Source organism: Sarcophilus harrisii, chromosome 2 (assembly GCF_902635505.1).
Source record: "Sarcophilus harrisii chromosome 2, mSarHar1.11, whole genome shotgun sequence".
NCBI lineage: Eukaryota > Metazoa > Chordata > Mammalia > Dasyuromorphia > Dasyuridae > Sarcophilus > Sarcophilus harrisii.
This window is the reverse complement of record NC_045427.1, coordinates 406,760,788-406,904,966: the sequence shown is the minus strand read 5'-3', so window position 1 is coordinate 406,904,966 and position 144,179 is coordinate 406,760,788. Positions and strand designations below refer to the sequence as shown.

The 144,179-nt window shown below is 40.8% G+C and overlaps 2 protein-coding genes and 1 long non-coding RNA gene across 3 annotated transcripts; 1 reads left to right on the top strand and 2 right to left on the bottom strand.

The window, feature by feature from the left end:
- Positions 1–77,197: 77,197 nt before the first annotated feature.
- FGF18 (fibroblast growth factor 18) lies at positions 77,198–121,654 on the bottom strand. The gene is made up of 5 exons (XM_031953657.1): positions 120,355–121,654; positions 120,108–120,144; positions 104,516–104,696; positions 86,796–86,902; positions 77,198–77,575 (listed from the first exon to the last, which is right to left on the bottom strand). The coding sequence occupies exons 1-5, from the start codon at positions 120,384–120,386 to the stop codon at positions 77,309–77,311; spliced, it is 624 nt and encodes a 207-aa protein (XP_031809517.1). The 5' UTR covers positions 120,387–121,654; the 3' UTR covers positions 77,198–77,308.
- A 350-nt stretch (positions 121,655–122,004) lies between these two features.
- Positions 122,005–128,357, top strand: LOC116421669. The gene is made up of 2 exons (XR_004232146.1): positions 122,005–122,327; positions 127,830–128,357. It is a non-coding gene; the product is annotated as an uncharacterized LOC116421669 (long non-coding RNA).
- On the bottom strand, positions 125,372–136,780 carry NPM1 (nucleophosmin 1). The gene is made up of 11 exons (XM_031953656.1): positions 136,545–136,780; positions 135,075–135,154; positions 134,642–134,761; positions 133,129–133,222; positions 132,608–132,714; positions 132,465–132,526; positions 131,549–131,609; positions 131,101–131,184; positions 130,188–130,289; positions 127,497–127,571; positions 125,372–126,413 (listed from the first exon to the last, which is right to left on the bottom strand). The coding sequence occupies exons 1-11, from the start codon at positions 136,600–136,602 to the stop codon at positions 126,375–126,377; spliced, it is 882 nt and encodes a 293-aa protein (XP_031809516.1). The 5' UTR covers positions 136,603–136,780; the 3' UTR covers positions 125,372–126,374.
- Positions 136,781–144,179: the final 7,399 nt, after the last annotated feature.

Below are 144,179 nucleotides of genomic sequence, written 5' to 3'. Positions count from 1 at the left end.
CAGACTACCCTTGTGCCCTTTGCTGAGGAGGGAATGGCTTGTCTTAAAGACAGAACAAACTGCTGCCACTGGCCATAAATCCCCCAAAGCCATAAAGGAGCCCTCCTTCAATTGGTCTCTGTGAGAAGTTGAGGACAGGATGAGCCAGGGGAATGACCTCTTGACTCCTAGTTTGCTTCTCACTTAACAACAACTTGTCCATCGAGATCTAAAACTGGGTGTCCCATAGGTTGGATGAAACAACTTGGGTTAGGCTAGAGAAAGACTCAGGCAGGGAGTCAATGGCTTTGGATTCAATGCCACTGACTCCTATATGACTTTAGGCAAGACTCTAAACCCTTCCGTGCTTCCAATCTATTCAATCCACCTAAAATTTACTAAGTATTTACTATGTGGATGTCCCCAGCACCATAATATGTCACTTAATAAATGTTCTTTAACTAATTGCCAGACACTGTGCTAGGCACTGGGGTACAATGATAAACAAAGAAATCATCCCTGCCTTCAAAGAATTTTTGGTCTTCTTGGGGGGGGGGGGGGGGGGGGGGGAGAGAGGGGATGAAACTATGCTCATACAGACAAGGCAAAAAAAAAAAAAAAAAGTAATGGAGGAAAGAAGCTGGAGAGATTTCCCACTTCTGATCCTAGAGGGATCAGGAAAAGCCTCAAGTAGGAAATAACACTTGAACTGAATCTTGAAGTGTACTGTTAGTTCCAAGAGGCAGAGGGAAGAGAGAATGGACTCCAAACATGGGAAACAACCTCTAAAAGACAGAGATGGAGTATCACATACAGGAAATACAGCGAGTGAGAGTCACATCAATTAGTCTGTCCATTGAGGATGTTATTAGCCTGCCCTTGTTATATGAAAGTGGAATGGAATCCTGGTTAGTTTTTGAAAAACAATGATAATTACAATCATGGATAGGGTCATAGAACTGGGAGTGACTTTAGAGAGCAATCCTTTCATGCTTCAGATATGAAAAGAGAGGTTGGGACCTGGCCATGGTCACGCAAAAGTAAGTAACAGAATTGGAGTCATCCACAGTTACAATGGAATGTGTCATTCTAAAATTGGAGACAGAGAATCAGGTTGGAGAAGGAAGGAAGCAATGAACTGTCTGTCCCAGCAAGTGGAGCAAAGCAGGGTAAGGCTAGGGTGGAGACGAGAGAGAGGGATGGGACCAGAGAGGCAATCCCTGCTCCAATGTGTGCAGAGCTCAGGAAGTACAGTAGGGATCTACTGAGGGAGGGAGAAAAGGAAGGAAGAAGGGAGAGGTTGGCTGCAAAGCCAAGGCAGCAGCTCCTTTGGCTTCAACCAAATGTTGAATTTCAAACAGGAAATTTCACTTGCAAAATTAATTCAAATTGGCTTAGAAGATGTTGGTAATTTCCCAGGCACTGAGAATGACTAGGAAGGGAAGGCCCTGGGACAGAGACCAGTAAAGGAAAGGCTGGGACCAGGAAGGTAGAAATGATGTTTCCTCCTTCTTTATCATCCTCAAAATCCCATGGCAGCACCTTGAAGACAGTGGAATGAATAAAGGCTTATTGACCAAATGAGGGTCCCATTGATTAACCATAATAGTCTTCCCTCTGGTCTGTAAGAACAAGGTACTGACAGTTAGCTTGTTGTGACTGAGGACAAGAATGAAGACAAAGGAGGCTAGTAGTCTTCAGAGTGTAGGAACTATCAGGAGAGCAGGCAACATCACAGAATGGAAAAACATTGGATTTGGAGCCAAAAGATCTGGGTCCAAGTGCTAACTCCTATTTGTTGTTATTCAGCCATTTTTACATTTTCAGTCGTGTCCAACTCTTCCTGACACCATTTGGGATTTTCTTGACAAAGATACCGAAACAGATTGCCATTTCTTTCTCCAGCTCATTTTACAGATGAGGAAACTGAGGCAGACTGAGTTAAGTAAGGGTCACAGCTAATAAGTGGCTGAGGCTAGATTTGAACCCAGAAAGAGGAGTCTTCCTGACTCTAGGCTACTATTACCACTTTACTGCCCAAACTCCAATTTTCTATGATCCTAAGTCACTCTCTCTTTCAGCATCAGTTTCTCAGCTACAGGTGTAGCCCAGGATTTATAGGTAAAGGAACTGAAGCGCAGTGAGGTTAAGGGCTTGTCCAAGGTCACATGGGTGATAGATAACAGAATTGGGATTTGAACTCCAAATCTAGGGGGTTCCTCCCCCATTTTTTATGCCATAAAATACCCAAGACAACATCAACTCAACCCATGAGGCTGCTTAGTCTTGTTCCCATTAAGTATTCTCTGCCCTCACAGTGAGCCCATCCAGGATCACCCTCTTCGGGTGACTGGAGAGTTTGGGGAGATGAGGGTAAGAAGACCGAGTGCTATCTTTTCATCGGGAGACAGCGGTGTCCCGGGGGGCAACCGATTCCACAGACCTCCCAACCGCCTGCACTGTCTCTGCTGGACTGGCCAGGACTGCCCTTATGGAGGTCTGGATGAGAGAAATCAATGCTGCTGCCTCCTGCATGGTGGGGGGAAAGGGGGAGGGTTTGAGATGTGGAGCCATTGAGGGGTGGATTCCCAGATGCTGAGCACCAGGATTTCTCCTGTTTCAAATCTGCATAATGACCTTCTCTGAGAGGCCCTGCGATTAAACACAGCTGAGCACCGAAAACTGGGAACGTGAACTCACAGCAAGCGGCAAGCAAACTATGGAACTGAACTGACAGATGTGAAGTGAAATCAAATGTTGTCAAATAGGAGAGGCAAAGAGCTACAGAAGGCCAGAGAACAGACGTCTGCCCTCACAGAAGAAGCCTTTAATTGTAGAATTATGCAGGGGCTATTTTTAGCCAGGTGAAATGGGGGGGGGGGGGAGGAGAAAATCTGGTTCAAATTTACAGTGTGGACCCCTCTCAAAGAGAAAAAGGAACAACAGCTTGTCAGGACACCCCTTTAGACAGGAGGGAGATCAGTGGCCTTATAGGAGCCCCTTCCATGGTTATTGGGATCCCATTGGGGGTGGAGGAAGGCATCCTGCTGAAGTTGGTTGGTATCGGCCAAGATGGGGACAGTCAGCTTTTCCAGGCTTCATGGCCTGGGGTGACCTTCACCTGCCTGCAAACAGCTGGCAACATCTGGGAAGCTGAGCCGTGATGAACCAGTTCCTGGCCCAACTTATGGAGCTTTTTAGCCATGATGTCTCCTCGAGGACTGCAGAGTACCGTGGACTAGATGAGGGACTCAGGAAGTTTTGATGGTCTTGAGGTTTGGACAGATGGCTACTTCTGTTCTATAAACATCCTCCTGCTGTGGGGGGTCTGAGCCAAACACCCAAAATCAGTCATCTCCCCTCTCTCCTCTATTCATTTTCCCTAGAGCATCTCTGGGAGATCAGATAGTCTCATAGCTTCAGAAAGGTTGGTTCTGGAAGCTTGACAGTCCCATCCAGAATTGCTGGCAAAACCAGAAACATAAGGCCTGCAGAAGTCTCCCTTACCTCCACCCTAAGGCTAAAAAAGACCTCCTTTAATGGGGGAGGGTCCATTTCCAAAATTTGGGAAGCAAGCCCCAGAAAATCCATGTTCTTTCCCAATGCATCAGGTGAAGGACTAATTAATGCCTATTACTATCCTCAGGGAAGCCCTGGGCCTGCATTGTCCCCTGCACTCTGTTAGTCTACTCCTCTTCTGACCTGGGTCATCCATCATGATTCTAAACCGTCCCCCCCTTTAGAAGTTCCGTCACCCCCTAAGAAGAGCCAGGTGGAGGCTGAAGAATCAATTCCCCGGAGTCCAGCACCTGTCCCTCCTCAAGCAGGCTTGCTCCTCTTAACAATAAGAGGCAAGGGGTGGGGGCCATGCTCAACACCACTGGGTTCATAAAAGGCAAAGTATGTTGTGGTTTGGCTGGAGTCGCCTGCTGTTTTCCACAGAAATCAGAGGCGAGTTCTACAGTCAAAGCCGGCTCCCTGCTGCCAGCACGGTGACATTTTCCTGCAGAAATCGCAGATTTTCACCTGGGTCAAGTATGTTCAAATCGCAATCAGTTCCAGGTTGCACTGTTGGAATCAGACCACCCAGTATTTCCCGAAGGCTGCCTGGGCCAAGATGGAGCCCCTCTTCCCCTAAATCTCCCTGGGGCTCTCCTCTACCTTGGACCGCCTTAGGCAGCAGTTCAAAGCAGCCCTGTCTTCTGCAGCCTTCCCCAGATTTACCCTTCCACATTCCCCCCTTAGCATTTCAGCCCTATATACACAGAGAGACACACACACACTCTCCATGGATTGTTCCCTTCCCCTAAAAGGAGGGAATGGGAACTAGAGAGAATAGGAAGAAGTACTTGGCTGGAGGTAGTTATAAGAGACCCTAAAGAGCTAGATTTCCAACTCTTACGTAGTATTTTACTCATCTTTTCCTAAAGAAGCACAGACCAGCTCTCATTCCCTAACCTATTCTATCCCAACTCCTGCCTCCTAAAAGTTCTTTTCTCTTTGTTTTATTCCCAAGGGATTCTGGGGGAAATCAATCTTCCTGGAAAGAACACTTGGAAAATTAAAGGAAAAAGAAAAGCTGTATCCCAGTCCCCAGATCTTTCAGTCTGGGTTAAAAGTATGATTAAAAGAGGCCTTCTTCACATTAACAGCCTTTTCCACCCCATCCTTAACACCTCAGAGCCCTTCTCTAGACTCCCATTTCCCTCTAAGGGATAATCTAGCCTCAGTTTTAGGAGCCAGTTTCCAAGCGCTTAGTTTGCCATGACTACGGAGATGAATGAAGACATTATAGATCCTCTGAATGTGAGAATTAATAGGAGAGGAGGTAGCATTTTAGAATGAAAAGCATATTGGATATAGACTTGGGGTCAAGTCCTAATTCTCCTCCTTATTTCTGTGTGACATTCCCCAATGCCTCAGGAACCAGATTAAAATGTAACTGGTTGATATTTAACAAAATAAAACACAATAAAACACAGATAATGTTAATTAGAGGTTTTCTAAATCAATATACAACAACATGGATATTTTTGTGTGGTTTGTTGTTATTGAGTCATTTTTTTCAGTGATATCCAACTCTTGGTGACCCATTTGGCTTTTCTTGGCAGAGAAACTGGAGTGGTTTGCATTTCCTTCTCCAGCTCATTTACAGATGAGGAAACTGAGGCAAACAATATTAAAAGACTTGCCTAAGATTACATAGCTAGTAAGCATCTTGAGATCAGATTTGAACTCAGAAAAATGGGTCTTCCTAACTCCAAGTCCAGTGCTCTATGCACTAGGATACCCATCTAGCTGCCTTATGTGTGGTTTAGTGGCTTCCAATTCTATTTGAGTTTGACACCATTGGATTAAATGATTTCTAAGGCTCTTTCCAACTCTAAATTCTATGTCGCTTAATTCCAGTTTCTTCTAACCTCAATTTGTTTTTATAGGAGTGTAGATTGAGAGCTGGTGAGGAAATTAAAAGCCATCTAAGTCTGTTCCCTCATTTTACAGGTAAAGAACAAAGTCAAAACAGGTTCAAGGTTATACAGGTAGTAAGCAACAGAGCTGGGATTTTAATCCATTCTTCTGATTTCAAATTACTCATCTTTACTTTGTACCTTGCCTTTTCCTCAGATGGAGGAATTAAACCATCAAGCAACAAGCATTTATGATACAACTACTATGTGTTCAGTGCTGGGATATAAAGACAGGAATTAAACAGTCCCTGTCTCAAAGAGAAACAATAAGTAGGTGGGTGGATAAATAGATATAGATATATGTATGTATATATGTGTGTGTCTATATACACATATACATAGATCTATCACATATATATCTGTTGTATATACCTATATGTACATATAAGCACATAGCCATAATGTATATTTTTTGTTATATACATGTTATGCACATATACATATTTATTTGCATATATATCTGTTGTGTATGTGTGCATATGTACATGTATATATTCACACATAACCAAATAAATGGATGTGTGTTTGTTTATACATGTTTATATAACATATATTATAAAAATAAATACTAGGTAACTTGGGGGTGAGATACTCACAAGTAGGGGGATTAAGTAAGGCTTTGTGGAGAAGGTAGTACTAGAGCAAGGTTTAGAAGAAAATTAGGAATTCCAAGAGATGGAAGTGAGGAGGTATGTTCTAGGCATGGGCAACAATGATCTGTACAAAGACAAAGAGATGAAAGAGCATCTTTACAGCCTACCCTAAAAGTCTATGATTCTTGTGAGACTGGATCTGTTGGCAAAGCCGAGGGATGCTACCAGTCAATGCTCAGGGAAGAACAAAGGGAGCTGGGTTTGTAGGAGAGAAGGAAAGGGGGAAAGGGCTGTCCTTGACTAACCCTTCTCGGCTGCTCCAGGTCTTTCTTCCCAAATATCTGAGAAAAGGAGATTGAAATAAAAAAATGGCCGTTGCTCTGGAAAAATTTAAGATGCAGGATGAGACACACATTTTTGGACATTGACAATGTGGGAATTTGTTTTGTTTGACTATGCATATTTGTTACAAAGATTTGGTTTGGGAGTTTTTTCTTCTAAATTGGGGCTGTGTGGGAGGGAGAGAAAATAAATACTTGTTAATTGAAAAATAAAAGGAGGAAAATGAAAGATGGAGGAAACCTACTGTGAAAAAACTTCCAAAGGCATTATATCCCCAGCCATCTTCCCCATTCTATTTCCTCACCTCTGTTTCCCTGTATCTTTCTCTATGTTTCCTCTTCTCTATCTCCCACTTCCTAGTGTTCTTTCCATTTTCATCTCCTGTTTTTCTCTCTAGACAGTCTCCCTATCTCTGTCTCCCTGAGCCCAGCTCTGTCTCCCTCAGTCCAGCTGTGTCTCCCTCTCCCTGTCTCATTTCTCCCTTTTCATTTCAGGACAGGAATTGGAGGGGAACTGAAGACCCATCGTGGAGACACATCTTTGGCTCCTGCCTAACGTGAGGTCTCAGTCCATGCAAACAGAATCTGAAGGCCAAGGCCAAATATAACATCAAATAATGAAAAACTTGAATTGTAAACACTAGCACAAACAGCCTGAGAGTGTATTAAACAACTCCCCAGCAGGGACTGGGATGGATCAGCCAACAGGGGACCGGGTCGTGGCCCCAGGACCCCGGCAGCACACAGTGCCCTTGTCTCCCCTCCCAACATCTGTGGGGCCCAGGACAGAGCCGCCAGGCTTCAGACTCTGCCTGGCAAGGGGTGGGACACAGACTCGGGTATTTCTCTTGGACATGAACCTGAGGACGCTAGCCAAACTCTGCCCTCAGATAATCAATCACAGAACTCCCCCAGCGGCTGGGGGTGGGACAGATTGGGGGAGGGAACAGCTGACCATTCTTCTGATGGGGGGGGACTGAGAAGGGGGCACTTTGCCAAGACCCTGGTGCCTCTGCTGAGTATTCTGGAGAGAGTTCCCAGGAGGGAAGACCAGAAGAGTATATTCCTCATGGAAACCCCAGAGCGATAGAAGACAGGAGAAAGGAGGTAATCATGAATCCAGTCCTATCAAAGCATCCTTAGCTCAGCAACAAACCAGCAGAGCCTAACACCCAGAGTCCCATTTAATCCTTACCTAACTGTAAACAAAACATAGCTGTTAGGCTAAACCCCAAACTCTGCCATCCACATTCAAAGTATTTTTTAAATTTCTATCTATCCTGAACAAGATTTGAACTCAAGAGGCCCTGGTTTGATTCTCATATATGCCACTTCAAGCAAGTCACAATCTCAGATTCCTCCACTTAGCAATGAGATGGCTGAGCAAAGGGGTCTCTGAGGTCCTTTCCAGCTATTGATCTAGATCCTTGAGAGATCTGGTCCAGATGAATCCTAAATTCCCTTCCAGACCTAAATGGATGTTCCCACGATCCTGACAGAAAGCATTAAATAGATATCATCCCCTACCCAAATCCTGTCAGAGCTTCTTAACCTTTTTGATCTCAGGATCCTATTATGCTTAAAAATAATGGAGGATCCCAAGAAGTTTTGTGGGTTATGTAGCATATCACCCAATATTTACTAAGGTTAGAAACTAAGATTGTAGAATTATGATAATAGTTTTGAATTCTCAGATCCCTGAAAGAGACTCAGGAATCACTTAGTGTCCTTGGATCACACTTGAAGAACCTCTTCATCTATATTATAAAGAGACCTTAAGATTTGCAAAGCTCTATCCATGTTTTTCCACAACCCTGTGAAGTAAATGTTATTATTTTTCCTACTTTACAGATGAGGCAACTGAAACCGAGAGAGGTTAAGTGGTTGAATCAGGTTCAAACAACTAATAAATGTCTGAATTAGAATTCAATTTCAGGTCTTCCTGACTCCAAGTTCAACACTAGTTACTTAGACACCAAGCTGCCTTAAAAGACTAATGGGACAGTTCTCTGAGGAGGAGCTACTCGTGCTGCTACCTCTGTTGCTGAAAGGACAAACAAAACAAAATCCTCAGGGACATTGCCTCAGTTCCTCAGAACCTTCATGTCCTCCAGTAAAATTCAGCAGGTACAGTTCAGAGAGAAAAAAAGAGAAGGAAAAAAAAAAGAAAAACAGGTAGGCAATGTTACTAAAACACTACCACTAACAAGGAAGAGTTGTCTGTTTTGTTCTAAAAACACCCGCCTAGAACATCTTAAAGTCTGACCCCAAATTATGAGGGAAAAGAAGGGATCCCCAAGATATAGCATCCCCTCCCACCCCGTTCCAAGACACCTTCTAAGCTCCCCAGGAGAGTTGGGGCTGCCCCTGAGAAGTAACATGGTAGAAAGAGGATGCAACTTTTTTTGGGATTCCCAGAGAGGCTTTTTAGTCACTGCCCTATGTGGAGTGGTGGCTAGGGCCCTTAGGGGGACAGGCGTGAAGCAGCTGCCCAGCCTCCTCCTTGGCCCAGGTTCCTACCCCCACCCTCCCATGCAACTGCAGGGCCCAGCTGAAACCTGAGCCAGAGAGATAGAGCTGAGATCCTGCCAGCAAGTTATGTCTTAATGTAATTTAGCTGTAATCTCAGAGTGTTTTCCTTAGCTATAATTAGTAAAATGTGGCTGTTTGCTGTGTTCCTGGAAGATGTCTGAACTGTGGCCAGCTCCCTGTAACTCTTCTGACATGCTCTCTCTAACAAGGCAACCACCAAACCATATTTACCAACAGTTTTTTATTTACACCCTGAGAAACACAAGCCCTCCCCATGCCTTGGGTCAGGATACCTACTCACTCGAGAGCTATGGTGAAAAGAACAGCCCTCGCTGCTGTCCCCCTGAGCCTACCCAGCTATTCCTGTTCCTTTTGAGAAGTCTCCATGGTGGGTTCCTAGCTTTACATTCTTATCTGTGAAGGCCTAGTTAGCCCCCCAGAGACCTTAGAATCAGCTGGAGTCAGGATAAGCAAAAGCCCTTGGTCTTTATTCTTGGTCTTAGGGGTAGAAGTGAAGGGGATGGACGCAGGATCTCCACACCTTCTTTCTCTTCTTCTTCCCCCCAAAAGTGACCCTGGCTAGTCTTACTCCACTCCTTAGTCCCTCCTACAATTCTCTGTATACACCAACAAATCGAGCCAGCACAGAATAGTGGGAAGGGCCATTTTCCAAGCATTGCTAATAAAGTATTGTCCAATCAGTAATTATCCTTTAGTGCTCCGTTGTCCAAGTGCATCTGCTCAGCTTCAGCCCATTACATCTCCCACTTCCTTTTGTTTTAGACACAGGTGGTCACATCCTTCCTGACCTCTAGGGGAGGTGAAAGCCCCCAAGGGGAGATGATCATGCCCTCCCCAACATCTCCAGAAGGGAGATGAAAAGCACCAAAGGGAAGTGGGGGTTGCCAGAGGGTTTCTGGGCTGAAGGGTCTTATTATACACAAACCCATCAGCATGGGAGGTATTACACAAGCACATAGCAATAACGCAGAGGCTATTAGGGATGACTCTCCCCTCAGTCAGTGCAGGCTCGATGTGGTGTAACAAACATGAATTGTACACGTAAGTAGCGGAATAGCAAACAATATAAATCAGCATGGCGTTGTAAAAGATTGCCAGAAGTCCTAGAAGGAGGCTATGTAAACAACAGTCACACATATGCCTTCTTCAGCAGCCAATAGATAGTCCCAAACCAATCTATTGTCCATTGGTTTACGTGCCAGGGAATCCAATGATCCTGCAAGTTTTTGAAGTCCTGCAACAATCTTTTCATGTCTCAGAGAATCCAATGATTCCTGAGGGTTTTGAAGTCCAACAATTTTTGATGTCCATGAGTCAAACGCCATAACTGCCATGCTCTTTCAGTGGTGGGCACAGTCAGCAATGGAACCACCTGATGTTTCTTGGGTCTTCTTCATTTCAAGGGTCTGCTCCGTCTCTCTGCGATGGACAAGGCAAATATGGCTCATTGGCATCCATCTAGTTCCTTCTCCACCTGTAGAGATGCAAGCAAACCCTTTTCCCCAAGCAATTAGCCTATCTGGTCCCTTCCATCCACCACTTTCTGGGTCTCTCCACATCGCCTGGCGATTATCTAAAGATAGTGGAGCTGCTCGCACTGGACACTGCCCTTCCAGTGGGTTATAAAACCTGTCTGCCAGAGCCAGTGCATCTTTGTCAAAAATCAAGAAGTTCATAGTATAAAGAGCTAGATTTAGAAGTTCTCTAGGGTTACTTGTGGATCCCCCTTTCTTTGGAGGAGCGTCTTAATGTCTCCATTTCTCCTCTCTACTATTGTCTGTCCTTGAGGATTAAAGGGTATGCCAGTGATGTGTAAAATCTGATACTGTGCACAAAAGTGTGCAAAATGTTTGGAAGTATATGCAGGACCATTGTCTGTTTTTATTGCTTGTGGCACACCCATAATTGCAAATTCTTGGATAAGGAATTCAGTGACCACTCAGGCTGTCTCCTTTGCTGCTGGTATTGCAAAAGTGAATCCTGAAAAGGTGTCTACCACAACGTGGATAAAAGACAGATGACCAAAAGATTTATAGTGGGTCACATCCATTTGCCACATTTCATTGACTCTCAGCTGGAGTCAGGATAAGCAAAAGTCCTTGGTCTTTTTCCTTGGTCTTAGGGAATGGATGCAGGATCTCCACACCTTCTTTCTCTTCTTGTCCCTCCAAAAAGTAACTCTGGTTTGTCTTACTCCACCCCCTAGTCCCTCCCACAATTCTCTGTATACAACAACAGATCGAGCCAGCACAGGATAGTGGGAAGGGCCATTTTCCAAGCATATGCTAATACAGTATTGTCCAATAAGTAATTAGCCGTAAGTACCTGGTTGTCCTAGTGTATCTGCTCAGAGTTTCAGCCCTTTACACTTACGTTCTTAGGCTCCTCATTCTTCCCTTACCTTGTGGTTTACACACAGGTGGAAAAGTTTCCACACCAAGAAGACCCTCTTCTTTTGTTTTCTTATATTATATAAGACCCCAAAGGGGAATGGAGAAAGAAGGAAGTTTTCATATATGCTCGGAAGGTCTAATGTCCTTGGAGTGTACACCCAAGGAAATACAGTAAGCTTTGTGCCAGCTATAAATTGAGCTAGAATGGCATTTCATGTACCCAGAATCATTAGGAAAGAAGCCTTTCCACATAAATAAATTGTCCAGGTAACTGAAGCAGACCCCCTTTTAATCAGCAAAACCTAGCAACTCACTCTTACATAATGTTTCAGAATTTATTTTGCTTAAAATATGTGAATCATTTCATTTTAACCACCTGGATACAAATCTTACTAAAAATATAACATATACTTTCTTCTCTTCCTAACTGATAGTTTTCCTATCACTCTTTTCCCATTACAATCCAACTGTCAGTTGTGCCTTCAAAAAACTTTAAGCTTATTCTTTTTATTTTTCTAGTAAAATATTTAGTCTGTCCTCCCATTATGCTCTCATTAAGCAAAACAAATTCACCAATACAAAGTTACAAATTCTAGGAAAGCAAATGCCCACATTAACTGTGTCTAATGGTACACTGAAAATTGTTTTCCTAATTGTGCTCATTTCATTCAGCAACAGTTTATAAAGGTCTTACCAATTTCTTCTTCAATTATCCATTTCATCATTTTTAAGGCACAATTTAATATTCCATTACATTCATATGCCACAATTTGTTTATCCATAGGCAAACATCCCTTTAGTTCCTATTTTTGACTAAAAAGAGAAACTATAAATATTTTTGTACATAGAGATTATTTTTTTTTCCTATTCTTTGATTTCTTTATGGTTAAGGACCAATAGAGACCTAACTGATCAAAGAGTTATTAACAGTCTGGTTAACTTTCTGGGCTCAGTTCCAAATTGCTTTCTAGAATGGTTGAACTAATTAGCAGCTCCACTAACAATGCACTATCCAACATTTGCTGTTTTTTCTTTTGTCATCTTTGCCAGTCTTATAGGTGTGAGCTAGAGCCTAGGAATTGTTTTAATTGGTATTTGTCTAATTATTAGTCATTTAGAGTCCTTTTTCACATGGTTGTTTATATCTTAGATTTCTTCCTTTGAAAAGCATCTGCTCATACACTTTGACTATTTATAACCTGTCATTTTTAAAGTATTATTGTTCCTTTCTGTTTTTCTATCAAAGTCATTTCCCCTTAAACCTTCATTGAACCCTCCCTTGTGACAAAGAAAAACATTCAAGCAAAACCAGCCACAAGAAGACACCTAGTAAAAGTTTTGGGGGGGAGGGGGAAATTAAAGGGAATCCACACTTTTTTAGCCCTGTAGGAATAGTTACAAATTGTTCTCCAGAATGATTTAAGTTAAGTAGTTCACAACTCCACCAATAGTGCATTAGTGTCCCAATTTTACCACATCTCCTCCAATATTTGTCATTTTCTTTTTCTAACATAGTCAGTCTAATAGGTATGAGGTGGTACCTCAGAATTGTTCTAAATTGCATTTCTTTAATCAATAGTGATTTAGAGCATTTTTTTCATATAATTAACATAGCTTCAGTTTTGTCATGTGAAAACTGCCTGTTCATATTTTTGACTATTTATCAGTTGCAGAATGACTTGTATTTTTTTTAATTTGACTAAAAGAAATAAAGCCTTTATCAGAAAAATTTGCTACAAATATTTCCCCCAATTGTTTTTTTCCTTCTCATATTGGCTGCATGGGTTTTCCTTGTACAAAAACTTTTTAATTTAATGTAACCAAAATTATCCATTTTACTTGCTTATATCATGTAAAAAATCATGTCTATCTTGATCTTACATGGTGTGAGATGTTGTTTTATACATAGTTCCTGCCAAACTGATTTCCAGTTTTCCCAGTGATTTTTGTCAAATGATGAATTTTTGTCCCTAAAACTGGAATCCTTGTGTTTATTAATCACAAGATTATTATGATCATTTACTATATATTATATATCTAATCTAGCCCACTGATCTATTATTGTTTCTGATTCTGATAATATATACTACATATACAATTGATGATCACCCACTTTACTAAGATGAGAGAGGAAAGAGTCTCACTATCAATTCTCTGAGTCTGAGATTGGTCATCACCATTAATTGGAGTTTGGCTCCAATTCTCAAGAATATTGTCTTCTTGGTCCTGCTTATTCCAAGTTGTATCAATTTTTCATATTCTTTTTTAAGGCATACTAATATTTCATTATGCTCATATGTCAGAAACAGTTCAGAAATTCCCCAATCAATGGGTATCTGCTTTGTTTCTAGTTGTTTTTTTTTCAGCTGTCATTTTTTGTTATTGTCTGTGTGCCTGCCTATAATAGCCAGTCCCTAATTTTCTGCTCCTAATCTGCAGAAGGCTGGTAAACTCAGTCATAAGGTTTTTTCTTTTAATTATTATTATTATACATAAAATGTGATTAACAAAGGTTTAACTGAAGGGGTCTCCTATAAATAATTACATGGGCATTAGTTCAGAGATTATGTACGATCTCTGAGCAATTTTGTTGCTTGATTCTTAGCTACTTGTAGAGAGAAGAGATTGTTGGATAAGGAACTGGATAAATAAGGTATGGTACTCTTGTTCAGTCATTTTTCAGTTGTGTTTAATTCTTCATGATCCAATTTAGGACTTTCCTGGCAGAGAAAATGGAGTAATTTGTCATTTCCTTCTCTGACACATTTTACAGATGAGAAAACTGAGGCTAACAAGGTCCCTCAGCTAGGAAGTGTCTGATGTCAGGTTTGAATTCAGGAAGATGGATCTTCCTGATCCCAGGCTCAATATTTTATCTACTATACCACCCAGCTGCCCAGATATACTGCTGCCCCCCCAATAAAACACAGAATCTGCAATTAGAAGATGTTGATGGACCTGCCTTCAAGACCAGAAAGTGGTTCTGCCTTGATTAAGTCACAGGAAAAAGAAAGCAAGAAAATAAGAATCTAGAAATCATGAGGCAGTAGCTAGGACAAATGTTTGGACACCCTGGAGAGCAAGTTTGAACAGCTGGGACTAGGACTTTTCCAAAGGACACAAAACTGTATAGGTCACTGTGAACATTTGTACTCCTTCTATAACACAGCCACAAGTGAACTTTGCAAGAATAATTAACTAAAATAGAAAGTTACAAAATGATCAATAGGCTTCCTTTCCCACCATGACTACATTCAAGATGACTTCTTGGACAGCCCACCTCACCTTTCTTTCCATTCCCTCCACAAGCAAATCAGTCTCCTCAGACAAATAAAATTAATTTCCTCAGTAATGGCTCTGGGCCTAAGTCTAGGTGATAGATACAAACAATAAACATGCAATTTTTAAAGAAGAGATTATTGAATTTAAGAGCTGAGAGCTGGGGGTTTTAAAATTCAATCAACAATCAATTTACTAATCAATAAACTAATAGGATAGGGAAATAAACAGTCAATTGTGCCATAATGGACATAATGCATTCCTAAAAATCATGACTAAGCAAAATCCTGCAATAAAAACTATAGGACTTATGCAGAAAATAAGATTAGGACACTCAAAAACTTCACCAATAAAAGATAGAAATATAATAAAAATGGAGCACTTTCATATATGCTAAATGATTAAGAAACACATAAATATTACAATAAATAGTAGCAAGCATCCTGGCCTTGGATGGCTGATCAGCCTCCACCCCAATTCTTCCAGCCCAAACTGGCAAGGTTAATATTAAAAGATCAACCTCCCTAGGCAGCAACTTCCAGAAAGGATTTGGGGGGGGGCCAGCATAGACCATGGCAGAAGGTGGGCATGGCTCAGATCAGCCCTACTATACCAGAAGACAAACAATAAACATGACACTTAGATGTGTTTGAGGTGAGGGTGGGTGTGTGTGAAAGGAAGGAAGAAAGGAGGGAGGAAGGAAGGAAGGAAGGAAGGAAGGAAGGAAAGAAGGAAGGAAGAAAGGAAGGATGGGTAGGAAGGAGGGAAGGATGGATAGGAAGGAGGGAAAGCTGGATAGGAAGGAAGGAAGGAGGGAGGGAAGGATGAAAGAAGGAAGGAAGGAGGAAGAGAAGGAAGGAAGAAATGTATATGCACACAACTAGTTGATAAAGTATACAGAGCATTTGAGCCCAGAGACACAAAGACCTGAGTTCAAATCAGACCTCAAACACCAGTAGTGTGACCCTGAGTGAGTCATTTAACCCTGTTTGCCTCAGTTTCCTCATCTGTCAAAAGAGGAACCAACCATTCCAGTATCTCTGCCAAGAAAACCTCAAATGGGTCATGAAGAGTCATTCACAACTGAAAAATGACTCAACAATAACATACATATATAGTCACAAATGTAAAACAATAGCAAAACACAACCTTGTAGGATAGCACACATGGAGAACTGAGGTAGCTGGTGAATGTTCAAGGTATGTTTGGATGTGCATTTTGTATTTTTCTATGTGGCTTATTTCAGTTGGGTGCAGTTTTCTTCATTCTGGCTTTCTCCTAGATGCAATCAAGTATGAGGAAATTCAAATTTTGTAGCATTGTACTCAAATTGCTCCCTAATAAATCAATCTTTTTGGGGCAAATTTACATTTTTAAAGGAAGTTTTATAGAAGAACTGAATGTACTTTGTAGAAGGGTATTTACTATGTTGGCTGTTTCCAAAAAAAAAGGGCATCAATAAAGTTAGAAAATAATCAAATAAGCATTCAAAAAACAAAGGTTTATTAAGGGCCTTCTATGTGCCAGAGACTATGCAAAGTACAATAGCAAGACATGTCCTGGTCTCAAAGAACTTACATTCTATTAAAATGCAAATGTATAAAGAAAAAAATCTGATAGAGAATACATAACCAGAAAGTTACTTAGCTATAGAAAGGTAGTAAGTATAACAGTATGCATGAAGAAGAATTAAAGAAATCCTTCCTTCCAGGAACAGCAGACCCTCTGGATACATACAGAAAGTGGATCCTACCTGAGAGGGACCCATTCCATCTGCCAGGAGAAAGGGATGAGGTGGGAAAGAAGAAGGAACATAGATGAAAAGTGCCATCATAGGGATCTCCAAGCAATGGCTGATGAGGGACAAGATGGAAACATTCAGCAACAAGAGGACCTTCTGTTTGACCTCTGATGAATTCATATGACAGCCCAAGAAGAAGCGTCTGATACCAAGCATAGATACTGAAACAGCAGCAGAGGAATGATGTCAGAGAGGAGAGAAAGAGCAACTCTTAATGCAGTGGTTCTCAAAGTATGGTCTAGAGAGTCCTGGGGATCTCTGAAACCCTTTTAGAGGGTCTACAAATTCAAAAATAGTTTTTATTTCCAATATGGTAAATGTCTATAAATATAATCCAGATAAACAAAAACGCTTTGGAAAGATCCTCAATAATTTTTAATAGGATAAAGATACTGAAAACAAAAGTTTGAGAACCACTGCTAATGGAACCGTGGAACCAAGATCAAAAGAGAAGCTGCAACTGAGAAGCACAGAACTGTGATGTAGACCAGCAGTCTAGTCTGGTCCTTTGCTGATTCTGAGTTCTGTGGATTGTATAGGTCTAGGGAAAGAAGGCTGATTCTTTGCTGATTCTGATGAGGGGAACTTATAAGTAAGGAGAGTAAAGGGCTCAAAAAAGTTTTCCTTGATGGACTATTGACTTGGGTATGAGTTGTTTCTGTTTTCTTATTAAATAGACACCTTCTCAGTTATATTTAATAGTCATTAACCTGATTGTTTGCAGAGAAACACTGCGGACCCCTCCTGGGAAGCAATATAGGCCAGATACGGATTTCCAGAAATTCCCTGGGTAAGGACATGAACTAGAGAGAAGGAATGAAAGAGATGACAAAATCACATTTGGTTCCTCACATCAGAAGGCCTACTCTGACTCTAAGTTAGAGAATCAAGGTATCTTTAATATTTTTGTGTGTCATGGATTTCTCTAGTTGGGTAAAATCTAGGGAGTCTTCAGAATAAAGTTTTAAAAGTATAAAAATAAAATTCATAGGATTACAAAGGCAATCAAATATAATGGAAAACAGTTCTTAAAACTTTTTTTTAAGTTTATGGATCCCAAGTTAAAAAATCTCTCATCTAAACAAACACTAGTACTTTTGAATATGTTATTCTCATTCCCTTTTACCCAGAGCCAACACTGACTGTATCTTAGTTATATTATATATATATTTATATATGTATATATTGTATATATTGCACATACATTATATACAAATATCATCTAAGACCATGTACTATGATGAGAAGGAATCAGGTGCAAGCAAAAAGGAGTAAATTGTATTTTTGAGACCATGACCCAAGGCAAAGTACTAAAGTTTCAGGGTGGTGGTGGTACAAATCAGGGGACAGGATGAAAGATCTGGAAGCAGAAGGAAAATAGCATTCTGCTATCCCAAAGGTTCCTGTTCCATTCCACCATATGCCACCCTTAGGTCCATGATCTTGACATCTCGCTGAAGGCCATGTGTGTGCCCATATCCTGGCACCTTTCTGCTAGGCTCCCTGCCCTCTGTGAGCTATTGCCCTGGAGAGAGGTCAGGTGTCACCTGGGGGCCAAAAACAGGGACCAAAGTGAAGGGTAAGGACCAGTGAGATAGCAGGAACCTGACATTTCTCCCTGGGAGCAGGGGTGTGACTGAACCCACTGCTTTTTTCATCCATCCCATCCTTTTTGTTCCCAGAGTACCACAATCTGGGAAAATTCCAGGCTCCCTTTCTCCTCCGTGCCCACTTTTCAGCATTCTCCCCCGGCCGGAGGGGCTCCTGATGCTCAGCTCCTTCCCTGGGGGTAGGGTGGTGGGGAGGGGCTGCAGGCCCCCGAGAGGGGAAGCAGGCAGGGCTGCTGTGGAGCAGGAAGCTGAGTAACCAGGAGCTAAGGGGCTGGGTTCCCCGGCAGGGAGTGTTATGAGTCTCTAAAGGAAACATGTGAAGACTCAGTGCAGAATGTCAAAGGGAGAAAAGGTGGGGAGCGGGAACAGTGAGAGAGCAAACAGGCTCCCCAGCCAAGGAAAAGAGATGTTCAGGAAATGGGGAGAGAGGGAGGAGAGCCGATTTTCCATAGCCCGTCTGGAGCCTAACGCTGACCCAGCCCACATTGGGGGTAAACCTCTGTGAACAGGAACTCAGGGAGAGGGGGTTGGGAAATAGGGAACTATGGAGGAACACCCTCCCACACACCCCCACTCCCCAACCCCTTCAACCGGAGACCTAATCCCAGGAGGTAAGAGCCAGAGTTTAGTGCTGGAGCTGCTGCAGGAACATTCATTTCTGGTGACTCCCAAGGGACTAGGGGCAACCACTGAATAAGCCTGCAGCTCCTCCCTGCAGATTGGGTTTCATCTCCCAGGATTTACCCCTCAGGTGTTAGAAAAAGGCTCTGATATGTCCCCAACACTCCTAGGGCCTCTGGCTGGGGGAAATCAGCTGGCAAAGTGATTGGGCCCAAAGGAGCCTGAAGCTCCCCGTTCCCTGCCTGGGAACGACAAAAGAACCTAATACATACTTTAAAAAAAAATTATAATAATAAAGTTAATACACTCATTGGAGGGTGTTGTGTTCAACAGGCAAAATTTCAGCAAATATGGGGACTAGAACAGATGGAAAAATATAATAAAGCATTTTGTGAAAGAAGCATTAAGCCAAGAAACTCTAAAGAGGCTGAGGATGGAAAAGATAATTCTAAAAGTCAAAGTGTGCTAGGAATGACTTTTATTAGCTTTAAGTCTGGGGAGGGGGGGTGAGGGGGAAAGAGAAGATATATGAGGGGGAGAGAGCTGTGGTGTTAGGCAGATTTGATTTTATTTGGGGGAGAAGGGCTGGACCTTGGAGACCATGGAGTTAGATGGAGAAGGGATAAGCAAAAGAAGGGAGAGAGAAGAGATATTGTGCTGCCCCCGAACAGTCCCTCATGGGAAGAAGTCATTGCAGAATGTTGAGGTCCTGAGTCTGTGATCAAATAATCTCCCTGATACCCCAAAAATCATAGATACAAGAAAACATCTTCCCCAAGGATACGTCCATCCTAGGAGTGCTCTACAAGGCTCTCCATCCTACCGGTATTTCAGGACCAACCACTTTCATCACCCATGTTCCTCAACGTGGGCCTTTTCCAAGAAGCAATTTCTGAATCCTTGATTTCTGGAATCAAATGACCTGAAGATTCCCCTGAGTGAAATTGGTCTGGTTGACCTTCTTGGAAAAAAATCCCCAGAGGCCTCCTAAATCACAGTCTAAGGAGGATGAGAAGACTTTGAGGGTCTCTCCAGAAGTGTTAGCATGGCCATAGGTGCTTATTAAGCTCCTATTTAATGTTTTAAGCACTGTGTTGGTCATAGGAATTCAAAGACAAAAGTGAAATTGTACCTGCCCTCAAGAGGGTTACATTCTACTATAGGAGATACAACTGGTATATAGTTAAGGAGCGAGGGACTGCACATGTGATATCATGAGAACTGAGAACTCTCAGATGAAGAAATTCCCTCTCCTCATGTAGGCCGGCACCTTCTCTATAACTTAGAGCAAATTTACCCAGCGTTATACAAGTGTCAGAAGGAGAGAACAAATAGAGGTCATGATAAGGATCCTGAACCAGCTCTCTATCCACTATGTCATCTGATGTCCACAGAGAAGTAAATACAAAACAATGTGAGCAGTACAACTGGGGAGATCAGGCAACGTTTCTTGTCCAAGATGCCACTCAAACTGAGTCTGGAAGAGCAGTTAGAATTCCAAGAGTCAGGATCGAAGAGGGAGAACATTCCAGGCATTGGAATGCAAGCTTAAGCGAGCTACAGAGAAGGGAGATGGGGAACAGAAAGTTCAAGTTGTGTTCAGGGGAACAGTGAATAAGGCCATTTGGCTGAAATTTGGAGAGTCTGAGGGGGAGTGATGTATAATCCTCCTGGAAAAAGGCTACTGGAGCCAGACTGTGAAGAGCTTTAAGTGATGTGGGAATTATTAACACCCATCTCCAGGAGCATGGTTGGGTGATGTGGGAAAAGAACAAAGCAAAAGCCTCAATCGAGATAGCCAATAAAGCAAAGGACTTGAAAGGGCAAGAAATCTAACGTCAAATCCCAATTTTAGCCCTTAGTTTCTGTATGACTTTAAGCATAAGTTTTACCTCTTTGAACCTCAGTTTTCACATCTGTAAAATGAAAATGGTTAGATTACTTGTCCTGTTTCAGAGTTGTTTTGTATAGTCCATAATGAAAGTACCACATAAATGTAAATTATCACAATAATGGGTTCCATGAAAGGGAGAAGAAAGGTTTGTTTCTAGTGGTTGAGAAGATAGAGAAGGGCTTTGAAACATGAATTTCTTCCTAGATTCATGGTTAGATTTACAATAGAATTATTAACTTAGTTGCTGGAAGAGTCCTTAGATATCACCTCTTCCAAGCCCAAGCCCTTCACTTCAAAAATATCAAAGTTTTGGAGAAATTGAATGATTTTGGACAAGGTTATAAAACTGGTTAGTGAGTAATAAAACTGAATCTGGAATCAAAGTGCCACAACTCCTGACTACAGTATTTTTCTACTGCCTCCAAAATTCTCAGCAATTCAAATGAAAGACAAAGGTAAAACAGTCTCTGCCCTCAAGGAGCCTACATTCTATCGAAGGGGATATAACATTACATTAATAACAACTAGAATTCTCAGATAAGGAAATTTTCTCTCCCATTGCAAATGGGTACCTTCTTTGTTTGTATTTCATAAATCTAATAAAGTTTATATATATTAGATTTATAAAGTACAAACAAAGAAGGTACCCATCCTAGAACACTAGGAGGTTAAGTGACTTGACCAGGATTACCCATCCTGGTAGCATTTGAATTCAACTCTTCCATTTTTCTAGGAAGCAGTCCTACCCAGAATTCTTAGGTGCTCCCGTTCTTATATCAGACACAACTCACTCTCTCTGGAACCATTTTCCCGGAGAATTGTTGATGAATGTTGGCCTAAAGAGAGCTAGAAAGGAGAGAATTCAGAGACCCAGTACCCTGTCTAGGCCAGAGACCAAATCTTGGCAAGTCCTTGTTACAATGAAAACAACCTTGGAATATCAGAGAAAAAAAATATTAATAATTCACATTTTTGCAATAATAATACTAGTTCACATTTCCATAGTATTTTTCAGTTTTACAAAATGTATTTTACAAAATACTTCATGTGAATCCTATGATGGCAGAATTATATAATATGATAAATAATATGAATTATATAATATATAATACGAAGTATATGTGCAATAATATGATATGATATCATGTAACATGTATTGTTAGGTAGGTATTGTAACAAATATTAATATATAACATAAGTATTACATCCCCCTTTTTGTAGATGAGGAAATTGAACTTGAGAGAGGTTATATAATACGATGACCTTCCCTACAGTCACAGCTAGTAACAGAGCTATATTTTCTTATTCTAAGACCAGTGCTAAATATTTTTACTCAAAAAACAGTACTTTTCCTCAAGATTAGTGATTTTGCTTTGATGTGATGAGAGGCAGACTAGCTGATACTACAATGAACTTCAGTGAGGGGAGGTTTCCTGCATAATAGACTCTACTCAAACAACATGGGACTAGGAGGACAAGGAGACTTGAGTTTTTAGTGCCATCCATGTGGCCGTCATGCCCAAATGTAAAAGAATTATTTAACCAGTAACGCCAGAACTGAATTAGCTCCATATTACCGACAAATAATCCAAAAGTCCTTATACTTGGGAAAGGGGTGGGGGAAGGAAGATCGCCAAATAAGGACCTGACAGGAAAAGGGACAAGGACCAGAGAAGGAGAGGTGAGATGAGGTGATTTTAAATCAAAAAAGTATTTTAGAAAGTCTCTGATGCTACTCCCTACTCTCCTTCAGAAGTCCCTCCTCACATGGAGATTTCTTCTATTATCTCAACCCCCATTCCTGGATTGATAATTGATAAAAACAAAAGAACACCGGAGTTGAAAGGGATCAGAAATTCAAACTAATCAACAAATCAGAACTATAGAATCACAGATTCTTAAGAGCTAGAAAGAACCTTAGAAATCTTCTCATTTTATAAATAAGGAAACCAAAGGCCCTAAAGAGTCATGGCCCCAGGCCACCCAGTTGTGGAGTGCCCTCATTTCCAGTCCAGTGAGTGATTGATTACTCTGTGCAATATCCACCTTTATTTCAATCTTTTCCTTCTATATCACAGTTTGTTTTTCTAAGATCTCTAGGCAAGACTGGCGTTTCCTCTTGGAGTGCCTTAAGGGATAAATTAACTGAGGTCAAAAGTCAATGGCCACAGTGAGAGGCAAGGGGGGATTTCAGTGACCTCCCCTCTCCATAATGTCCTAATCCCAACCCAGGTCCGGCTCCACCACTCATCCTACTTGACAACAGAATCGGGTCTAAAACCCAGACTTTCAATATCGTGTCTAACATGTTGACTACCTGATAGTCACTCTGGTACATTATGTGTCTCTGTTTTCCAAGATCACTTGGATAGGGAGAGTCATAAAAGCCCGGGATACAGGGCACATTGAACCCCCAAGCAGGTGTGCAACCTTGGTTGGACATGTGCTTCATTCCATGGGCTTCAGCCTCCTCAGATGTAAAATAACTCGGTTAGGCTAGAGGAAGGATAAGGGATGTTAGGTGAGGCAGAAAAAGAGTTGGCTCTAAGCTCAAATGACTTGGAGAGAAGTACTTGTTTTCTATTTATATAATCTTAGGCTATCCCTTGTTCTCTTGGGACATCCTCTTCCTTCCTCATCTTCAGATAAGAGGCTGGAACCAGGTAAACCATCCCATTCCCTCCCAGCTCTGACTTTCTGTAATTCAAAATATTTGTTCCTTATGGTTGCCATCCCTTGTGGCTTTAGGTCTCTTTTGGTTGAGGCAAATCCTCCCTGAGCTCTGTCTCCAGATCCAGTTACAGGGAGAGAACCCCATCTTCTAGCCTCAGTCCTCATCCTACTGCTAGCTCCCAATCCAACCCCATTTCCATCCTACTTCCCACCCTCATGCTACATTTGACATCCTAGTCCAAGGTAAACCCTGGGACCCAAGCAAGAAGTCCAATTCGGTCTTCAGACACAATCCTGTAATTAACTCTAGTCAGTGCAATTTGATTTTAATCATGTTCCTGGGAACTTGGGGCTCCCTCTGGTGGCAAAGTTCCCATATGGCCCCAGGGAGGGGGAGGCCTTTTAAATCCATAGGGGCAGGGTGGGAGGGGTGCCTGGGGAGTAAGGAGACATTTAAAAGAATAAATATGGGGTATGACCTTCTCGGGAACTGAGAGTCAATCCCAAGGAAGGTTTCTAAGTAGGATTGCCACCGTGGGTGAGGGAGGAGCCTAAATTAGAGCTGAAATCCCTAGGCCCCTCCCTTCTCCCCCTCAACCCCCCATCCCACTTGCTCACCCCACAAAGTCTATGTGAACTGATTCTGTAGAAATAGGTGGTCAGTGGAGGTGAGATCAAAGGGTCAATGTGAACACTGAAAGCAGAGGTCCCTTGGGAGAAGCTGGTCCAAGGAGGAGGGCAAAAATGGAATTATTTAATGTCTCAGAGGCCTGGGGCTCAGTTCCACTATTACACAAAATGCTTTCTCTGCTCTATGCCCTGGTCTTTTTATCCATCTGCGGGCTAGTGTCCCCAGTCAGTGCCCACCCAGCTCTGTGAGGACTTGTGCTTGGGAAGAGCAGAGAACCATGGTCCCCATGGCTAACACGGGAAACTAAGCAAACTGACTGCTACGTAGGGCCAAGTGAGAAAAGACTTGGGAAAGTCAGAGAAGAAACTAAGAAACATCTACTTTAAATCCGGATTTTCATAGAAGACAGAAAAAAAAAAAATAAGAAAGAAACTGGGATTAGAAACCCAGCACACTAGAACTGGAAAAGACCTAATCTAATAATCCTCATTTAACAGTGAGGACACTTTAGGTTGAAAAGGAGAAAGCAATATGTCTGAGAGCCGATGTGTAGGTAGTGGCAAAGAAAGGGTTATAAGGCAGGGCCAGCCTTGATTTTCACTGTAGGGCTCATTTCATTTCACTATACCAGAAGGGGAGATTAGCCAGAAAAGACTCTACAGAGTGGAAATGGGGGATTTGAAGAAAAAAAATCAGTAGCTTCAGATCCAATCCATTAATAGGGAAGCCCTAGTCCAAGGTCTGGGCCCAGGGAAAGGGGGGAGAGAACATCTCGCTGAATCATGGAGTTAAGCTTAAAAAATAATAATAATAAGATGAAGTAGGCTGAGTTCCCAGGGCTGGCAAGGAGCCGAGCTGGTCTTGGGCTTTGGGGAGGACAAGAATGACGCGACCGCAGGGCCATTGAGGACGTCTTAGGAACGCAGATCGAGGGGAATCTGTCGGCGGCTTGAGCCAAGAAGAGCTGGAATTCCAGGAAAGATAGACAGACATGGAATCCCAGACTGCCACCTCCCTCCTAAGCACACATAAGAACAGGGTTAGGGATGAGAGGGACACTAGTGTCAGACCCGTAAAACTGAGGGAGTGTGAACGTTTCTTAAAAACGTAACAGGGTTCTCAACTCTTGACCAAAGCTCCTTAAAAGCTCTCCTCTACCTCAGCGTCTCCTTCTTCCCCCTCCTATCTTATCCCCTTGACATACAGACTCAGGGACTCAATCCCAGGTCTTTGGTGCAGACTTCATCAAGGAGCAGAAACAGAAATCTCATTTGTAAAGGTCAGGATGGGGCAAGAGAAGTTGAAATCAGGAGAGGACAGGGATGGGTGGGGTTGAGAAACCAAAGTCCAAATCCCAGCTCTGGACTGCTAATCCAGCTAGCTCTGCCTCTGAGTATTTAAAGGTCTCACCTTCCAGCCTTCTTCTCTGACCCGTTCCCGGCACCAGCCCTCCTGACTCTCCATGGGGCGCAGCCCTTGGTGTGAGAAGCATGAGGGGCTAACCACCAAATTTCTCCCTTCACCTCTTCCTCCGAGGGAAAGAAGAAAACCATTAGAAACTCCATCTCTAATTTATATCTTGAGGCATTAGGGTGTAAAAGAGCTATATTTGGTGTTAAACAATAAGGTGAATAGAGAGTTGATAGGAATACTTTTTGACTAAAAAATATGGCCAGCATCCCAAGACTCAGGTGAGATACTGGCCAGAATCTTCTTTCCACTCATCCTATACAGAGCCATAGCTAGGAAGTACCTGAGGTAAATAGTTATTTTTCCTCTTATACTCAAAATATGTATTTATATATAAATGTTTATTTATGTGTATAAATATGTTTATATATAATAAATATATTTAATATGTTAATATATAACATATATATAATAAATATATTCATATATACTAAATATAAGTATAAATATATATTGATTATTCCCCTTATACTCAAAATTAGTTAAAGGGGATGAGAAGTGGCAGGAGAAGGGAATAAGGGGCAAAGGGTGTGGGTCCCAAGGAGTGAGACCCTAAGGATGGCATTCTGAACAGGGCTGGCTGAGAGCCACGAGGTGAAAGGAATCCAGATAGGAGGAATGCCAGTCTGGCACCAGGTGTGGGTGCAAAAATTTGGTCCCCCCTCCTAGTTTGGGGGCCAGCTCTGAGTAGACTCTCATAGTAGGTCTTCACACCAGGCCGATGAAGAACCACTCTTCTAGTGGCTAGACTAGAAAGGTGTCTCCCAACGGGAGGAGAATCCAATACCCGAGGAGCTCAGGCTCCCGGTTTATCCCCAAATCCTCCGGGAAGCAGAGGGCAGTGGGTGACACATTACATAGGAGCACACCTCACAGCTACACCTATGTCCTCTCACCATCACCCCCTGGGAAGGGGACACAGGAGGAAGGAACTTGGTGACCCACAAGGGAAGGAGGGCAGACCTTTGGCAGCCGTTTATTAAATTCTAACGGACCCTTCCAAACAGCGGGAGGAAGGACTGTCCCCTGCTCCTGAAGTGAAGGGACTAAGGAGTCCTGATGTCTCACAGGTTTTGTCGGTAAAAGGGGGGAAGCCGGCCTCCATGTGATTTCCCCCAAACTGCGCCCCTCTAAGTGCTGGGCTTTCCTGCCTCTGGTAAAGGGAGGGATGCTCCAAACTCCTCCCCCTGACCTCTCCACCACCTTCCTGATCACGGAGATCCAGGCCTCCTCCCACCCTAGCCCCAGGGGGGTCTCTCGCCCTGACCCCTTCTCTGGAAAGTGGCCCCCGCCTCCCTCCCGAGTCCCAGTCACTGCAGCACTTGATCCGCTTCCCTGGCCTGGCCTCCTGGCTTGGCCCCTAGCAGTTTTCCCCTCCTTCCCTCCCACTCCGTGCTTGGCAAATGGCGCAGTCTGTTCCTAAGCTATGACCCAGGGGGCCGGGGCTGGGCCAGCTAAGTAGGAGGTTGGGAGGAGGGCATGAATCTGCCCTTCTCAGAAAGGGCTCCCCCTTCCTAAAGAGCTCAGAGGCCCGGCCAAAGGTTGAATAAAGTTGACAGAGGGAGAGAGTGGGAAGGGATGGAGGAACCAGAAAGGACCATCCATTTTCAGCTGGAAGGACGGAGAACTAGGAGCATCCATCTCAGCAGGAGACAAAACAGGAAGAAGGAACGAGCTTCAAGAAAAATAGAAGCTGAATGGATTCCTAAGAGAACTTCTCAGCATCAGGATGAATCAGCATAAAGGAGGTCCGAGCATCTGTCTTTTTTTCTGAAGACCCCATGAAGAAATAGAAGAACTCTAGATGAGGGAAAGGTTAGCCATTGAGTCAGCTGGCAGACCCAGATCAGTTCTTCAATAAAGACTAGTCCAGTACCTGCTCTGTATAAATAAATAATAAGAGTAAGACAAGGTACCTGCGCTCAGTTACTTTGGATTCCCTTCAGCGTGGTAATTCCAAGTCCTTGTCATTTCCTTTGCTCCAGACCCTTCTCAGGAACCTAGGAGACAAAGTTATAACAAGCAAAACTGGAGTCTGGGACAAACAGGCTGAAAGTTACTCCCAAATGATCTGTTCTGTGTGAAGGGAGGTATCTCAGTGCACTTGAAGGAAGAAGCTTTAAGATAATAGTCCTTGGAATAAGGAGAACAAACAGCCCAGAACACTTCAAGCACACAATTGGGGGATTCTGGTGCTAGGAATAAGGGTGAAGGAGATGAGGTCAAAATAGCAAGCAGGAGGATAAACCTTAATGAGGAATAAGGACGCGTCTTCATTGGGTTGGGTAGGAAGTGAGAGGAAGGGTAGCTTCCTCTTTTAAGTAACTATCCTTGCTAACTAAGTGTTGAGCTTGGTTGTTTCTACTTGCTGAAGAATTACGAAATATGGCAACACTCTCAAAATGTTGGCACCTTTGGGGCAAACTCTGGGTGCCCTGCCCTTGTTAAAGCTTTATCTTGTTCTTTTCTGACTGGTCTTTCTGTTTCCTTACATCCATTAACTGGGATTCTCATGAGCCAGACAGAGGAGCTGTTCTTACTGCCCCACAAGTCAACAAATTCAACTGAATTTCAGAAATATTTAGCAAATCCCTGTTGTGCTGGGGAGTGGGGAAAGTACAGTGTTAAGATAAGACTTTGAGGATATAGAAGCATGAGTGTTAATCAAAGCATAGGAGAGGCAAAGGGTGTGAGGGTCCTGGGGTCTCTTCCAGATACCAGTTTTGTGGAGCCTAGAATTTGTTGTGTTCTATGACCATGGGGAAGAAAGTCAGAATGAGGGAGGAAAGGACACTTACTAATCTCTTCCTTCTTGACAAGCAAGATCTCCTGTTTGAAAACATTGATTCCTCTTCAAGTGGTCCTGGCCATTTCTTCTTAAATCAGTTCTTCCCGATTATTGTTTAGTCATTTTCAATAATGCCCAATACTTTGTGAGCCCTTTTTGGAGGTTTCTTGGACGCTGGTTTGCCATTTTCTTCTCTAGCTCAATTTACAGATGAAGAAAACAAGGTATAAGAAATGTTGATAGTTATGTTTCCACAAACAGTTGTTGCAAAGAAGGACAAGGAGGAGGGGTGAAATGTCCTATTAAGATATCGCCAACCAATCACCTTGTGAGTCAAAAAGCTAGCTAAATCTCAAAGTTTCTGATAAGGGGGCCCAGGCTAAAACCAGCTAGAGTCAAGGACCATATACAAGTTTTTAGCAAAAATGCATGTTTAATAAACCTCATATATATTAATTGACAGACCCTGAGGGATTAATGGCCATCTTTGACCATGGGATGTATGATCAGGGAGGGGGGACATTTTAAGGAATGTATATAGTGGGAGTGGAATGATGTGAGTCTTTTGAAAGGTCTCCACCAATCGAATCTCTGAGAAGGAGGAGGAAGCCGGGTTAGGGCAGGATTACGAGGTATAACAGTTGGCTCTGATAACTCATATGGAATTTTCACACCCGCTTCTGCAGGAATGTATTAAAAAATGTAAATTGCTTCACTTATTCCGAGTCTGTTCATTCACTGCACCCTTCTTGGGGTTCAAAATATTATTTCTAACAGAGGCAAACAGTGTTAAGGAACTTGGTTCCACAGCTAGTAAGCATCTGAGACTGGATTTTACCTTAGGTCTTCTTGTCTCCAGCCCTAACTCCAGCACTCTATCCCCTGGGTCACCCAGTTGCACATTCTTCCCAAGAGAGGAAAATAATTTCAAGTTAATTTAGATGTCCCCCTGTCCAGAAGGTTGAAAATAAGTGATAAAGAACATCACCGTTTTTAAAGTTGAAAAGGGACCTTAGAGAATATCTTAAATTAGTGTCCATAAACATTTAAAAAAACAAATAAAAAAGTAAATGTGTTTTAGTGCTGTATCTCAGCATAATTAGTTTTCTTTGCAATCCCAAATATTATATTTCATGCACTTAAAAAGCATTATTCTGAGAAAGAATCTATAAATTGATTCACCAGACTATCAAAGGATCCATCACACACATAAAAGATGAAGAACCCATGCCCTAAAAAGCTGTGCATTTAATGAAATAAACTGAGCATCCTTTCCCCCAGGAGCTCTCAAAGCCCTGACTTTCAGGTGGTGCCAGAGCAGTAGTAACCTAAATTAAGACTGAGAACAAATTTGGAGAGGGAAGATGACTAAGACTCCAAAGCAATTCAATATTTTGTTGGGTTTAACCTATATATAATACTTCGAGAGGAGAATGGAAATGGATGATGAGGCTGTCTAACATCCAAATGCATTTTATAGGGCAATTCCATGCCAAGCAGGTCCAAAGGCAGGGGCAAAGATAATTCTGTTGTTTGGAGTTTTTTGTAATGTTTTTTTTTATTTTAAACTTAAATACAAATTTAAAAAATTGCCACGTTCAAAGCAAATTGTGAGAGGATTCAATATAAAACAATAAATTTTCATTTCAAGAGCACCAACAGACAAATACTATACATTACTTTCAAAGTTGCCCAGCTTTCTTTCCTTTCTTGTTGGTTTTCTTTTGTTCTCTGTTGTGCACAGTTTATTTTATTTTCCTCCCAGAATTCTGCCACCCCAGCCCCTCCCCGCCATGAACCTACAATTAAATCTGGTTATACATATATAGAGAGAGATATCTATAAACATACATGTATATACTCATATACATATATGTAAGACTATACTATGCTTATTTCCTCCTATCATCTGTTTCTCTGAAGATGGATAACATCTTCCTTCATCAGTGCAAGTCTTTCCTTGGTTTTCTAACTCAACCAGATCATCATTTCCTATACCACGTTAATATTTCAACCCCCACATCCTATCTGAAAGATTGTCTATGCAAGTTTTTTCACCCAATATTTTGCATTCCTTCTATTCTTGGCCACATAGATTTCATTTATGCAAGAAAATTTTAATTTAAGATAATCAAAATTATCCTTTTTATACTTCAACAATGCTGTCACTAATAATACAGTTTAAGGTCTGAAACTGCTGAATCTACTTTCTTTGCATCTTTTCCCCTCTGGTTTCTTTGAAGTCCTTGACTTTTTGTTCTTCCAAATGAACAATTTTTTTCTAACTCAGTAAAATAATTTTTAATAATTTAATTAGGATGACATTGAATAAATAGATGAAACAGATACAGAGAGAAAGAGAAACACCACTGGGATCCTTGAAAAGAGGAGTGTAGAAGAGGACAGAAGAAGTAAGTGTGTTAGGAAGAGAAGAAGTAGGGGCTAGGACCCTTGGAAATAGTGTGTGGCAAGCAACTAGTTTACCTACTTGTCTTCTATGACAGAAAGAAATTAAATTTGGATAATAGACTGCATTTTCTGAGATTTCTTACCCTGCTCCCTTCAACCCTCCATTCCCCCACCATCTCTGTAATTTGTCATTGTACCATTTACTATTTCCTCATTAATTTAATGACATGGAAATACTTTAAATGTTCCAAGTACTAACAGCAATATGTACAACAATCAACAATGCATGACTTAGCTATTCTCAGCAATATAATGATCTAAGACAATTCAGAAGGACTGGTGATGAAAAGTGCTAGCCACCTCCAAAGAAAAAACTGATTCTCTAAATGCAGATCAAAGCATATTTTTCCTCTTTATTATTCTTGGGCTTTTTTGGTCCATGTTTTCTTTTGCAACATGGCTAATATGGAAATGTTTTGCATGACTGCACATGTATAATCTACATCAAATTGCTTGACTTCTCAAGGAGGGGGAAGAAAGGGAGGGAGAAAATATGAAACTCAAAATTGTAAAAAAAAGAAAATGTTTAAAAATTTTGTTTACACGTACTTGAGAGGAAAAAATAAAAACAAAACAAAACAAAACAAAATATTCCAGGCACTGTGCTAGACATTGGAAGGCAAAAACAAAAAGCAAATAGTCCCTTCCTGCAAGGAGCTTACATTCTATGTGTGACAGGGGTACAAAAGCAGAGAAGGACATAGATACAGATGAAAAAGTGCACAATACATACAAAATAAATGCAGAATAATTTCAGACAAAGGGTGTTAGCAACCCAGGAGGTGAGGAAAGGCTTCAAGTAGAAAAAATGCTTGATTTAAGCCTTGAAGGAACCTAAGAATTTAAGAGGCAAAAGTAAAGAAGCAATACATTCCAGGCAGAGGGTGCAGCCTGTTCACAGACAAAGAGATAAGAACTGGAAAGATACTCAGAATAGAGAGTGTCTTCTCCTTTTACGAGTCAATTAGTCACATCTCTAGGTCTAGTGACCTAGAGCAGTTTACTGACTGCTTCCCCTGACCAGTAATGGATTTTTCCCATTGAAAAATTATGGAGTTAGCTAAGTCTGCATTAAATTCATTGCCCTCTAGAGAAGGACCTTACTGATAGAAATTCCTGATTTTCTCTGTCTCTCTCTGTCTGTCTCTGTCTCTGTCTCTCTCTCTCTCTCTATGTCTCTCTGTCTCTCTGTCTCTCTCTCTGTGTCTCTCTGTCTCTCTCTCTCTCTGTGTCTCTCTGTCTCTCTCTGTCTCTGTCTCTGTCTCTGTCTCTGTCTGTCTGTCTGTCTCTCTCTCTCTGTCTCTGTCTCTCTCTCTGTCTCTCTCTGTCTCTCTCTCTGTCTGTCTCTCTGTCTCTCTGTCTCTCTCTGTCTCTGTCTCTCTCTCTGTCTCTCTGTGTCTCTCTCTCTGTCTGTCTCTCTGTCTCTCTGTCTCTCTGTCTCTCTCTGTCTCTCTCTCTGTCTCTCTCTCTGTCTCTCTGTCTCTCTCTCTCTTTCTCTTTCTCTCTCTCTCTCTCCCCCATAGCTCATGCATCCCCTGCTTGTCTAATGTCACTATGGCCTCTCCTCACTCCCATAAATCCCCCCAATCCTGAGCCCCTCTGTGCAGAGACCTGTACTGGGCACTGGAGGGAGACAAAGAGGGAAAAGAATCTCTGCCCTTGGGAAACTACCAAGTAAACCTTATAATTTGTTGGACTTAAGTGTGGTTAGTTATAAAATGGTGGATGTAAAGCCCTAAAACAGCTTAGAGACAATCCAGACCAACTCTCATTGGAAACTGAGTCCTAGAGAAGTTAGATGACTTACCCATTAACATACAGAGAGTAAATAGAAGAGCTAAAATTTGAACCCAATTTCTGTCACTCTAGATGCTGGCTGGACTCTTTCCATGGCACCAGTCTAAAGGAACTTCAAGGACAGATCAAGTTTTGAGCAGAATTTCTTGTGATCTCTTGGGCATCCCATTGGCAAGGAATTCCTGAAGGGGTTGCTTAGCTAAAGCTTTCCCTTCATCCTGCCTGGGGAAAACCAGAGTTGATTCCCCCCACCAAAGGAAACCCCAGAGTTTCCTGCCTTTTTGATCCTAATTCTGAGCTGCCTTCTTTCCCATAGGGTTCTCCTCTTCAGAGATCATGCATTGAAATTCAAGCTCAGCTACTGCCAAGTAGTTAGAAATCTGCTGAGTATTTTTCTTTTTCTTAAAAAAAAAAAAAGTCTGGAAAATATGGGGAGAATCTGGGAATGTTTTCTCTGTGGCTTTGTAAGCTGACTCTCAAGCTCTCATGCTCTGTGACAAGTGTTTTCAGGTGGTGTGAGTCTCTGTGAATTCCAAAGTCATCACCTCCGAGTTCAACTCTGCTCTTCCCAAGAGGGACTGGAAGCGGGGCGGGGCTGATCCAGTGGGACCCAGAGGTACAGAGGAGGGTAAGGAACCCCAGGCAGGCGGTCCACAGCAAGCAAGCCCCCACCCTCCCCCAAACACACAATCCCATCTCATGTTTCTGTAGTCTGGGTCGACCGTGCTTTGTCTTCCCTGCTCACTCACTGGGGTGAAGGAGGCGTTGGCTTGATGAGCTGCTCCCCCGAAAGCACCAGCCATCCCCCAGACCACATTCTCCCAAGGGAGTCAAAGCTGCCCTCAGACATAATCTAGGTCTCTAGGGTCTGGGTCATCCCTTGAATCTGGGAGGCTAGGAGAGATATAGAAAAAACACTGAATTTTTGGAGACCAAGGCTCAGCTCCTCCATTTATTGTGGGACATTAATTCACTTTAGTTGTTTGGGTCTAAGTTGCCACATTTTTAACACGGAAATCATAGTTTTAGATGCCGAAGTTACCTTAGAGGTCATCTGGTCCAGATGAGGAAATCAAGAGAGAAGAAAAGATTGGCCCAGATCACGGAAATGGTAGAATTTGGACCCAAATCCTTGCATAGCAAACTGTTTCCATTGTATCTGCTTCACCTTAGAACCTAAATAATAATAATAATCAATAATATACTTATATCATCTACCTCACATGATTATTTTATTTTAAAAATGCTTTGCCAACCTTAATGTCTTTTAAAGGAATGACAGTTTTCACCCTGCTCTTAGTGCTGAGCAAATCAGGACTTTTAAGGTCATTGTTAAGAGCATTCTCTGTCCATTCTGTGATAATGGAGACCTGAAATAATGGAAAGTTTGGTTAGATCTTTCCTGAGGGGTTAGATGAGGCGGGGCGGGGGAAGAGGAAGATAAGTAAAGATGAAGAGAGGGAGAGACAACAATATTGGGGATGATAATTTCAGTTCACAATCAATTCACAAATATTTATTAAGCTCCTGCTGTACACTAGGCACAGAGCACTAAAATACAAAGGCAAAAGACACAATAGTGTCTGCCCTAAAGGAGCAGCTAGCTGGGGGATAAAACATGAATCTGAGTAACTAAATACAAACTATATTTAGGGAGGAGATTAAGACGCTACCATCTGGAGGGAGGGAAAGAATCAAAAAAAGAACTCCAACATATTCTATTTCTCCCTCCACTCCAGGAGTGTGTGAGAGTCAATTGTTTAATTTCCATGCTGTAAGAATTTATACTTCAGAAATCAACAAACTAAAGACAAAGGTCTGAGTGACTGATTTGTTGATTGATTAGATTTATAAATATAATGGAGAAAATGTTAATAATTCACATCATACCAAGTGTATTGTAGGTACTTTTTTTTTTGGAGAGCCGATTATTAAACATTTACCAGCACACTCCTGTCCTATTCCTTCATTATCCCAATTTTTCTCCATTTTGTCACCAATTCTCAGCAGAAGAATTCCATCAAGGATATAAAGAGAAAATTTTGAGTTTTTCTCTAGGAAAAATTTAACCATTCAATAACTCAGAACACATAGGAAATGATCCCCTTATTATGATAATGACTTAAAAGATAATAGATTTTCTTGATACTTAAAATTCATTGATGATGGATCTGTAACAGTTAGAGTGGGTATTGAGATAGAAGATGGGAGTGGATTACAATTATAAACTCAGTTCACTAGGGCAGATTTGAAAGAGAACAATTCACACAATAATGTAAAAGAAAACAAATATTGAAAGACATCAAAACTGACCAATTCGATCACCGATTTTTATTCTAAAGGATTGAGGGGCAAAATATACCTCTCTTCTCTCAAGTGGGAAGTGGTGGGCTATCAAGCAATAAATCAAGGAAAATTTGTTAATCACCTATTATATATTAGGTACCATGCTAGATGCTGGGGGTACAAATAAAAAAATTAAACAGTCCCTGTCCTCAGGCAGTTACATTTTATTTGTATCAAGGGAGAAATATATACTCCTAAAAAAAATACAAGGTAATTTGGGAAGGGAAGGCCTTAACTGCTTGGGGAGTAAGATGGGATTGAAAGGGGTATAATCAGGAAAGACTTTATGTACACAGTGAGCAATGACTGACTGAATTGGCATTTAAAGGAAAGGGAGATTTCTAAGGCTCAAAGCTGAGAAGAGAGAGCATTGCAGGCATGGGGACAAACAACATGAAGGTATGAAGATGAGATATGATGTGTTATGTGTGAGGTATGGCAAGAAGGCCAGTCTGGCTAGACCATAAAATACATGAAAGGGAGTAACGTATAACAAGCAAGAAAGATAGGTTAGAGTCAGATTGTGGAGGACTTTAAATTCCCAAACTCAAGCATTTGTATTTGTTACTAGAGATAACAAGGAGCCTTTGGAATTTACTAAGCAAGACAGGGACATGGGACATGATGCAGAATGAAGCAAACATTTTTAGACATGACCAACATGTTGGCTTTATTTTGTTTAACTATATGCTATTGTTATAAGGTAGGATTCTGGGGGGGGGGATTCCCTATAATTGGGAAGTGATATTAATGTAAAAAAATCAATAAAACATTTATTTTTCAAAGGGCTGGCTTATTGATATTTTATTAGCTAGAGAAAGTAGCTAAAATAAAGTAAAGTAGATAGAAAGCTGGGCGAGGAATTACAAATACCTAGGTTTGAGTTAAAGTCTTGCATATATACTGGCTATGTTACCTTGAACAAGTTATCTAAGTGTTCTAGGCCAGTGCTATCAAATTCTTATAGAAATTCCCACTAATCTGTGCATAAAGATCCTTATGTTGAGTTTTAAAATGTTATCTATGTTTTATTTATTGTACTTTTATTCACTTTTACAATTACTTTTGCTATGGTTCCCCTACAGTAAGCAAATTCTGTCTTTTGAGTGATTGATACCTCTGATCTTGGCAGATCTTTGCAGAGAAGATGCTGACCTGTGTTAGTGGACAGAACTATTTATCAAGGAGCTCCCCATACCAAGAGCAAACCCTAGTCCCCGTATTACTTAGACTCTTCATTCATCATCACTTCTATCCATGTTTGCTGTTGTTGAGTCATTTTCAATCATGTTTGACTCTTCATGACTGACTCCATTTGGATTTTCTTGGCAAAGATACTAAAGTGGTTTGCCATTTCCTTCTCCAGCACATTGTACAGATGAAAAAATGGAGGCAAACAAGATTAAGTGATTTCCTCAGGATCACACAACTAGTGAGTGTCTGAGACCAGATTGGAACTCAGGAAGGTGAATTCTCCTGACTCCAGGCTTAGCTCTCTATCCATTGCACCATCTAGCTGCCCAATAAAATAAAGATACCACCCATCTTTAGTACAAAAAAAATGATACTCATAATGATCATAATGAGAAAGTAAGCCTGATGAGGCATCAAAGAAAATTTAAATTGTGTTAGTCCTTCTTTGAGCAGTGGCTTCAAACTCAAAAAAACCCAAAAATCTGAGACCCTAGAATCCCTGCAAGCACATATTGTCTTGGAAAACCACATATTAATATCATCATCTTAATAATAATAGCTAACATTTATATCACATTTGCCATGTGCCAGACACTTGACAATTATTGTCTCATTTCATCCTTATTATACCCCAAGCAAGTGCTATTATTATCCTCATTTTACAGACGAGGAAACAGAAAAAACAGAGGTTTAATGATTATCCAAAAATATACAACATGTAAGTTTCTGGATCTAGATTTGAACTCAGGTCTTCCGGACTCCAGAACCAGTGCTCTATGCATTAAGTCACCTAACTGTCCCTGTGAGGCATTATCTAATGTCTATTTTTTTTTAATATTCTGTTAAATATTTCCCAATTACATATTACTCTGGATCAAACCTCACTCTAGAGTATTATGAACCACTATGTAGCCAACAGACTACACACCTGACACTTCTGCTCTGGAACATCATCATGAGATGGCGATGACCCTGGGTTCTCCAAGGCCATCCCAGCTTTCAAGTGGACATTCCCTTTACTGTGACAAATCATGGGCTTGGTACAGCTTAATAGGTAGACACTTCATGAGATGCTACGGTTTGGGGGAAAAAAAGAGTCTACATCCAGCTTTCTGATGATTCCCTACCACCCATTCAATTAGGCCAGTCCTCACACCACAGACATACAGAACATCTACCTGCTGAGGTGTAGAGGGATCACTGGAGGAAGAGTCCACTAGTGTCAATAACTCAGGGGAGCCACCAATCCCCCCAGGTAGGCACCCCTCCCCTGATATATCCACAGTGTGAGACAAGTGACTTCTGGCAAGTCATTGTATACCTCCGTGTTACTCTCTAAGATAAGTGATGGAAAAGAAGGACTATGTGCATTGGAAGAGGAGATTTTCTTACCTGGGATTTTTTTCATGCTAATGAAATCTTAGGTCCAATCCCTAATCCAGGTTAGTATTAAGAATGCTCTTCATTGTGGCAAAGAGATGATCCTGAGTTCTCAAAGCCTTTAACAGTGGAATTCCTTCTTCTGTGGGAAGCCTTTCTGACCCCCTCTTAATTTCTCTCTGTTAATTACTTCCTTTTTATCCTGCATATAATTAATTTGTACATAATTGTTTATATGTTGTCTGCTCTATTAAGACTATGAGCTCCTTTGAAAGCAGAAACTATCCTTTTTTTTTTTTTTAATAGCCTTTTATTTACAGGTTATATGTATGAGTAACTTTACAGCATTAACAATTGCCAAAACTCTTGTTCCAATTTTTCCCCTCTTACCCCCCACCCCCTCCTCCAGATGGCAGGATGACCAATAGATGTTAAATATATTAAAATATAAATTAGATACACAATAAGTATACATGACCAAACCGTTATTTTGCTGTACAAAAAGAATCAGACTCTGAAATATTGTACAATTAGCTTGTGAAGGAAATCAAAAATGCAGGTGGGCATAAATATAGGGATTGGGAATTCAATGTAATGATTTGTAGTCATCTCCCAGAGTTCTTTCTCTGGGCGTAGCTGGTTCAGTTCATTACTGCTCCATTGGAAATGATTTGGTTGATCTCCTTGCTGAGGATGGCCAGGTCCATCAGACTGCATCATATGTATTGTTGTTGAAGTATATAATGATCTCCTGGTCCTGCTCATTTCACTCAGCATCAGTTCGTGTAAGTCTCTCCAGGCCTTTCTGAAATCATCCTGTTGGTCATTTCTTACAGAACAATAATATTCCATAATATTCATATACCACAATTTATTCAGCTATTCTCCAACTGATGGGCATCCACTCAGTTTCCAGTTTCTAGCCACTACAAAGAGGGCTGCCACAAACATTCGTGCACATACAGGTCCCTTTCCCTTCTTTATGATCTCTTTGGGATATAAGCCCAGTAGTAACACTGCTGGATCAAAGGGTATGCACAGAAACTATCCTTCTTATATCACATAATTATATCTGATTAATACACAGTAGGTACTTAATAAATGTTTATCAAGTTATTGAACCCCAAGATCTAGCAGTTTCTATCAAGCTTTGACAATAGTCCCAGCAATAATTACCGTTAATTGAAAACTAGACTAGCCAACTACAGGGAGGGGCCACAACTTGATTGATCACTAGACAATCAAGTCTTTGAACATGATGACCCATGAAACAGATGATATATATATATATATATAAAACATAGCCCTTAGTCCTGTAGTGACACCTTGGCAGAGTGATTAAAAAGGAAATAGAATATGTATACATCAACAAAATAAATAGGTTTTATATTATTCGAATGCTTTGAAAACTGATAATTGAAGATTCACACAATCTTATGCAGAAAGAAGAAAACAATATACAAAAGGACTGTAGTAATGTAAATAAAAAGGATACTAAAATGAAACCAAGTATTGCATAATTGTAATGAATAAACTCGCCCACAGAAAAGGAAAGAGTAAATGAATGTCTCTATTACCTTGAAGAGGTAGAGGACTATGGATGTTGAATGACATATACTGTCCAATTGAGTTATTGTATCTACTGATTTAGCTTAGCTATTTTTCTTTGCTATATAAGGGAAAACTCACAAGATAGGGTGTAAAGGAGTTTTGTATATATCAGGAAATATCTATTATGTAAAAGCAAAAACTATCAAAAATCCTTAAATTGGGGATCAGGCAATGTGGAGAATGTAATCCATAAGGGTATTTGCTGTAGCTCTCTATCAACCAGGATACTGGATTAGCCAAAAGACGTCATTCTCTAATCATGCTGATAAGAGTTTACTATGTATTAGTACCGCCACCCACCTAGCCAAACACATAAACCTTGCCCAAACACTAAGATAGGAAGCTTGAGAAAGTCACTCCAGCCGGAATGAGTAGTGCAGTATATCTGAAAAGGATGTTTCCCTGGAATATCAAACGCTCTTTGAATGTACATCTGCTCTGATTACCCCTCACTCCCTAGCTAAGTTATGAAATATTTACATCTGGACCTCCATCACAGCTGTGACAAAATCTGTCAGCCTTAGCCATCTGAATCATCTGCAGAAAATAGTACAATAAGCATGATGATTTCATAAATATTCGTCCATTATAGGAGACACACATCACCACCATATAAGACCCCATTATAGCCATGGCAGATCATCAAACCGTTCACATCCCATGGAAATTCTGACTCAGGAGATTCAGACACAACAATGCCAGAGTTCCCTCCTCCTCCAGCCCAGTAATCTAATTTGGTTAATTAATGTAATGAATTATAACAATTTTGTATGATGCCTCATATTTGCTGACAATTGATACAAACACAGGCTGCAGCCAAGAATCCCAAATGAATACATTTTTTTAAAGGGGGGGGGGGTGGTGGTAAGTGGCAAGAGAAGAAGAGGAACTACCAAAAAAAAGTTTTTAGCTGAGTTTGCCATTCAGCAACTTTTCTATGGGCTGCTTTCCTGTGCCTGAGATATAGCAAGAGGTAGTTGTTGCTGTGAGAAGCATCAGTGATGGAGAAGAGGCAGGAATGTGCTCTCTCCTAAATCATCTTACAAAAGCTAAAACAGGGCCCCAACATCTGCCAAAAAGTTTTCACCCAGAACTTTGTCTGGAGAGCAACTGATTTGTTCACTCTTTCCATCCCATCCTTCATATATACTATCCAGAGCGGACCCCTCCCAGAAGGCATATTTTTACCCCTAAATCCTGTCTCCTACATAATATTCCCTACAGCAAGACTCCTCCCAGAAGGGAAAGGGGTATGTGCCTCATGGGAGTACTTCATAAGTCTTTTTCCTGTAAGGGAAGGGAATAACCATTGAAGTTAACTAGGGCAAAGTGACTTGGGGCTATGCTCTAAGGGAAAGCTTCATTTGGGGTTGATTAATTGAATGTGGGAGTCGTGAAATTATGACTTATTATCAATAAATGTGTAGTTTGTGTACCTATATATCTGGGGTCATGTAAAAATTTCTCAGGCTAAAAGGAGTCACAAGTGGAAAAAGTTTAAGAAGCTCTGCTGTAAGGTACTGAAATGGGAGAGGATCACACTTCCTTCTTGAAGTGGTCCAGACCACCATTCCCACACCTTGTAATTCCTGACCTTCTATAGGGCTATTCAGCATTGTGTGATACCCCCCATTCCCTTGCTGAGCCCCCAAGTTGCCACTTCCAGGCTCCAGTCACTGTGATTTCCCTTTTCTGAGACCTAACATCCCCTGTGAGGTCCCACAAGGGTGAAGGCCAGAAAGAATCCTTTTCTGGAGCTTTAAGAGTTGGACTGTCCTCTGCACTCCAGCTGCCTCTTCCCTGCCAAAACTGGCTTTGCCCTAAGTGGAAGAATTCCTTTCTTAGTGGACTCAGACTCAGCCAACAAATCTGGCTGACACGAAGAAAGTCTCTGCTTTGTCTTCAGGTAGCCAGAGGGCCATCAATTATATCCCTGGTCTTTCATATTCTGTCTGCTTTCTCTCTTAGTAAATTAGTGACTATCTTTGACTTGTAAATCTGGGTGTTCCTTCTGCTGACTATATTCAGAGCAGAAGATGATGGCTGGAGAGATATTCTCCTCTCTGATTCAAAATATAAAATCAAAAGCTATCAGAATGAGGGAGGAGAAGGAAGAAACTGAATGGAGGGAGGAAGTTTAAAAAAAAGAGAGAAAGAAAAAGAAAGAAAAGGGGGAAGGAGCAAAGAAGGGATGCCCAGAAAGAGAAAAGGACAAGAAAGGGATAAATCAAACAAAAATCTGTCAATTCTTCTCATCTATCTCCCACTAAACCTCAGTTAATCAGGGCTCCTCATTGTTCTTCAACTATATCTTGCATCTTAGAATCCCATGTTTCCTCAGAAGCCCAATTCCTACGTGAGACTTTCTTTGATTTCCCCTTCACCTGTTCATGCTTCCACCTGCCTTGAATTTAATATAGTAGTAATAATAATAATTAATAAAATAGTTAGCATTTATATAGTGCTTTCTGGTTTTACACAGTACTCATTTGATCCTCACAACAACCCTATGTGGATCCTTACAAAAATCTTTTTTTTAACAGAAAAAGAAACTGAAACAGATAACTATTAAGTAATTTATGCAGTGATATGTTAAACACCTTCCTACTTGAATGTCTCATCTTTTGATGTCACATCTTTTATCATTGTCAATAGGTTTTTCTTAGCAAAGTACTAGAGGGTCAAAGCTGAGAAGAAGCTCAATGACAGATGTGTTTGGTGATGAAAGGAAAGTCTGGTATTGTATAGGTCAATATTGCATAAGAACCTGAAATGTCAGATGTATGAACCAAAGTAAGCTGGATATGGTCAAACAGAAGATGAAAAGATTAAAAATGGAAGCCTTAGGTGTCAATGAATTTAAACAAACGGGAATAAGTGAATTTAATTCCGGTGATCATCATATAAACTATCATGAGCAAGAATTCCTTAGAAGAAATAGGGCCACCATCAAAGTAAAAGAATGAGAAAAGCAGCACTGTAATCTCCAAAATGACAGAATGCTATCTATTTGTATCTCAGTCCAACCATTCAACATCATAGCAATATAACCAACAATACACCCCAACCATTGACGCCAAAGAGACCAAAACTGCTCAATTCTATAAAGACTTACAACATCTAGAAATAAAGAGATGTTCTTCCCTCAGCTATTTGTCATGAAGAAAGAGAAATATGTGCCCAGCTGAATGCAGAATTGCAGAGAAAAGCAAGAGGAGATTAAAAGGTTTTCTTAAATGAGCAAAGCAAAGAAATAAAACAGTAGGAAAAAAAGACAAGAAAGAAAATTAGAAATAGCAAGGGTGTATTTCATGTAAAAAGGGCACAAGAAAAATGGTAGGGACTTAATAGAAGAGATAAAGAAGAGATGGCAAGAATATATAGAACTATACCCCCAAAAAATCTCACCAATCACTGTGATGATGTGATTACTTGTCTAGAGTCATTCATTCTGGAGAATAAAGTCAGGTAGGCTCTAGGAAGCATTGCTAACAAAGAGGCTAGAGCTAGTTAAAACCCTAAAAGATGATGCTATTAAAGTGCTACACTCAAAATGATGGCAAATTTGGAAAGCTTAAACAGCATTCACTGGATTGAGAAAGATCAGTTTATGTCTCAATCCTAAAAGAGGGCTATGCCAAAGAATGTTCAAATTACTGAACAGGCCAGTAAAATTATGCTTAAGATTCTGCAAATGAGGCTTTAGCAATATGTGAACTAAGAATTTCCAGAGGAGCAGACTGGTTTTTGAAAAGTCAGAGGAACTAGAGACCAAATTGTCAACATTCACTGGAAAATGAAAAAAGCAAAGGATTCCAGTAAAACATCAACCTCTACTCTGTTGACTAAAGTCTTACTGTAGAGATCACAACAAAATGTGGCAAGTCTTCAATAAAATGGGAATACCAGATTGTCTTACTGATCTCCTAAAAAATCTATGTGTAAGCCAAAAAGCAACAGTTAGAACTTAATATGGAACAAATAATTGGTTTAAAATTGGTAAAGAAGTATGACAAGGTTGTACATTGTCGCCTAATTTATTTAATACATTATGCAAAATGCCAGGTTGTATAAATCAAAACCTGGAATCAAGGTTGCTAGGAGAAATAGCAACAATCTCAGATATGTAGATGATACCATTCTGATGGCAGGAAGAAGAAAAATTAAGAACCCTCTTGATGAGAGTGAAAGAAGAAATGTTAAAACTGGCTTGAAGCTTAGCATTAAAAAATATCACTAAGATCTTGGCAACTGGTCTCATCACTTACTGGCAAATAGAGAGAGAAGAAATGGAAGTAATATCAGAGTTTATATTTTTGTATATTCTTGGGCTCATAGATGTCTGCAGACAGTGACTACAGCTTTGAAATTTAAAAATGCTTGCTTGTTGGAAGGAAAGATACAGCAAATCTGGGTGACATAAAGGTCTGTATAATCAAAACTATGATTTTTCCAATAATCATGTATGGCTGTGTTTGTGTCTCCCTCTTCATGACCCCATTTGGGGTTTTCTTGGCAAAGATTTTGGAGTAATTTGCCATTTTCTTCTCCAACTCATTTTAGAGATGAGAAAACTGAAGCAAAGAGGGTCAAATGAGTTGCCCAAAACTAATAAGTATCTGAGGTCACGTTTGAATTTAGGAAGATGAGTCTTTCTGACTCCAGGTCCCTCATTATATTAAGCCACTTTTCTGGTTTGGACTAAAAAAAAGCTGAACACAGTAGAATTGACTCTTTCACACTGTGCTTCTGGAGAAGATTTTTGAGAGTCCCTTGCACTTCAAGGAGTTCAAATCAATTAATACCTAAAGAAATGAATTCAGACTACTCATTGGAAGGACAAATACTGAAGCTGAAACTCACTTTATCTACATAATGAGAATTCAAGACTCATTGGAAAAGACAATGACATTAGAAAAGATTGAAGGGAAAACAAGAAGGGGATGACAGAGGATGAGATGAATAGTAAATGTTATGGAGATGGATGCGATGAACATAAGTTTGGACAGATTTTGAGGGATAGTGGAGGAAGAAAGGTCTGGTGTGCTATGGTCTATGGAGTCATGAAGAGTTGAATACCACTGAACAAGTATATATATACACACATTATGTGTGTATATATGGTTGTAGAAGCTATTCATATGTGTACATACCTCTCCAAAGAAAATATAAAGAAGACAATGATGGTTTTCATCTCTTGCCATAGTATCCCCAGTGCTTAGCCCAGTGTCTAACATATAGTAGGTGCTTAGTAAGTGCTTTTTGAGTGAGTTTACATTTAACATCTTTCTTATATTCTTTGTCACCCCTGGAACATTTCTAATTTCTCTATGACCATTCAAATTCTAACAATTTTTAAAAGCCCACCTTGTGTTAATACATAGTCTACCCTGAAAACTCCAGCAAGATTGCTCTCTCTTCTTCCCTACTGCCCTAAATATCAGTTTGTGAGTTAATATTTATTAATAATTAATACAACATTTATTAATTCTGGCATTGGAAAAACAAAGACACTAAATAAGACATCTAGATAATATAATAGAGCATTAGACTTGGGAATCAAGGAGACAAGAATTCAAATTCTTCCTCAAGAACTTATTAACTACTTGGCCCTCTACAAGTCATTTAAGTCCTCTTAGCCTTAATTTATTTATCTGTAAAATGGGAGTAATAATAGGACTTAATTCACAAGGCTTTTGTTGAGAATTAAATTAATAAAATATTTATAAACTTTAAAACATAAGTAAAATAGTTAAATTTATGTTTTATCATCCTATTTCCCTAATCTGTCATCCAGAACATCCTTCTTGTATAAGCTTCATTCTGCTGTCTTCCTAATTCTATGCTACCAGTCTCCTTCCCCCTACCTTATTTCAGACAGGTGCTTATAGCACCCATTTCATATTCTCTCATTCTATAATGGTTTCATCTGAATTGTCTAAATCTTTTTCATAAACATCTGTGGTCAATTCTACCCTTTGTATTTCCTTATGTCTTTTTGTTCACTGTTTGAATATGGAACAGCTCTGAGAGTCATAAAAGCATTACCTTTCCTAGAAGAGAGCTGAGATCCCAACCCCCAGTTTATTGTCAGAAAATTTTCTAATTGGAGAAAGAATTATAAGTAGCTCATATGCTTCAAAACTAAACTTCCAAGAGCAGAATTATTTCAAACTTGGGACCTTTACATTTGTTTCAGTGGATGACAGCTAACCTCAATTTCTAAGGTTACAGATGGTAAGAAAGGCAGTATAATCTGCACTTTTCTGATCAGAATAATTTGTCTTAGAGGAGGAAGGCAAGAAGACAGGAAGGGCACAAGAAGAAAAGGAAAGAAAGAAGAAAGGGAAGGAGGATTCATTAAAAGTTTACTATGTATTAAGAACTGTGCTGTGTTCCATTTACTAAAAAATAAAAAACTGTTTCTGCCCTCAAGAAGCTCATGTTTTAACACAGGAAGATAGTGCATATGGGAGAATGCTAATTAGAGAGGGATGTTTAGCCTGGAAATTCACAAGGATGGTGAGCGGAGAGGGGGACAATGGGTCTATCCTTTCCAGAAACAGTGATGTTGTGAATTCCATTCTCAGAGCTAGAGAAAGCTAGGGATTGGATGAGAGTGTGGGGAGGTAGAGATGGGGAGAGAAATAGAGTAAACATTTTCATCGACCTCTGAACCACTTGTACCTTTGTGCCCTAGACCTCCTAATATTTTCATTCTGCTAATTTTCAACTTTAGGCTACTTCCAACATTTACCTCCTCTTTTCTTAATTATGATGCAGGAAATTACAAAATCATCCTGCTGCATCTTTGACATATTTACCTCAAATAGATCCTCACGTTTTGCATGGCAATCCTTATACTTATCTCTTATTAACTCTATCATACCCCCTTATAGCACTTATTCAAAACTTTCTCCTCTCTCTTTAATTCCCATCTCTGGCCCTCTCCTCATCCTACTTTATTAATATTTTGTGTGTCACCTTAGCTTCTCCACTCCATTCCTCACATCCTTTCAATGTCCTCATCCAGCTTCTTCTTACCCCCAGCAACAGAGGAAGAGGCAGCTCTTTACTAAAGCTAACACTACCTGTATCTTTAACCCCATCCCCTGCTAAAAATCTCTTCCTTGGAGGAAGCATGGTGCTGGGGAAAAGGTGCTAGCTTTGACATCAAGGAACTTAGGTTCAAACTCCAGCTCTGCAACTACAAAGTGGCTTTGGACAATTCATTTAATATCTCTCTTTCTCCAGAGACTGAGCGAGCTCTAAGGTCCCTTCCAGCCCCAGAATCATGATCCTAGTGACTTCTCTCCATCTGTTATCTTGTCTTTAATCTACACCTTCAACCTCTTCCTTTCTACAGGGGTTTCACCCTCAGCTAATAAACATTTTAATGCCTTTGTTATTCTTTAAAGAAAAAAAAAGTTTTTTTTTCCTTGACCACCACCCTCTAAAACTATTATTCTATCTCTCCCTTCTCTTCACAAATGCCTAAAAAAAAATTTGCTTCTTACTTTTTCCAATATGGCTCTTATCCCATCACTTTACTAAAACAACTTTCTACAAGGTCATTAATGACTCTTGTTAATAATTTGTATAACCTTTTTTTCTCTCCACATCTTGGGATTTGGCATTTCTCCTCTTCCTTAATACTCTTCCTTCCCTTAGCTTGCATGGCACTATTTTCATAATTCTCTATTTACCTCATTAACTTTTCTTCCTCTGTCTTTTTCAAAAGCTTCTCATCCTCCTGATATTCCCTAGCTTTTCCTCATATTTTTAAAAAATACATTTATTGATGACTTTTGTCTTTACGTAGCATTCATTTCCAGAACAGCTCCTTATAGCTTGCTCTCTCCCTTGTAACAAGGGAAAACACTTAAGACTAAACACACAATACAGTGACTACTGACAATGCAAACAATATTCTGTTTTAGTTATCACTACTTTTCTGTTGTGAGAAGAGAGGGCCTTCAGTGATTTTTAAATTACTCATTTTCCTTTTAGGGAGTGTTTTATTTACATTGTTACAGTGATTGTGCATATTATTCTTTTGTTTCTTCTTAATTAACTCTTTCAATTTATATATACCTTTTCATAGGTCTCTGAATTACTCATATTCTACATTTCTTACAACATAATATGTTGTGCTGTATATTGTTATATTAATATATTATTAATAATATTCCATCATGTTAATATGCCATGGTTTTTCAATCATTCATTCCATTGACACCACTCCATTTATTTTCAATTCTTTGCTGCCACATGAGTACTATTATGAATATTTTAGTATATATTGTAATTCCTCCTTTTAAATACAGGTATTTTCCAAGGTTCCAGTCTTTTTCTATTTTTTGTTCTCACCTTTAGCATTCTCCATCATTGCCATGATTTCAATTCTCAAGTCCATGCAAATAATTCTGAATTGTAAGCTTCTCAAGATTAGGAACTTTTTGCACAGTGCCTGGTATATAGTAGGTGCTTAATGAATTTTGTTTATTGACTGACTTACTACCTCTTCTTATTAGCTGTAGGCCTATTTTCCAATTTCCTCTTGAATATCTCCACTTTGATGTCCATTTAGAACATAACATTCCATCTGCCAAAAACTGAATTCATCATCTTAACCAAGAAAACTGCTTTTTCTCTTAATTCTATGTTTCTGTTAATAGAACCAATAAACTCTCAGTTTTCCAAATCAATAAACTAGGAATCATCATTTATACTCATAGTTCTGTATCTCCTACCAATCAGGTGTTAAGTCCTATGCTTTCTACTTGCACATTTCTCCCTTACTCTCCTCTCTACTCCCACAAACACTGATCTAGTTCAGGCCTTTATCTTTCATTGCCTAACATACTATTGTGATAATCCCTTTTTGACTAACCTATTGTAATAATCTCCTAATTCATCTCCCTGACTCCAGTCTATCTTTTTTTCCCTATCCATCTTCAGCATCATGGTAGGCATATTCCTCAGTTAAGATCATATTCATCTTTTCAAAAACCTTCGGTGGCTTCCCACTGTTCCCAAAATAAACTCTTATTTCTTTCTCTTTCTAATAAAGCACCTCTATTAAGACTTCTAGGCATTCTTGATGAAAAAAAAAACCGAGCTGAGTAAAAATATTTGAGATACAAACATAAGAGTGAAGAGAATTATAAAAAGGTGAACATCAATGAGAAATCACTAGAGACTGAACAAGGTTAAAACTGTTCACATTCTTATATGAGGATACAGGCAGCCCCACAGAATTTTATTATCACTCAATGTCATAAAGGGAGTCAAATTGGACAGATGTTCCAGCAGTGATTTTCCTAGCCAATAAAAATTGCTTTTGGATGATCTCAAAGCAACAGAAAAGAATTGGTGGGAAGATGGGAGGAAGAAGTAGAGGGAAGGGGTTGGGAGAGAAGAGAAAAAAAATGAAAATAAAGGTCAATAAGACCCAACCCAAATGCCATCTCTCCAGAAAGCTGAACGGGCTGCCCATTCCCACATGTAACTCATGAAAGGTTTCTCTTCATCAAATTTCTAATAGCACTTGCTTCGACCTATCTGATTCTCTTTTATAAAATGGGTATTTGTCCTTCCTCCCATTAGTATCATATATAAGACTGGACAAGACCTTAGTGTCATTTAGTCCACTTACCTCATTTTACCAATAAAGTAACAAAACTCCAGAGAAGTCAAGAGAATTGCCTAAAGTGACACAGGTAATAATTATGAGGGAAGGATTTGTACCCAAGTCTTCTGTTTTCCTTTCATTTTATTATGTTAATAGGAGGACCTGTGCTCTATTATGTCTTTGTATCCCCAGTGCTGTCTGTGCACAATACATACCTTGTTTCATTATAGGGCTATGAATGGTACCCACCTGTCTAGCATAAAGAGAATTCCCCTAAAACTCTGTGTAGGGCTTCACCCAAAGCACTTCTGCTAATTACCTAGAGGGTCACCATTCAGCTCTTCCAGAAAATCCTCCCTTCTCCACTTCCTCTGTCCTTCTAAATGGTAAGTCCCCTGCTCACTCCTAGCTGCTTTCACTTTTATTCATACGGCTCTTTCATCTTGTCCAATGAATTTACACTCAATAAAAAGTTGTAATTTTTCTCTTTGTCTCTCTCACTTTCTCATTCTTTCTTTCTTTGTCTCTCTGTCTCTCTCTGTCTCCCTCTCTGTCTGTCTGTCTCTCTCTCTGTCTCTGTCTCTCTCTCTCTGTCTCTGTCTCTCTGTCTCTCTCTCTCTCTCCCTCTCTGTGTTTCTCTCACACACACATATACACACACTAATAAGAATTTGTCAAATGACTCTCTTATGCTGAAACAACTTTAAGCCAAAGATATGAAAAGCACTCAAAGATGAGTGAATCCAGAAAGTGTCATGTAAAAGGGAGTGTTTGATCAGAGTTCTGAAAGAAGCAAGGGATTCCAAATAGCAGAAGAAAAGAAGTAATGCGTTCTATATATGAGGGAGAATCTATTAGCTAACTACCTAGTACACAGTAGATGTTTAATTAATGCTTTAATAATTGACTGATTAATTTTTAACATGAACTTCCTGGGACCAGTTTGAGCTAAGTTTTGAGTCTACCCTTCCCAGAGACCAAAGTAGTATATAGGAGAGTATATTTCCAAAGTGTTGGGGGGGGGGGGGATATTTGCACATTTGTTCTTTCTATATCTTTGAATAAATATCTCTTTGTAAAAGTTAATGATGTTAAGTGGTTAAATGGAAGGGGGAAAAGGCTCAGACCTGCAAAGGTAGGAAGAATATAGCAAATGGAGGCTCAAGCCAATGATATTTGAGAAGAGAAATACCCACAAACGCTAGATGATACGCTAGAACCATGAGGGGCAGATAGAGGCAGCCTACCTCTCAGAGAGCCAGGCTGAACATTTACACACTGTAGCACAATAGCGGTTACTCCAAAAACAGTTTTCCTCAAAAATTTCTATTCTATTTCCTCATTGTATCATGAAAGTAACCATAGTTCTCAAAGCCTATTCCTGTGAAAAGCAAGCTCTAGGAGTTTTTTACCATGCCAAAAGGCTTTTAAGAATAGTCTCAGTGATAGACTAAGTCTGCTTTTAGAAATAGCTGAGCTAAGTACAGAGAGGATCAGCACCAGGAGGCTGGCCACTCAGTAATGAGTTCTTTAACCATGGCAACCCATAAAACAAAGAAAAATACAAATGTCCTTTCGTCCTTTGGGGTCTCCTTCTGTTTCCACAGTGAGAGTGTCAGAAAAGGGGACAGAGGGTACTAAGAATCGCAGTTTTTTAGACTCTCTTCAACACTTAACCCAGTTGTTGGTACTCTAAATGTCATACCTTCACCCACTGAGAAACAAATGGACATAACTATTGGAGGAATTGAAAAGCATCAATTTTGACATTCTTGTTACAAATGAAACCTGGATATAGAAGGAAATCATAGCTAAATGAAAAGATAGATCACAGGTTCTCCTAGGAAAGAAAAATTTAGTTATCATGTGTCCAAAGGCAACAAGAAACAGCATTTCATGGAACATTTGGTGACCTCATACTGCAATGCTTATGACAGGAGTGGATTTGTGATTTCATTAACCTTCTTATACCTTATTCATCCCCAAGTACTCTGTGAGCCGGTGACATTGATCTTTTTCTATTCCTCACATAAGACAAACTTTTCCCTGGCTCCATGTATTTTACTTATGATTTGTTGTTCAGTCATTTTTTCAGTTGTATCCAACTCTTCGTGCCCTTATTTGGGATTTTCTTGGCAAAGATACTGGAGAGGTTTACCATTTCTTTCCCTAGACCATTTGACAGATGAGGAAACTGAGGTAATCAGGATTAAGTGACTTACCCAGGGTCAACTAGTAAGTGTCTGAGACAGGATTTGAATTTATGAAGATGATTACAAGCCTGACACTCTCCCCAGAGGCAACTAGTTGTCCATTTATTCATGAATATTTGCAAAAAGAAAATAATTGCAGCTTAATCATCTATATTTGTGGCAGGGGAAGAAGAAGAAAGGCAAATTCTAGGAATAATTCCATAAGGTAGCCAAGCTGAACTCCCCAATACATCATCACAAAAAATCTAGAAAACACACTACACTGAGTCCTGATCAGAAAATCCAAGGGGAAGAAAGTTGACAGTCATTTCCCAGTCTTGATCAACAAAAGGAGAGAGACAAAAAGGGTTTTAGGCACTGAGGACAAGGGATACCAGGAAATCTGTTACAAAGAGGAACTTTGTAACAGAAGGAACTAAAAGGATAATCAAAACTTATACACCAGGGTAAGGAAAGTTTCCAGACTCATACAGATCACTCAGACTTCTCAAAGGATACAGGAACAGGTGTACACTGACAGCTTTGTTGCTGGAACTACCCAGTTCCAGATGACAGTTCCAGGATGGATTGAAAAACAGACTTGTACCGAGGGGTAGTGTTCTGGGATGTGGAGCAAGGACCAGTACTGAGCAAGGAACACATTCAAAACAATCTGAAGTCTTAAGAGGGCAGAAATCCCAGACCAAAGGAGAGTCTACATTTCAGTTCCTCTGAAACTGCAGAGCTTTCTAGCTGGCTGAGAATGGTTAAGTCCAGCAGCAACCTTATTGGAACTCCAAACAGGAGCAAGTCAACAAGTATGTTGTTCAGACAAACCCAAGTCAGGAATTTGCAGCATTCAGAATAGAAGGGCAGCAATTAGATTGCATTGGAACAAATTACTTTGGGAGTACTGAAAGCCCACAAGCCCCCAGATTGAGATGTCCCTGGCTGAAATCCTAGAACAACAAAACTTGCAACATCCAAAGAAAGCGTCAGAAGGACCCAAGACGACACATCCTCAGCCAAGAAATTCCTTCCAGAAGTGTGCAAAGCCTGGCTCTAACATAAAATCTCACACCAGGAAGTAAGCTAAAAGAGTTAGCAAACAGACAAAAAAAAAAAAAAAAAAAAAATCCAACTATAAAGAACTATTATGGTGACAAGGACACTTAAAATATAATCCCAGAAAATAATAATTCCAAAATATCTACAGGCAAAGTCTGAAAGAAAAATACAGCTTAAGCATAAGTCCAACTAGAATTCCTGGGATAAAAAGTTTGGTGAGGTTTTTTTTTTAAGTTTAAAATTATTTTAAAACTCGAAGAACAGTAGTAGGGAGAAGGAAAGAGGTAACATAGGAGCTACAGAAAAAAGAAGGGGAAAGAAAATTAACAGCTTGAAATAAGAATGTATAAAACCTTACCCAAATAACAAATTTCCTGAAAATTATAATGGAATGAATAGAAGCTAATGACTTCATGAGACAAGAAATATATATTTTTTTAATCAAAAGACTGAGGGTAGGGGAGAAAAATGTGAGGTATTTCACAACAAACATAATTGGCCTTGAAAAGAGATTGAGAAAAAATAATTTAAGAATCTTTAGACTATCTGAAAGCTGAGGGAAAAAAAGAGAAAGAGACAGATATTTCAAAAAATCTTAAAACTGTCCAAATCTCCTCTGACCAGAGGACAAAGTAGAAATAGAAAGAAGCTCCATTTCTAGGAATATTAGAACCAAAATCCAGGGTTTCCAGGCTAAAGAAAAATATTGCAAGCATCCAGAAAGAAAAATTCAAATCAGTATCACACAGTATTTAACAACCATGCCAATAAAGTTCTTTTAACCATGGCAAAGAATAGAGAACTTGCAATACAATGGTTCAGAAGGCAAAAGACATACTCTTACAATTAAGATGAACATATCTAGAAAAACTGAGTACAATTTTGGGATAGGAAGAAGGGAAAATGTATCTTTAATGAAAAAGTGGACTTCCAAACATTTCTGATGAAAATACCAGAGCTGAATAGAAACTTTGAAACACTAAAGCAGGAATCAAGAGAAACACAAAAAAGGTAAATATGAGTAAGTGATTATAAGGGATTAAACAAGGGAAACCTGTTTACATTTCAATATGGGAGATAATACATGTATCTCCTGAAGGGTCATAGGATTTAATCTGAGTGTTTGGCAGTAGTTTCTTATATTTTGATGATTTTAAAAGAAGAATGGAAAAGGCAGAAGTGGAGAATACTCTAAAGTATAAAAAGAAACAAGTACGGGAAAATTATCTCATGTAATTAGGGTAGAAATTAGAAGAAAAAGCATTAACACATATTTAGATAGAGCAAATTTGATTCAACAGAGATAAGAGAAAGATGATAAGAGAAGGAAGGAATAAGAAGAATAGATTAGTCTTAAAAAGAAAAAAATCTATAATTAAGGAAGATAGAACTCAATAAAGAATTTAAATGAAAAGAAATAAAGCAGAACCAGTGATAAGGAGCAGTGTAAAGGAAAAAATTGAGTAGGGAAACTGAAAAAGATTATCTGAAACCTTAAGAACCAGTACTCAGCATATTCCTCTCAACAAACTCTTCTTTTTTATAAAAAAAAAAAAAGGGGGGGGGGGGAGGAAGGAAAAAAGAAAAAAAAAAAAAAAAAAAAAAAGAAAGAAAGAAAAGAAAAATATTAGAGAAGTAAATATACAATTCTCAATAATTACTGTGACTATTAATGGAATGAACTCACCCATAAAACAGAGAGAGGATAGCAGGATGGATTAGAAAGCAGAATTCAAATATATATATATATATATATATATATATATATATATATATATATGAAATATGCTTGAAATATGATTCATACAAAGTTAAAATAAGGAGCCAGAGCAAAATAATGATTATTATGCTTCACTCGAAATACAAAGTCAGAGAGTAACAATAAGGATCTGAGACAAGGCCACATAATAGACTTAATTAAAAAAAAAAAAAACAGGGAAATTTATTACTGAAAAGTATCATTGACCAAAATGAACTAATATCATTACCAAATAGGCACCAAATAGTATAGCATTCAAATACATAAAGAAAAAATTAAATGAATTACAAAGAGAAATAAAAAAACATAGCCATAAATGTATAGGATTCCAATTTACCCTTTTGCAGACCTAAATAAATATGACCAAAAAAATCAACATGAAAGACGGTAAGGACCCAAATAGAATATTTTAAACGTTACATAGGAGAGATGTTCAGAGATTATTGACTGTAAATAAAAAGAAGTATACATATTTCTCATCTGCATATTGCAATTAAAAAAAAAAACCTTGCCATGTATGAGGTCATAAAAATCTCAGAAACAAATGCAAAAAAGCAGAAATATTAAACACTTCTTATAGACCACAATAAAAACTACAATTAATAAATAGCTACTGAAGAAACAATTTTAAAATAATTAGAAACTAATAATCTTAAAAAATGATTGTATCAAAAAAGAAATAGAGAAAAACAAAAAAAAAATTAAAGATAATGACAAAGATGAGATGAGGGGGAGAGAGAAAAAAACAAGCATTTATTAAGTATTTACTAAGAGTCACCCATTGTACTATTGAGTTACAAATGCTATCTTTTTTGATCCCCACAACAGTTCTGAGAGGTAAATGTTATCATTACCCTATTTTACAGTTAAAGAAACTGTGGGCAAACAAAGATCAAATGACTTGCACTTACTCATTCAACTAGAAAGTGTACAAGACCAAATTTGAACTCAATGTTCTATATACTGTGCTATCCACATCCAGACTTCTACCTATCGTACTAATTAGCTGCCTCTAATTTTAAGGATGCAGCCAAAATTTCTGTGAGGAAATTTTTATCTTAAATACTTTCTTCAATAGAAAAAAATAAAGGGCAGATTAACAAATTAGGCATATAATGTTAAAAAAAAAGAGAGAGAGCTAGAAAACTAACAAATGTAAAATCTTCAATTAAACACAAAAATAAAAATCCTTAAAAACAAGAGATAAACAAAAATTGAAAGCAAAAACCATTGAATTAATAAATAAAAATAGGAGTTTCTTTTAAAAAATAGGCAAACCATTAGCTAGTTGGATTTTAAAATTAAAAAAACCAAATTTCCAGTAATAAAAAATGAAAAGAATGAATTCACAGTCAATAAAGAAAAAAATAAAAGAAATTATTGGAAACTATTTCACTCAATTATATGCCAATAGGACGAGCAACATAAGTCAAATGGAAAAATATTTAAACAAGCATAAAATACTTATTTCAAATAATGCTAGAAATGCTATCCATAGCAATAAAAGAATTTTTTAAATTGCTTATTCAAAGGTAAAAAAAAAAAGAAGCAAAAAGTATTTTTTTTTGTAAATGGTATGATAGTTTTCTCAAGCCCTGGTCAACCAAAATAAATAAATAAACTGAAACAATTAACAACTTCAGCAAAGTTGCAGAATAAAAATTAATTCAAATAAATCATGGCCATTTTCATATATTACTAACAAAATTCAGATTGAAGAAATAAAGAAATTCCATTTAAAATAACTACAATCAAAACACAAACAGAAACTAAACAAACATAATTACAAAATACTCTTTACATAAATAGACAGATTTAAATAATTGAAAAAATATTAGTTATTCATGGATAGCTAAGCCAATATAATAAAAATTATAATATTACTTAAATTAATTTACTTCTTCCATATCAATCAAACTACCAAAGACTGACTTTATAGAGCCAGAAAAAAATAACAGTAAAATCTGTCTGTGGGAACAAAAGGTATAGAATCTCAAGGTAAATAATGAAGAAAGAGGGAAAGAAGAGGATCTTATAGCATCAGATCTCAAACTATACTACAAAGCAGTAATTAATAAAAACAATTTTATGTTGGTTAGGGAACAGAGAAGTTGAGCAATGAATCAGATTTTAACAAAGTATGCAACAATAAACAAGCACGGTAGCTTAGCATTTGGGAAACCCAAATATCTCTATTATTAGAGTAAGAATTCAATATTTAACAAAAACTGCTGTAAAAACTGGAAAGCATTCTGGAAAAAATTAAGTCTAGACTAACATCTCACAATGTATATCAATATAAGCTCCAAATGGGTACATGTTTTAGACATAAGGGATGACATCATAAACAAATTAGAGAAGCAAGGAAAAATTACCTGTTAGAGCTATGGATATGAAAGAGCTCATAAACAAATAAGAAATTAAAAAAAAAAATCTCAGGAAGTAAAATGTACAATTTTGATTGCATAATTAAAACATTTTTGTAGCTAAAATTAGAAGAGATTCAGGTACATGGGGAAAATCTTTTCAGCAAATTTTTTCTGAAAAATCTTGTTTTTAAGATACATAGGTAACTGATTCAAATTGACAAGAATAAGCAATTCTCCAGCTGATAAATGGTCAAAGGTATGAACAAGTACTTTAGAAAAGAAACTCAAGCTAAAATAGCCATATAAAAATATGTCCTAAATTACTAATAATTAGAAAAATGCACATTAAAACAACTGTGACATTCCAGCCCCATCAGATTGGCAACGTTAGGGATTGGAGGGGGGAAGGAAAACCATAAATTCTGGAAAGGTTATGGGAAAACAGTTAGTAAATCAAGGTACTGTTGGTAAAAATATAAACTGGTTCAGCCATTCTGGAAAACAATTTGGAAATATCTTCCCAAGAGTTATTAAACTGTGCATACCCTTTGGCAAAATAGTAGATCTATGCTGGAAAAAGTGTTTTTTGTAAAAGAGGAAAAGGATGTATATGTACAAAAATATTTATAGCAACTTTTTTTGTGGTGTCAAAGAACAGAAAACTGAAGTAGTGTCCAACAATTGGAAAATAGTTATGGTATATGAATGTGATGGCACACCATTGTATGATTCTTCCCCAATGTGGGAGAATTGTTTTACAACAAATATTATAATACCTTCTCAACAAATCCCTTTCCTAAAAGCAGTTGAAGTTCAATTAGTTGATTGATATTAAAAAGCATACTGATGGAAACCTGTAAGAGACAATGTGAAGTCAAATCCTTCAGAATTATGTCTAAAAACTGAAGAAAATAATAGTCTGCTACCCTCCAGAAACCAAACCTGCCAGTTCAAGTGGAACCTGAAGGAGTAGTCTCAGAGATACTGCTATATCACAGAGCTGTTTAACTAATGTAAATCAATTGCCATCACTTTGCCATAACAAGAAAACCTAAAGAACTCCTTAGTCAGCAGATATTTAACTTACTTTCCAGGTAAATAAATATGAAAACCAAAGACAACACAAGTTTAGAATATTAACTCATTTGTAAAATATTATGAACAACAATAATGGGATATTACATATTGCTTCACAAAACAGAGAGGCAGTAGAAAGCAAAATCTATTTAAATAAATTGAGGAGAAATCTACTTAAGCAAAATCATTCTACATGCATTTAAGGATGAAAATGAAAGGAGAATGACAAGTAGAAGAAAAATGAGAAAAAGAACTGCAAAAAAGTTTTTAACAAACTTTTTCATCATCAAGGACAATTAAAGTAACATCTCAGTCCAGACTGTGCTTACAAAAGTAATAGCAATGGCACTAAAGTAAACAAATATAAGAAAATCAGCTGGACTGGACCAACTCTACAATCTAGATCTATGTTGTAGTTGACATAAGTATAAGGGTTCTAAAGTTTCTGTCACAACATATCTGAAGGAATGGAAGATACTAAAAGAATGGAAAAGATCTCAGATGATGAAAAAACCCCACTGAGAAAAGCCAAACATACCTATTGCTATGTTTACTTTTATATACATATAAAATGTTTAGTAAACCATGTTGAGAGCCTCTTTTTGAAGCTAGTAGTAGGTAATAGGCACTTTTACAAGTGATATTTCATAATAAACCACATCTTTTCTACTATACAACTGACTGAAGAATGTGAGAGTACAAAAATCCAGAGTGGTTCTTATTTGTAAATTAATTTTTTTATTAAAGCTTTTTATTTTAAAAACATATGCATGGATAATTTTTAAACATTAATCCTTGCAAAACCTTGTGTTCCAATTTCCCCCCTTCCCCACCTCCTCCCCCAGATGGCAAATAATCCAATATATGTTAAACATGGTAGAAATAGATGTTAAATCCAATATTATACCAAACTGAAGATTTTGTTGCAGAAATCACCACCAATTGATTTCTGGGTATCTCCCAGCAAACATTTCAAACTCACCTTTCCTTCATCAAAACAGAGCTAATCTCTCCTCAAACACATTGTACTTCCTGTTTTCCCTATTTCTGCAGAGGGTGTCATCATCCTTCCAGTAACCCAAGTTGGCAAGCTTGGAATTATTCTTGATTCTTTCCTATCCCTCAACCTCACCACTCCCCAGTTCAATCAACTGGCAAGTCTATATCATCTCTATATTTCTTTACGACATTTCAAGTTCATCCCTTTCTTTTCACTCATACAGTCACTAATCTAGTACAGGCCCTCCAGAATCTAATCGTATCCTAGTTGGTCTCCCTGACTCCAACTTCCAATCCATCCCTAACAGAGTTGTCAAATTGATATTTTTAAAAGCACAAGTCTGACCATGTTACTATCCTGTTCAAATGGTTTCATAATACTTCTAAGAGAAAATAAAAATTCATTTATAAAACTCTTTACCCTATATATTTATACAATTATCTTGCTGCACAAGAAAAATAAAATCAAACAAGAAAAAAGTGAGAAAGAAAATAAAACGCAACAAACAACAACAAAAGGAGTGAAAATGCTGGGTTGTGAACCACACTCAGTTCCCACAGTCCTCTCTCTGATTATAGATGGCTCTCTTCACACAAGAACCTTGGAACTGGCATCAATCATCTCACTGTTGAAGAGAGCCATGTTCATCAGCAATTAATTTTTTTAAAGCAATTGATTTGATCAAGCAAAATGCTGCCTTAAAAGATCTGTTCCGGTAAAGTGTCTCTATCAGCGCATTAAAATTATTTAATATTCCTTGAAAGATAAAATAACAAGAATGATACTATAGCTATCAGAAAAAGCAGAAAACAATCATAAATCTGCTTAACAAAGGTGTTTACTGCTGCCATGGAAGAAATACAGTATTAAGTCCAAGATCAGAGGGAGTCCCTGTGGATAGTGAGATTCTCCACATGCCTCTGTTTGCCAATGATGTCTTGCTCCAGCAAAACTGCAGAGCCTCCTGGAAGAGATCTGTAATCACTCAGAAGAATCTGATCTAACTATCCATATGGAAAAAACCAAGAAGATAAATAATAAAGGTTATTTTGTACAGATTTTTGCATATAGCTAGAAGGATAAGTTTATCCATCAGTATGTATTTCTTGGACAAAGAGTACATTAAAAATTGGGCCTGGAATTTAAAAAAAAAAAAAAGAAAGCAATCAGGCTGGATTGCCTTCAGCAAGTTACAAAGCTCCTTTACTAATTCCAAACTTTTAAAAATAAAGCTCTTTTTAATATCAATAACAACATCTGGTTCTTTAAAGTAGCAAAGAACTTTACACGTGTCTTCCTTTAATAAACCTACAAGGTAGATGCTATTTTTATTCCCATTTAACAGAAGAAAAAAGTGGGGCTTAATGGGTAAGTGACTTGACAAGGTCACACAATTAATTGGTGGGTGAGGAATATTCTCTAGGTGTGGTTATATCATTGTACATCATGAGACAGGATAGTCTCTGAAGAATTAAACATGAGTAACATCCAAAGAGTAATGGAGATGTTTGTGTGTGTTTATGTAAGAAGGCCACAATATATAAGAAACAAGGAACTTCAAAGAATATCTAGAGTATCATATATCCTCAGGGATGACTGGAAAAGATGAGCTGGTTACCCTGTGAGAGAGAGACAAGTGTCAAATCCCCAAAGAGATTCAAAAGGATGAGTGTTGATGCTTTACAGAATCTCAATCATTGGAAAGGACCATGGAACCTACTTGGTCAAAGAACATTTTTTTTTGAAACTAACATATTCTGTTATATAATGTTGAAAAGAAATGCTAATTATACATCAAAACTGGTGATTTCGCAGGCAATCCTCTTTTTCTGTTGCTCTTCTTTGTATATGGAAATGATCCTTGGGTCTTGCTGGAGAGGCTAATCTTTCTTTTTCCCCTTTATCCAATTATCTGAATCTAGGTCAGGTGGACTGGCTGATATGCCCTTGGGTAGCAACTTTAGGGTGCTGTTCTCTCCTGCTTTAGTTGGTAAAACAAATGGAGAGAACCTCCTGCTGATTCTATCTCCCAAAAGAAAAATCTATATAGCGTTTGGAGTTTGCAAAATGATCCTCACAACCACCCAGGGAAATAGAAGCTACTCTGATCCCTATTTTACAGTCAAGGAAACTGAAGCAAACAGAGGTTAAGTGATTTGTCCAGAATCATATAGCTAATATAGCTATATAATATGTAATATAATATAATGTAATATATATATATAAAATGTAATATAATATATAATATAAAAAATAGCTGAGGTAGGATTTGAATTCAAGTCTTCTTGAGTTCAGATCCTATCCTCTGTGTCACCAAGAATCTCTTCTATAACAGCCCTAGATAAGTGTTAATCGAATCATTACTTGACCTTGACCAAAGAGCATGGTATTTTTAAAGACAATGTCATTTAGGGAGGGAGAGCATCTACAATGAGGGAAGTGGATAGTTCTATTGTACCCTACTCTGGTCAGACTATATCTGAAGTTATATTCTCAATTCTGAGGACCATATTTAGGTGGTACTATCTTCCCAAATTGAATTCATTTCACTTTTGGATAGTTCTTTCCTTAAGTAAGTTTTCTTAATTCCATAGAGTTAATAATCTGCTGCTTTGTAATTTCTACCTATTTTTTCTCTTTCTGTTCCCTGGGAGCCTAAGCTAAAGTCTAAGGTGTCTTCCAGGTGACAATCCTTCAAATAGGTGAAGAGTTACCATGTCATCAGCTAAGTGTTCTCTTCTCCAGATGCTAAACAACCACAGATTCTTCTTCAGATGATCCTTATGTACTAAGAACTGAAGAACAGTCACCATATTCATTGTCTTTCTTGGGTAGTCTATCAGTGACCTTCCTAAAGTGTGGTACTCAGAATAGAAGATATAACTTCAGATGTAGTCTGACCATAACAGAATAAAACAGATCTATATACTTCCCACATTATAGGTGCTATTCTTCTCTAAATGACAATAAGTCCTTAAAAGTACCATACTCTTTGGTCAAAATCTAGCCAAAGACATTTATCAATGTCTTTGTACCTTGGATTCTGTGAGAAGACAAATCCCTTAATGCATGTACTAGATTGTAATTTAAGAAGGGATTTACTTTTATAAGATTATGAATTCCAAATTATTTTCTGCCTTCCTCCCTCCTGTTTCCCTTCCCCAAGATGGCAAGCAATCCAATACAGCTTATACATGTACAATCATATCAGATATGTTCACATTAGTCATATTGCCTCCGACACTGTTATTATTGTTCAATTATTTTTTAGTCATGTCCAACTCTTCATGATCCTATTTGGGATTTCCTTGGCAAAGACACTGGAGTGATTTGTCATTTCCTTCTCCAGCTCATTTTACAGATAAGGAAACCAAGGCAAACAAGGTTAAGTGACTTGCCCAGGCTCACACAGCCAGTGTCAGGTAGCTAATAAAGATTCTTGGTGGTAGAATGGCATGGTCAGAACTGAATCATTCAAGTCATGTCTTACTTAAGGCCTTTCCTAATCCCGACACCCACCCACTGATTGATCTTTGAGTCTTCTCTTCCTTCTTTAAACTACTTTCTCTTTTCTTTCTATATATTTTGCATTTACATATTGATTCTTCCCAGAATAATGTTAGTTCCTTGAAGGCAGGAACTGTTTTCATTATTATCTGTCCATTCCCAATACCTAGCACAATGTGCTTAATAAAGTCTTGATGACTTGAATTAAATTGAATAAATGATTGTCAAAAGAATGACTCAGGATCATAAAGAGTAGGTTGAGTCAACTATTGTGGATAGAGTTCTACAGAGTCAGAAACATCCTGGCTCAAACATCTTCTGTCACCTTACCTGGGTGCCCATGGAAAAGTCGATTAACTCCAGACTCTAAGACTAAAAGTAATAGATGAGTTCTAGTTCTATGTCTGCACTAGAATCAATCAGTCAAAAGCAGGTATGAAGCACTTACTTAATCCTTTCATAAACTAGATTTTACCTAACTTTCTAGACTGGATTTTACCTTCACATACTCCATGCTTCAGTCAAATTGGACTAGCAGCTCTATCTCTGAACTCTTCATTTTTGCACAATCTCTTATTCCTAGTATTCTCCCCTTTCTCCTCTTTCTTAGAATGCTTAGATCCCTTCAAAGCTCAGCCCAAGTACTACAGGAGACTTTTCCTCATTTTCCCAGTTGTTTATGCCCTTCCTACAATTCCTGATGAATTTTTTTTTTCCTGTGGATCTTTTGTTTGTTTGCTTTTGGGGAGAGTTGTTTGGTTTTTTTAATATATAGGAGGAGTATATAGTAGTAGTAGTATGTAGTAATATGTAGTAGGAGTTTGAAATTTTACTGATGTCCTGAGATCTGAAGGCTTGTACCCTCTCATAGCTGAGAGAAATTTGTGACTATTACAATCTTTGAGTTGGAAGATAGATTAAATAATACGTGGGACTGAAGGGATATACAATCTGTGTGAGAGATCCTGAGAGGAGGGAGTGAGAACCTCAAAAGTAGAGCAGCAGAATATATGAAAATCAGCTTTCCCAACTTCACCCAGGACTTAAGTTGAACCCTGAGCCAGAAAGAACCAATAGCACATTAGTAATAAATGAAACAAGAAACTAAAAAAAGAAATTGAAAAATGCTTAAGCTACAGCAAAGAAGGGAAAGACCAAAGTTGAAGCTATTAATTGTATTCACTTCTTCAGGACTGAGGAAAGTTTCCCCCAAAGCTCTATTCTTTCCTAAACCTTCCCTCCTATACCTGTCTAAGCATTATAAAATACACTGGAAAATATTCTTGCTTTTTTTACCTAAATCTTTCCTGTACCCTGAACTATGCCTCAAACATAAAAAGTCATAAATTTAAATTGTCAGGGACATATATTTCTGCCTAAATTTTCCTAACCAGGAGCTCTGAGTTATTGCAATTGTTCTTTTTATTTGTTACAAACTCCACAAAGCAGCAGAGAAAGCGGCACTTGGATCTGAGGAGCCATTATTAGATTGCCCTCAGTAATTACCCCCTCCATAGCAATGCTCCCAAACCACTGATGTTAATTTTATTTGGTTATTTATGTATTTGTTTTCCTCCAATAAAATAAAAGTAAGCTTCTTGAGAAAAGGAACTATTTCCTTTTTCTTTATATTCCCAGTCATTAATATAGTGCCTAGCACCTAGGATGTCTTTGACAAATAATAAATCATAATCATAATAATGCTTGTAGCTAAGGATTCAAAAAATGGAGATGAAAATTCTATGTTTGAGGTTTTGCCTGTGCAAAGATGGAGTGACCATGAGCAAAGAGTGGAAATTTCACTAGTATGACTAGAACATAAAGAATAATGCTTGAGAGTGAATAAAATAAAGCCAGATGATTTGCAGCAAGACTATGAAGGACTTTAAATACCAAACTGAAGAGCTGAGGAAATCACCAATTGATTGCTGGGTATCTCCCAGCAAACATTTCAAACTCACCTTTCCTTCATCAGAACAGAGCGAATCCCTCCTCAAACACATAGTATTTCCTGTTTTCCCTATTTCTGCAGAGGGTGCCATCATCCTTCCAGTAACCCAAGTTGGCAAGCTTGGAATTATTCTTGATTCTTCCTATCCCTCAACCTCACCACTCCCCAGTCCAATCAATTGGCAAGTCTATATCATTTCTACATTTTTTTAAATGACTTCTCAAGTTCATCCCTTTCTTATCACTCACACAGTCACTAATCTAGTACAGGCCCTCCAGAATCTAATAGCATCCTAACTGACTCCAACTTCCAATCCATCCCTCACACAATTGTCAAATGGTTATTTTTTAAAGCACAAGTCTGACTATGTTACTACCCTGTTCAAATAGTTTCATATTATTTCTAGGAGAAAATAAAAATTCGTTTATAAAAAGCTCTTTACCATATGAATCCAAACTATCTTTCCAGACTTATTTTACATGACATTCTCCATTCCAACCTGATTCAATTTCTATTTGCCTGCCTTCAAGAAGACTCAACTCTGGCTTCTGACACATCCTTAGAAAAGCCCCTTTCTCTCTCAGTGGTTTAGACAGCTCTCTAAAATTATTAGCCACAGAGAAGCTGCCAACCTATATTGCTGGAGGGAATTTTCTCCCCTGGAACTTTCTCATATCAGTGAAAGGGTTTTTGTGAATTTTGGCTCCAGTAGAAGATATTCATAAGGAAATAGAATCATTACACAAATTGTTCTTTCTTCAGTTTTTGTTTTGTTTTGTTTTTTTGCACAGGACAATAATATCAAGAGATAATATCTCGATTTGCCCCTGAATTGGATTTAAGTGAGGCAAAGTTGCATGAAGTCATCAGCCTCATTCTCTTTTCCTCAGTCAGTGGAAGGACAAAAGTCAGCAGAACTGGCTGTGAGATGGCCTGGTATGCAGTGGATGACCTTCAATGTCTCACCAAGCTCCATATGCCCCACAGTGCCTGCTTTAGCCGCCTTAACGGCCATAGGAACAAACTATTCTCATCAGTCCATTCCACCAGAGAAGTTTTCACATGCTTGGGGTTGACATTCTAGCTTGAAGCCTCATTTACCCTCAGTCTGGTTTAGTCCATGTACTCGAGACTATTTTATTAGGATATGTCTTCTTATACTCACAATTAAGAATGGGGTGAAGGTGGACACCAAAGATATATGGATGACCAGCTCTGAAAAAGTTAGTCCTCCCTAAACACCCCATAATCCCCAAATTAATTGAAAACAAAAATCCCCCTCCTCCAAAAAAAAGATCTTTATTAGGCAAGAATTTCTTTTCATGAGCCCTTAAGGTCTTCCCCCCAAATCAGAAGAGTTCCACTGTGTAGTCTGAAAATCATACTTCACCTTACCTCATCTTCCTTATACCAACATCTTCAGAGATCTTGATCAAGAAGGTACCTTAGAGACCAATACAACTCATTTATTTGATAGCTAAGGAAAAAAAAAAAGCTAAGTTTACTAACTTGTCCAAGGTCATGTAGCTTAAAAAAAAAAACAGCTGGGATTCAAATCTACATCCTCTTATTAGAAACCTAGAGCTCTTTCCACCATTGCAGTCTGCATCCTTCTCTCTCCATCACTCCCATTATCATTCTCTTCAGACAATTTCTACCCTGTCTGTGCAGACTTATATCAGCCAAGTTCATCTGTCATCCCCAAGTGTCATTCTTCTAATACTGACCCTAACAGCATCCCTTCACCTGAGAATGTCTCAGATCTGAGATCTATGATAGGAGGGGAGTGTGTACACATGTGTACAAAGTCAGGCAAGCTTTGCCAGTGAGCACACAGGTGTGGGCTCTTCAAGTAAGTTTGTTTTTCTCCACATTTGGAATTGTTCCCAGTGACTGACAGTGTGAATCGTTCTAGACTAAAGAACTAACAGAATCACATGACTATGTTTATGAAATTCCAGAACATCTGTTGCAACTTTTTTGGGGGAGAAAGGGGTATTTATTCTCTGTTTCTTCTTGTTGTGAGGACCAAATGAAATAATATTTCTAAAATGTTTAGACAGGATCTTCACTTAGTGCTATATAAATACTAGCTATTATTCTCATGTATTCATTAGATTGTGAGCTCTCCAAGAGCAGGGACTGTATTTTACCTTTCTTTATATCCCTTACTATGTGCCAGTAGGCACTTAATGTTTATTGATGGACTATATGTGTTTATATATGTCCTTGTCCTTTTGTCCTTTGGCAAAATGTAACTTCCTTTCAAAGGGGAGTGTTTCATTCATTGTATTCGTACCCCCAGCACCTAGCACAGTGTAGCCTCTTAATACTTATTGGTTGATCACTGCGACAAACTGGACTCCTGGGTAGGAATCAGAAGCTTTTAGGTTTTGTGATTTAGGATCCAAGATATTCCTGGTTCAGATGGAGGTCCTTAAAATTCCAATTTAGGTATTTTGATCAATCTTTCAACAGTCAACAACAATCAAGGGTATCAGGCACTGTGCTAAATTTTGGAGTCAAAGAATGAAACTACTGCTCACAGAGAGTTTACTTTCTAATGAGAAAGATGACAAATACACATGAAAATACAAGTAAAGCACAAAATAAATGTATGCAAAGTAGCTTAATGTAAGGTAGGTTGAGAGGGGAGGACATGGGCAGATAAAGAAGGAATCAGGAGAGGTATCATGTAAAAGATAGTACTTGAACTGGGACTTAAAGCCATATGAGGCCAAAGTAAGGAGAGAGTACATTCCAGGCAAGGAGGATGGTCAGGGAAAAGGCATGAATATGTAAGGCACAAAAAGAATCCCAGTTAGGCTAAAAGCAAGAGTGTGAGTAGGAGAATAAAATACAATAAGGTTAGAAAAAGAAGTTGTGAAGGGCTTTAAAAACTAAAGAGTCCATAATTGATAAATGGTCAAAGGGTAACTAGACAATTTTCAAAGAAAGAACTCCAAGCTATATGAAAAAGCCATATTTTTAAATGGCCAAATTGCCAAAAATTAGAGAAATGTAAATTGGAATAACTTTGGGATTCTACTTCACACACTGACAAAAAGGACAAAAAAAAAAAAAAAAAAAAGAAAAAGAAAAACAAGATATATTGGCAGAATTTTGAGGAAACAGTCACACTAATGCATTGTTGGTTGAGTTGTAAATTAATACAAAGTATTAATACTTTGGAAAATAATTTGGAACTATGCTCAAAAAAAAATCACTGAATATCCTTTGACCCAACAATACTCCAAAGAGATCAAAGAAAGAATAAAGGGATTTATATGAACAAAAATATTTATAGCAGGTCTTTTGCACTGATAAAGAACTGGAAAATAAGTGTTCATCAATTGAAGAGTGTTTGAACAAATTATATTATATGCATAATGAAATACTATTGTGTCATAAGAAATGAAAACTAGAGAAACCTAGGAAGATTTATATGAACTGATGCAGAATATTTTTTTAACAGAACCAGAACAATTTGCACAATATAAACATTAGAAAGGTAACCTTGAAAGACTTAAAAACTCATCAATGAAATGAACAACCATAATTCCAGAGGTCCAGTGATAAACCATGCTACCCACCACGAGAAATGATGAACCCAAGATGCAGAATGAAATGTTTATATGGACATTGCCAATGGAGGAATTCGTTTTGCTTGACTAGGAATATTTATTACATTTGTTCTGTTTTGATTTTTTAGTAGGGAGAGATGGAAGAGAATAAAACAAAAACAAATGCTTAACTAAAAAAGGAATCTCAGTTACATTTCTAAAAGCTCAGAGGGGGAGTTTATTTTAGAAGTAATAGGAAGGTACGGGCTTTGAGTGGAGGAGTCAGATGATCAGAAATGTGCTTAAGGAAAATTACTTTGCTAACAAAAGGTATAGCATGAACAAGAGAGGTTAAGAGGCAATTTGTATGTGTACAAGTAACTGAATCAGTGTTGATGTCCTTCCTGTAATAAGTGCATGACTGTTAAATCAGAACCCAGCCCCACTCTCGGCACAGATTCCGGTACGAGTAAGTGTGAATGACTATTAGCGCATGGTGGGGAATGTAAGATTAACCATGTTTGAAGGAGGATGAACTAAATCATCAGGAAGCATCCACTAAAGGTCTACTACGTTCCAGGCACTGCAAGTAGGTATTAGAAATACAAAAACAAAGAACTAGGAAAATGTATGTGAACGATGTGTATATATGTGGCTTAATCGGGTCTGAGAATGTATGGGGTTTGTGTGTGTGTGTGTATTAGGTTAGGTCATAGAATCGTAGATTTAAAACCTAAAGGGGCTTTACAATAAGTGAGAAAATAAGCGTCCCAGAAAAGTTAACAATCACTTGCCCGGGGCCAAAAGGTAAGCAAGGAGATGAGCCGGGAAGTGAGTGGCTTGCAAAGTCCAGTCCAGCTTGACCAACTCTGGCTTGAGGGAGTTTGTTCGGGAGTGACTCCGGCCAGCCTGGGGGTGGTGACTGTCCCACAGCCACAGTTGCGGTCAGGCCAGTGGGAGGGAGAATTAAAACTCTATTTAAACTTCTTTTTATTCTCCTAAGCGGAGAAGCTGGGGGGAAATTCTAGCAAGTGCTAATTAAGCCCATGGGGTCGACTCAAACAAGTGACTGGAATTCTGTTTTAATTACCGGCCCAGGAAAAGGGGAGGGGGTGACATGTTGCGGGTGGGGCCCAATTCCTGGAGCTACCTGCGGTTCCCGCTTCATTTCCCCCTGCGGAACTCTCGGGCCGAGCTGAAATCCCAGGCCCTGATAGCCGACGTCCCCAGGGAGGGCGGGCAGGAGCGGGGCGGCGAGGCCCGGGCCATCTGTTTCCAAACTCCCGGACTAATGTTTGTAACAGACACGCTACCTAATTAAATAGTTAGGGAACCGGCTTTTATATCTTTAGCACCTAATTTACTATTGTTTCTTTGAAAGCGCCCGCTTCCCCGCGGCTTTGGTGCCTCGGTCCCCCCGGTTTTATGGTGGCTTTCAAGTCTCCGCGCTTTTTTTTGCGCCCGGGATTCCGGGCGGCCGGAGGCCTCGTTAGGACCCCAGCTCCGCTCAGGCCGAGGGAAGCGCGGGTCCGTTTTATGGGGGCTCACGCTGGGCCAGTTACCACCGCTGTGCTAATTGTGTAATGACCCCCGTTTTAACGACCACTGCCTGGCGCTTTATGGGCCTCAGCTATCCCTTCCTTCCGCGGCAGCTCTGCCCAGAGGCTCGCTCCAGCCCACTGACCCGCGCCCCACGTCAACCGCCCCTCGGGGCACTTCTGGGGACTGTCCGTTTCCACCGAGGCTTCAGGGAAATCCGACACCTCCTACTCGAGACTGACTGACTTCCCCTACCACCAAGTCCCTCGAGGAACTCGGAGAGGAGATCAGGAATGATGCTCTAGGGAAGGAGAAATTGAGAGAAAGGTTGAAAACGCACCCTCCCGCTGCTCGGACAAAGGGGAGCTGCTGTACAGGGAAGGAGGCTGCAAACTTCTCTCGCCTTTGGTCCAGTCCAACCAGGCCCAGTTCCCCCCCCTCTCCCCCCTCGCCCCCACCCCCGCCCGGTGTGTTGAGGCAAAAGAAGCCCGCGGGCAGAATCTGTGGCTTTTCACTCGAGTAGCCAAAAAGCCAAGATTTCAATCAGCATTAGGGGCGATCTGTAACAGTTCACAGCCTGAAGAGTTAAAGGTGTGTGTGTGAAATGCTTCTCTGCCGTGACCCTGTCTTAGTCGAGGTGGAGTTATCATAGAATCATATAATTATAGGTGAAAGGGATTCTAGAAATGTGACAAATAATGGAAGTGATTTTCCCAATCCCAGGGGCAGATGTATAGCGATTCAGCCTAAAGCCTCTCATTCCAAATCTAAAGTCCTTGCATGAAAACCGACTTAGTAGCATCTACAGTGGTGATAATTTACACAGCCACATTCATACAATTCTGAACTGTATGTAGTGGAGGGGTGATACGCTTCAGCATTAAGTTCTCCCAGAGCACTCTGAAGCCAAACTTCTGTGGAAGGTGGGAGATACTGGGGCTTGAAAGCAGGAAGGAAGAGGGTAATCTCCAGGACATATACACATGCAAAGACTCGCCTACAAAGACTTGTCAGAACCCGCAGCTGGGGAGACTCGATCACACCCCCGCGGGGGTGAAGAAGGGGCGGCGAACCGTTATCTCAAGCTGCCCCCAGTAGCTCTTTGCTCAGTGGTTAGTGTCCCATTGGATCGTTGCTAGGTAACTGTCTGGAACAACCGGATGCCCCCATTACACCCAGGTGATGAAATCGAATCCCTCGGGCAAGAGGGTTAAGCTCTGGCTTCCCGAATTCCCGCCCCCCCCCCACTCTCATCATCATTCTCATTCTATCCCCTTCTTCTCAGTCCTATTCCTTCTATTCACTGTATTCTTCTGTATTCTCCTTCCCTTCTCTCTTTACTTGCTGAATCTCTTTTTTCCTCATAGCTAGTGCATACAATCTGTTCTTCTGCCCACCTGTCAGCCACCTCGGATTTAGGTCATTTTCGTTTTCCTGATCTCTAGAAGAGACTTGTATTGAGCAGGCAGGTTAGTGATCCCGGAGAACATGGCTCTATTGCTGAGCTCTTGGAGTGAGAGCCCTGCTATGGTCAGCCTGATGCTTCTGCTCCCTGGGTCTAGTCTAGGTAAGAGGGACCACTGGAAGAATCTTGTATGACCAGAGTACAAAAAAAGAATGCATGCTGACCCTCTTTAGCCCAGTTCTGAGGTCCAGAGTGAGAGCAGTGGGAATGCTGGGGATGGAGTAAACCAGGAAGGTGACAAGTCTAAGAGTATCCTTCTCTTGGACAGAATTCTTCCCCAAGGCTATTTCATGCATATGAATATCACTGTGGGGACAGAAACACTTATGGTGCCAGATTTGGACTTTTCACTCCAGTGAGGTACAGCTGGGCCACAGGGCAGACTGATGGTTGTAATACAAGGTTGCTTTCCTTATGTTTATATTACTAATGGAACATCATTTACAACTGGGAAATATTCCCACCAGAAATATGCAACTGGATATAATTAAAATATTTCTCATAGCTCAGGAAATTTCCAGGAAGGTCTACTAGTAAACAAAATCATGGAACCACATTTTCCAAACCTATAGCGCCTTCATTTGGGGGCCAACAAAGCAAAATTATAATTGAACCGCACCCCACTTGACCTCTGAATTTTCCTGAAATAGATGGTTTTCCCAGAGAATAAGGAAACTGGGAAATGTTTACCCCCAAAACACGAAGGGCTTAATCCTTATATGAGGGTTGATTAGGTGAGAGGAAGAGGCAGATGAAGGAAAGAATGAGGAGGAAACAGGATTGGGTCTATGACATGCCCTAGTTGTGGGATCATATATTTTAGAGGATCCTTAGAATCATCAATACAATCTTTAAATGTGTAATTGAAGAAACTGTGATCCAGAGAAGCAAAAAAAACACCACAACTTTCCCCAATGTTGCATAGGTAGACTTGGTGTATTGATAGGACGTTGGGTTTGCATTCAGATCCTCACTCTGACACTTCTCTAAAATTCTGGGTTTTTGCTTGTAACATGAGGATTATAATCTCAGTAATGCCTTTGTACTGTGAGGCTCAAATTAGATGATGTAGATAAGATACATTTGCAAACATCAAGGAAATACATAATTTGTCAGCTGTTATTATAGGTAGTACATTATGAAGCCTCACTGTAGTGGATAGAGAGAGCCTTGGAATAAGAGATGCCTGGGATCAAGTATTGCCTCTAACTAATACTATTTGTATGATCTAGAGCAAAATAACTTAACCTCCCGGTTGCTCCAAGCAATTCTCTGACTGTCAGTTTCTCAAAAGAAGGGAATTAATATATATAGGGGTTTCATAAATTTATAAGTGACCAGATTTGTACTCTATTGATTATTCACTTATCTACCCATCGGTATAGAAATCAACACACATATTAAAACATACACATAAGTACATTTGCATATATATACATATATGTAAATGTACACACAATATGAGATGTATGGGAGGACTAACACCTCTGCTGTGAAGGGTTTACTGATCAGGATTGTTCATCTATCTTTGATGTCCCCCTTCATCCAACTCTCTGTTGTTCCAAAAGGCTGTATCATTCAAAGTGGCCAAATCTCAGTAAAATCATCTGGGCTAAACCAATTTACAGCCTTAGTGAGTTAAGGGGAATTCTACCCCCGATCACATGAAAACTTCCCTCTGTGGAATGAACTGATGAGAATAATTTGTTAATGGCCATGAAGCTGTGGAGCACTTAGAGCTTAGTCAGACATGGAAGACCATCCATTGCATCCTGGTCATTGACAAGTCATTTTGACTTTTGTCTTGAACTTCAGTGACTGGAAAAAAGAATGAGGCTGACAACGTTGTGTAACTGCCTCACTTAAATCCAGTTCACAAGCAAGTCAAGTCACCGTCATTGCTATGTCATTGGTTCTCTTTGAGAATGAAAGACAAACATACATATACACACAGTATGTGTGCACTATACATGTATAACATTTCTATTTCTATTGGAAGCAGGAATCAAAGCTGGGTTTTCTGTCTCCAAATCAAATAACTTTCCTTAGAGCCCAAAACCCTGAAACCCAGTCGAAATAAAAAGAGTTTGGGGAGACATACAATGCAGAAGTCTAGAGTCATAATTGTTTGTTGAATAGGTTAATATTCGGTGTACAGGTTACCTCAGGAAGATTTATGATGAGAGGGGGGAAAAACTGTGGGAAGCTACCTTCGTGGAGATGCATCCCAGCAACCGTTATCACAGGTACTCCAGCCACAGCTACTGAAGTCCCAGAAAAGAGAGCTCTTGCTACCAAATCCTTTGTCCTGTCAAACGGTTCCACCTCAGATGGAATCTGATAGGACTGTATTAGTGGAAATGACATGGAAGAAGACCTATAATCATCTGTTTTGCTGCTGCCCCCTAAGGAGCAGGTTTGTATTTTATATTTTATGGACCTTTTCATTGTACTTGCTGCTGAAATCTCCCATGTTTTGTGTCCCTCATTAGTATGAGCTCCTTGAGAGTAGGGGCTATCTCATCTTTCTATTAATCAGTGCTTTGTGCTTAGTGTTTAATAAATGTTTTATTTATTCATACTATTCAAAATCACAATGAACAGAATTATAATGATGAGTAAGCAGAATGGTGGGAGAATGACAGATATAGAATGGAAAGGGCTGGGTTTGATTCTTGGATGATAATTGGGACTCATGTGACTTCAGGAGCATCCCAACCTCTCTGGGCCTCAGTTTCCTGATCTGTGGAGTGCAGTTGACTGGATTAAATGATCTCTAATGTCCTTTTCAGCTCCAGGTCCTATGGGCCTACCCTGTTGTAGGTATAATGTGTGAAGAGTTGCTTCTTTTATGGCAACATCAATACACTGGATTCAATTCAGCAAATATATTAACTACTTTTCTATGTAGCTTCTGCACTTTAAGCTGGGTATTAAAAAGTGGACAGAATTCTTTTCCTCAAGGAGTTTGCACTCAACTGGGAGGAGTGGGGATACCAAAAAGCATGTAAGACAAAATTCTCTAGGAAAAAATTCAGGAAGAAGGAATCATTCTTAGCTGAATATTAAGTGTGTATATTGGCTGAAGACTGAATTTGTAAACAAAGTGTCATTAAGGTAGGCCTTCAAATAAAAGGATCCCAGTCTAAAGAGAGGCAGAGGGATTGCCTTTTCTGCAATTGGGGATCATCAACAGAGAATCCCAAGTGTTAAGGACAGCATTAGGCAGTAGCATGGAATAGAAAGCATATTTTAAGAAAAGGACTAGGTAAGGCTGGAAAGGTGAAAACTTCATTTTAGAGGGAACAGGGAGTTTCTGAAAGTGACACAATTTGACAGACCCCTACACGGGAAAGATGAATCTGATAAATTCTGGGGGCTGGTCAGGAAAAGGAAAAGATCATGGAGCTGGGAGCTAGGTTAGGAGGTTATTAGAATGGTCCATGTGAGACATGATGAGGAACAAGTAGGACTGAAGCAGAGGGAACAGATGCAAGAGATTTGACAACTGATTGGTTGGATAAGATGGAGATGGAGAAGCAAGACTCAGCAAGACTGAGATTTTTGAGTTTGGGTCTATCTGATATATGATCATCAAAACTTACCTTAAAATCCAGACATTCTGCCACACATCCTCTCATCATCCCTTTATACCACTTCTCAATGGCATTAATGATTCTCAGTACTTTGGGCTCTAGATTTTGGGTAGGATATGCTCTACTAGATTGAGTTAAAACAGCAGACATGCCATTTGCTTTGTACATTGAGATGTAAAGCATTATTGGCTATAGTTTCTACCTCATCTAATTGCTTTTCCACAGGAACCAGCCTTTTGATGAAAAAAGTAGATGAGGCATTAAGACAGTGTGAAATAAGACCAAAAAAGGTAGGTGACAGCCAGACCTTCCAAGTCCTCAAATGCTAGGAAAAAGAGTTTCTGTTTTATCCTTTAGACAATTAGGAAAAACTGGAGGCCTGTGAGTGGAAGAGAGGGGTTACATGGTCAGGCATCTGGATTTTTCTAGCAGTGGTGTGTAAAGGACATCATAGCACCAGACCCTTGGAGAACAGGCCCTGGAATGTGTGGTATGTTTTTACCTGCTTATAGAATCCAGACCTGTTATGGATCTGAAATCATTTTGAGCCACATTTCCCAAGAAGTGAATCATCTGATTTGATTATTAGGGTTTTATTGCACTTATATGAATAACCACGGAAAAGAACTCAAGCCAGTGATGTCAAAGTGTGGGCTAATAAAATAAATTGGAACTGATTGAATAAGGAGCACAAAGAATATTGATTTCAATGGAAACAAAATTAGGATCTTTGTTTTAAAGCTGGAAGGACTTTTCATTAAGCCCAACTTAGTCACAAGTAAACTGAGATACAGGGAGTTTTTTTTTTTTTTTTTTTTTTTAATGCATTTGGGGTTAACTGACGTGCCCAGGGTCACACAGCTAATAAGTATTTAAGGTCATATTTGAACCCAGGTCTTCCTGATTCCAGGACTAGTGAGTGCTCTGTCCACTGTGCCACCTATCTGCCCCCAAGGAGGTTTACCTAGCTTGTCCCCAAATCATCAAGGTAAGAAACACTGGAAGCCACTTGACAGTGCACTCACTTTTGGCTGTATCATATTGACTTGCTGATGTCAACCCAGAGAGAAATTTTTCTTGGAACATCCTGACATCTGTCCTTGGCCCTGCCCTGCTCTACTCAACATTTTAATCAATGACTGGGATGAAGGCACTGATAGCCTGCTTACGAAATTCACAGATGAAACAGGTTGGGAAGGACAGCTAGCAAACTGCATTACAATCTCTCTCCTTCCCCTCCACCTCTACTAAAAACAAATGTATATACATATTTATGTATACACATATATTTCAGGCCAGAAGAGTGAGTTGAATCTAATGAAATTTAATAAAGATTAATATTATCAGCAAATGTTTGTTGTACCTATAGTTTGTATACCTATTTATATAGTATAACTGTATACCCAAGATCTCATAAAAATTTCTCAGATGAAAAAGTTGAATAAAAAGTTGAAGCAGTCCTGGGCTAGACAACAGTTGGCACTGCATTTTGATGGGCTGCAAGCTCCATGTGAGTCAAGAGTGTAAACTTGAATGCTAATAAGCCAACCTTCATCTCATGATGTCCATTCAGGAAGAAGGGGATGCCCTGGTTAGAGTAAGGGATTGGTTTCAGAGCACCATATTTTAGAAGAATTTTGACAAACTGAAGTGTCCAGAGGATTAGAGCAGATTAGAAAATGTCTGGGTGTAAATATGTTTAGAAGAATTGAACATGTTTAATCTATATTGAATTACTTGCTGTCTAGCAAAGAAGGGTTGAGAGAATGAGAAAAATTTCAAACATGAGATTTTATAAAGGTGAATTCACTTCGAAAATAACTGAAAATGATCTTTGCTTGTATTTTGAAAATAAAAAGCTATTAAAAATTAAAAAGTAAATGTCTTTGGGCATAAATGGAAGGAATTGAAGAGAGGAATGACTTGAAGGGGGAGGGGACAAAATTGGTATCTTCAAGTATCTGAAGGGCTGTCACACAGAAGTCAGTCAATAAGCTATGAACCAGACATAGAGATGAGATTTGCTTCCCTAGAGGTCAGAACTAGATTTATGAGGGATAATAGTTGCACAGACACAGATTAAGGCTTGATGTAAGGAAGAGGTATGGGTCTCAGTTATTTATCCTATTCCAGGGCACACCCAACACACACTGAGCAATCATTTGGCTTTCTGATACTTTTTGTAAGACACTTAAAAGAAAAAACAAACAAACCAGGAACACCAGTTTCTCTTCTGTTACCCACGACCCTAACATGCTTCCCCTCAGAGTACAGATACTCAATTGCCCATTTAAAGATGAGTGCATCTCATCACCAAGAAACCAGAATTCAGAGCTGAATGGGACTCTGGATCCAAACTCCCTTACTTTACAGAATGTCAAAGTGATTTGTCCGAATCCAAAGCTAATACTCTTTCTACTTCTATCAGAAGAGATTCAGAACCCCATCCTTTCAGGACTACATCACTTACTGTAATTTATTCCAGTCTTTATAATTCCAGTTAGGGGTTAAGTAGCAGTAAAGGCAGAGGAGGGAGGGCAGAGAGAGATATTATAAGTCAGAAGAGTTTCTGAGATATTTTTTGCTTCAAAACATACAAACCTTCTCTTCCCCCCCAGCTTCTTTCTCCAGGCTCCCAAGGGCTCATTTCCATGATCCATAATCTGGGTAAATTTAGAAATCCCAATCTAACACCTGCATTGTGCCCAGGGTTAAGGAAAGGATCAATGCAGAAGGGCATCTAATCAAACTAAAATGTTATATAGGTCACAGACCAAGAAAAGGTTGACCAGCCCAAGCCTCCCACAGCCACACAACATGTCATTTCAGGTAATTTGTTTGTTTTTAATTGTTGAGGCAGTAATACTTGGTTCATGGAACTGCAATATACAGAGAGGTGAAATAAATAGCTTATATATATATAATATATATATAATATAGCTGGTTTTAAAATATTCCCTTATCATTGGTGTACTAGATCATTTGAATCACTGAATGTAATTAGCAGCATTCTCCAGAACTGAGAGCGATGCAGGGTCACGGAGCTAGGACGGAGCCGTCTGTCGTCAGAGGGTTCGATGCGCTGAGAACTCCAAGGACACGCCATCCCCGCGCGGTGTCGCCATCTTGTCTCTATGCAGCTTGCAGCAGACAATAAATAAATGACTGCAAACCAGAGATTTTTGTTTGATGGAAGGGTGGGACAAGGATGGGAAGAGGAGAAGGGTAGTCTGTGGAGTGTTTGTTTTTTGAGGGGAAGGGGTGGTTGTTTTGTTTTGCTTTTTTTTTTTTTTCCAGTAACTTTGGAAAAAAAGGACTTTGGTTTCCCTTGCTTGTTGGTTCCTTTAATAAAGTTCTCTGGGGACCAGCTTAAAGTTGTCTGTTCCGAAAGAGAAATGAACACCCAGTCCATTTAAGTTAGATAAGAGTCTTTTGTTGTGGGTGGTTTCAAGTCAACAATAAATCCTTATCGCTATCCCCTAGCGTTTGGGTTCAGTTTTTTTTTCTTTTAAACACAATGTACAAAAATAGAACTTCTTCCTTATTTTAATGTAAAAATATTTCTCTGATGCAGTTTTTTTTTTTTTCTGTGTGTGTGTGTGTGTGTGTGTGTCTGTGTGTCTGTGTGTCTATGTGTGTGTTGGTGTGTGTGGCTTATGGTTGCACCATCCTGGTGAAGCTAGTGGGGTCGGCTGCTCTAGCCAGGGTGCGTAGGCCGGATGCGCCTTGTCCGCTTGGTCACCGTTGTATACTTGAAGGGCTTCTGCAACTCAGCTTGGCCCTTAGGGTAGCGCTTCATAAAGTGTACATCCTGCTGATTCTCCCGAGTCTTGGGGCCCTTCCGTGGTCGCCCCTTCTTGGTGAAGCCCACATACCAGCCTGTGTATTTGGCAGACATCAATGCTGTGTAATTGTTCTCCAGGACTTTCTCAATGAAGACGCACTCTTTGCTGGTGCCATCAGGCTGCAAAGAAAAGGAAAAAGAAACAAAAAGATAAGAAAAAAGCTTTCTTGGTCTTCTGCACTTCTCCCCTACCATAATCCCTTTGTTGCAGTCAAATGGATCTTCTCCCTGTTCTCTCAACCCACCTTGGCATTTCCACGTCTGTATTTTGCTGAGATTCTTCCTTGCTCTCCCCACCTCCAACTAATGTAGAAAATTCTCCCCTTTTCTTTCCCTGAAGGTACAAACTCTACACATTCTTCAAGGCCCCGTTCAAATCTCGGCCCTCTATAAAGATTTTTCTCCAGTCACTCCAGGCCACAGTCCCACCTCCAAATTCTTCTAATATCTTCACTTGACTCCATCATTTCCTCACTCTTCTCCCTTTCATAGACTAACTCCTAGAAAAAGCAGTCTGTGCTCTCAAATTGCATCCATTTCTTCATTACCCACTCTAGCTTCCCATCTCATTCTTAACTAAAATGTTCTTTTCAAAGTCATCACCAATTTATTAACTGTTTTGTTCAATAACCTTTTCTCAGTTTTCATTTTACTAGAACCTAACTATAACTTTCTGTCCATCACTGGTAGCCCTTGGGCACAATCTCTGCCCTTAGCCTCTGATACCAGTTCAGATCACTATCCTGATCAGTAAAATGTGGGTATTCCCCTAAGGAAAGACACCTCAAGTGCTCCTGCTCCTTTCTCTTCCTTCTCTATACTTCTTCCACTGGTGAGCTCATCAAGTCCCAAGGATTCAATTATTATCTCTTCAGATAACTCCCAAGCTTTTATGAGTCATGAACTCTCCTCACCTTTAGAACCACATTATCAGTAGCCACTTCACCTAGATGTTCCTTATGTACCCCAAATTCAACATGTTCAAAATTCTTCATACTTTCCTTCAAACCCACCCATCCTCCAAACTTGCTTATTTTTGTTTCTGGTATCAACACCTTTCAAAGTTTCACATCTTTGGAATTGTTCTTGGTTTTCCCCGCCCCTTCAGCCTCCATATCCAATCAGTTGCCCAGTCTCTTCAATAATCCTGTCACTATGACATCTTTTGGCACTGTCCTCTCTCTCCACTCCCAAGCTTCTTTCTCACTTGGACTACCACAATGCCTCCTAACTACAAAATCCCATCCAATTCATCCTCCATATATGGATTTCATATTACTCTCATGTAGTCTTTTAAACTGGTGTACACACACACACACACACAATATGACATTCTCTCTCTTGCTTGCCTCCTTGGCACAAATGTGATTTATGTCTCAAATACTCTTCCTCTCTCTTCTACCTCATAAAATCTCTAGTTTTTTTTTTTTTAAAGTACAATCCAAGTACCCCTTCCAATATGAGGCATCTCCTAATATATTATCTCTTATCCCCCTAGGTTTTAACATTCTCCTCTCCTAAAATTCCTTTGTATTTACTTTTTTCCCCAATTTTATCTGTGTGCTAGATTCTTACAAGGAGACTGTAGGTTTCTTGAGAGCATAGTTTCATTTTTGTCTTTTTTTATTTCTAGTGCCTAAAATAGTGCTTTGTACATAGTAGGCAGCTAGAAGTGCAATGAATAGAGCATTAGGTCTGAAATCCAGAAGACCTGAATTCGAATCCAGCTCTCAGATATTTACTAGATAGTTGAGTCACCTAACCTCCCTTTGCCTTAATTTCCTAGGGATGGGGAGGTGACAATAACATCTAACTCTCAAGGTTATCTTGAGGATCAAATGATAAGTGCTCAGCACTTTATTACTTACTTAATCACTGCTTCTTTGTTTTCTTCCTTTCTTTCTATCTAAAATCCAACCCAGTCTGCCATCTACTAATCACTGTTTCTTATTATCACATTTTAATTCAATTTTTGAAAATAATACACATGTACCTTATTTCCCTATTTCCCTAAGCTTTCTGAAGACAGCCCTCCAGTATCCTAATACTTCTTTGCATCCTACAAACCTGGCACATTCATTGATTCACTTGACATTTGTCAGATTCCTACTATATACAAATACATCAAACAAGATGAAGATGCTACCCTGCTCTTGTGGAACTTACAGTCTAGCATATTGTAATATGTGACACAGATTAGGAGATCAATGACCCATCTGCTGGGTTATTTATTCATTTTCCTATTTCCTACAACTTCTCCCTTATCTGTTTGGGTTAACTACTGTCACTCCCTAAGGATTTATCGAAGCAAAGATCAAATAATATAGTATGTGTAAAGTTCCTTGTAAACCTTAAAGTGCTAAACAAATGGATAGAACACCAGACCTGGAATCAGGGGACCTGAATTCAAATCTGGCCTCAGACACTTACAAATTACTGTGTGCAAGTCAGTTAACCTCTACTAAATGACAGTTTCCCCGTCAGGGGAAATATTGACAGGGGAAAAAATAAGGGCAATAATAGGCCATTGCTGTGAGGATCAAATGAGGTAATATTTGTAAAGCTCTTAGTAGAGTGCCTAACACATAGTAAACACTACATAAATGTTAATTACCACTACTACTACTACCACAACCACCACACCACTACCATTATAGATCTCTATCCTTGGATACCAGATCTGAGTCATAACAGGCCAGCTAAACTCTCTTCACCTCCACTCCTACACCTTTTCCAATGCCTACAATGCAACTGGGGTTTTCCCCTCTGCAATTCTCCTATTGGATCTGCTCCTTTGATGTCTCTAATTTCTCCCTGCTTTTTTAACTCTGTCTCTCACTCTTATTTCTTTCTATTTACCCTATTACCTCGGGTCCCTCATTCTATCATCTTCCCTACATCTTAGCTCTATAGGGTCTCAATTGACTTTAATACATTGTGCCCCCAAACTCCATATATGCCATGTAACTAGACCTGAGAAAGGCTAGAAAAGAGTAATCAAGGGGGATTGGACAGCAAAGATTGCAACAACAAAGTATAGGTGGAGACCATTTAGGGGCACGCATTTTTTTTTCCAAATGACTTGTATGATCACAATCTGGATCTATGCTGCCTTTGGTCCCACTCTAGCTAGAGGAAATAATCCTTTAGATTATAAATTCTTGGAGGACAAGACTGTCTTTTGTCTCCTTTTGTATCCCCAATATTTAGCACTTGGTTAGACACTTAATAAAGTTTACTCAACTGAGATGATCTGTTTGGCAAGGAAAAAAGGGGGTCTGTAGGAAGGAAGAGCCCCAATTTTTCTTCCAATAGGCCTGCCCTGACTCTATTCTCCCAGCACTTGGCCAAAAGGGCTTAAATCCCCTTTTTCCAGAAATCCTAGTCAGCCCATTACGAGCCTCTGCACAGCCTTGACAGAGATCATCGCAAGGTCGAAAAAAGCACAAATCCCAGACTGGAAGGACATATTAATATTGCTTGGGTTTCCAAGAGCTTCTCCAAACTTAGCCAGAACATACTCCTCGTTATGGACCAATTCTCAGCCAAGTTGGAAATCTCAAGGTCGGTCTGTTTTTTTGTTTGGGTTTTTTTTTTTGAAGATTAAGTAGAGTTCCAACCTTTTGTTTGAAGTGGGAAACATTAAGTTTTTTTTTTCCTTTCAGGTTTTCATAACTTACTGATGATTCCAAGGATTTCTCCCAAATGCTTCCAGTAACATTCACCTTTGAGTTGAGAATGAGCATGGATACTTCATTGTGCTGAACTTTTCAAAAACTTATAAAACAAATACAAAATGCTGTTCCAAGATAAAGTGTTTTATGGAAGTTTCTGAGAGTTCACAGAGTATGTGGTAAGGAATATTTGTGTGTGTGTGTGTGTGTGTGTGTGTGTGTATTTGTATTCAGTAGGAGGAAAAAGGAGGCTCATTAGATGGGAAAGAGATCAGAAATTGTAGAAGGGGTATTCACAGAGGACTTAGGAGGTAATGACCTACATTCAAAGATACCCAAACTCTTGGGGAAGCATTAAATATTGTAATCAAGAATAAGGATAAGATTCCAAGGGATAAGCTAAGACCAAATAGTTTGGTCATTAAGGAAAATGTCAATGGTAGTAAGGAACCTTAAAGAAGGACCAAAAAAAAAAAAAAAAAGAAGTTAAAATAAAAAAAACAAAGCAAAACAAGAACACCTCTACTTTTGAGTCCTACTTCCATTAACCATGCAAAAGAAAAGGATAGAGATGTACCAATTAGATTCTGGGGGGGAAAGGTCTGGAATCTTCTCATTAGTGTTTTTTCCTCTCATCTTAATTCCTATTCATCCATTTAAAACTGATCTTAAAATCAGTTGTTTCCAACAAGATCTCCTTGATATATTTTCCTTGTTTCTCCCTACCTCTCTCTTTCTCCTTCTCCTCCTTCTCTTCTTCCTCCTCCTTCTTTTCTCTACATCTACATCACTTCAACTGGATTCAACAAAAAACCTTCCCCTAACACACTAATCCTTCTTTGGGTAGACTTCTTGTAGTATTTTGTTGTGTTGTACCTTCTAACACCAAGAGTGAAAAATTTCTCCCAAGCCTAGGTATCCCAATCACTGTGTCAGGCAATACCTGACAGACCTCACATCACTACCTCCCCCAAGGGTAGTTTGCTCTAGAACAGGAACAGGGACTTCAATCAAAACCCTTAACATACCCTTGTGAGGCCCAAAGGAGGTCATGAGTCTCCAATTAATTAAAATTAACTAAATTCCTACTGTGTTCAGAGTGCTGTGCTAAGTGCTGGCTAAATAAAAAAAAGGCTTAAGGCAGTCCCCTGCCCTCAAGGAGCTTACAATCACGTCTCAGTTTAAGAAATGCCTACAAATCATAGAGAGCAGAATTCTTTGGCATCAAAAATATGAGATTATAAAACATATCACTTATTTCATTGCCCTCCCATATTGTGCCCTTAAGAGACTACCTAGCTTTCCTACCCTTAGTTCTGTCTCATGTCTTTCCTTGAGTTCCTCACCATGCTCATTTCTCCCTTATGGAGTTTACCTCTCAGCTAAGATAGAAGCCAAATCTTCTCCAATAAAATGTAGACTTTCTTGGCAAACCCCAGCTAACTTCTTAAAAGCCCCTACAGTGGTCTAATGGAAAAGGAGCTGGACTTGGAGATGACTTATAAGACCCAGTTTCTAGTCCCAGTTTACATGCTTACTAGGTAGCTGACTGCAGGCAAGTTACTTAGATCTGTTAAGCCTGTTTTCTTCGTTTCCTCGTAAAACAGAGTTTACCAATAATATCTGTTCTACTGACTTCAAAATGATGGTTTGAAGAAAGCAATAGAAAGTGCAATAGGAATAAGAACTGTTATAAAGAAGTCATGGTAAAGTCTCATTCTCTTTTTCACCAGCTCAAATGGGATGGAGAAGGCAGGCCCAGGCTCACTCAACCTGTCTGCCCCTCAAATTTGTCTCTCTCTTTTCACTGTTTCAGTCACTACCTGGGAGACAACATAGTGACAAACTTAATGTGACCACTGCCAGAGGCCTACTCCTCCCTTAACAGCTGCCAAAGAATCTCTATTACATGACTTACTTGTTTCCTCTCCAAAGTTTATATATTTGAAACTATGTGAATCAAAACTAAACTCAGAAGGTGCTCTTTCCCCAAACTGTAGACGGAGAATTTTTTATGGATTTCCCAGAATATCTAGTCAGCCGTTCTCATTTTCTCCAAACTCAGCTCTTATTACACCCAACACACTTCCCTTCTCCCCAGCAGGTCAAAATCTATTCTTCCCTTCCCACTCCCACCCCTATCTTGTTTCTTCTCTCCCATCTCCATCCCTCAGTACTTCTTCTATTTCTCCTTTGCCATTCTCCAGTCTTATCCTGTCCTCTCTACAGCTCTATACCCAGGCCATTCATTCTCGATGCCCGAAATTCACTTCTTCCCTTAAAGTTTAGGAAACCTCTTTTCCTTCAAAGTTCTCCTCTGCTCCCTATACTATTAATGTGTGTATGTGTGTATATATAGAAAGAGAGAGGTGTAGCTCTATTCTACTGCTGAAGTAATCAAGCCCTCTTCCAATCTTTGCAACTCACTTTGAATTTCTGCTTTGCTATTCTCATTCATTCTTGAATCATATTTGTGTGTGTGTGTATACATCCATATGTATATATCTTATTCCTCCTCTTCCTTTGTTAGACTGGAACTCATTGAAGACAAAGAATCTATAATTTTCATTTTCATATTTTTGAACCTAACATAGTACCTTGCGCATAGAAGAAGCTTAAGAAATGTTTATTTGACAATTTAAATTAATTTATTGTAATGTTAAAAAAAACTGGATTTGACTTTAGGTCTTGTGTTTCACAAAGAGAGACAAAGCATGTATTCAAATAGGCATGATGCAAATTCAGCTATTTACTTTCATGACTTGGTAAAGGTATTTTTTGGGGGGAAAGGAGTTCTCCCTTTCCTGAGAGAATCTGTAAAATCAGGGAGATTGAGCTAGGTAATCTCCTAAAATTCTTTCCTGCCTTAAACCCCATAATCCTTTTGAGTTTTTTTTCTTTGTTCTTATCACATTCCTCTGGCTTCAAATGTATTAAGGTTCATGTCACACACTTTAGATTATATTATCCTTGAGGACAGGAGCTAGGTCTTTAGGAGGCAGCAGAAGAGGTACAAATCAGAGAAAGGAGCCTTCACAAGGCAAGACCAAGACAGGTGAATTTTTGGAGGATGACTCATGGGCAAAGAGTCAGAACTAGCTACTGAAGATTCTGCCAGGAGCTGGAAGAGGTGACCCAACAGAGGAAAGCTACGGGAAGAGATTAATGAAGAGAAGGAAGAAAGCTAAAATGGAAGAGGACTCAATTTGGGAGGACAGGAAGAAGTTAGGGGAAAGAGGAAGCTCTGAGGGGTGGGAAGGGAACAGCGATTGAAGGTTGGTGCCAGCTGTACAGTCACCAATATTAATGAACAGGAGAGAGAGAGAGTGAGAATGTAGGAAACAGAAGACGAGCTCCTGTGGAAGGGGTGAGTCACCAAGGCAGGCGGGAGGGGTTCAGCCTGGCGGGACTGGGGTTGCTCTTTTGACCCCGAGGATGGATAGCTTTTGCTGGAATAGAACTATACAGGACATGAGAGCAACTCCTGCCGGGCCAGGTCCCATTACCATCCCTGGTGGGTCTAGCTCTTTGTAGGTGATCATGAGAAATAAACAAAAAAAATTTATTATAATAAAATAAAAAGTATTAAACTCAAAGCAGGTTTGTGCCTGGGAAACATCCCAAAATGCTGAGTGGGAAGGAGAACAAAGCAGGCGTGAGGGATTATGCAGGGCAAGGCAACAGGAAACAATTGGAGGAGAGACACAGTCCCCACCCCCAGCATCCCTCGGGAGTCCCTCCAGTGGCTGAGGGACTGAGTGGGGCTTGGTCCTCAGGAAACTTGGGCCACCATGTGATCTACTGTATCCTTTAGTTCACAGAAATGCCCCCTCTATGTCCAGCCACAAAAACAGTGGAAACTGGATCACTAATTAAAAACACACTCTTTAGCATCAAGAAGACTTACTATGATTTTTTTGCTCTTGAGAAGCTAATGTGGGCAACGTGTCTGGAATCTTTTCCTTCCAAATACAGTATTGTACAAAACTGGTGAGGATCCTTCCCTCCTCCCCTGGCCCCCTGCCTGCTGCACATTTGTCATCCACCTACACCTACTTTATCAGGACTGCAAGGACACATGAGATGTGTGTGTGTATGGGGGGGGGGGGGGGAGTTAGTCCGTCTTTTCCTGGAGGTGTTAGTCCCCACTTCAGGACTAATGAGAGCAGTTTAAGAAAATCATCATCACCTAAACACTCAAAGGCTCTCAACTGCCCTCACAGATATATGGCTGGAGACTCGGACAAATACTTTAGATCTATCTCCCCTCTCCCCCAAAAAACCTACTAGAGGTCTCTGTAGTCAAAGAATCAGAATTTGGGAATGGCAAGGCTTTCAGATTTTATCTAGAATAACCTATTCATTTTAAGGCTCAAAGAAGTACAATGATCTGCCTGGGGTCACCGGGCACATATGTGTGACAGCAGCCTTGTGCTCAGTATCTGGTTCTCCCATTTTCAGATCCAGTGGTGCTTCCCAATCTGGATTCTAGAAGAAGTTTGCTTTTCAGAATCTAGCCCCAGAACTCCTGCTCCTAAACCTGGAGGTGCCAGGAAAGGGGAAAAAAGGGTTAGAGGGGGGTAAGAGCTAAGAATAGTGGTAGCAGAGTATGTGCCTAGAGAAGAATGATTTCACTCCACATGTGATCATTGGCACCAAGGGACTGACAAAGAAACCAGATTGTTAACAAGATAATAATTAATAATTTTTTAAAAATTTCTCTTTCCTCCTCTTCCAAAAAGAAAAAACTAAAAGGAACACTTTGGGGGGGTGGGGGAGGGCTATGAGAAAACATAAAAGCCCCCCACAATCAGCAAATGCTCCAGAGTGCTAGCCAAGCAAACTTCATTAGTAACCTTGCTCAAAATAATTTCTTTCATTTTGCTATTGTGCAGGGATCTTGCCACCGACTGGTAATAAAATCTCACTGTAATGCTAGAACCATGAGGCCCCTTGTGCTGAGGGAGACATTCAGATTGCATTGTTCTGCTGTCCCATCAAAATTACTAAAACAAGCATCTCACCTGCTTCTCACCTGCCGAATCTCCCTTCCACATTCTGAGGAAAAGATAGCCCAGGCCACCTATCCTAGTCCTAGGTGCAAATTCCTTTACTTTGGAAGAGGATATCCCATTTGTCAGCTACATGGTGTCATAAATAGAAGCCTGAACTTGGAGTCAGGAAGAGCTGAGTTCAAATGTAGCCGCAGACACTTACTAGCTAGAAAGTCAGGGGAAGTCATTCTCTCATCCCCAGCTTCTTCATCTGTAAAATGTAACAGGATTTACCTACCAGGGTTGTTGGGAGGATCAAACGAAATAATATGCATAAAATAATTTGCAAACCTTAAAGTCCTATATAAATGTGAGCTATTTATCATAAACATCAGCATCATCAAGCTTGCTCATCTGCACAACAGAACCCTCCAACAAACCAGTCATAATGAATAAAACTCTGGGTGCTCAGCCAAGGTGCCCAGCTTCACCATTTGGGGAAAAAGTGAGGTAAGGGAGGATGATAAAGATGAGGGCTGTGAGAAATCCATATCCATGTCCTGCTTTTCATTTGGGGTTGACAGGCAAGGTTCTGGACACATCATTACAGTTTCACAGTCATTGCTCCAAAGTATCGCTCAAGTTACAAATGAATTAATAGGAAACACTTACCTTCCCCACAAGTTTGCCTTTCCTATTCATGCAAAGGTAGAAGTCTGTCTCCTTGCCTTTGATCCGGACTTGACTGCCAAATGTGTCTGTTTCCACTAGAAGCTGAGCTTAGAAAGGGAGAAAAAAAAAACAACGCATTTTTTACCAGGCTATAAGAACACTGAGGGAAGAAAGCCTGACCCAGCAGTTCTTGTTCCCCTCTCTATCCCTGTCCCTCCTTCCTTCCCCTACTCCTCTTTCCAAGATTTCTCAGTGGGGAAGGCTGGAAGAGAAGGGATCCAATGTGGAATCTCAGGAAAAACATAATTCCTGCATGGTCCCCCACCATGATTATGAATCATAGAAGGAGAGGCCTTTGATCTTTGGTCTCTTCCATATTGTCCCTATCCTTTTAGAGAATGGGGTCGGGGTTTCTCAGCTCCTCCCCAACAGAACTACCTAAAGTGAGAGGCTGATTTCAAAGAACTGGTTTTGTCTGGTCCTCAGAACTGAAAGGCAGCAGCCTGTCCTGTGTGCTTTCTCCTGCCTCCAGCAAGTCTCCCTGTGGCTGCGGGGAGGATGAGAGGGTGGGTAGGCGTACGTATAAATCAAAGTCATGAGTAGTGAGTGGAAGGACTTCAGGGACAGACACACATATGTATACACCTCACTCTCCCTAAGCATCATCCTATGGATCCCAGAACAGCTGGAACAAGGCTCCCAGGAAGAACATCTGGAAGACAGAGCACCTACTAGTGCTCCCCCACTTTTCCCCTCCAAGGTCCTAATAGCCAGGCCAGGCCCATAGGGAAAGGAACGGGGTGGGAGAAGGAAAACATAAGACCCTGAAGGGAGGTCATGGAGTGGGGCTGTTGCAGAAGCAGGAGTTACCCCACCCATAGTTGATCCCTGAAGCTCTGTGATAACCAACCATCATGAGCCCCAAAGAGGGCATTCAAAGCCAAGCCCGAATAAATAACCCTGAAGGAACAGGGCAGAAAGAGCATGCTCTTAGACTGCCTGGGACCCTGATCCAAAATGTTGTGTGTGACCCAGAGATTGCAACAGAGTGGGATCTTCAGGGCCGTGGCTAGACTGGGGAATCCGAGGGTGACCGCTCTGAGCCCCACTCTTTTATCTTTCTTCCCTGCTCTCCTCTCCAGTTTTCTCTAGTGGCTATCCTTCCTTCATACACCTCCATCTCTTGTCATCTCTCTCCTGTTCCCTTGTCTTCACACCTCATCTGCCCAAAGACATTTCATTTCAGTGATAAGTAACTTGCTTCTCCTGAGTGCATCCTTGGAGCTGCAGCAAACGGACCATGTTGCCCCTAACACATACCGGGTATGAGTAATCACACACACACACACACACACACCCTACCTTAGAAGATGCCAGTGCCCTGCTGTGAAAATTAAAACCATCTGGAACTCATGATTTCCAATAATTAATCTAGCCCTACTTTGACACCACCACTAATTAAAATTGATACCCTTCTTTACACAGGATTTACATAAAATTCAGAGATCTAATAAGAAACCAGCAATTCCAGAAACAAGTGGAGTCTCATTTTGCCCTTTTTGATTCTTGCCATACTCTGTGGGTCGTGGACATCCATGAAACTCACAGTAAAATGGGCCTGAAGTTCTGCCTCCTTTATCGTAACCACATCCATTCTACTTCCTCTCCGAAGGACCCCAATTAAGCCTTGTCTACTCCATCTTGAGGTTACAGGACCAAATTTCCCAGCATCCCTAAGAATTGTATGTCCCTTTCCCAGTCTCACCCCTAGTCCTGGGGCCCAGGACATGACACTCACTCCAGGGGCCAAATAGAGGGGACATGGTTCCGGACAGGGGTATTGCCAGCCATGACTCTTAATCAGGAGGATCTTTCTGTTCACTGGAAAGGATGCTGCTGAATCAGTTATTCTTTTAAAATCCTTAATGACTATTCATCAAAGAGTTTCCCTAAAATGAAAAAGAGGAGGTAGGGGGAGGGAAGGGGTTGCCTGACTGGGCTATTTACTATTGTCTGGGTGTTCCTAGGCAAGTCAAACCAACAAGCCTTTATTAAGCACTTGTTCTTTGTCAGGCACTGTGCTAATCACTTTTGCTCTTTGGGCCTCAGTTTCCTGCTCTGTAAAGGGAAAAGATTATGCTGGATGATATCCAAGATCTCTCCCAATTCTAAAATGTGTAAAGCCCTCCAAAAGGGGAATGGGGACTATTATAAAGGGTAGTGCAGGGTTTAAGAATTAAGGATCCCTATAAAGGGATTCTGTGATTCTCCATTTTTCTGGGGACAGAGCCCATCCACCAACAAAGAGGAAGCAAGAAAGTCTCCACAGACAGAGAGACCAGTACTCTGTCTGGTCTGGGGAGCAAGGTCAGGGTTCACCAAGTGAAAGAGGTAGAGGGAGAAGAGTCTGACCCATAAATAAATTATTTTCTTCACAAGCAAATGATGTGTGGGGGTTGAAGGCTGGGGTCTAATGGGGTGAGGGAAGGCAGGTTGAGAAGATTAGGGAATAAAGGGAGGAGACAGACAAAACATGGGATTCACAGGGAAGGAGAAGTGGGCGTGTGAACAGCTGCTGGGATTTCTTGGTTTGGGCTCTGAGAAGACATCTGGGGAAGTTTTCCTAGGTTGGTGTCCAAGGTTTACAAATCTGACCTGGCCAAGAGTTCAGAGTCCAGCTAAGAAGAGGCTGAGGCTAAAGAGAGCCTGATGAGGGGAAGGGAAGGGCGGAATGGAGAAGTCCCCTGGAGAGAACTGTCAGAGGGCTACAGGCTTTATATTTGGTGGTATCAGTAGGGGAGAAGAGTTCATTCACTTGTGGAAGTGAAATGAGAAAGGAAATTCTGAGAAAGGAAGAAAATGGCCACAGCTTGAGCCCCTGAAAATTTCTAAGACAGCCCCAGCCAAGAGACTCACTCAGGGTCCCATAGGCAGTAAGTACCAGAGGTGAGAGCCAAACCCAGATTTCTGGGCGCCAGAGCTGGGGGGAAGCCCTTATCTATAGGATTCTCATCATGATCCTGTGAGGCCATTTTATAGTAGAGGAAAGTGATTCGCCCAGGGCGATGCAGCTGAACCTAAACTCAGATCTTCTGGATCCCAAAGGGAATGACCCAGTCCCTGTTACCACCCAGCTGCTCTGATCTGGGCCCTTAATAAACTCTATGTCTCACGAGGGCGGTGAAATCTAACTTCAAATCAGTTTTCCTAGTGTCTACTTAGAACTGGTACAGTGTACGTGCTCAATCAATGCTCGTTTAACTGGCCTGAGTGCCTTAGCCAGTGGGCTGGAGTCATGGGGATGGACTGAGTTGGCTCCGTGGTTGCTAATTCTTCAGTACTATGAACTCTGAAGATGATGTTCTCTCCATAACCAGGGCAGAGGAGAGGGTGACAGCCTCCAATGTAAGCAGGGGAAAATTCTGCCTTAGTCCGACTTGTCTAGATTGACTGGGAAGACTTGACATGCTCCTAAGTTTCCAAAACCCATCTTCAGATCCCCACTCTCAGAGAAAGCTCGGCCTATCCCGACACCCAACCACAAACACTCGGTCTCCAACCCAGGGCCTGAGCTGGGCTCAGGAAGCGCTCAAGGAGGCTGCTTTGCCAAGGGAGGCCGCATCCTGTTCCCCCACCACCACATGGGATGGAATGACCTTGACTCCAACTCAGCACTCATGACATCATGGGGAGGGAGCTGGGCCAGAATTATGTAAAGTCTTTGGGGAGTAATATCAGCCAGGGCTCCAAGAATCCACCCTGAGCTCAGTCCCGGAGCCCTGCCTGCACGTTTCTGAGCATTCCGAAGGCCGATCCTTGGCTAAGCCTGCTCCCCTGCCCCCTCACCAGCTCCTTCACTGAAACCCAGTCAAGATGCCAAGTGTTGCTCAGGTTCCCATCGCAAAAATAGGGCACTTACAGTCACCTACTTACCCCACAGCCACCTGGAAGATGGGTGAGAGACTAGGGTGGGGCTAAGAACCTCATTTGTGCCATGGGTTCCTGGGGCAGTCACCTTCTCAGAATAATGTTAAATGCATAAAATAAAATACGTGGGATCACAAAGAAACGGATTGTGTTGAAATACAGTCAGCAAAAATATTTTAAGAAACAAGTTTACATGTCCTTGAGTCAGAAACCCCTAGGCTAAAGAAGAGGGCAGAGCTAGGAGCTGAGGAAAGCTTAGACAGCCTTTCTGCTCCGAAGGGTCCAGAACAAAAAAAATGTAAGGATTGTGTTTCTGCTCTTCCCCTAGTGGAGATCACCTTCACACAGCTCCCAGCTCTAAGGGAAACACCAATCATTCTAGTAGGACTGATCCTCCTAAGTTGTCCTTACCCCCCAATCTTCCACAGGAGCTCTAGATGACCCAAGTAGGGTATACCTCCCTGCTCCAGAGAGCTCATAGGATAAACAGGCCTGAGGAAGAAGCCTCCCTTCTCCCAACCCATCCCCACTTTTTGATAAGGCCATTCTGACATGGGCTAGGAGCACAGCTTCCATTCCTCAATTGGTTTCAGTGGAAGCATGAATGAGACTGATAGGAAAGGAGCTTTCAGTTACAAAGAGGGTCAACAAAGAAGCCCAGAGATGCAGAGGGCAAAAAGTTAGCCTTCCCAATTGCTTTCCCCTTCATCCCCCCCCCTCCCCCCCCTCACATCCTCTGCTTTTCTCTCCCTGTGTTGGGCTAGTCACCAGTTTCCCTCCCTTAGCCACACTCCTGGGGCTCCTTGGGTCTCTGCCATTTCCCGGCCAGACCTTGGAGAGCGGCCTCTTTATTACTGAGCAAACTGACCCCTGGGCCTCTCTCCCTTTCCCCCTTCCCCCTCCCTCCCTCAGCCATTAAGTGCTGCTAATGCATTCTGCATTAGTGCTCCAGGGCAGGAAAACTCCACTTCCAGAGCCAAGGGGTTAATTAGCATTTATGCAGCAGGCTAGTTGCTTTCTGCTAATTAAGCGGTACGTTTACCTGAGAGGAAGAGAGTCTTTGGTGCCCAACCAGCAGTGGGGAGGACTGGATATTCTTCTAGTCCCCTCCTAGTGAATCACTTCCCACTCCCCTCAAGAAAGTAGCCTCCAGCTCTCTTCAGCCCCATCCCCCACACAAAGGAAGCTCTTCAAGGGTGAGGGCTCCCCCCCACCCCCGCCCCCTCCATCAAATTAGAAGCTCCCTGAGGGTGAGAAATGTCCAGTGCTTCAGATTGGGAACTAAGGAAGAGGAGCAGGGGTAGGTGGGAGGAGAGGATGTGATTTCCTCTCTACACAGACCTACTTGATCTTCTTCTGATTATCACTTTCTGCCACTGCCCCTCCTTTTTTTAGGAACAAAAATAGTAGCATTTCACTTTATTAATTTTCCAGAATATACCTTATTATCACAGAAAAAAATTGGAAAGAAATTTAAAACTCCAAAGATTATCTGAAACAGCTCCATATATACCCCTATCCCTCAGCCCCTAGACCCTGAGTGAGGCCATGAACTTGGGCACTGAGGAAAATTAGATGCTTCATATAACTGTATAGGTAGGTATCAAGCAGGTCAGTGGGGGGAGGAGGGGAGGGGAGGGGCGGATGGTCTTCTTTGGGTGACCTCCTCTTCCAGAGAACAAAGGTCATTTGGTGGACATGCCTGAGAGACCTGGGACCAAAGATGGCTAATGTTTCTGACTCTCATGTGATGGTTCCTGAATTGATTTCAGCTCCTCCCCCTCTCCCTGGCTGCCAAAGTCTTCCCCACCCTACACAGAGCGCTTATATATAATCCTGGGGGAAAGTTGGGAAGTTAAGAAAGCCTCTCAGACCATATGACACCAAAAATGTATCTATGGAGGGTGGGAAGAGGGGAGAAATGGTCCTAGAAGGTGTTCCTGGGGTTTCCCCTGATAAATCTCTGACCAAAATCCATGATAAAAATCATTCTTACATGTTAGGAAGGAGTTTCAAAGAGCCAGCTGCAGGATAGAGAATGAAAGGCATGGAGATGATTTTCTCTTCCCTTCCTTAAAAGACAGACATACATATATACATACAGACATATATACATTTCAAGGGAAAACACACATACTTTTAAAGTCCTATCCTTACACCAATAACCTGGAGGCTCCATCAAGGAAATATAATCTCCAAAGGGTCCTACAGGTACCTAGTCAGTCAGAAAGGCTTTGATTTCAGAGCTACCAACTGAAAGTACACCTGCAATGCCAGGGCCTGCCAAGTCCCTTCCAGGTCTAATCATGAGCCAACCAAAGGAAAATCATAACCCTAATCACCAGCAGATTGGCAACACAAGATAAGCAGTGGCTAGGCTACAACATTCACCATGGATTACGCACACCAATGGACTTTTGAAATAGCAGTTATAAAAATTCAGATTTCTAAAATGACATAAGGTCAGCAAAACATTTTTAATCATTTCATCAACAAGAATTTACTAAATGCCGACTATGTGCCAGACTCCATGCTAAGCAAATACCAACCAAGAGATATAGTATGCTTTCAGGGAGCTTGCTTGCATTCTATTTTCTTCACCAGTTTAGGTAGTATAAGGATGATTCTTATTTTACAGATGAGAAAAGAGAGTTTCTGAATGATTTACTTATGATCACACAGTTAAGTGTCTGAAGGGATGTCTGGTTACTGTTACACCACTTACCCATTCCAGCCCCAAAATTCTAAAATACCCTCCTCCAATTCTGTAGGGAGGAAAAACACGACTGGGTGTCTAGGAGAGGACCGCAAAATAACACCCTGGAGGTCTGTGTCAAGAATGAGGACAGAAGAATAGAAGATGCTCAGCACCTTTGTGTCAGGCATATGGACATCTAGTTTAAAACAGTAATTCATTCCTCTCTCTCAGGTTCCAAGGTCATAGCTCCAAAGACAAACTGGTTTATTTTCACAAAATTGTAGGATTTAGAGCTAGAAGGAACATGTACAGATACGCTAACATCTTCATTCACATATGAGTAAACTGAGGCTCCCAGAGTAGCAATGAGCAGTGGCAAAATTCAAACCACCTTCTTTCTGACTCACCCCTGCCTGTCTGGGGGAAGAAAAGTGGATAAATCTGGGTCTTAACTGCTAGAATATGGAAGGTGCATTTGTCCCTTTCACCTTCATCCCCTCCCTTCCCCCACCTTGATGGGAGGTAGCCAGAAGACTGACTTGGATACAAGACAAATGCTGACATGGTGCTCTAAGCCACTTTCCATGCATCATCTTCCAGCAGAGAAAATATCCCAGTAGTGAAGGAGCATGGAGGTCACACCAAATCAATCCCTCCCTAGTGGCTGAAGGGCTTTCAAAGGCAGTGGGAGGGGAAAAGTGTATCATCACTCAATAGGAATGAAAATGCACCCACTCTCAACAGTCCCTTCACTCTCTCCCAGCTCCTGGCCCAAAGGTCCCAGAGGACAATCCTGCTCACCCTGAAGATTCCTGGGCAGAACCCCCATCTAATTAAACTAATGGGAAATAAAGGGGGGAAAAATCCATCTGCTTTAGGCTAGCTGTGGCTTTAGGCCTCAACAATTTTATCCAGAGGCCAGTATAGATTGGGTGGTCAGCTCCTGCCATGGGCAAAAAAAAAAAAAAAAAAACAAAGAAAAGACTGCAGCTGTAGGAGGTGGGCAGTCTGCTATCCAAAGTCACCAGAGCCCAGGAAGGACGGCGTCAAGTTCCCCTGATAACCCTTTGAGAATATCACATCTGCTGGCCTTGTTCCCTCCCACTCCCCACCATACATGAGGCCAGCAATGTGGGTGGCCAATGGGCTGCAACTCCTAAGGCCCAGATGATTCATTGGCTCACAGGATTTTAGAGTTACAGGGCTCTTTAGAGATCAGGTGGTCCTATGGGTCCTGTTAGGGAACAGGGGCCCAGAGGTGAAGTGGCTCACCCAAAGGACACAGATGTTAAAAAAGAGAGTCAAGTCTACCTACAGAGAACTCTTTCCTGGATGCCATTAGTTAGTCCTTAGGGGGAGATGGAAGATTAATTCAACTCTAGAGGTGAACTGAAATTTCTAATGCAGATGTGCCAAATGAGCCTGGTGTCCCTCATCAGCCCCTATCCAAAGTGTACAAGCGACAGAGGATAGTCTTCTTATGGAATGAGAAAGTAATATCTGCCCTTGCCCTCTACCCCTCTGGACTGCCATTTAACAGGGTAACTGCCCTAGAAAGTCTGGGAGAAAACGGATAGATTCGAGCTGAGTCACATCAAAAGAAATGACAGAAATCAGAATCTCAAAACTAGAAGGCACCTAGAGGCCATGTAGTCTATCATAAGATGAGATGAATCCTTTGGTATCTACTGGATAACAACAATTATAACAGCAGCCAACATCTATATAGCCCTTTAAGGTTTGCAGAGTACTTTACATTTGATCTTCACATTAATCCTATGAGGTAGGGTGATTCCCATTTTACATTTGAGGGAAACTGAGGCAAGCAAAAATTAAATGTCTTGCCCAAGGTCACACAGCCAAGTAGTTCAGGTTTTCCTGACTCCAAGCCCAACATTCCATTCACCAGGCTGAAGTTATTTAGTGCCTGTTAAAAAATGCCAAGAAATTCTTCAGGATGATGGAGATAAAAGGAGAAAAACTAGGGTCCCCACCGCTCAAAAAGCTTACATGGCTCTCTGTGACATCCTCAACAAGTGGGCATTAAGTCTCAACTTGCAGCCCTCCAGTTAACAGGAAACTCACTACCTTTTCTGGCATTCTCACTTAGAGAATCTCACATTCTACTTACAGAGAATTGTATTTATTAAGGTGATTTTCTCCCTCCATAGGAAAAGCATAGAACCACACAGATTTTGAGTTGCCAAGGATCTGAAAGGTCATTTAATAGAAGCCTATTTCCATTGTAGCAGATGAAATCTGTCTCTGCACCTTCTCCCAGCACTTCATTTTGCCATCTGTACCCAAGAGACAAATGTATACACTTCCCCAATATCTTTCAGATACTGAGTCATCCACGTGCCCACATCCAATTTTTTCTTCATCAAGCTAAGAATCCCCAGGTTTTTGCAGGCTCCACTCAATGCAATCCAATTCAATCCCACAAATATTTACTAAACACAGTTGAGAGCTGAGCTAAGAGCCATTGTGGAGGGAGAGGGCTCGGAAAAGGTTAGAGCCAAAGCTTTCACCAGGTGCAAAGCCCATCAGGAGGACTGTCTCCAACAAGGAGTTCCTACTCAGCATGTCCCAAATCTTAGAAAATGAGGACTGAAGGAAGCATGGAGCCCTAGTCCCCTCCATCCAATCTCAGCCAAAGAAATGTGGAGCTAGCCAAGGAGAGCAAGAAGACCCTGTGCTAAGTGCTTGATACAAGTTCATTTTAATTCCTTGAGGACAGATGCGTCAACTCTTATCTTTCATAGTGCTGTGTGTGGTTTTTATTGGGTGTACAGTAAGTACAAAATTAATGGCAGATCAACTGACTCTGGTTTCCAGAGGAACAGATCTATGATTCCCCCTGGACAAATTCCCCTCTGTGCTTTTCTCCGACTGGGGTCCTCCCCTCCTCAGAATTCCTCTCTCCTCTTCAAGACTCAGCTGAAGGGTTGTTTCCTGAACCCAAGAGATCTCTCCTTAACTCTGTGACACGGCCTTCCATCAAGTGGTTACTGCTCTCCCTCAGTGTAAATTATGTGGTATTGACTTGTCATATTTTGTTTTTACTTATCTGTTTATGCACACTTCTGCCCCAGAACCTTATTGACCACAGATATTTGTCTATTTTGGGGTGAGGGAGGGGGTTTTGTATCTTCTCTGAATTCAAGGGCATATGGTTATCACATCAGCTCAAATTCTTTCCTCACTACAAGGATGTTTCTTTCTGGATTTCCTAATCATATACAATTGGGAAGGGAAGGGTATTGGCTGAGGAGAATCAAAAAGCCTGCTCCTTCTGAATGTGAGGGTCAAATGGTTGCCCATAGAAAGCAGTTCTAAGACAACCAAGAGGTGCAGCTGATAAAAGAGTGCTGGACATGGTATTGGGAAGATGCAAGTTCAAATCCAGGCACTTCCCTAGCTCGCTGTCACTCTCTGTCTCTGTCTCTCTCACACACAGTTATGTATCAAATCACTTAACCTCCCCACTTTCAGTTTCCTCATCTGTAGAATGGAGATGACAATTGGTCAATGTGAGGATCTAATGGAATACTTGCAAAATTTTTTGCAAACCTAAATGCTTAGCCATTAGTGTTACTAAGACAAGCATAGGGAAGAGGCTTCTTCATTCTGGATTCACTAGATCAAGCATCTCTGATTTGTTACAAAAAAAAAAATGGACTACAGATTCATCTCACTTTAGATATCCCCCTCATGAAATTGTTATATTTGCTTTGCATATATTTTATTCTTATAAATTTATATTTATCACATTCTCATATATTTTTATCTAATAAATCTATTATATTAAATATTCAACTTCATTAAATATATGCTTCTTAGAAATTTATTATGACAAATAAGTATTTTAAACCTATTTATCTATATTTTAACTGTGTAACAACAGAATGCAAGATCCGTAAGGCACCAAACAGTGTCTGGCATGCACATAGCAAGAACTTAGCTTAGAGGTAATGCAGTATGTGATCAGGATTCTCTTTTCTAATTCTGTCAACTAACTGTGTGACTTCAGACAAAGGATGATACTTTTCTGAGCCCCACAGCTATAAAATGGAGAAAATTGACTAGATCACAGGTATTCAACCAAAGACCAAAGGTGGTCTTTGCTTAAGATTTTTACGTCCCCCCCAAAATATCAAACATGATGGGTAGTTTAGCAGAACCTAGCCATGTGCCTGCTACTTACTGTTGCTTCTGCTGATTCATTTTTGCAAGCTTGAATTAATAATGAGCTATTAAAAATTCATTTGGCACAAACACATGGATTTCAGATCATGAAGTACACCACCCAAAACAAATCTGGATGCCCCCAGACAAGATTTTCTCAAAGGTCACTTTTAGGTGACATTCTGATTCTAGAATGTATAAAATCAAACTTCTACCACCTCCCTCAGGCCCCTCTTACTCTCTGGCTGGAACCAGCGTCTTGGCAGTCTGCCTCTGATACACCAAGGGTCCAAAGTGAACCTCTCCAAGGAGAGGGATTCATTCACAGGAACAAGGGACGAGGCTGGTCCAACCATTCTTAAAAATGTGTATACCTGGGACAGATCTCATGACACCAAGAGGCCACTGGTGGGGAAGAAAGAAGGGTGGGGTTGGGTTGGGGCTGTCATTTGGGATAAGACAAAGTGGCCAAGAAACAGGCCATTTGGCAGCTTCCTGTTTTAGTTAGTAGTGTTCCTAATTAAGTGCTAAGCTCAGTTGTTTCTTCATTGCTAGAGAGCTAAAAATGCTGCTGACATCCTCTAAATTTCAGTGCCAAGGCTGCATCAACCTGCCCCAATTACAGCTCTGGAGCCTGGACGGGGCAATGCCTTCTATCACAACTGGAGATGTAAGGGGGATAGGACAGGGAGAGTTGGAGAGGGCAACTATTTAAGTTTCTTCTCTCATCAAGCAAAACTACCAAATGATGGAAAATCCCCTTCCGTGCACAGATAGAGCTGGAAAGCCTAAGAGATACCAAGAAATCATAATTTTTTTTTTCTTCCCTAGGAATCCCCTTCTGCCTGATAGCCTGAATTTCCTTAAAGGGGGCATTAGGATCTTATTCTATTTTCTCCCAGGCCTCCTTCCCACAATCAATGGAGCATAGGCCTGGTAAAGAAATCTAGTGAAAAATGAGAAACCCAAACATTTCTGTATTGGGGGGTATCATGGAAAGGAAAGAGTTATGGTCTGAATCCCTAAGCTCTTAAGGGAATGTCCTCCAATCCTGTAAGGCTACTAAAATGGGAAGAGCTAGACCAAGGAGTGGCAGAGTTAATACACTAAGAGGAACCAGAAGATCTCTGAAATTTCTTCTAATTCTATGATTTTCTTTAGGATATAGCTAGAGCTGGTGAAACCAGAAGGAATACCAGAGAAAGGAGGAGCTGGTGGTGTAGCCACAAAAATTCCTCCTATCTTAATTGTCAAGGATGGTATAGCAAAGATTGCACTTGATCATTGTTTTGGGATCAGGAGATCCAAGTTCAAATGCTGCTTAGATGCTCACTGGCAAGCCAGGCTACGAGGATTTATTAAACTCTGTGTGCCAGGCACTGTACCAAGCACTTATGTCACAAACTCTCACCATTATCTTATCTGTAAAATGGAGGTGATAACATTTGTATTATCTGCCTCCTAGGGTTGTTATTAAAGAAATGCTTTGTTAAATGCTAAAGCAACACAGAAATGTGAATATTATAATTATGTCTGAGGAATTGGGATCTCCAGCCCGAGTTAATTGATTGGTTACAAATTCAGTGATGGGCTCAGAGGCTCTAAAGTACTGAGGAGCTCCTTTCCCAAGGATGCTGAATATACCCTACCCTAAACAAGTGGGTAAACACTATTCATTCATTCAAACCCCTGCTGAGTATCTACTAGGAACAAGGTACATAGGAATAACAATAGCTAATATATATATATATATATATATATATATATATATGTAAGCATATTTACACATGGGTATGCCTGCTCTAGTTAAGGTTCTGGAGTCTTGACAGGGAAATGTCTTCTATGTAGATGGTGCATATGTGTGTATGTATGTAGAGAGATATTTATGTAGATAAAAAGATATACATATAGATGAATATCTATCTATACTTGCACCATAGAAGCCATAGTGGAATGTAGAAGGCAGGTTGAGGGGGCTTGGCATTGGGGGATATAGATGTGTGTGTATATATATATATATATATGTACACATGCATATGATAAACAGAGCAACATCAGTATACATGTGTATATTTGCAAGTCTCACATTCTGAGCCCCAATATCATTCACTAAGTTTGCCCAGGGTCACTCAGTTACTAAGTGTCTGAGAAAGGATTTGAACTCAAGACCAGCCTGCAACTGCCAACCGTGTTTGGTGCCAGTGGATGAAGAAGACACTTCCAACCTTCAAAATTCAAGGAGTTTGCAGTATAAAGGAGAAACAGTAACAATAGCTCATCTTTTGGACAGTCTTTATAGCTTATAAAATGCTTTCCTCACAACTGTGAGGTAGGTGGCAAAAGTATTAATAACTCCATTTTACAGATGCAGGAACTGAGGCTTTAAGAGGTTAAGTGACTTGCCCACAGTCCCAGAGTGAATTAGTACCATCGTCAGAACGGGAACTTGGGGTTGGCTTCCAGGTCCACCAACCTCTCTGATAGTCATTCTCTCTACAGTACAAAACAGTATGTGATAAATCAGTGTTCAAAGAAGTCTCCCTCTTCTCTAGGACTTTATCAAGAGAAACCCAAAGCCAGAGCAGCTGCCCTGCAAAGACAAAGCTAATAAAGACTTCTCCTAACTTTGTTGCAAACCAACATCCCTTTTTTGGTAGTTCAGTTGTTTCAGTCATGGAGAGATTTCATGACCCTATCTGGGGTTTTCTTGGCAGATGCTGGAACGGCTTACCAGTTCCTCCTCCAGCTAATTTTACAGATGAGGAAACTGAGGCAAACAGGGCAAGTGACTTGGCCAGGGTCACTCAGCTAGAGTGTGTCCGAGATCAGATTTGAACTCCAGGCCCAGAGCCCTCTGCACAATAGCGCCCCCTAGGTAGCCTCAACTTTCATGCTTTAAGAAAAAACCTTCTGGCCCACTCCATCCCCACCCGGGACCCTGAGCACAGAAGGACCTCACAGGCAATGAAGAACAGTGGAAAAGGCACCAAGCTCCTTCTTGCCAAAGAATCTTCCCTAGGGGGCGCCTACATGGCATCTTCGAGGACCAGGTCTTAAAGGAGCCTTCAGCATTCTAGGAGGAGCCCCACTGCAAGCCTAGGAAAGGAGCACAAAGGCCCCAGAGCTAAGGGAAGAGAGCCATGCCCTTCCTTCCCTCTCCCCACCCCCTTCACCCTGTGCAAAGGACAAGTCAGGTGTAAGAAGCACCAGGATGAAATGCACAATGCAGTATTGACTTGGGCATCCCCATTTTCCTACAGCACTTGGTCACATAAATCCCCATCTCAATAATATTTATATTGATTACCTGGGTCGGAGCATCACTTGGGCTCCAGATCCCTGCTCCCCTCCCAGGACAAACAGATGGGGTCCCAGCTCCTCATCTGCATTTCTAATAAGACATTTAAATGGAGCAGCAACAGAAGCTTCCCAGTCCTTTTGCTGCCCTGGAGGGGCAGAATCCTTCTTCTAGAAGCTGGGCAAGAAGGGAGAGGTAAAATGATCAGGGTGGTCCCCTAGGGAAGATGAGGAATTGTAGAGAGTGGAGGAGGATGGGGACTTACTTGCCTCGGTTTCATCTCAATGTCTGCCACTGCACCAGTGAATGTATCCCCTCTTCCTTTCCTTTCCCCTTTGTATTTATCCCTTCTTGGTCACTGCTTCCAATAGGTGTGGTCTTATGCTAGAATGTAAGCTCCTTGAGGGCAGAAATTGTGTCTTTTTAAAAGAGATGTATTCCTGCTGCTCAATACACCTGACAATGAGCATTTAATAAATGCTTTTTTCTAAGCCTCTAGTCCTCCTTTCTTTCTAGAACTGGAGCAACTAGAATTGGCCAAGGGATTATATTCACAGGTAGTTCAAATCTGATTCTGACCCTCTCATCCAAGGGTCTGCCAGATCACAGACATCAACAATGGCACAGCCTGGGAAGTTCAGGAGAAGGCCGCTCATAGACTCACCAAGAGGGGGCACTGACCCCATACGATCTGTTTAACCCATGAGTAAACTACAAATATCATGGTGCTAAAAGAAGTCATATTGGGGAAGACTTATGAACTAATATATAAAGGATTCAGAGAAACTTGGGAAGACTTATGAACCAATGCAGAGTAAATAAGGAGGACTTTTGGAACAACTGACACAATGACTCCAATAATGTATGGAATGATATTAGGAAATGCTCATCAATGGAGTGACCAATGGTGACTTCAGAGCATCACAGGTTTAGTTAGAAGAGTTTTAATTTTACAAACTAGGAAACTGAGGTCCATGAGATTAAGTAATAGGTCTCCCCTAATTTTATAAATGAGGAAACTGAGTCCCAGAGAAATGATGATACCTTCTAAAAATTTGAAGCAGAATTTAAAACCAGACTTTAAACTATAGGTCCAGCACTCTAGTCATTACACCAGAGGTATCAAACATGGGATTGATAACACTTCTGGATTGTGGCCTGAACCAGATTAAAATGTAATTGGGAAATCTTTACTAAAATAAATAAAATTTAAAAATAGATAATGTTAATATGTTTTTCTAAGTTAATATGCCACCTGCAGCCATCCTGATGTCCAGGTTAGCCACCTGTTTCTATGTGAGTTTGCCTCCTCTGCATCATACCAAACTGCCCTCCCCTGACTTATGGTCAACTCTGCTTCCTGCTTCTCATTAGAGAGTGGACAACCACAGATATGAAATGAGGGACCAATCTATCTGTTTGACCTAACTATACTTCTTCCTTACAAAGGAAGATAGTTATTAAGAAATGACAATGGTGTTAACTTTTAAAAGGGCATTAATTAAACATTTTAAAAGGACTTGTTTAACCCACTGCCCTGTCTGTTACTCCCAGCAATCCTTCCAGAGATCCACAGGAAAACTGCCACCCAAATCAAACCCAAATTCAACTTGGGGGGGTAGTGGGCTGGGGGAAGGGAAAGTCATCAGGGAAAGAGAGAATTGTAAAATCATAGAATGCTGAATTTGGAATGTACCTGAAGACAGCTGAGTCTTATTTTACAGAAAAGAAGTGATTCTTAAAGTCAACCAACTGCAAAGGGACAGATTCAGGTTTAGAAACCTGGTCTTCTGACTTCTGAGCTAGCCATTTTTTCTATAGTAGGAAAAAAAAAAAAGGAAGAGAAAGAAAAGACAATAGGGATACGGGTGACAGAGAAAGGGGAGTAATAGGGTTAAGAGATGAAGAGGAGAGGATATGACAGAGAATGGGAGGGAGTTCTGGAGAAGCAGAGACATAGGGACCCATGGAAATGGAGCTCTGGGCAGCTGGGCAGTGCAGGCTCGGAGCTCAGCCTGCCCAGCCCAGCCCAGCCCCTGGTGACCGTGCAGCTGCCACACACTCCAGGATCTTGAGATGAGGTCAGCTCTGCCCTGGGGCTGAGTGAGTTTAAATAAATGGAGTCCAAGATAAAAGGTCCAAGAAATTATTTGTCTTGTTGTCACGTCCCAACTGTAACGGACAGGGGCTGGGGGCCCAGCAGGCCAGGCGTCCTGCTGTTTCAGCTGGAGAGCTCCCAGGGCACTACCGCCCTCCTCCCCCAACACACACATCTACCCACATACATACACAACCCCCAACTCTCTTCACCCCCAAGCCCTGGTCCTCCTCCCCCAATAGGCACACACGAATGAAACCTCCAAGCCTCCTACCCCATCTCATATCAGGCAACAGACCTCCCCATCCCCCAGCTCTCCCTCAAGGATTCGACTCCTGGGAATAAGCAGATTATAAAGTTAGAACACTCCTTCCCATGCCAGACTTGAAGGGCTAGAGGTTCTCTAAGTTACCTAATACTGTAAGGGTCTATAATTCTCTGACCCTTTCCTAAAGGGACTTTATGCCTAGATTAAAGAAGGCTTCTACTCACATCCAAAGGTTTTCCCTTTGGAAAAGATACCAGTGATAAGGGACTGGGTTTTCTGCTTTTTTCTCTTTACAGGAGGAAGGGATAAAGTAAAAAGTTTTCTTTTATTCAACATCCCTCAGGTCAGAAGTAACATGGAGGTTCAGGAGACCCCAAATAATTCCACAGTGTCACCCCTATAGTTGAAGTAGAGCTTAATCATCAGAAAAGTTCCCAAGGGGGTCAGACAGCATATAAAATAGGACATGGCAAGTGGGGCATTGTCATAGGGCAAAAATAGAGGGCACTGAGAGACAGAAGTAACTAGTTTTAGTATAAAGCTAACACTGGTGTGAGTTTCTCTCCCTCTCCACCAGAATCTCAAGAGCTGTTTTACCCTTAATAAAGGTACTATCTTTTAGTACCATGAGGTACTATCTTCTGTCCCTTAATTGGGGATATACTTTTTAGTTACAGCTCTGGGTTCAGGTAAATCCCTGGAATCGGGGAAGAGAATAGAAAGAATTCTACACCATTATTGCATGCTGAATGCTAACTTGGGTTCTTGTGCACCTATACATACATCCATGCCCGGGATATGTATCAGCACAGAATCTCAGAGTGGAGCATCAAGCCCCACTCTCGCCTGAATAAGAATGCCCTCTACACCACACCTTTCCAGTAGTTATCCACCTTCAAAACCTAGCCAGTACTCCACCTGCCTCAACTCCCATTCTACTGTGAGCCAGCTTTGGTCGTTGAGTTTTTTCCTGATATTTAGCCTCAATCTGCCTTGGGAAGGACGGTCTAGTCAGCAAAGATACAGGGAGAAGCCCTTATCTAATCTGGTTTCTGGGATAAGAAGCAACAGCTAAAACCTCTGGTCCCTCTGCCCAGGACAGAACTCTGTGTGTGCCCACATACCCTCTCTTGTGCCTCTGTAGCTATATCAGCGCTGACCCCCACCCCACCCCAGGCCCAAGAGAAACTTCCCCAGGAGAAGGGGCTGGAAGAGAAGGACTGAGCCCAGTCAAGTCTCCTACCATATTTGTCTCCATCTTCCCCTTTGGCGCTAATCCTCCGCCCCAACACCTGGATATGCTTCCCGCTCGTCCGGCTGTACAGCTGGTACAGCCTCAGTTGCTTCCTGCTCACATCATCCCGCGCTCTCGTCTGATTCTCCACATGGATACGGAAATCCACGTTCTCCTCGGCTGCCAACACCTGTCAGGGGAAAAAGGGAGGAGGGGGAGAGACAAGGTGACTCCTGGAACAGTGAGCTCCACAGAAAAGGCCTCTCACAGGGAGGGAGGGGAGGGACGGAGCACCTGCCAGCCGAGGGGGAGCTGATGGCCCAGGGCCTGAGCCGGTGTAAGAAGGAATGTGTGACCCTCGCCTGACAGGTTGCTTTGGGAAAACACAACAGAACACTGGGACACAACAGAACAACTTACAGCCCTCTGTAAGTTAAGGGCTGGAAGAAACTTTGGAGGTCCCCAAGATCAGCCTAGTCCTTTTTATAATTGAGGAAACTGATGCTGACAGGGTGATTTGGCCAGAGTCCCACCAGCTCCTCCTGCCCAAGCTCAGCACTCCATCCACAGAACCACTTAGATGCTTCAAAATTAGGAAGGAGGGATGGAGTGACTCTGCCCGGGAGCATACAACTAGGAAGTATCCAAGGCAGGATTTGAATCTGGGTCTCCTAGAGTCCAAGTTCAACCTTCTATTCTCCTCACAATGGAATCTTGGGTTCTAATCTCAGCCCTGTCACTGACTTGTGGACTTTAACTTCACACTTTGAATTCTTTATATCTACCTTCCAACCTCACACAGGATGGTTACGAGCATTAAATAAGACAATGTAAGAAGGGTTATGCAAACACAACATAGTCTTACTGCAGCTTTCAGAAGACAGAGAGGTAAGACTGAGAAATGGAACAATGGCATTCTCCTGCCCAAATTAAGGAAACTCAGAATGGAAAGTTCCTCCCCTGTTCCCCTCACCCAAGACCCACCCAAAAAATGAGTTTTCTTAGAACCAAATTCCTTCCCTGCCCTCCCAGTATGACCAACTTGAGGTTTCAGGGTCATGTGAAGAAGCTGTCACCCTAAAGTGGAATTTTGGATGCTGAGGGAGTAAAATAGTCTAGGATCTTCCAGGAATTTCATCAGGAATAGGAATGTCCACCTTGCTTTTTTACTACTCCCAATATAACCTCTACTCCAGTCAAATCAACCTCCTCATTGTCCCACAAATAAACCACAAGCATTCCCACCACTATGCCTTCACCATAGGTGTGCATTGAGGGTGGGCATGATAATAACACCCACACCATGTGCCATCACACTAGACCCATGCTCTGTGCATCACCATGTCCCACAATCCATATTAATGTGTTCTACCTGCTCAACTCAGGTCCCCTCTCCCTTCCTTTCAACCACCAGGTTCTATTTCTCTGTATGTCTTTCTATTTCTCTTTCTTTCTCTCTCTCCTTCTTGTCTGTTTCCCTCCCCTCCTTCTTTCCCTCTTTCTCCCTTTCCCCCCCTTTCTCTCTGTCTCTCCCCCCACCTCACCTCTCCTCTGCCGGTCTCTGTCTCCCCTCCATATCCCTAGAGAAATACATGCTATAATTTACATCTTAGATTTACCTAATGGATTTAGATTGTAGTCCTTGAATAGAATGCCTATTTACAGGATGCCTATTTATGCCTATTCATAAGATGAGCTTGCCTACAATCCCATTCTTCTCAGAACAGAATGTTGTCAGCCTTTCGATCCCTCAGCAACCCAATAACTCTCTCCAGCCCCTAAGAACAAGTCTCCAGGATTCTTTATTCACCTTCAGACACCTTTTCATATTCACTAGGGACTTTATTGATCAGAGGTCAAACCAATTTCATGACCCCACATCCCCCACAGATAAGCAGGAAGCCACTTCCCCAGAAGCCAGTCCTCAATAATGATTTTCTTATGACCCTTCTGGATACAAAGTGAGTGACCTGAGGTCATCAAGAGGCATTGGGTGGTGCTTTTTCCCCTGTATGCAGGAAAGAGCAATCCATCTCTCACAACTCTTACCACCTGAGCCAAACTCCTAGCTATCAGATATATCAGGAAATACCCCAAGGTGATGTAAGGGACAAGGAAAACCAAAAAGGTGGGACCACATAGTCCTGAGATTCAACGTCCAAGGCACCAGGTGTGGCCAAATCTGTTACTTGCATTTCTACATATACAATAGGACACATTACCTTCTCTGGTATCACACCCCAAGAGTAGCTAAAACTGTGGTTGGAGAAAGCACTCCAGGACTTCCCATAAGGCAGCAAGACAGCTATTTAGCCTTTTCTTTCTCCACCTGGAGTCTCTGCTATAGGATTAAGATTATATATATATATATATATATATATATATATATATATATATATATATATATATAATGAAGTACACAAGTCTACAGATACAGTCCTCCATGTAAATGTGCTTGCTGCAGCATACTAGAGAAGCCTCTCTGTACCAATCCCCAGAGAGGGACTGCATGTGAACTTGAGCTTTTTCTGCTTAGACCTTTCTTCACTGAGCCAAGATAGGGGCCCTTTTCTAGATCTCTGGCTATTGTCATCTGCTAAGGCAGTCCAGCATTGCTTTTTTATTAGTTAAACCTTTTACAAATCTGCAAAAGATGGAATCCGGAATAAGAAATCATTGTGGCTTTTTTTTTTTTAATTGACCCATGTTTTTAAATTCATGCAAGGGGTTCATTATCTCAAAAAAGTCCTATCTTTACATAAAGATAACGACCTCCCCCAATTTGTCTTCTAACACAGAAACATATTGTCCAATGTCAGGTTTGTTTGTTTTTAATAGGGTACACCTGCACTTAAGAATAACTTGTTTCCCACTCCCACCCCAACCCCAAGCTTCATCTGGCTCCAGGTTGAAATGTCAGAAAACATTCACCAGCCTCCCTGGTTTCTTGAAGGTCAATATGGATGAAGAAGCAACCAATAACAGCAACAGCAACACATTATCTTGTTGACCCAATAAGATTAAATCTCTTCCCTGATCCAAGGTCACAAGTTACAGTTGAAATGTATCTTAGAGATTTTTTTGAAAATAAGAATGTTTACTTTTTATTTTTGATTCTCACTTACTCAATTGACTGTAATTTAAATGAACACTACAAGCCCCCTTCTCTCATAAATCACGTTGTTTCCAAGTTCTGAACCCTTTCTTTGATTGGTAAGTGTCTGATTAGTTATCAATACTTCATTGCAACTATAACCTTCAAATTGGAGTTTTGCATCAGGGCTCTCAATTCAGAGAAAACAAAACCTTTGTCTAAGTTATAAAAGCAGGGGAAGATTTTAAAGAAGTGTCCTAAATAAAATGTGCATTAGTAGCTAGGTTCAATTTCCTCATTTTACAAATGAGGAGACTGAAGTCTAGAGAAGTTAAGAGACTTCAATTTATCAAACATCACTAAGTGACCTTATAGGGAGCCACTGTGCTGCCTACAGTAAGCAGCAGGAATACACAGATGGAAAATTTGGAAGGTCACAAAGGTGACCAATAATAGATTTGGGATTCAAAGCTAGCTTCTCTGAGTATCTATCCCATGCTCTGTTGGCTCCAGCACAATGTCTCTGTCCAGCATTGTGTAGCAGCTAGTATGCTGAACCTGAAAGCCTCCAAGCTGTAGAGCATCAAGAATCAGTGGGGGGGAAGGGAGGAAGGAGAGGAAGGGGAGACATGAAGAGATAGAGGGGAGGGGAGGAAGAAAGAGAGAGAGACAGAGAGACAGAGAGAGAGAGAAGAAGAGGAGGAGGAAGAGGAGGAGAAAGAAGAAAGAAGGAAGAGTGGGTGAAGAGAGACAGAGAGAGGAGAAAAAGAAAAAGAGAGACAGAGAGAGAGAAGAGAGGAAGGGAGGGAGGAAGAAAGGCAAAGGGCGAAGAGAGAAAGAAATGGTGAGGGAAAGGAAATGGGGGGGAGGAAGAAAGGAAAAAACAGAAGAGGGAGAGATAAGAGAGAGGAAAAGGGAGAATGGGGGAGAGAGAGAGAGAGAGAGAGAGAGAGAGAGAGAGAGAGAGAGAGAAAGAGAGAGAGACACAGGGAGGAGGACAGAGGAGAGAGAAGAGAGAACAAAAGGGATGGGGATGGCAGGAGGAGAGAGAGGAAAGGGCTGAGAGAGAGTGGGGAATCCAGAAGCCCTCCTTTTCGGCTTTTTTCTTGTGCCATCGCCTCTAACTCCAGGACCACCAAAGATTCAGTACAAAGAAGTCAGCTACTGAGTGGTGGGGACTGATGGGCCCTTGCCTCCATCCAGCACTGCTAACAAATTTTCCCTCCCCTCAGGGGCCCTTCCCTTGGTAGACAGCACACTACAGAATAACAGCACAGATTCAGGTAGCTCTTGTCACACACACTGCCTCACTGGATGGATGCTACAATTCCCAGGCACTGCTATCTCTTGTGCAGTTTAGAGAGGTGACCTCATTTGCCATGGTCCTGTAACTGTTAAGTTGTGAGAAGCAGAATTCAAACCAAAGCCTTTTATTTCAAGTCCAGCACACTGTAGAATTTGGACTCAAAGGACCCAAGTTTGAATGCTGGATCCTCTCTTCACTATTTGTGTGATGCTGAAAATGTCCATTTCAGTCTCCCTCGTTGGCATTGCTTTCTGGCTACAAATCTTGTGAGCTAAATGGGGTTTTCCTAGCTCTCTACTAAAGAGATTTCCCAGTCCTCAGGATCTCTCCTCCCTTCCAAAGTATCTAGAGGTTCTGGTCATCTCTCTGTGGAATGGTAGCTGGCAACTGTGAAAGCTAGCACTGAATCCCTTGGTTCTCTGTCCCTTTCTCCTTCAGCTGCTTCCCTCTCTAGGACCTACCCTCAGTGCTCCTATCCTCTAGATCTCTTCTCAGCACTTTTTCTCCCAGGACTCACAGAGATGGAAGGGCCTCCCGAGCTCCGCCTCCAAATGGACTGCGCATCTCAACCCATCCTCTGTTATATTTCCAGTTTCCTATGTTCATTAGGAAGAGTCCCTGACACCCCAGCCTGAAAAACACCATGACCGTCATCCCGCCATTCTGGAAATCACCAAGGAAACCCAGGGCAGGCAGGACTGTTCCCTTATGATGAACAATAGCTGAATGAATATTTTGGAGGTACTTTTCAGATACTATCTCATTAGTTACTCTCAACTCCTCTGTGAAAGAGGTAGTACGTTCAAGCTACATCAAAATCTTTTCTTTAATATATGAAAAAACTGCGATAGAGAAGTGAGGAAAACAAGATGATCCAAGATTCACATATTTTGAGGCCATATACAATGTCTGTCTACTACTGTACAGCTGCTACATGGACATCTTGAACTAGACTACAGAGGGAGACCCAGGAGTAATGGGAGATGAGGGGATTTCTCCACTAACTAGCAGTCACCTGACCAGAATATGGAGGATGAAGATAGGGAACAAAATATAGTTTAAGACAGGGGTCTGGGAGTGGGTGCTTTGACACCTGCCCTTCAACACTAATCTTCCACACTAGTCACTTCAACCCTCCCACCCCACTTGTCCTTTCCAATTCTCTCCCCTTCCTGTTTTAAATAGAAACAAGAACCTCAACCTGACTTTTGCTGCCTTGTTTCACGAGATGTTTAAGGCTATATAAATGAGTATTTCCTAAGAGTTACCTTGTAAAGGTTTCTACAGAGGGTCACCTCAGTGATATCCTCCAACTATCCCCTCCATCCTCTGCTGGCTCTTCTGGGAATTATAGGCTTTTTAGAGCTGTAAGAGATCATTTGTAGTTGAATCTTTTCATTTTCCAGAGGAGAAAACAAACCCAGAGATATTTAAATTACTTGCCCATAGTAATGTTCCAGTAATGTCACAGAACTGAATTTGAATTCAAATCTCATGGCTCAAAATTCACTCAATACTATTAGAAGTCATTCCCCTAGGACATATCAAAGGAGAAAAAAAGAGGATTTGGGGAAATAATGGATATGTTACTGATTAGACATAGGAGTCAAGAGGATAAAACTTCCTGGCCAAATCCCTTTCTGCCTAACACAATTCGCAGAGATGGGAATAGAGTCAATTTCCTACCACTCACAACCTTTATTTCCACTACTTTCACTAATTCATAAATAGATTTGTGTCACCACATGGACAATGGGTGATTCTCATGCTCTATGGGATTGAGAAAACAAGTTAGGGAGCTTCCCTATTTCCTCCCCATGCCTATCCACAATCTGGAATTTCTATCTACATGAGGACATACATCCCAAAAAAATAGCAGACAAATTGGTTGTAAGGATACACAAAGAGAATAATGTTCATTCACATCTATTAACATATTATCATACCTCACACCCAATACATATAATATAGACAGTACACACATATATACTCCTGCCCCAGGAGAAAAAGTGAGAAGCCATGAGTGTCTATTTCTGTAATGAGACACAGAGTTCTGAAGCATGGGTTAAAGAAGAGAAGAGAAGGATGCCTTATCTCTGGCATAACAGTAACTGTGTTTGCATATGTGTTCAGCAGATAGGCTGCCAGAGTGCAAGGTCTAGGATCAGAAAGAGCTGAGTTCAAATCCCACCTCAGACACGTGACTCTGGGCAAGTCATCACTTACCCCTGTTTATCTTAGTTTCCTGTATAAAATGACCTGGAGAAGGAAATGGCAAGCCATTCAGTATCTTTTCGAAGAAAACACCAAATGGAGTCATGAAGAGTCAGACATGACTGAAGAACAACATACAGACATATAACATTATAGACAGAGATATGGAAAGAGAACAAAAGATGTGGATAGATTAGATAAACATTGTTAAGTGACCGGTCCAAGAGCTCACAGGTCCACACTAAACATCTAAAAAGCATTTTCCTTATAGCAGCCTACTTGGGTAATAATTAGGTATTCTTATCCCCATTTTACAGATGAAAAAAGACAGGCTTGGAGAAGTTTGAGATGACTTGCCTATGGTCACACAATGAATCAATATAAGAATCAGAATTTAAAATTTGTTCCCCTGACTTTAATCCAGTGTCTTTTCATCCTGCTGCTACAGTTAGACTATGCCTATAGTCAAGAGACATTTCCTGCATCTTCTGACTAACTCTTCCCTTTGTTCCAGGTTCTCCAGGCAATGAACAAAGAATATTAAGATTGAAAAAATCCAAGTGGGTTGAGAACGTGGGAAGGAGAAGGGAACACTTCCCAGATGCTAGGACTAGGATAAGATTCTCTCTTCCAAGTTGCTTTGCTTAAAGCATTGGTCATCCCTCTTCAGTCTAGGGCCTTACACTCTGGGGAGCATTCTCTGCTTCCCCTCTTCCAGTTCTGAAGGTCAGTCAATGATCCGGAGTTCATGGTGTATGTCACCTATTTATCTAGTCTCCATCCTGGCCATCCATCCAACAGTCCTCTGTGGGGGCCCTGCCAGGCAGCAATCATGAGGGAGTCAGAGGTTCTCTTTAGGGCACATGTTGTCCGAGGGGAGGGGAGGAAAACCGACTTTTAAAAAGGGAAATTTGCAAAGAAGGGAAAGGAGAGGGAGAGCTCTGGACACCGAAGGAATCACCTCTGACTACAGTTGGGAAGAGATGGGCAGTAAGATGGAGAGAAAAAGAGCCAGGAATGGGAACCCCTCCCACACACACACACACACACAGATATGAACAAATGAAAATGGAGGGAGCGGAATGGAGAAAGGAAGGAGAATGGAGCTCAGTCTCTTCAGAATCCTCCTCTTGGATTTCATCTTCCATTAACTATAGCTCCCCTTCCATTAAAGGACTGAGTAAGGCAGCCCTTGATCCCCTCAGCAGGCCTGGCTAGAGCCATCCATCTCTGATGGATAGGGGGAGAAGAGCAGTAATGGCAAATCTCACGTTTCGGGAGCTGCTTGTCTTCAACAGAGGATGATGGGAGTGGGGTGGGGAGGTGACTGAACCAGCACCCCAGCCCTGCAAGGCTGGGCTGGAACGACTCCATGATAAACAATCCTATCTGGACCTCTCAGACCACAAGCCACCATTGGAGAAGAGTGAAAAGACCAGACCCTAGCTCCCTTTAAGGGGGTGCTTGGTCAGATGCCCCCCCACCCTCAGGGAACAGACAGTTTTAGGACAAGCATGGGAAAGAGGGCTCTTTCATTTTGGCACTCATTGGATTGGGCTTCTGTGGTTTGGTCAAAATCAGCCTTACTCACTCCTCCAAATGATTTTGTATTTGCTTCATATATATTGTGTACAAGTTGTTTCCTCCAGAAGATGAGCTCCTTGACGACAGGGATTTTTTTTTATTATTATTAATATGTGTGTGTGTACTTTTGCTCAAGATCCACTGCAAGTACTTAATGTTTATTGAACTGGATTCTCAGGGCAAAGCCTCAATCAATCCTCTACCTCCAAGGCAGGACAGTCCTTCCTTCCACTCAGAAAGTAATGCCTGTCTTTACATGTTGCTAAGGAAAGATGCTACACACTTCCTGTTCCATTCACTAATCTGATCCCCTCTCCTCTTCCCTCATTACTAGGGACAAGCTTAGATAGAGGTTATATGGAGTGACTTTCACCGACCATGGACCAGCCTGTCCCAGGGTTTTCTTAGCAGCGACACTGGAGGAATTTGCATCTCTTTTTCCAGTGGATTAAGGCAAAGTTACATGACTTGCCCAGGATCACACAGCTAGTGAGTGAATGAGGCCAGGTTTGATCTCAGGCCTCCTTGAGGGAGCTAGATGATAGCATTGGACAGCTTCCACCCTGGAGTTCCTGGGTAAACACTCTTGTTTGTTACCACATTCATGGGCAGGACTGGGGGAGGTAGACTAAATTGTCCTAGAAAACCCCTCCTAGTTCTAAATCGCCTAAGTTTTGATCCTCTTACACCTATAGGAAAATAGATGACATTTCCTGCAATGACTCATCCCAATGAACCAGAGGACCTCACCAAGGACAATTAGTCTGGGAGACACATTTGGTCCAGAAGGGACCATCACATCCATTTGTCACCAAGAGGTGATGCTAAAGATAAAATGGAATATTCTAGAGCAACAAAATGAAGGGCCACATCATCTGTAACCCCTGAGTCCCATGACTAAGTGGCTCAGTGGGATAGTCAGGAAGTGGGATGAAATCAGGAAGGCCCAAGTTCAAATCCAACCTCAGACACCTAATAACTGTGTGATAAGTCATTTAACTTATATGCCTCAGTTTCCTCAACTATAAAATGGAGATAATAATATTTACTCCCTTAGGATTGTTATGAAGATCAAATGAGATGTTTGTTTTAAAAAAAAAAAAGTGCTATAATAGTGCCTGGTACATATTAGGCTCCATATAAATATTTGTTCCCATCTCTATGTCCTCCTCTGTCCTTTCCCAACTGCCCTCCATACTTATCTCGATGATATAAGGCCTGTGCTAAGAAACAGATACCTCAGATAGTAGAAGAAGAGTCTTGCACAAAATGGGCATTTAATAAAGGCTTCTTGAAACCGATAACATTACTTGCAGATCCTCAGAACTGGTTTAGAATAGGTTCAGAGAAGTGCACCTATTGCTACCACCTCACAAACTCTCTCAGCTACCCAGGTTGCACTCTTTGTCTGGGACACATTCTCCCTTCATCCCTGACTAAAGCCAGGAACTACCTACTCTTTGAAACCTCCCAGGATCTCTCCTTCTCCCTCTCCAAATGAACACAAAAACTCCCTCTTCAAAGTATTCTAGAACATGATGGATTTCTTGTTTATTTGCTCCCTATCACTAACTACCTTTCAGCACACTTGTGAACAGCCCTATTCCTAATGCTAATAGGAAGAACATTAGTAACTCACATTATTGAACTGCTAGAGGGCAGATACTCTATCATGCTTCATCTCTGTATTACCAGAGTCAATTACAAAACCATGCACACAGAAGGAACTTAAGTATTTCCTGAAGTGAAGTGAATCCTCAGCTACCGTGTCACTCACCAGTCTCTGCTGCTACCCAGAGATAACTCTCCCATGACCTTTTTCTCATAGACTTCTGAATCAAATCTAAATCCAAAAAAAAAAAAAAAAAAAAAAAAAAAATCACATTATAAAGAAAAAAATTAAATCTCATGACTCCTCCCAGCAAACCTAGGTAGGAAACCCAGGTTCCTGCTGAACAGCTACCTCAAAAAAGACTGCTCTAATGGACAATTCCTGAGGCAGAATTAGAATGACACTGACTGTACCAACGTCAAGAAATTTTTAAAAGTCTGCTTTCTTATCCTTATAAACATCTATGGTGGAAGATGCTTCCAAAGCCAAGAATCTGTGATTCTTATATCACAAAGTTTTTGGATTTCAATCTAGAAGAGACTTTATCAATCCTCTAATCTCAAGATGTCACAAATTTACAATTGTGTCAGTTCTATGGTGCCTGAATCAGATTAAAACATAATTGGGAAACACTTAATAAAATAAATTGAAATAAAATGTAGGTAATCTTTTACCTCAAAAGACTGAAACCCCTGCTCTAATTAAATCTCCTAATTTTACAAAGAAGGAAAACAAGATTAGGATGTGCCCAAAGTAGTAATAAACAGAATTTGAGCATAGGTCTCTCATATGCTCATTCTACTTACCACACTTTGATTCTATGGATACAAGTCCTTTTGAAGAAACACTAACTCTATTACATAGTAGCCCCCTTAGACTAGTGAAAAGAGTACTTAGCCTCAGAAGATTTGTGTTCAGATCTTACCATTTGTGTGACTTTGGTCAAATCATTTAACCTTTCTCTCAGCTTCAATATCTTTAGTGAGAAAGGTTGGACTAGTTAAAGGCACCAACCCTGCTCAGAGGTGCAGATATAAAAAAGGAAGATTATCAGTTGAAAAGTCTAATGAATCTAAATAGATCAAAATTTTAGATCTCTTTAGATTTATAAAGTCTAAAGGATCTAAGTAGATCTAAAACCCAGACTAGATCTGGGAGCAAGGAGATGCTGCAACCAGACAGACACATTTGACACCATTTCTATAGAGAAGTTTCCATGGGCCCTAGGAGACAGGTCAGAATCTTAGTTTCTTACCCACTTGCCTATTTAAGAAGATGTCAATAGAATCTTTCACTCCAGGACCAAAGCAAGCATGTCTATTTGTGTCTCATTTATTCCATTCTTACAAGAATACACCCATCCACAGAGGCTCTGTTTCAATCACTCACAGAGAGTGCTAGACTAGAGTCAGAAAAGCAAGCTGCTTCTTGGACACAGCTCTGTGTAATCTTAGGCAAGTCATTGAACTTCTCTCTGTGATTCCATTTCCTCTTCTGTAAAATGGAGGTAATTATACATGCCCTAGTTCTCTCAGCAGGTTGTTGTGAAGATAAAGTGAGATTAGAGATGTGTGAACACACTTTGGAAAGTTAAAAGCATTGCACAAATATAATAAGCTGCTCATGGGGGGAAGGTGTGGAGAGAAATCACAGGGACACCCCGAGAAATCTTCACCCTTTGGCCACCCAGTGAGCTCTGGTTTCCTATCATCGAACAGGAGGGTATTGTCTCCTGACTGGCCCCCATATCCTGGCCCTGCTTGAGGAGGAGGGTCCTGGGCCTCAATGAGGAAGCAGATCAGAAAAGGGATGGGCAGGGGGGAGGGGAAGAGGGAGATGAAGGATGCGGGGAACATTCTAACCTTCCAAGTACCAGGTGGTGAAGAAGGAAACAAGCCAGGGAAAACACACAGGAGAGAGAGAAACAAATCCTCAGAAATCTAGACAGAGAAGCGTCTCCCTACATAGCAGCACCCCTTCTCCACACCACCCCCCAGCTTCAAGAACTGAAGCTTCCCTCCCACTTTGCTTTCCGCATTTTCCAGCCTCTCTCTGTCTCGGGCTAAGCCCCCATTGCTGGAACCGGACAGGGAACAATGTCAGGCAGGTGCCGGAGAAGCAGGGAGTGAAAGACCGGGGCCGGTGTCATTGTCAACGTTCAGCCAAGTGCAAAAAAGCAATTTACTTGTCACGGTTTCTGCTCTTTGCTTAAATTTTTAAAATTCTTCCAATTTTAACCATCTGAGGTGTCCTGAGTTACTTGGATAAGGGGTTTTATTAAATTCCAGGCTTTCACTCAGTGGGGTCCTGGTCAGGGGAGGCGGGTGGTGGGGAGAGGAGAAAGGGAGAGGAGAGAGAGAGAGAGAGAGAGAGAGAGAGAGAGCGAGCAAACAGAACTGAAACCCTCAGTTAAGAGGGCAGGACAGTGTTGTCTTCTGGATGTGCTCCCAGAAACATGGCCTTGATTTCAGGGTGAGGGGCAGGGGTCCCCACTAGGTCACCCTGTGGCCTGCATAGGTCCATATCTCCTAGTGATAGGAAGACACTGAAGTGGCAGTGGCAGAAAATGGCAGAAAACCCTGGAAATGACATTTTTAGATATGGAGAAAACTTTTAATGGGAAAAAAAAGGACAAATAGGGAAGATGGAAGCAACATTTCCAACGTTGGAGGAAAGCTGTATTATTCACTGCATGGATTAGAAATAAGAAAGGAGAATGCTATGCCAGAAGGGAGCTTAGAACATAAATTGTTTGAGCTGGAAGAGGACTAGAAATCTTTTAGACCAACTCCCTTATTTTACAGACCTTTACAGAAGGAGGCAGGCCAGAGAGATGGGACTTGCCTAGGTCATAAAGGCAGGGGCAGAGCTAAAAGCAGACCTCTGTCCTCCTGCTGAGTCTAAGGCTCTGCCTGCCAAACAGCACTGTCTCACTAATATCATTCCACCTGCCTTGAATTTTTTCCAATTAAAGACACGAAACTATTCAAAATCTAAACAAAGTCAACAAAACATTCCCTTCTTCTCAAACTCTTCCTATTGCTCTCAGACCAATGGCACTTCTCCTTGCCCCTCTCATGTCTGATAAGTGCCAGCCCCATTCACCTTGCTCATTTTTCTCATAAAAACACTATGAGACATGAATGAGAGATAGCTATACACATCAGCTGGGGATTAGGACCTCAAAGTATTTTTTTTCAGAGAAGGGAGATTCCCACTAATAGCCCAAACATAACCCCTTTGAGCATGGCTGTTAACTGGAGACTTTTTTCCATGAGAAGAGAGAGAATCTCTTCACCCTGGGATGCAAGAGTATGGAGGTCAATGTCCCCACTGGAAAGGGTTTGGGAGGCCACTAGATTATGAGGTTCTTTCTCTCAGGTTGCTTCACTCAGACCACCCAACAGCTCCCCAGAAGCACCAGCTCTTATTCTAGTGGGGGGCAAAAGGTGGAGGTCAAGGGAGGAGGAAAGAGGCTCAGCTTCTTACAAACACAAAGACACAAAAACCAAGACCACACACAAAACCCTCCTGGGGCCCCACTTCAAGAAGCTTGGGCAGTGGCCCTAGGCAGGTACCTACATCAAAATGCTGATGGTGATACTACTACATGCCATCTCCTCCTCCTCCTCCTTTACCAAGCCCCTCTTTTCTTCCTATTATGCAGAGGACCCAGTTACTACTCAATTCAATGGTATTATTCAAAATGAATCAGAATATTAGAGCTGGAAAGGGTATTAGTTTATCTCTTAAGTCCAACCTCCTCATCTCATAGTCAAGATCTACCCCAGCTGATTACAGTCTTGGCATTTCAGGCCCTGACCTCCATCTCTGACCAGGGTCTCCTTTCCCTCCTGATCACCCCCACACTCCTTCTCCCCTGGGCCTAACTCACAAGATCACATCTGCTCTTGCAAACGGACTTGTCTTAAGTTACTGGCTCCTGCCTCATCGATCCCCAGAGTCACAAGGGACAGCAGCCACCGACCCCAGACATCCATGCAGGAGGGGAGGACAGTGTGTCCAACCCCAGCCCTGCAACCCAATCATCTGGCAAAAGCTGACCCTAATTGCCCAGCGCACACTTAACTTCCCAGAATTATTGCTAAGGACTCCTCAAAAGGGTGGGGGTGGAAGCAAACCCAAAAGGCATCTGTCCCTTGGACCAGAATAACAGGTCTTCCCTGGAGGCAAAGGAAAGCAAGTAGAAGGGGAAGGGGCAGGGCATGAAGAGGTGACTGAAGGTTCCTATACACACACACACACACACACACACAGAGACCTTAAAAAGTCCCCACTATAGTTCTGACACTTCTAGTATCTCTAGGATGTTAGAGGTGCCCCTACTAAATCTGACAATTATCCAACATACAACTCCTGCCATTCCCATTAGGAAATCTGGGAAACTACAGATTTTCCCCCAAATCTAATCATCCCTGTCTCTCAATAGTTACCTGGCATTGTAAGGGTCCAGTACAAAGGGCCAGCCTCCCCTGGACATATTCCCACACCTGCCCTCAGTCAAATCAGGGAGAATGGGGGAGGTGCATAATCCCCTTGGCTGGAGTCCAGCTCCCCTCACTGGTCCCCTCCCTCTCTGCCCCAGGTGGGTGGGGGCCCCAAGCAGCTGGGGCTTCAGGCTTCCTCCCCCCCCCCCCCCCCCCCCCCCCCCACGCAAAAAGTGGAGAGGCCGCCCCTGGTCTGGTTCTAATCGTAGCTGAGGCGGCTCTCTCCTTTTTTTCCTTCTTTTCATTATTTCATGGTTTTGGAAGCCGGCGCGTTCCAACTGTCTGCATGCCAATAACTTCCCCAAGTCTGAAGGCTGCTGAAGTAAGAGATCAGATTTTAGCAAGTGCTTTCCAGGCGGGGCGCCAGCCCCTCTCTTGATTCACTGAGAACTAGGAAGGAGAACAAGCCGAGTCTGAGCAACCTTCAGCGAATGAGTGAGGACTCACAGGACCTCGTGCTGCCCCCCGAAGGCTGCTGTCCACCCAACCCCGCTAGCCCTCCCGTAGTCAGGGGTGCTCTCCCTTTTTGTCTGCTACTACTCACTACCCCCTCTCCACTCGCATGCTCTCTTTTCTTCCTTCTCCTTTCTCTTTGCCTCTCTCAAACACAGCAAACGCCTTTAAAAACCACAGGGTAATTTACAGCTGAAGGTTTCTCTCTGGACTAGAAATCAGCTCTGCTGAAAGAAGGAATCTTTTTGTTTTTATAATCTAGCAGCAATTTTCAGGGAAAATATGTCGAACTCTCCGAATGGGTCTTAGATTCGGTCATATTTATTTCTGCAGCCGATCCGCATCTCCTGACATCACACGGTCAAGGTGAAACACACACACACACACCGCCCACCAGGTTGAGATACGCACAGCAGAGACCCTGGGGCGGGCGGCTCTCTGCCTACCCGAGCAAGGGCCCGCACCCCGGACACGCCTGCGTGCCTGCCCCCTCCGGCATCCCAGGAACAGGTGCACTGCCAATTCTGCCCCCCTCCCGGGGCCCCGGCTCTCCCCCGGGGCCCGGGGCCACCCAGGAAAAGAGGGGACAAGAGACGAGGGAAGAGGCGCGGCGTCTCGGCGCTGGAGGCTTCCAGCAAGCGGCAGGAACCGGAGATCCAGACCAGACCGAGCGCACCCTCCCCCGGGAGACCATCAGGGTTAGGGACAGGACAAGCCACCCGGACGGGGTAAGCCCGAGCGCTGGCACCTGCCGCCGGGGAGGGCGGGCCCGCGTCCCCCGTGCCCGCCCGCCCGCCCGCCCGCCGAGGGAGCCGAGAAATGTCACGTACCTGTACCTGTAAGCACAGCAGCAGGAAGTGTAAACATCTGCGGGGGGAGAGAGAGCGAGAGCCGGTCAGACGGGGCGCTGGGTACCGGGACGCCCGCGGGGGGCAGCGGCCACGGGGCGGGAGAGGGAGCGGGGACGGAAAGTGGGCACCCCTCGGGGGACCCCGCAGCCGCTGGGGATGGAAGGGGGAGGGGCGGAGGAGGGTTAGGGGGCACCCGAGAACCCAGCCGGGGAGGCGCGGCGCTTACAGGCAAGTGCAGGCGGAGAACACTGAATACATCGCTGAGAAGGAAGGAAGGCGGCGGCTTCTAGCCCGAGGTCACGTCACTGCGCCGGGGCCCGGGTCCCAGCCTGGACATGAGAGGCGGCGAGCTACAGCGGGCGGCGCCGCGCGGCTCCGGGGGGGCTCCAGCGGCTCCGCTCCGCGGGGCTGGGCCGGGGGCTGGGGAGGACGAAGACTGGAGCGGGCGCCGCTGCCAACGCCGCCACGGCCGCTGCTGCTGCTGCTGCTGCTCCGCTGCCCTGCCGGCCGCTCCCTGCGGCATCAGCGCCTCCGCTCCCGCCGCCTCCTCTACCCGGGCCTTGCGCCCTCGGGGGGTCGGAGGAGCTGGCGCTTCGGCTGACTGGGACCTTCCGAAGCACGGGGAGGGGGTGGCCGCCCGCTCCTAGCCTCCTGGGGACGCTCTGGACTCGGCTCCCGGGCGCCGCGGTTCGGGGTTCTGACCCGCTGCCGCTGGAAGTCTAGTCTCGTCTGCGGCGCAAGCAGGTTATTCCGGGGACAGCATGGCCGGCAGGGCGGAAAGGTCGGGCGGGGCTGGCTCTTTGGGGGAGCGGGGGGGGGGGGGGGGGGGGGGGCGTGGGGCTGGGGGGTCAGGGCGCGGGGGTCGAGGCACACCGCTTCGGGGAGGCGTTAAGGCCGCTCCGTCTGGGCTCCCGCCGGCTCATGTTTCCTCCTCGCCCCGTCTCCGTCCGTCCGCATCACCACCTCCCACCACAGGCGGCGGCCGGGGCGTTTTCAACGCGGGCGGCGAGGGAGGGGGGCCAGAGGGGGGGCGTGGGGAAGGGAGGGCCGGGGCCCGAGCGGAGCCGGCACAATGAGGATGCGGGGATGGGGGGCTCCCCCCTCGGGGCGCGGCCGGACGGGAGCTCAGCTCAGCGGTGTGCACCGCGCCCACATCAAAGGCGGCTCTGGAGCGGCACCGGCGGCGCAGCCGCCTCCTCCTCCTCCTCCTCCCGGCTCCCGGCTGAAAAAAGGGGGGTGGGGTGGGGGAGGGGGGCGGTCGGACGCTCGGCGATGGTACCGGCTTCTCCGAGGGGCAGGGCGAGGAGACGCCGGAGCTTATTCAACAGAAGTCAGTCTCGGTCCGCTCAGCTGGGTCTGGAGAGCCGCGGAGCCGTCGGAACTCGCGGGCGCAGTTACGCCGCGGATAGCCTGCCCGCTCCGCGCCCCTGCCGGCCGCGGCCAAACTCCAGAGCTCATTTCCAGCCCGTCAGGCACTGAGCGTCCTCGCACTCGCACACTGACTGGCGCTAAGACGGGGAGGGGGAGCAGCGGGGTGAGAGGGCGGGACAGGCCCAACCCCCGGGGCGGCTCCGGGGAGGAGGGGAGAGGGGAGGCGGCAACACACCCGCGGGCCCACGCGAGATCGCGCCACCTCCTCCCGGCAGCCCCCAGACGGTTGCCCCACTCCAAAGCCGCCCTGAGCGTAGATGCTCCACTGACCAGGTCTGTTTAAAGCTCCTTTGCACCCTGCTCTGACAGTTAATTCCTTGGACTTTCAGAACCCGGACCGGCCTTTTTTGCCTGCTTAAAGGACTGAGGTAATCCTACCTCCCGCCATTCTCCGTTTTAGGGGGCTAGGGACGCCCCCTCCGGGGTCTTTAGTTTTCGACCATTGCTCTAAGTCCAATGGTTCTGGAAACGCACGACTGCCACCTAGCGACCTCTACTCACTTCTGCATCGTCGTACCCTATCATCCTAACAAGCCTGACCTCAACCAAGACCCATCTGGGGCTCTACTTCCCTCGATCCTTTAATCCCTTTACATAGCCCACCCTACCCCATCCCCAGCCCCACCCCTCTGCCATCTTCACCCTCACCCCCGTCATTCAGAAACAGTTGGGGCCCCGGACCTTTTATTTCACTCTTCGTAGATCCTCAAACTGATGGTTCCTGCTCTAGCCAGTCTCTTTACAAAGCGCAGCCTTCTCTCCACATGTGTAAGTTCCCACAGTTGCCTCACCCAGAGATTCATGGTCAAAAAAAAAAAAAAAGAAAGATATTGGTGGGAGGGGTTGAAATTTTAGGTAAAAACATCAAGATAGAACTGTTTTCATTCTGGAATAGTAAAAAATGGTTTTAGGTAACCAATTCAGTTGGTGTGGTAGGGTGGTGATGCTTTATAGCCAAAACAAAAAGCAATGCATCTAAGCCAGGCCTATAGAATCATCATACAATCATACTAGTATAGGTGTCAAGCTGATTGTACCACAAATATTTAGAATAGCTAAGATAACATCAACTTTCAGATTAACAAGTGACAAAGCAAAAGGAGAAAAATCTAAGAGGCCCACCTAAACCTGAGCAATAAAACGTTAAACTGGTGACTAAGTCTGACCCACAAATGGCAGATCTTACTGAGACTAGCACCACCTCTAGTATCTGTCAGGGTCTTACAATTCAGAAAAAGTTTGGTTAGGGATGGACTCTTAGGCCTCAAAATTGCCATATTCAACTAGCTATAAGGCTGAAACTTGCCTGAGTTTTTATGGCAAATTGTCATTTGTTATATTAAGACATCCTAAAGCAAGCCCCAGGTACGAATTTGCTTCTTCAAAGCTCTTACAACTTTCAATTTTGTATCAAAGTCACTTGTGATCTTGGTGTGTAATTTACAATGTACAAAGAATTCCTGTTGGCCAAAACTGCCTTGCCTTATATGAGGTTAAGTGACCTGTCCATGGTCAGAGATTACACAAAGCTTTTTCCTCCCCAAAGCCATCCTTTATTCATTAGGCCATGCCATCCCTCACAGGGCCAGACCCTTAGCATGTGCTTACTTCCTTATAGCTTATTCACTTCTATAGTCAACGTCTTATGACATATCTCTTGTAATACCCAATTCATAGCACTATGGTAAAATGCTTATCATTCCATCTTTTCCCCTAAAGCTGAAAACTCTTACTCCCAAATCTTAGGAAGTGGTTATCCAATTATAAATAGCTTGCACCCAAAAACAAACCTGACTTTCAGAACATTATTGTCAAACACAAATTGCATCTTGTATCTTGCCTCCATCCTTTCAAATCGGCTTCAACCATGAGCAATCTAGGCCAGTTGAAAGGGTTCCTGGTGCAATGAATCCAAAGTAGGACGCAAGTCAAGATCTTCATTCATACAGCTGTGTGACCCCTGGGCTAATCACTTAATCTTAAGACTCCTCTATAAAATGGTATTACTAAGTAAAACCTCCAAAGATGTACAATGCTATTGTACATCTGAAAAACAAAACAACTGAAGGGATAATTTCTGACCAAAATCTAATGTTTTTAAGAGGAAATCCTTTTCACTGAACTAAAAAATCTCAAGACTACCTGATTTCTGAAATCAGCAGACAGACCAATTCCCTTATCAATGAAGTTTACGAAATATTTGACATATCCTTGTAAACTTTTTGTGAAATCAGAATTTTGGGGTTATTCAAATCCTAACTAAGAAATTATAAAGTAAATATGCATGTCTTTCAAATACAACTTGTTGGTTGACAACAGAACCATATCTAACCTAGTATGACAGAGAAATTTCACTTGAAATTGAGTAAAGTTTATAGAAGACCAAAAATATCCCCCCTCTCCTCCAAGAATATCCCTTAACAAAAAGATGTAGGCAAACATGACAGCCTACAAGATTAAATTCTTAATATTTTATGTAGTAGAGCAAAACTGAAAATAACACTTAAAAATCAACTATTTTAAAGGAGAGATACTAGAAGTTACTTCATGGCTCAAAATCTTCAAGACAGTAATGTAAGGTAAACCACCTCAGAAAAACCACCTTTTGATGGATTCTTATCTATTCTGGATATTCCTTCCAAAACGAGTTCATTGCCATCTACTCACACCCGTTTTACATAAATCCTCCAAAGCTTGATGCCAAAATGCTCCATCACCTACAGTATTTCCACCTATCAGAACCAGATTACAAAGTAATTGGGTCTCAATAGAAAAAGTTTATAACTAATGTTGATAACAGTTTAAAAACATATAACTTATATACCTTTTAGTATTCCCCATTCCTATGTTTGACACTAGGGCCTCAAAGTATTAACTCAGCATTGTGAATTCGAGTTGTCTAGATATTAACTAGACCACTTCACAACTTTTTCCTAAATGTATATGCAGCACTCCAAGCTGTTATATGCTGTACCCTGTTAACATATTGTCACTCCATTGCCATTTGGGTCACAATTTATTTACATCTTTTTACCCAGCACCTGGCAAAAAGCAGCCATATAAATTTGATTCACATTCATAGTTTTTAGCATTTATTGGGCCTTTTAAAACACTTATTAATTCATGGATTTCATTTTGAAGATGAACTTGTAGTCAAACAGCTAATAATTAGCAGAGTACATAGGTCTTCCATCACAAAAAATGTCCATTTCTGTTAAAACTAAAAAACCTTGGCAATTAGATTTCTTCCAAAATGTAGTTTTGATATTTGCTTTATGAATAAATGATTTGTTATGGGTTGATAAACCAGCTAAGGCTTAAATCACTTGAATTATTTGATAGGAAAACCAATGAATGAGTGTTCACAAACTTACTGTGCCTGACAAGTTTGTATTCAGCAATGCTTGATGTAACCATTTGGGCTAATATATTAGCATTTTCCAAGCAGATCAGAAAAATCTCATCCTAGAAATTTTTTTTGAAAGAGACCAAAGGGACCAAAAATAGTTTTGTCCCAATGTAAAATACTCAACTTCTATAAGGATTTTGCAGCATGTTCTTGCTTAGGGATCATAGTCATGTGTACTTTAATGCAGATAGAGTGAGCTAGAGAATGAGTTGAATTTGTATCAGTATACTCTTGGAATTTTTGAAGAAATATAATTCAGCTTTTTGGAGGGAGGGGGAAAGTGAGCCAAAACTCCCTCCCCCAGATAAATTGGCAAAGCTTCCAATGTTTTCTGTCACAAAATGCCCTTCAGCTAAACCAAAGTGAGGGTGGACTGTAGGGAGACACAATAAGGAACTCAATAGTCAATTGCAACTTTATATTTCAGGCATTCAAGTATAATATTCAGATACAGTTCCATTTCTAAGAGAAACCATACCAAAGATCCCAGGAAACAGTAAGAAAACATTTGCTACTATACTCCTACATAAGCCAGTTCTGTATGACATGCATCACAAGTATCTGGGTAAGGGAGGAAAGACTGGTTATACTGCTTTAAAACACAGAATTGGCAATCTCATCTTAAACTAGTGAAATGTGAAAGTTAGTTGAAAAGATAAGTTCCAAATAAACAATAAATTCTTAATCAAGTTTTTATTACTCAAGCCACTTTTCCCTAAACTCTTTAACTGTTCCACCTAAAGATTAACTTTAGCTAATTAAGTCTGAGAGGAAACTTGGAATAATGAAGAGAGCTGGCCTTGGAGTCAGGAAGTCCTGGGTTCAAGTCCTGCCTCTGACATTTGCAGAGTGACTTTTTGGAAAGTCACTTAACCTCTCAGTGCCCTCAGGCAAATAAATTATAAATTGGAGAAGGTGCAGATCCACATTGTTAGAGGAAGTCCCTCACCAGGAACTCCCAAAACCAATGCAAATCATTTAAGTCCCATAAAAAACAAATTTAATTTTAAAGCATTACATTTTTAAGTGCCCTTGCATAATCCCAAATCAAGATGGAGATATTCCTTCCCATCCACAAAATAAAGAAACAATATTACTTTATTAAAATACTGAATTTATTTCACATGTATACTTTGTCTCCCCACCATTTCCATTTGTCTGACCACCACTACTACTATGCCCTATCATAACATTCCATACATACTTAAATGAAGCAAAGGGTGGAGTTCCATCTTTGAAAACTAAACAGGCATTTTGGACAACACATTCTTGGCAAAGTAATCTGGACGACATTTATCAGACACGGTAGGGAAAGTTCTCACTCTGCATTATAAAAAGGACAGCCAGATATCAACTGTTACAGAAATAAGACGGAAAATTTTAACAAACTGTTCAAACTTATTTTCTTAAAGAGATTTCCTCCACAGCCAGAGATCTTGAATAGCCTGAAAATGAAAAAAGAAAAAAGTGGTCAAAGAACTCAACAGCACATAGAAATTAATAAATTAAATGTCTTTTTGCACAATTTTTTATTTTTCCCCCTTCTCTGCTGTTAAGGTTCACAACTGCAAGAGACAATGAAGATTAAATATTAGGATTAAAAATTTAAGAGATTTATAATTGGTTCACAAAAATACTTTTAACACTATGACTTCTTAAAAAAGAGATTAAGGTTTTTTTTTTTTTTTTAAAGTTGTTACCTGACATATATCAAAGCTTTAAAAATCCCATCTATAAAAGGATTTTCAGCAAAGGAAAGCAAGAGGAAGGGTGGGGACCAGTTTGGCAAACACTGGTTGAACTTCATATGCCCCTGACTTATGTCAGATCAACTTCTGTAGTGAAAGTTAAAACTGCCTTCACAACATTTTCTCACAAATTTGTGATTGTTGAGAAGATACTTGGAACAAGTCAACTCTAAACCAGTGAAAGGAGTCAGGAAAACACAAAACTTTCTTCCAGTGACAAAATTATTTTAGTTACAGGAATTGAGAAAAATTTAACACAGGTTTAACTTAATGCAGTTGAGTAATAACTAATTCAGTGCAACTTGCTTCCTGATTCCATTTTTTTGGCTTGAATGATTTAAGTTAGTTGACTTTGGGAAGAAGGTAATATAGTTCCCATAAGGTCTAACAGAGAAGTTCCCCCACCCCATCCCCTTACCCCCCAAAAGAAAGCTAAGACCAGACTGGCCCAAGTGGCCAAATTCAGCAGCAAGGAAAACCACAACTCATTTCCTTAGCCAATATGGTGCCAAAAGTAAAGTTCTGTGGGTTTAGTAACCAAGAGATAATTTACCAACCATACAAAAGCTGGAAAAAATGTACTAAAATATTAACTTCTTAAACTCTGCCAACTAAATCCCTAAAACAACTTCGATTTATTTAATCTGAAGTATTGTCTGTGGTTAGGAACCTTTTTAAATAAGCCAAAATGTGAAGATTAAAAGTGCAGAAAGAGAATCACAATAAATCATGATGAAAAACTTATTTGGATTTTGTCAAGTTCCCAGAAAATTCAGTTACCTCCTGATCAGACATCCGGAAGCAATTCTTTACATAGTTGATGAATTTGCCTTCCACTTTTGGGAGGGAACCACCCTATAGACAAAAAACCATAAAAGATTAAACACAAAAATACACCTAATATAGGTTTATACCAAGATGCCTCCCAGATGAAGAAACAGGTTGCTAGTAATCAAAAATTTGCATCCAAATGGTCCCTGAAAGGATTGCTGTTCTCAACTGACATTTATAAGAACTTAGAGGAAGATGCTATTATCCCCATCTGAATGTTAGATGGGTATTAAAAGTATAAAGGCAGGGTTTAAACTGTTCTTCCTATTTCTTATTTTCTAGCCACTGCACATCATTGTGGTTTCATGTAAAAATCATGTCATTTTACTCAACATGTGTGGAGTCTCATTCTCCAAAAGAGGAAAACCTACATTCAAATCTCACCTGATACATATTGGCCATAAGCCTAACTCACAATTTATATGCTTCAGGAAATTTTCTAAGACTAAAGTTGAAGAGGAAGTGCTAACTTGCAGTGAGTTTCCTCATCTGGAAGCAGCTCAGAAGTGCAGCTTCTATCTCTATATGCAAAGTACCATTAAGACGCCAAACGTAGGGGCAGCTAGGTGGATAAAAGTATCAGCCCTGAAGTCAGAAGACCTGAGCTTCAAATCAACACTTCCTGGCCTTGTGACCCTGAGCAAGTCATTTAACCCCAACTGCCCCAGCACACAAACACAAAAATACAAAGGTCAGGACATGCATGTTCACCAGATGGAAGAATCTGAGATAAATTACATTTAAGGTCAACTACATTTTAAATTGCTGCAAAGTGCTGAGTGCAAGCATAAGGACTGGTTATAGTTGGGATGCTCAGGAAAAAACTGATTATTGAAGAAAATGAGATTACCATCAAGTAAAGACTGAGACTAACTATCCTTCCAAGAACAGGAAGCTGGGGAAGTACTTCTATGGAATGAATGCAATAGAGAATTAAGTGCCTTTTGCCTTAAGGATGAAAGGGACAGTGCATTATACGAACTTGGAACTGGTACAATTTATAGAACACCTTCAAAGACAAATTCATTAAAGGGTTAATAAGTCATTATTTTAATGATCCAACATGATTGAAAAGCTACATAATTTTGGACATGGCCTGGTCAATACTTTAGTTATGTACCTGTACATGGTTACAAGGGAATGTTTTTAAATAGGAATTGTGCAAAAGATGTGTGCATGAGTGTAAAGATAAAATAAATGCTTATTAATGGGGAAAAAAAAAGGGATTCCTTTTTTTTTTTTTTTTTTTTGAAGATAATAAATTTAGTGCCATTGTCTCAGAGACCAAGCAACAATTGGTTAAATAGCTTGGTATAGAAAAGTTACTTTTATGACCCAAATGACTTGTCAGTTGAGATAATGCCCAAATGTAACTTTATTCTCTGCTGTGGAAATTGAAAATAGTTGACTTTGTAATAGTTAAAAGCAAAATTTAAGTTCCAAGAGTAATCCGGAACCATGCCCAAAAAATTATCAAACTGCATACCCTTTGACCCAGCAGTGCTACTACTGGGCTTATACCCCAAGGAGATACTAAAGAAGGGAAAGGGACCTGTATGTGCCAAAATGTTTGTGGCAGCCCTGTTTGTAGTGGCTAGAAACTGGAAAATGAATGGATGCCCATCAATTGGAAAATGGCTGGGTAAATTGTGGTATATGAATGTTATAGAATATTATTGTTCTGTAAGAAATGACCAGCAGGATGAATACAGAGAGGCTTGGAGAGACTTACATGAACTAATGCTAAGTGAAATAAGCAGAACCAAGAGATCATTATATACATCAACAACGATACTGTATGAAGGTGTACTCTGATGGAAATGGATTTCTTTGACAAAAGTCCTAATTCAGTTTCAATTGGATCAATGATGGACAAACAGCTACACCCAAAGAAAAAAACACTGGGAAATGAATGTATAAACTGTTTGCATTTTTTGTTTTTCTTCCCGGGTTATTTTTTACCTTCTGAATCCAATTTCTCCCTGTGCAACAAGAAAACCATTTGGTTCTGCACACAAATATTATATCTAGGATATACTATGATATATTCAACATATACAGGACTGCTTGCCATCTAGGGAGGGGATGGAGGGTGGGAGGGAAAAATCGGAACAGAAGTGAGTGCAAGGGATAATGTTGTAAAAAAAAATTACCCTGGCATGGGTTCCGTCAATAAAAAGTTATTCTAATAAAATAAAATAAAATTTAAAAAAAATTTTAAGTTCCAAAATGAAAAACATTTCTAAACTCCATTTTCAAAGTTACATGGATGGGAAAAAGTATTTTGAATTCAGTTATAGAACTAAAAGCAATCTGTGAAAATTACAATATAATAGTTAAACCTCATTCTTTAGTCAATATTATTAAGGACTTTAAAAAAGCAATCCTCCGGAAAAAAAATAAGTTCATGGCTATAGTGTTTTCTAAACCTCCAACGCCCTCTGCTGGTTTTTCTGCATGCTATTCAAATACAAATTAAGAGATCCATTTTGAAATTAAAAATTCTCCCCCAAAACCAAAATTCAAGTCTTTTTAATCTCATACTAGAACAAATTCCAGGGGGAAACTCCCAAAGGATATAAGCAAGTGAAAATGCCTACTAAAGGTTATTCCTAGCTCCCTAAGTAAAAACAATCTCACCTTTTCAATGCTTGCCTGCATTTTTGCTTTAATATCCTCTAGAGAAGTGGGTCCTTTCGGAGTCTTGGGAGTCTTGTCCTGCTTTTTGAAGGATTCTTGACCCTAAATATTTTTGGAGATGAAAGTTTAAATTATATATACACATTTTAAAATACACCACAAAAAACATTTCTTCACCTAATCCAAACTGAAATAGTTATAAAAGTAGTTATGTTATTAAATACTTAAAATGAATAAAGTCCTGTCTCTGTCTTTATAGTACCAATTATATATATATATGAGAGAGAGAGAGAGAACACACGAGAACACTAAGGCTAATAGAGCAGACCTACAGGACAAGGCCCTAAAATTTCCCCCAAAACTTTTTTTAATCAGTAGTATGTCAAACTGCTCAAGAATACTACACCTTAAAAAAATTTTTTTAATTACAGTTGCTTTCCTTCCTCCAATATTTTCATTCTATACCCTTCTTAAATGCATGTTGCTTTCGAACAGGATGATAGACTTTAGAGCTTGGAGATACATAGTTTAACTCCCATATTTTACATGAGCCACAAAAAGTGGCAGACAAAGCTGGCATTGAAAATAAGGTCTCTCCCGAATCTAAAATTCATTGCTTTCTATTAACTATTAACAATATCCCCATTATCCACTTTACTGATCAAAGAGTGGCTTAGTAGAGTAGACAGGACTGAGGAAGATCCTCAGTGAAAAAAGAGTTCAGGTCTTTTGCAGGTTATGTGGACAAGTCACTTACAACTTCTAGCACTCTAAGAAACTGTAAATTTCAAGTATGATATTGGTAAAGTGGAGTTCCTTGTATCAATGAAACACAGTTGTAGTCTCTATTTCTTGGATTAGATTAGTTCTATGAAGTTGGTGGTAGTATTACGAGTTATTTCTGATTACTTACTTTTGATTTTGGTGTGGACGGCTTTGAATCTTTTCCATTCTGGTTTGACTTTTGTGCATTTTTTGCTGCAGTATCCCGAATAGACTACAAATGCAAATTCAAATCTTTAACAATAAAGAACCCCTAAAGATCTTGTTCATAGAATTTTCTCAAAGGAACACAAAAAACCCATTAGTATTTAAGGTTCTCTTCCCCAGATCACAATGTATGTATATTATGACATATTCCAAAATACCCATATGGAACTCAGAGCTTTATTCCATTTAAACCCACCAAACTTGTTTCACAAGTGCCTGCTGAGACTTACTCTGGTAAGGCTTGTTCCATATTAAAACCCAAGCCTTGTCTCATAAAGTCTAGTTTAAATGTTAAATACACCACAAATTTAACAATTAGGAATTCTGAGATGAAATGTCATTAGCTGTGGCTCTGTGATAAGAACACTCACTTTCTTCACTGGAGGGGTCTTTTCTTCACTTTCCTCATCTTCAAAGTCATCATCATCATCACTATAAAAATAATGTTTTAACAAATTATATGTACTTTAAAAAAAAAACCCAACTTGAAAATACAGCCCCATTTTTGCTACCTTTCAAATCATTGATTTTTTTAAAACTCAGTTAACTTTAGGAGCCCCATCCTATAGTTTTGTATACCCTTTTTAACAAAGTCCTATTATAGTATATCAGTATTGTTTTTAACCTGTTGTCAAGGTTCTCAAGATTTGCTTTCAATTTGTAAAAAATCTACACTATCCCATTTGCAACCAGTCTTTTTATTTTTAGTGAAAATATTTTTTTCTGGTTATTGAAACAGATCTAAGATACGTAATCACAGTTTTAGAACTTGTTCAATGATAATAAACCTTTATTCAATGTCCTGTTTTGATATATATATATCTAGCTTTCTTTAAGGTCAGTAAATCTAAAGACACCATTATGAAAATATGTATTCAACCTATTAGATATAATAACATGATAAAAAGTCTACCAATTTTCATGTTATATATCAAGATTATTCCTTTTGTTGCTATATATTTAATCTCATTACACAATTATGAACAAAACTATTTTGCAGAAACTTGAGGTAAAAAAATCTGTCCGTAACATGTAAATTTTGACCTTTCTACAAGTCCAAAGAAAAATTTGCCAATTATTTATTGAACCATAGATTAAACCTTCCTTATACAGGATTCCCCCCCCCCCCCCAAAAAAAAAATCCTGGGCAGTTCAATACTTTTATTCATCAATTTCTTCCCATGAGCATGCAGGATATTTAATGCTGGAGTGACAAACCAGAACTTAGAAAAATTCTATTTGGGTTTTCATAAAACAATACTTCCGCCCGAAACAAAAACTACTTACTCTTCATCATCATCATCTTCCTCATCATCATCTTCATCTTCTTCAGACAATTTGACCTTTTTCTTTAAAGAAATTGAAACAAAAATAATTATCCTAATGGACAAACAGTTTACAAACATCAGGATATAAAGTTGCAATTATACCTGTGGAACCTTGCTAGCAACTCCAGGAGCAGATCTCTTGCCTGACATATTTAAGAGTTTCATGTCATCTTCTTCTTCATCATCCGATTCTGCATCTTCCTCCAGTGCTAAGAGAGAATTTTATGTGTTAAGAATGTGCTAATCATGGCTAAATTTAAATTATAAGTACTTAGTTCGGGAGGAAAAGCGCTGAACGAATTATAGTCCTACAATCCAGACCCAAAATATGCTCCAGGAAGTCAGATTCTAACTCTTTAGTTATGCTAGTACAAATAAACAATATTTAAGAAACCTGAAGTTAACTTGTAAGTTGAAGAACTGAAATCTTTAATTTGAAAGGAGCCATAAGCAATCCTCACTAACATAATAATCTTAGTCATAAAAGCATGACAAGTTGCATTTAAAAAATAACAAAATTTTAGAGAATTTTTTTAAGCTGAGCATTTAAGAAAAGCAAACAGGCATGGATAATTTGACAAGTAAATGAGCACCATTTTTAAGGCACATGAGAGACTACATACCTACTAGGTGCTGGCCACTCACATGTACAGGCCCTGAACCACATTTCAACCGTAAAACTACTGGTGGTGTGATCTCAAAGCCACCTAGAGAAACCTGGGATAAATAAAATCAGTCAATTTATTGCCAAACACTATAGAGGATAAATAACATGGGAAGAATATCAAGACCCTTGTAAACATTTAAAGGTCCACGTTTATTTTCCCAAACATAATTCAAATTCATATTAAGTCACTTAGAAAATAAGTTAAAGCCATGAAAAACAAGCAAAATTTTTCATAATGTTTTATCCCTTTCTTTCAAACCATTACTAGAGCTAAATTACCATAGCCAACTTACTTGCATTCTCTGGGCTTTTTTGATAATACTAACCAATGAAATTATATTTATATCTGAAGCATGTAGGTGCACAAGGGCCCTCGCATTTGGTCATGACTGATACTGGATTTTTAGTGGCAGCTTGGAAAACTTGCAATCTGGAAAAGGCTTCAGGTATAGGCCTTATGACCCTATATTCAAGAACTACCCTAGATGAATTTAAGAAGCTTATAATGCTATAATATAAGAATGCAAATCAGGTACTAAATGTTTTTGACTATTAATCCATGAAACACAATAAAATCTACATTAAATACTATTTTCCATACACTACAAAGGAAAAAAAAAATAAAACTATCTTTATACTTAAGAAATTTGCATCTAACTGTACAAAATGAAATCTCAAATTTGAAGGGAAGTACCAGCAGCTAAGAATGAAAAAGGCTTCGTAACAGAATTTGATCTTAATTTTAAAGGAAACTAAAAGTGAAAAGTAAGGAAATATACTGAAGATTTAAGCAACAAGTACTACAGAATAATGAAATACTAAATTATAGTAAGTTCCTTATTTGGTTCCACTGTCATTCACTAAAACTACTAATTTAGCATAAGTGCACAAACAGAACCAGGAATATACTACTTCCCCAACTAGCAATGGACTTGAGAAATACAAATATCCCCGAAATGAAATCAAATTGAAATGTATTTTATTATCTAAGTCACATATAGTTTATCAATTGAGAGATAATATGTAGTGAATACTCAAGACCTGTGAATAGTATTTGCAGGCCAATGTTTCAGTCAGACAACCCAAGATGAAGTTCCAGTCTGATATACTGGCTACTTTAACTCTGGGATCAAGTATATTGGGCAAGAACTTACCTTCCTAATGCTCTAGGCAACTCTTAAGACTAACTTGAAAAAGAACTTGCATTAGTAAATTGAAAATTATACTTAATTCACTTCTAACCTTAGAGGATGTAAAAACTTTAAAAGGTCAGTTATCAAGTCTAGCACTGGGGAAAAGAAAAAAAAAATGCACCAAAGTATCACAGAACATTGGTATGAACTTCTATTGGGGACATGGGAAAAGAATGGCAAAAATGTGAATTACTAAAGATTACAATCAATGGATTGATCTGTCACTTGAACATCTATCTCAAAATAATCAGAGAAAAAATTTTAAAAATTTCTTACCGTAGGTTGCACAGACATTTTCAAAGATGCCAGCGTTACTTTAATTGGGTTGCCTTCATAGTTCAGTGCCTCTGCTTCAACAATATGCAATTCATCCTTTGCACCAGCCCCTAAACTCACCTGTAAATGAAGGGAAAGGAAAAACTTTAGTAATTCAATTTCCCTAGTCCCTAGATCAAGTGGGTAGCTTGATGACAGAATGACCAACCAAAACTTGCTGCATGCAGTATCACTAAGTCTGCCATTTCTGAAACTTTAGAGCACAAATTAGATTGATCCCCCTCCCCCAATTTTGAATACCCACGCGACTATTCTTGACCTTGTATGAATAGAATGATAAGTTATTACTCAATTAATAGAATTTAAAAGTTTTTTTTATCATATTAAATGAACAACAAGATGCAAAAGGTAAATTTAATGAAGATTTACTTACAGTCCTCAATGACAACTGGTGCTCATTTTCGTCATTATCTACTTTAAAATGATAATCTTTATCAGCCTTTAGTTCACAACCTGCAAAGGAACAAGGCCATAGTTTTTTTTTTTTTTAACCAGATACTCCATACCCCGTAAGTAGCCACATTCATCCCCTAAAATTTCAACATTATCATATCTCTTAATCTGAGCCTCAAGTTTAATCACCTGCAAGAATAAAGGCTAATATAATCTTAAAGCTGCATGGAAGAATCAGTTTATTAAAAAGCTCAATGAATACTAATGTTTTTAAATCTATAAAAAATTTAAACTGAGTCGTAAATTCCTATGTAGGAATTGGGCAAATTTATACTTGTAATTTCCCCCAAGTAGAATTTGGTATTTGTTTCAGAGTGAGGGAGGCCCATTCTGTTGTACAAAAACAGGTTGGGGGGAGGTGTGGGAGGGGACCTGAATCTTTTAAGTATTTTTTTCAGATTCTTATCAACCTTAAAAATGTGCTCAACTTGTTTCATCCAAGAAACATTTTCAACGTAGGAGGGATGCCACAAAGACTCCCTCTGCCCAAAAAGGCTATCTTATCGCTTGAGGTAGACATAATGTTCCCATAATGGGAATAGTTGAATACAAAATGATACAAGCTGTTGGACAGGTTCACCAAGGATGAAATTGTAACATATATCGCTACTAGTCCCTAAGACTAAAAAACATCCAGGCGAAAACTCCTTTCCGTGCTATTTCTACCACAGACGAGATTTTTGCATTTATGGGCCCCCAACCCTAGGGGGGGTGGAGAACCTACATTTCCCCAAGCTCTGCAGCACACCCACGTACAGGGGCCGTGGGCCCCGGATCCTCCACAAGTGCCTTCCGCCCTCAGCCGAGGCCTCGAGGGCGCCACGTGCTTCTTGCAGGCGTCCGCAGCACCAATGTTTTCTGCCCACGTGCCCCACCCCCCGGTAACGGGCCCAGCAACCGTGGCAACCAAGCGGGTCCCTGCAGAGATGCGGCTGCGCGGTTACGCTGGTGGCCTTATTAGAGACGGGAGGAGGCCGAGCTCAACTAGCCTAGACGCAAGGTTCTCGCCGACCCCTCCCTAAAACTCTCATCCTCATCGGCTCCACAGAAAAACAAATCCGGGCCTTTCGGCCATCGTCCCCCCCCCCCCACCTACGCCAGGCCTGCAGCCTTCGCCTCCACGGTCCCCTCCGCATCCGTCACCAGTCATCCCCCCCACCCGGCATCAAATCCTTTCTCCGACTTCCCCACCCCCACCCCCGCTACAAACAAGCTGCTCCCTGGCCGCTGGACCTATGGTCTGCATTTTGGGGCCAGGCTTCCAGTCCTCAGGGCCCATCTAAGGCCCGGGATCGGTTCTCCCCCCCCACACACATACACACAGGCCCAGGATCGCGGCTGGCCGCCCCGCCCCCAACCCTGCAGCTGCCTCCAAATACACAGCCGTTACCGAAGAGGAAATTCTGAGGCCGGAGGGGGCTCATATCCATTTCCATTGAGTCCTCCATTTCAGCAGCGATACTGAGGCGAGAAGAGCAGTGCGAAGAGTAAAAGCGAAGACGCGGACGGACAGATCGACTCTAGCTCCCGAGGGGCTCCGCTCTGGACGGAATCACACCAAGGAAAGGACGCGGGCTCACTGCGCACACATATAGTCCCTCACAGATCTCGCGAGATCTTTTACCGTGAGCACATGCACGGCCGGTCGGTCTCGCTCTCTGCGCGCCCTCGTCTAGCAGCTGCCGTAAGGGTTTGGGGCGCGCGACGCGGCCTGCCTCCTCCGCCGGCGCGCTCCCGACGTCACCCGGAACGAGCTCTGCGCCGCCATGTCCGTGGCCCGACCACGCTCAGGAGCACACGAGCACGCGGCCGGCGGGCGCTTTAGACCTTTGCGCGGCCCCGACACAGAAAAAAAGTGCGCTGCCGACCCTGCGCAAAATGGCGGCGACGGCCCCCCCTCCCACTCCGGGTTCCTCGGCATTTTAGTGTTCTTTTCGGAGAAGTCAGTCAGACACGAAGGACCCCTACCCCCTCCCCTCTGATCGGTGTGGGTCCGTTTGGTTAAGGCTTCAGCCTCGGTTATCCATGACCTCCTTCCCCCATTCCCCGAAGCCTCGGAGAAGAATCCGGAGGAAATGGAGTCCGACAAGGCATTTGCTTGCCTTCGCGGGGCTCACATTTACTCCATCTGCCAACCAAGAACCGTAGTCGAGGTAGCCAGCCACTTTCCGGCTCCAAAGAGAGCCTGAAGTGTTCTTGATGGTGAGGTTCAGCAACCTGAGCATTTTGTGACCCCCTGGACCACACCGTGCCAGCCAAGCCCTTCTGTTCGGTTTTCTTGGCTGGATTGCCATTTCTTTCCCCAGCCCATCTTACAGGTGAGGACGCTGAGGCACACCGGGGGCAGTGACCTGCCCTGGATCACGCAGCCAGAAGTTAGCGAGGCTCCGTCCTAAGAATAGGTCTGGCGCCCTTCCCCCGCACTGCTTAGCTGCCATGAAGGAATAGGAGAGGTCTTTAGCCCGCTTTTCTTATTTCAGTTTCCGCAGAAACCTGCGCCCAGAGTAGGGCAGTGATTTGCCCGCAAGTCGCCTAAGTAGCAGACCCAGAATTTTAAGTCGCTCTCTGTGATTGTTGTCTTCTGATTTCGGACCCTGTGTACTTTCATCGTACTAGGCTGCTCTCCCCGTCACACCGGGCTCTAGATTGTACTCCGTTGCACTGAAGTATGATGTGCTAGTAAGGACTATATGCCTTTAAAGTAAGCCGTTGCTTGTAATATCATATAATATAAATAGGTAGAGCTGGGAGACAAATGAACAAAACCAAGAAATCTATAAGAAAATGAATAAGATCATATCTGGGAGATTAGTCTCCCATTACATCAAAAGCACATTCTTTTATGCCGGTGTTGTGGTGGATGCTACGAGACTCCCATCATCGTGGAAGAATTAAGATTACAAATAATTAAAGGGGAAAACAAATGTGAGCCAAGGCAAGCTGCATGGAGCTAGTAACAACGACGTGGCACTGAAGAGGAGATCAAGGGCACATATGAATGAAAAAGGGAATGGGATTGATCTTGTAATGAGAACCAACAGATTGATAACCTGATTTAAACTGGTTCCCCTGAGATTTTTTTTTTCTTTTTCTTTTTTTTTTCTTTTTAAATGAAAGGAAGGCCTATAGCATATCGGACAAATCCTCTTAATATCTCAGGATAAAAGCTGGAGGGAATGGTAGGGTCAAAGTAAGACTTTTTTTTGTGTGTGTGTTAAAGTTCTTTATTTTCAAAACATATGCATGGATAATTTTTCAACATTGACCCTTGCAAAATCTTGTGTTCCCAATTTCCCCTTCCTTCCACCCCCTCCCATGGATGACGAGTCATCCAATATATGTTAAACATGTTAAAATATACATTAAATCCAATATGTACATACATATTTATGTCTTGCTGCACAAGAAAAATCAGATAAAAAAGGGAAAAAATGAAAAAATAAAATGCAAGCAAACAACAAAACGAGTGAAAATGCTATGTTGTGATCCACCTTCAGTTCCTACAGTCCTCTCTCTGCAGACTCTCTTTATCATTAAACAATTGGAACTTTGAATCATCTCATTGTTGAAAAGAGCCATGTCCATCAGAATTGATTATCATGTAATCAATGATCTCCTGGTTCAGCTCTTTTCACAAAGCAAAACTTTTAAGGACATGTTAGACTAACATTGAGGCAGAATTGATTATCATGTAATCAATGATCTCCTGGTTCTGCTCTTTTCACAAAGCAAAACTTTTAAGGACATGTTAGACTAACATTGAGGCAGAATTGATTATCATATAATCAATGATCTCCTGGTTCTGCTCTTTTCACAAAGCAAAACTTTAAAGGACATGTTAGACTAACATTAAAACTATCCTACGTTTATTGGATAGATTGCTGAGTCTGGAATCAGGAAGACCTGAATTCAAATCTAGCCTCAGACACTTATTAATTGCATAACTGAGCAAATCCTCTGCCTTAATTCACTGGGGGAAAAAAAAAAAGTAGCAAACCACTTCAGTATTTCTGCCAAGAAAATCCCATGTCCAATATGGTTCATAAAGTGTGGAACTGAACAACAACAAAGACTCTTAACATTTTGTAAACATTGAGAAGGGAACCAGTAGTCAAGAAGAAGCCGAAGATGATGTAATAGAGTTCCCATTCTGTCATCAAGGAGCTATCAATCAAAAAGTACTTAAGTCTTACTATTCACCTGGAACTGTGCTAAGTACTGGGGATATTAAAAAAAAAATTAGTCTGTTCTCAGGAAATTTACATTCTATATGTGTGATTTAGAACACAAGCAGAAGCATTAACCTTGTTAAGAAGAGCGACTTCATCCCCCTAAGAAATACATAGGAAAGAAGTGAAGAAATACAGAAGTTTGAGTTTTGGGGGGTTGGTTTTCAGAAGTTTTGAGATTTTTTTTTTAATATCTTGGGAACCAAGGTTATCAAGAGAAAGGGAGTAAATAACTTTGGAGGTTTGATGAGAGGAGTTTAGAACAGTCTTTCCGGGTGTATGATAGTGAAATAGTGAAGAATAAAAGGATCACTGTGCAATGGTAAAGGCCCAGTTAAGATTAGATAATAGAAATATGTAGCAGTCTCAGCACAATAACTTGTCTTTCTTCAGTAGCATCCAGCAACTCAAAAAATCAGAGCAGAAAAAGCAAATGGTCATGGTAACCCAGGCTGGTTGCAGCTATGGAAGGACAGAGGACAAGGGCAGAGTACAATGCATAGGGGAACTGGTTATTATGTAAGGCCAAGATTGAGAGGAGAAAAAGGGAAACCAGAACTCTCAGTCTGTGAGACCAGGGAAGAATAGAAGAACTGAAGGTAGTGGTAAGGCTATAGATAAGAGTTCAGACTGGTGGGAAGGGGAAGGGCATAGAAAGAGGAAGGGAATGGGATTATACTAATAGTGGTAAATTTGAGTTTAAGGCTTGGATGTTGCACAGTTTTTGAGTATGAATTCTCTTTCTCTCATACACACTGGGTGACATAGGCCGCAGTTCCTCTGACCTTTAGTGTCTATATTTGAAAAATGAAGGATTTGTCAGAGGTTCCTTCCAACAAGAAGATTCTGTACTATTAATAGTAGTAACTAATCCATTGTTGGTGAAGTTGTGAATTGATCCAACCATTCTGGAAAGCAATTTGTAACTATGCCCGAAAGGCTATCAAACTGTACATACCCTTTGATCCAGCAATTAGCACTGCTGGATCTATATACCAAAGACATCAAAAGGGGAGGTCGGGGGCTGAAGGATCTATTTGCACAAAGATTTTTATAACAGCTCTTTTTCCAAAGAATGTCTATCAATTGGAAAATGCTTAAACAAGCTGTGATATAGGATTGTGATGGAATATTATTACTCTATTAAAAAATGACAAGCAGAATGATTTCAGAAAAACCTGGAAAGATTCACAGGAACTGATGCAAAGTGAAGTAAACACAGCTAGAAGGTTCTGCATAGTAAGAGCAATACTGTACAAAGAAAAACTGTGAATGACTTGGCTATTCTCAACAATATAATGATCCAAGATAGTCCCAAAGAACTAATGTTAAAAAATACCAGCTACCTCCAGAGGAATAACTGACATTTTGTCTGGATACAGGCTGAAGCTTGCTATTTTTCACTTTCATTCTTTTTTTTTTCTCCAAGTCTTCTTTTATAAAAGATTAATATGGCAATATTTTCAATGATTGCATATTAGAATCTATATCTGATTGCTTAGAGAAAGAATTTGGAACTTATCTTTAATAGATCACTTCACTGTATGGCTAAAGACTTGGTTACAAAAACAGAATAGCAAGATTAATATGGAAAAAATACATATTAAAAATTCTAATAGGGTAAACTATTTCAAGTAATTTCAAAGTCACTTTTATAGCAACCCTTATATCACAAATCATTATTATAACAAACTTATAGGATTGAATTATTTTTATCTGCAAGTTGAGAAAACCTTTTGTTTGAAAAAAGTGCTGATATTAAATTGGATTCCCTTTATTTTTACTTAGGTTTTATAGGTCCAGCTTACAGATTAAAAGGCATTTAGAATACAGGAAAACTTAAAATAGCAAGAAAAACGATTATTAATAATCAGTTAAAATAAAATAACCAGAGAAATGATTATTAATAACCAATAAATAACCAGAATTTTTTTTCTAAGTCCTCATTTCAAAAGATCGGTCTCTGAAGGACATTGTTGATAAAAAGATTGGATTAGCTCGCTCTGGTGCACTCTCTCTCTCTCTCTCTCTCTGAGCTCTCTCTCTCTTTTGGCTGAGGCAATTGGGGTTAAGTCCTTGCCCAGGGTCACACAGCTAGAAAGTGTTAAGTATCCAGGGTCATATTTGAACTCAGGCCTTTCTGACTTCAGGGCTGGTACTCTAGCCACTGTACCACCTAGCTGCCCCCAGCTTTCTCTTTTTAATTCTTAAAATCTTTTTTTTTTTTTGACATTTTTATTTAAAGTTTGGAGCTCCAAATTCTATGTCTCCTCTTCTCTCTGCTTCCTGAGATGGTGAGCAGCCAGATATAAGTTGTACATGTGCAATTATGTACAACATTTCTATATGAGTCATTTTGTACAAGAAAATACACTTGTATTTTCAATACACTTGAATACAATTGATCACACTTCAATACAATTGAAAATACACATATATTTTCACTATATATCAGTTCATATAAGTCTAGGTTTCTGAAATCATCCTACTTGTCATTTTTTTATTGCACAATAATATTCCATTACAATCATATACCACAACTTATCTAGTCATTCTCCAATTGATGGGACATCCCTTTGATTTCTAATTCATAGCCACCACAAAAAATTTTTGTGCAAATAGATTCTTTTCCTTTGGGGAGAATATTATTTTCATCTCTATAAACTCTTTATTATTATTATTATTATAGCTTTTTATTTACAAATATATATGCATGGGTAATTTTACAGCATTGACAATTGCCAAATCTTTTGTTCCAATTTTTCCCTTCCTTCCTCCCCCCCTACCCCCCATGGCAGGTTGACCAATACATGTCAAGTATGTTAAAGTATAAATTAAATACAATATAAGCATACATGTCCTAACAGTTATTTTGCTGTACAAAAAGAATTGGACTTTGAAATAGTGTACAATTACCCTGTGAAGGAAATAAAAAATGCAGGTGGACAAAAATATAGGGATTGGGAATTCTATGCAGTGGTTCATAGTCATCTCCCAGAGTTCTTTCTCTGGGTGTAGCTGGTTCAATTCATTCCTGCTCTATTGGAGCTGATTTGTTTGATCTCGTTGCTGAGGATGGCCAGGTCCATCAGAATTGATCATCATATAGTATTGTTGTTGAAGTATATAATGATCTCCTGGTCCTGCTCATTTCACTCAGCATCAGTTCATGTAAATTGAGAAGAATATTTTTGAGACAGACCCAGTAGTCCTATTACTGGATCAAAGGGTATACATAATTTGGTAACTTTGTGGGCATAGTTCCAAATTGATCTCCAAAATGACTGGATCACTTCACAATTTCATCAACAATGTATTAGTTTTCCCACACCCCCTCCAACATCCAAAATTTTTCTTTTTTTGTCATGTCTGCCATTCTGATAGGTGTGAGTTGTTTTAATATAGTGATTTGGAGCATTTTTTTTAATATGACTATAGGTAGCTTTGGTTTCTCTCTGAAAACTGTCTATTCACATCTTTTAGCCATTTATCAATTGGGAAATGACTTGTATTTTTAAAAATTTAACTCAGTTCTCTTTGTCTCTCTCTCTCTTCCACCTTCCCCCAATTTTCTGTTTTCCTTATGTTTGGTTCCATTTGTTTTTGTTTTTTCAAAAACTTAAATTTTATATAATCAGTGGAATCACTTTCTTAATGGTTTCGTTCATATGCCCTCAGGGCTATAAAACTGTGCATACCTTTTGATCCAGCATTGTCACTTCTAGATCTATATCCTAAAGAGATCATAAAAAAGGGAGAGGACCCCCTTGTGCAAAAATGTTTGTAGCTGCAGCTCTTTTTATGCTGACAAGGAATTGGAAATTGAGTAGATTATCCATCAATTAGGGAATGACTGAATGAATGAAATGGAATGTTGTTGTTCTATAAGAAATGATGAGCAAGGTGATTTCAGAAAAGCCTGGAAAGACATAGATGAACAGATGCTGAGTGAAGTGAGCAGAACCAGGAGGACATTTGGTCTTTGGCATTTAAAAGTGACATAGATCTCTTATTAAAATCATGCTAGCTTTATTAATAAAATGATTGTTTCCCAAAAATTATGTCTCTTTAATTTTTTAACTATCACAACTAAACATAAATCAATTACTGTTATATCAATTTCTCCCTTGGTCCCAATTCTGTTAATCAGCATGTTTCTTAAGTCCCAAATATCCCATGTAGTGTTTGGTCCCTGGAAATATCTTCCCATAAATGTTCTGGAAGAGATCTCATTCAACTCTGAAGAGGTCTTTTCTCAGTAGGTCTGTTTCTTTGGTTCCTGGATAGCTGCAGAATTCCCCAGGAATTTTTGCTATAATCTGTTAGTAACAAGACTCAATACAATTTAGTACAGTTTCCTAATAATTGAGTGAAATATTATATATCTTTCATCTAATTTTGAGAAGTTATTAAAATTTGGGAAGCCAGTTATATATACGTATGTATACATAAATTAGAAAAAGAAGACTTTTAAATCTTTGCCTTAATTTGCCTATTATCCTAAAAGGCTGAGAACATATGACTCTAAGAGTCTTCATGAGGTTTTATAATTCATTTGCCAATTTAAAAAATGTTATTATAACAGGTATAGAGCTTCAATTGAAAGTTAAATATGGGTGTAAATAAGAGTCTTGTTTTTTTCTTTCAATTATGGATGGGGAAAATTAAAATATTTTTTACAAAATCTAACTATTGTGTCTTCTTGATAAAATTAATCAGTGATTTCTTATTAAGATGTATAGCCTTATTTTATTTGTATTATGTGATTATGAGGAAGTAGATAGCAGGCCCAATAA

Bases quoted from the DNA above. Each gene is read 5' to 3' on its own strand.
- NPM1 (XM_031953656.1), bottom strand. From the start codon at position 136,602: ATGGAGGACTCAATGGAAATGGATATGAGCCCCCTCCGGCCTCAGAAT. The intron at 134,762-135,074 runs GTAAGTAAATCT...CTTCATTTACAG, and splicing joins ACCAGTTGTCATTGAGGACT to GTGAGTTTAGGGGCTGGTGC. The intron at 126,414-127,496 runs GTAACTGAATTT...TTTCATTTTCAG, and splicing joins TCCGGATGTCTGATCAGGAG to GCTATTCAAGATCTCTGGCT.
- FGF18 (XM_031953657.1), bottom strand. From the start codon at position 120,386: ATGTATTCAGTGTTCTCCGCCTGCACTTGCCT. The intron at 104,697-120,107 runs GTACGTGACATT...TTCCCCTGACAG, and splicing joins TGCTGTGCTTACAGGTACAG to GTGTTGGCAGCCGAGGAGAA. The intron at 77,576-86,795 runs GTAAGTGTTTCC...TTTTCTTTGCAG, and splicing joins AAGGCAAACTTGTGGGGAAG to CCTGATGGCACCAGCAAAGA.